Raw genomic sequence first — 141,348 nt, 5'->3', positions numbered from 1 at the left:
CTTTCCTGCCACTGACTTATTGGAGGTCATTGTCCCACCCTCAGGCTTGTAGAACTTTCTCAAGTGTCCACAGACTGTTGGCGTCAAGTTGAACATTTTGCGCAAGAGCACGCCACAGACCACGTGGGGTACTGCATTGCCTGTGTGCACGCCACAGGTAGTGGTCACGTGATTCCTCTACCGTGTAAGCGCATTTCTCCTGCAAAAGAACCGGGCCAGCGCTACTTTGTCACGTTGTAAATGTCCACCTGTTGACCATTCTTGGTGGAGTTCAATGTCAGTCACTTCACCGGGGCAACAGGATGCTAATGTCCCAAGTCCTGGACTACTGTGGGCAGGTACCCTCCCATTAATGTGCTAATGGCTCTCAAGAAATACAGTTTCTCCTGGGAAGAACTTCATTCTATTCAGTTGTGGAACTTTCTAGCAAGGAGTTTACTAATAACTAGCTACCTTGCATCGGAGACTTGTACGTTTCCATGAATCTGGAGTTTCAATCGACATCAACTTTTATTCTTTGCAGTGCTCAACAGTGATGTCACAGCCTTGGTGTGGAGGGCCCGTGTCAGTTGGTTCTTCGGCCTCACAGCGAAGCTGTGCCCGGTGTATGGGTTCAGAGCCCTCCACCTCTTCACCTGCCTCCTGGGCCTCATCATAGCCTTTTCCTCATCCCCTCCAGGCTCAGCAATGGGGCTGGGATGCCCGACTTCCAGGAACTAAAGGAGGCCACAGAACTGAGGTCCAGGCTGCAGACTGTGAGTGAGCCAGGGGCAGAGCTTTATAGGATGGGGGGGGCCTGCAGCTTGCCCAGCATAGCCCTGAGTTCAGGGCAGCACAGGAGCCTGTCTTTTGCCCCCACAGTTCTCAGAGGTCCTCTCTAGATGTTCCCACAATGTCACAGAAACCCAAGTGAGCCTGAGCTGCCTGGGCGGAGAGCTTCTTAAGAACCAGAATCTGATCCACGAGGACACCAGGAGGTCTGTGGAATTTCTTTCATCTGGGTGATGAGGGCTGGGGTGGGGGCCTGCAAGTGGTCCCATAGGCTCAAAATCTTTCTCAGAGTCAGCCTGATGGCTCTCTTCTGGGGCAAGGTGGGTGTGTGTGGGGGCGAGGGGGGATCCAGCGAAGAGCCAGGCCCTGCCTGAGACCAGCCTCGGGAGTGAGGCCTGACTGCCAGCTTGAATAGCCAGGAGGGGCCACAGCAGGTACAGCAGCTCTCAGCTTCCTCCCGGTGTGTCCATCCTCACATCAAACACCCGGGCTGCTGATGCCTGTGTCCATGGGAAGGCTCACTCTGTGAGGTTCCTTTCCTAAGTCATAGTCAGTAAATGACAGGTGGGCTTCAGATCAGATCCACCCACCTCCAAAGCGTGCAGCTGACAGGACTCTGGAGCAATGCTTTACATTTTATTTTACTTTGCCTGGGATGTAGCACGGTGGTAGAAGATTTGCCTGGCATGTGCTAGGCTCCAGTCCCACAAGATAGATAGATAGATAGATAGATAGATAGATAGATAGATAGATAGATGATAGATAGATAGATAGATAGATAAGTAGATGATAGATAGATGATAGATAGATACATAGACAGATGATAGACACATAGATAGATAGATGATAGATGATAGATACATAGATAGATAAATAGATGATAGATGGATAGATGATAGATAGATACATAGATAGTTTATGCAGGCTTGCTTAACAACTCTGGGGATGGGCCGGAAAGCCAGGTGGTGCACACCTTTAATCCCAGCACTCGGGACGCAGAGGCAGGTGGGTCTCTGTGAGCTGGAGGCCAGCCTGGTCTACAGGTGAGTTCCAGAACAGCCAGGACCACAGAGAGACCCTATTTCAAACATTTTATTTTATTTTATTATTTTGTGTGTATGGGTGTTGCTGCATACATTTACATCTGTGCGCCACATACGTGCAGCACCAGAAGAGGGCGTCAGATCGCCTGGGACTGGAGCTGTAGATGGTTGTGAACCCGAGGTTGGGTGCTGGGAATCAAACCCAGGTCCTGTAGGGGAGCAAGTGCTCTAAACACTCACCGGTCTTTCCAGATCCTGACTTACAGCTTTTAAAGGATCCTAGTATGGTTTTCACAGACCTAAAATCGCCCGCCCACACTGCTGAGTGCGGAGCTACAGCGGTCCTTGCTCCACTGTGACCACGGCAGACGCGGTCCCCACAGATCTAATGTCCCATGTCCTCAGTTCCAAATTCAAAGAGCTTTGAAAATGGCAGGGTCTTCTTAGCTGCCTCCTCACAGAGCCCAGTCTAACACGAATAAAGCGTGTATACTCTGTCTCACCTATGGTGAAGTTTTCATTTTAATTTTTTCTGAGACACGGTCTTGCTGTGTAACTGTGGCTGGCCTGGAACTCACGGTAGACACTTACAGAGATTCGCCTGCCTCTGCTTCGAGAGCATTTGAGATTAAAGGTGTGTGGCACCATGCCTGGCTCTCACGGTGGATATCACGGGTGCGTTGGATTAGGCGCCCGGCCCACTCAGCTAGTGTGCTCGCAAAACCTCTGAGTGTACCGTGGTGCCTTTCTGGAATCACAAGGCAATTCCGAGTTCACAAACATGAAACCAGGGCCCTAGACGCCTCCAGTCAGTGTCGGCCCCTCAGTGCCTGAGCCCTGGCAACAAGCTCACAAATACCTGTCACCAGAAACTTCTGGGGAGGAATCGGAGCCAAACAGGCCTGAGCGGGAGGAAGTACACCCCGGGTACGGAGAGAAGCAGCCGCCGTATCCAGTGAGAAAAGCAAGGGAAAGAAGTCATAAGGACTTCGAACCCCAGATTGACCGGGCCCCTTGGAAGGCTACCTCCCCTGCCTCCGGGGGAGCATGGGTTCATTATCGATTTAGGTGGGTGGGCGCCGGGGCGGAAGGAATGAGGGACAGAGTCACACACAGAGAGACGGGTCTAGAATAGAGAAGGAGGGCTCCATCCAAGTTATCTAAATACGCTTAAAGACGGCTGGGTTCCAGCCCTCCCAGATCACACCCCACCCTGCTCTGTGGCAGGAAGACAGCTCCCTCCTATCCTACCACTGAGGCTTCCCACTTCCTGCCCACAGTATCCAGAAGATTCGGTGTTGTTTGGACAAGATGCACTTCATCTACAAACAATTCAAGAAATCGAGGATGAAGCCAGGTGAGCTTTGGAGAAAGCCAACTTCTAGGAGGCTCCTCCCCTTCTCCCTCCCACCAGCCAGCTTGGCTGGAGGCTCTCTGAGTGTATCACAGTACCAGGAGCCAGCGTGCAGCAGGCCTCAGGCATGAGAGTCCCTGGTAGGGGAGTCCCTGCCTGCATGTTGCCTGGAGGCTACTGAGAGACATTGTACCCATGTCTACCTGTCGTGGACGCAGGATACAGTGAGCAGGGGGCTGGGCAATGTGGGAAGGGACCTGGGGAGGAGACCCTTACCTTGTCGTTCGTGTGTGTGTGTGTGTGTGTGTGTGTGTGTGTGTGTGTGTGTGTGGTGTATGCATGAGTATGTGTGTGTGTGTTTGTGTGCATGAGAGAGAGAGAGTGTGTGTGTGTATGTATGTGCATGAGAGAGAGAGAGTGTGTGTGTATGTGTGCACGAGTGTGTGTTTGTGTGCATGAGAGAGAGAGAGAGTGTGTGTGTGTGTGTGTGTATGTATGCACACGAACATGAGTATGTGTGTGTACTTGGGAGCTCATCTTCTGCACGCATGTCTCCTGTGTATGCATGTTTACCTGTTGTGGAGGCCAGAAATTCATGCTCGGCTTCTTCTCTTTGCATTTTTCACTTTATATTTTGAGGCAGGGGCTGGTGCTGAACCCATAGCTGCTCACCATCTTGGCTAATGTAGCTAACCAGCTTGCAGTCTGCCTAGCACTAGGGTTCCAGGTGGCCACCGTGCCTGCCAAGCATTCCCATGGGTGCTGAGGATCTTGTTTCCTCACTGACCCATCTCCCCAGCCCCTGCACCAGGCTCTGGACCACCTGAAGGCTGGAGGAAATTCCCCTTACAGTTCCTGGGCTGGGCGGCTTCTTACATTATCTTTCAATGCCCACAAAGACCTCACAGGTTTAGGGATGGGAACCTGTTGTGTGAGTTGGATGAGGGTGGAGCAGGCTTGAACCTGGGGAGAGGTGGAGACGGAGTTAGTTGGGGGGAGCCTGGGAATAAAAGCCTGGTTAGCTAGGGAGCTTACACGCCAGAGCTCAGACCCCACCCTACGCTCCAAACATTCCTATGTCTGCCTCATTGTCTAGTGCTCTTCTGGCCTGAGGATAATCTATAATTCATATAACGTACTGTTAGGAGAGACATAACATGTAGCCACATGTGTAATTTAAGTTCTCTCACAGCCAAATTGAAAAGAAAACACAGGTGAAATTCATTTAATATATTTTATCCAATTCAATATATCCTAATGTCATTTCGGCATATACTCAGTATTAAACAAGCCACTAAAGAGATACTCTATGCTCCTTTTCAAAATCCCATGCGTATTTTATACTCTATAGCTCTGTCTAGAAGACAAGTGTTCGGTAAATGTGGTAAGTCTTAACAAAATTGCAAAGCTGAACTTAGCAAGGAAAAGAAAACATTTCACCCCACTTCCGTTTAATTTTACCTTAATTGAGTACATTCAATTAACAATCCAGTCCTCCGGGCACCGTGGCCAGATGTCAGGTGCTCCTTAGCCGTCTGTGTCCAGTGGTCACCAATGAGGACTTGGGGATCTACAGAACATGGCTTCTCTTCTTTGGAGCCTTCTTCTTCCTTTGGAGTCTGGCTTCAGAGGGTACGGGGAAGGCAAGCCTTCCTGTCCCTGGGGGCAGTGGGACCTGGGGCTCAGCCAAGGTCTTGTACCCAGCTGGCCACTGCTGTGGTTTCAGGGTAGCCAGGAAGGCTGTCTACCTCCATGTCTGGAATTCCGCCACCAAAGCGCTGCCTTGACATTAGGCACGGACCTAAGAACTCCGTTTGTCTCTGAGTTACTTAGTGCTCATAAAACTATGCGCGACCCAGTGCGGTGGTGCACACCTTTGACACCTGCACTCAAAAGGCTGAGACAGGTAGTTTGAAAGCACCCTGGTGTTCATGGTGAGTTTGAGGCCAGCCAGGGCTGCGTAGAGAGACCCTGTCTCAGACACAAACAAAGAAACAAACAACAGTAACTCGCTATGCATCTCAATTTTCCTTATTTTATAGTTTGGGAAACTGAGGCACAGAAAAGGCTTATTAGGGCTCAATTATTCTAGGTTCGGCTTCTTTTAACCAGCCCATTTCACAGCCTCACGAGTTCCCATATTTACCGTTCTTTCGGAGTACTTTATTAAAAATAGGAACAACTTTCCGGCATGATGGAGTGTCGCAGGATGCCATTCTGGAAGGCCGCTTGTCACCCTTCAGGGTGCTCCTGTGACCCCACACAGGCATCCATGTGTGCACATGACAGACACAGAACTACCCTCCAAAGCCAAGTCACGTGAACACAGCTGCCTGCCAGGAGGAGGAAGGGATGTGTTCAAGTGTCTTGGCCTTCACAAGCACAGGTCCAGGAAGGGAACCCTGCTACTGGGGATGGGAAAGTGGAGGGGGCAAACCTGCATCTTGGGGTTACCACTGCTCTGGAGACCCATCCCCCTCAAAGCCCAGCAGGGGGCAGTCTTGGCCTCAATGCGCCAGCTTTCTGGTCTTTAGGTGGTAGCCTAGGTCCAGGCAAGGACACATCTACCCAAAGTTGTTCCTTCTGGAAAAAAAGTTGCTGGGCAGAGAGGGAGAGCTGGAAGGTGGATGGAGCCAACCAGCTGCCAGCTGGAGAGCGTAGAGGCTGCAGGGCCATGGAGGCATCCCGTGAGGACCATTTCACCCAGCATTTTCACCTGCGGCATAAACACACCTACACACATACACACATATACATACACATGCACATACACACACACATACACACGCAACACACATACACTCATACACACACATATACACATGCACACACACATACACACTCACATACACACACATACACACATACACACACACACTCACATACACACATACACACACACACACACACACATATACATGTCTCCTCAGCTCCTTTGCCCTAAGTCAGTCATCCATCCTGTCACTGTAATAATGTTGTCATAGTTACCTTATGTTACCCTTCCTCATCCCCTCCTGGCTCCCCTAGGCCCGAGATCCCATAAAATAGCCCCCACCCTAGGCTGTCTTCATCTTTTTTAATTTGCTTTGTTGACTATTTGAGTGGTGACATCATCCCCGTCTGTTTCCTTCAGGGCTCAGCTACAACGAGGAGCAGATCCACAAGCTGGATAAGTGAGTGGCCTGTTCCCGGGCAGGCAGGTGGGCAGGAGGGCAGAGGTCATGGGATAGAGTGAGACTCCATTCTAGGTGGTTCATGCTGCAGCCCTTTGACCCTCGGCCGTGGCAGGGCAAAGTGGGTAACCATCCAAGTCAGGTTGTATAGGATCAGGGGTCGGGCCCTGCACTGGGGCTTCACACAGTCAATCTTGATGTAACTCACTGACTTTCTTCCCACCACGAACACATTTGTTTTTGGAGGATTTTCTCTTGAATTATTCTCTCGGGCCGACTCCTTCCCACTCACTGCTTTTGAGCTTGGCCTGGGCCTGCCTGACTTCTCATCGACACCGCTTCCTGGACATCTCTGCTCTGGGGGCTGTTTGGGGATTTTCCTCCCCACCCTCCTCCCCAGACCTATACCACCTCTGACTCCTCGCGCACGCATGCGCACACACACACACACACACACGCACACACACACACACACGCACGCACGCACGCACGCACACTCACAAGCTTTCCGTAGCTGTATATCCTTCCTCCCGGGGATCAAGTTGAGAGTATGCATTCACGGACCACCATATCGGCCTCCCCTGCCTCCCTATTGGAACATGTGGCTTTACTGGCCTCTGAGCTTCACCATCTGAGTGTGTGGCCATGCTCTCTTCCTGAGAGGTGTCCCTGCTGCCATCACAGGGGCTGGCGTTTAGAGGTGGGAGGGCTGTGCCTGCGTGCAGAGATGGCTCCTGCTGCTCGTCTCTAGGTTACGGGGGTCTCTGTCCTTCCAGGGTGAATTTTAGCCACTTAGCCAAGAGGCTGCTGCAGGTGCTCCAGGAGGAGTGTGTGCAGAAGTATCAGGTATCGCTGGTCACACATGGCAAGCGGATAAGGTAAGCAGCCCGGGCCCTTCCTCTGAGCTCGTGGAGCCTGGACTGGCTCAGCCCTTCCAGACCCCTGAGGACCCCATCTCTGGGACCTGAGTAGGAAAGGAGTTCGTGAGGAGAGGGAAAGGAATGGACCAGGTGGTCTGCTGGGTGATTTCTTCAAATGTGCTTGTTAGGTTCCACAGTGTTTACACAGCAAATATCACCACCTTTCAGATGAGGGGGCCGGGGCTCCAAGAACTGGCCTCTTCCTAATGTCACACAGCTAATAAGTAGCAGGTCGGGAACTAGAACATGGGTCGAGGTGCCCCTGAAACCTGGGTTTCACTTGCTGTCCCTGTCTGGTGTGGTCCCCTGCTGCATTTCCCTGGGGCCCCTGAGAAGAAAGGACCAATCTCTGTGGCTGTGAGGCCTGTAGCCTTGGCTAGGGCTCTCACCCTCTCATTAGTGTGCAAAGCCTGGGGTGTGATGGGCCTGGCGGGAATTAGATGTTAGTTTAAGGCCGTTCCTGATGATCCTAGTGTGTATGCAGAACTGAGAACCAACTCTTGGTTTAATGGACCTGCGACTCTGTGCGATGGGAAATGTCCCCACGTGCCTGCCCTCTGATTAGAGATTAGAATTCCCGAGTCTCGCCCTTGCTTTGTTATGGAAATGGAAGCATGCACATTCCTCACATAAATGCTCTAGTGTGTGCTAGCCTGGGCTGTCATCTGTCTGTCATGCCTTACCTGGCTCTCTGCTTGCCATACCCACTTGAGGGAGCCACATGGGTGTTGTTACTGATCCCTGCCCTGGCTCTCTTGGGATTCTCTGAGTTCCCAGGAGTAAATGTGTCTATCACAGCGGGTAAGAGGTGAGCGACCCCCAGAAGGACAGAGACATAGCAGGGGAACTCAATGCTTAGGACCCCTGGTGAGCCGGCACCAGCTGGAGAGTTCCAGCAGCTGAGATCCCTGCTCCAATCTCCATTTCTCTTAAGGCAGGTGCAGAAGGCCCAGAACCACCTGCGGCTCATTGGCCGCTCTGTGGCTGCCTGTAACGCAGAAGCCCAGGAAGCCCAAGCCAGCCTGAGCAAGGTGTGGGTGCTTTGGGGGCTGCTGAGGGGAGGGGGCGTTTGGATCACTTCCGCCAGTGGACAGAGTAGCCTTGACCAACTCAGGGATTCCCACGAGGGCTGGAGGTCTCTGCCCTACAGGTATGGCCTAAGATAGGAACATTCCTAGTGATTTCAGATGGAAAACCATGGTAAACAAGGGCTCCGGCTGCTAGGACATCTCCCTTAGCTTCTGTACAGATCCCAAGGCTGCTCTGGGAGGTTGTGTGAGCTCTCCCTGGCCTTCTGAGTCACTTTTCTGCCAAGCAGCTATCCAGCTGGCCACTAGGAATACAGAGTGGGCCCTTCTAGGAGAGAGCTACACGTGGCTCCCGGCTTGTGATGTGGGCAACCTCGGAGACCGGCCAGGAATGGCCTCCATCCCAAATTGTGGCTCAGATTGTGTCATGAGAGGTTTAGGTTAGAGCCAGAGGGGAACTTGGCAGACTGAATCATTCAGTTCAGTACAAATGACGGGAAGTAGGACATTCCCGGGATGGGAGGGAACTACATGTTGAAAATACTGGATAGTTCCAGGAGCTCTGGGGAGACAGTGTGGGGCCAGACGTGTTATCCTCCCTCAGCACATCCCACACACGAGCTGACAGGCCCTTCCTGACCAATGCGTGGTTCCCTGCAGATCTTTGATCGGCTCCTTCTGGACAGAGCAGCAGGAACTCAGATCCCACCACACCCCGTGGTGGCTCCCCATCCCAGCCCTGACCCAAAGGACCTGGTCTTCCAGTGAGTGCTGGGGGGTTGGGGGAAGGAGGGTGCTGAGGTTAACACCACATTGCTTCATCTCAGGCCAAGAGGCTGCTCCATGGCCTCTGCAAATGGGCTCTGGGCCTCACCACCCCTCCTCTTCCTCCTCCTCTTCTCCCTCCTCCTCCTCTTCTCCCTCCTCCCTCCTCCTCCTCCTCTTCTCCCTCCTCCTCTTCTCCCTCCTCCCCCCTCCTCCTCCTCCTCTTCTCCCTCCTCCCTCCTCCTCCTCCTCCTTCTTTGGACAGCATGCAGGAGCTTTGTAACGATATGAAGCTCTTGGCCTTTGATCTCCAAGACAACAACCGCCTCATCGAACGGTGAGCATCTCCCATGTCTGGGGAAGGCTGTGTCCTCCCTGCTGCCGAGGCCTCGGGGGCAGGGTGGGGGCAGAGTCCCTGTGTGCCCCATGCAGGATCCAAGGCACTGGCTGATCCTCTGAACCACCACACTGGAGCGTAAGGCCTCATCCACAAGTGGGGCGTCATCTTGAGGAGGTATCGGCTTTGCTTATAGGCTTTGAAGCTAGCCTCAGTACATCAGAGAGGGGCTTGGGGGCAAGAGGTCAGGTTCTGCACTGAACATGGCCGCTATTCCCAAGGCTTCCTCCCATGCCTAAGGAGCCTCCCAGGTGTCCTCGGAGTGGATGCCGCTATATGTCTCGCCCTGAAACCACAACACAGACATTGTTGCCCAAAGCCTATCTCTCCTGCTCCATGGGCTCCATCCTCCCCACCTGCTCTCAGAGTGCCCAGGCTGCCTAGAGACACTGGCACATCTCTAGATAGCACCCCCTCCTGGATGGGTGGGGACCAGCAGCAGTGCTCAGGCGTAAGAGTCACAACAGGAAATGTGGGTTGGACATGCGCAGCAGCAGGATTGCCACGTGCTCGGATAAGTCGAGAGCGCGTTCACAGAGCAGAAGGCCTGCTCTGCGTCAGTCCCGCTTTTTAAAGCACGTTGTTGTTTGCGTGTTTCTTTATTTTGTATGAGTAGGCCCTGCTGGCCTCAAACTCACAGTGATCTGTCTGCCTGCCTCTGCCTCCCGAGTGCTGGGATTAAAGATATGCACTACTATGCCTAGTTTGTGGTGTGGGGCTTCTGGAACCTCAAAGCCCACCCCCTGTGACACACCTCCTCCAACAAGGCCACACCTCCTAATCTTCAAACAGTTCCAGTCACTGGGACCAAGCATTCAAACATATAAGCTTCTGGGGGCCTTTCTCCTTCTGCCCACCACACCATGCTACTGTGACACTAGGATTGGGGTCAGCAGGTAGGGAAACCAGGGGCAGAGACTGTGGCTTGTCCTTGGAGTTTTGGAGGATTCCTGGATGGGGGAGGCGGTTTTGTTCCAGTTGGAGGAGATTCCATCTCCCGATCCCACAGCTTCCGTCCTCTTTAGCAGGAAGTTCTAATCTTTAGTGCCCACATAAATCTTTCTTGAGTTGATTTATAGTCTATTTATAAATATCTCAGAACTGTGTTGGAGTGAATTTGCACTTCCTCATTCAGACCTGCAGCCAAGAGCCCAGTGAACCAATCTGAATCCCTTTCTGGCCTCCAAAAGCGTCTTTGCATGGGAACAGTGGTGCTTCCTAAAGTGCAGGGCCTGGGGATTGCCCCAGGACGCCTGAGTGAGGCCTGGGACATGGGACAGGTGCCTTTTAAGTTTTCCAGGCGATGGAACCATGCACAGATACAAACCAGCAGGTGGTGTCTGGGGACAAGGGTACTACAGGGGGACATCTGAGGACCTGAGGGCGGCTGAGAGTCCCTGAACATAGATGGCCCTGGGCCACCGTCTGCAGGCTTCTTTGACCCATGCCTCTCCTTACAGGTTACAGAGAGTTCCATCGGCACCAGACGTCTGAGCCCCATGGGGTGGCAGGAGGCGCTTGGAAGCCTTCAGAATCAGTCATACTCTACCCCTGTACCGTGACACCAAATCCAGGGCGAGATCTGGCCCCATCTCATCAGCCTACCTCCATCTTGGCCACTGGCCAGCAAGCTAGCATTACTTTGGCTGCCTGTCGTCTTGGGAAGCAGTTGCGATGGGGTTTCCTAGCCATCCCGGACAGTACCCACAGGAGAACAGGCAGCTGCTGCTGCCTTATCCAGACACCGGGCCTGGGGGTCTGACCTCAGGAGGGCCTGGGGAAGAGCCTGAGCCCTCCCACTACTCTGCCCTTCCATGGACCAGCAGACTCTCAGGGGGCTCCTCTGGGGTGCTGGAGCAGAGAACTAAATCGCCAAGGCTTCCCAGTGAACACTGCCTGCTTCTTTCTGAGTGTTCCCATCCCTGGCCACGGGCAACCCACAAACTGCCCCCTTGTGCTTTGTCTGGAAGAACCTGCGTTTGAGAAGGTGGGTGGTTGAGGCCAACAGCTGTCGCTTTGGGGACCTTCCTTTTGCTTCCCCTTCCTGGGGCTCCCCTTGGTGCTAAGAAACAGCTGGTCAGAATCAACAACAGATAGAGAACCCAGAGTCCTAAGGAGACAGCAGGCCTACACCTTCGGAAATGGAATAAATGGACCACCTTTTCTATTTCCCTGCAGCTACCATGGAAAGCTCCGAGGGCTGGGTCGGTACCTCCCAGGAGAGGAGTTGGGAAATGGAACAGAGAGCTCATTTCCTGGCCCCTGCCTTTCCTTCAGTGGGATCTGACTTTAGGGATGAACTCAGGAAAGATGGCCTCTCCCTTTCCTGCCCTGTCATTTAGGGGCCACACAAGGAGCCTGGACCTGGGGGGGGGGGTTTGGTTTTTCTTTCCTTTCTTTTTACTCTTGTCTAAGGTGCCTACCATCTAAGCACCTGCTATTTCCCCCAACTGTGTAGACACAATCTACAGTGTCTGCAGTGTTTGAGGACCGCCATAGGGCTTTCCTTTACTTAGCCTAGAAGCTAGAGGGGCAGCTGGGTGAAACACTCCAATTTGTGCAAACTGTTTACAGATTCAGTCTTTCTTGTCCAGCTTCCCTTCAGCCAGCAGGGGAAGGGGAGTGGGGTGGATAGGAAGTCCTACTGTGCAACTAGAAGCATGAAGGCAGCACAGTGATTGGCTCCAGATGACCCTGTCTTCACGAAAGCCTCCCCATCCATGGAAGGAGCTCTCCCTCATGACCCAGCAGGGCCAGAAGCTGGGGGAGGCCGAGTCCTAAATGCGATGTCTGTGGGATGAGCCACCCAGGGAGAGAAGCCAGAGCCTAGCTGCTTAGATCAGATCTGTTCCCCACGGATGCTCTCGTGATAGCCCCAGCACCAAGCCACTTCTTGCTTGCTCTCCAGGGGTGAATTAAGGCCAGGTTCTGCTCACCAGCGCCCCCAACAGGGAAGTCCCACAGTGGGTTTTCCCTGGCAGCTCAGAACCCATGTGTTTGGTTGGTGGAGTGCAGCAAAAAGCCAGGGGATCCCTCAGGGCCAGATGCAGATGTGTGGGAGGTACCAGCCCAGAGTCCGATCTGAGCATGCCCACAAGCTGAGGACCAACCTCAAAGGCTTCTTTTTACCATGGCGGCTACTGATGTGGTTTCTAAGTCCATTTCGGTAGTGTTAAGTGACCACAGCCCACGTCCAGAGGCACCTGTAAGAGCCTCAGGTTTGTGGTGACCCCAAACTTCCCCCTTCAGTTCATCGGGTAGGAGGGTAAGAGTGCCAGGCTCTTGCCAGGTGACAAGGACACTCTGGCACTAAGGACTAGGCTCTGAGGAAGTCAGGCATGTGACACAATCCCATTGTCCCTCAGTAGGTGTTGGGATTGGAATGCACAGCTCAGAGGTAGCAGGAGTCAGCCTCCTCACAAGGCAGCGTAGCTAGAGCAGGCTGGGAGCGTGTCACTTGGGAGCGGGTGACCCCACTGTGCAGCCCTCGTGAGCGGGTGAGAGAGGCTTGGAATGTGCCGGAGAGAAGCAGCACAGGCATGCATTTCTTCAAGCAGCACAGGCATGCATTTCTTCATTCCTAAGTAGGAGGCTGAAGTAGGAAGTTTGGAAAGGGAGGAGCCAACCCCAAAGGTCAGGACTGGGCCACAGGCTTTGTTTTAAGGAACCAGACAGGTTTTAAGTCAAGTCCAACTGGTATTAAAGATACCATTCTTAGTGCCAGCGTGGAGGGCAAAGAGCCATGGTAGAAGTAGACTAGAGACTTCCACAAAGTGCACAGTGTTCACTGTACCCCTCCCCAAGCCCCACCTCACTGGCTCTGAGGTCCCTGTGACAGGGATGCTGTGGCCATAGGTCTCAGGTTGAATGTGGGGCTCAGATGCTTGCAGACATCTGGAAAGAGGCCCTATGCCATTTAGATGCATCTGGGCATCCTCTGAGATTGAACTTGCTCACCTTATGATTCTCACAATCCCAGTTCCTCAGGCCAGAGTCCAGGCAGCCGGGGGTGGGAAGAGGGGAGGCTAGAGCTTCCTTCCTTGCCTTGGTGCCTTAGGGCTGTGTAGCAGGTCTTTACATGCCACAGCTTGCCCTTGGAGAAGAGACTGGTACCTGGGCCCCACCCAGCATCTGGATCCAAGGGTGGGGGTGGAAGGGTGTGGCCCAGGAATCTACATTGCTGGTAAGCTTCCTCCAGGAGGCCGGGTTTATGATGACTTGGGAATGGCCCCTGGACTGGACACCTCACCTTGCTCCTCCAGGACAGTTAGATCTAGGAGAGCCAGTCTAAGGCAGGATGGACCTCCTCAATGGCCTGGACACTCTTCTTCAGCATCTGACTAGTGTTTTCACGTGATGGCGCCTCTCTTCAGCATGAATGCCTTAATGGTTGCCGCCCTTGGCTGCTTGGAAAGCCCTTCTGGGCTGCTTCGACAATGTCCTTCCTGTTTTAAAGTTAAGCATTTTGATGTTTTGAGCTGGAGTCTGTACAGCCTGGATCAGACTGAAACCATGTCACCCGGCTGGGATGAGACACCATGAACAACAATTCTTAAAGGAAAGCATTTAATTGGGGGCTGGCTTGCAGTTTCAGAAGGTTAGTCCATTGTCATCATGGCGGGGTGGGGGGGGGTGGCAAGCACAGTTTTGGACTAGTAAGAGGTTTATATCCTGATTCACAGGTCGGGGGTGGGGGGTGGGGCCGTTGGTACGGGCTTTTGAAATCTCCAAGCCCACCCCCAGTGACACACTTCCTCTAACAAAGCCACGCCTCCTCTTACTAGGCCACGCCTCCTGACCCTTCACAGTGAACAGATGAGGGGGGGGCAGGGGGGGCTATTCTCACTCAAACCTCCGTGGTGAGCAACCACGGAGAGGTTAGTGGGAGAGGTTAGGGTGTGTGTTTGGGGGGGGGCAGAAGAGATGGGAGGGAGGGAGGGAGGAAAAGAGGGTGAAGGGAGAAGAGGAGGTGGACGAAGAGGAATGGGAGGGAAGGAGAAGGGGAAAACCCGGAGAGGAGCAGAAATGAGGACCACAGAGACAGAAGGAGGAGACAGTGGTGGGTCGAGGGGGCTAAGGTGGGGTAGGGACAGCCCATGAGGTCACCCAAGTCACTCTGTGCTTATTAATGTGCCCTGACTCCAGGCCGAGGCTCACTGCCATCATACCAGGCCCAGCGGCCGGCCTAACCCGGAATATAAGAGCTTGTGGCTTGCAGCCTCCGCTCTGGCCGAGGGATAAAGGCCGATGACAAATCTGGAATGTCTGAGTTTTTCCAGAGCAGGGGGAAAAAGCATGTGCGTGCACACGAGCCAGACTTATCACAAGCTCGGCAGTGTCGTGGGGTGGAAAAGTTGTGTGTTTGACATGCACATGGAGATGCCGTGACAGCGAGGCCCCGGCCTAATGACAACACTTTTTAGGGGCACACCCTTCTGTCCCTAAGTACTTGCAAGGGCAGAGAAAACTCCCTTTCCAGCACAAGCATTTGGTGACGTGTTTGGTGGAAGGACACAATCCACTGCAAACCCCTGCAAGCTCTGCTCACACACAAAATAAGCAAATCATTTTTTAAAGTCATGCCCGAGAACAGACCTAGTGTTTGTCCAGCCCCCAGCCGTGGCCAGTCGGAAGTGTCTGGACACAGCAAGTTCACTACAGTGCCCAGCACCTTGGGTGATGTACTCAAGCTGTTGGTCCCCTCCTGCCTCCCCCTCACCCCAAAGGTGTTAGGGTAACCCCATCCTCCTTAGTGCCCCAGTTCCCAACCTTCATCTTCACCTCTCCGGGCACAGGGACCATGGCTGAGAAAAACATGCCTTGGGCCCGACATTGGTTGTGAGCCTACAACTGTGCCCTTTCCACGGGACACCAGCACCTCCTACTTCCCTGCATTGAGAGGGGGGTCAGAAACACCAACAAGATCCAAGGGAGGAAGGCAAATCCCAAAGGTCACCTGCAGCTCCCACAAGGATGAGGTGTCAGTGAAAATACAGTTGGAGTGATGGTTGGATGACCTGGGATGACCCTGGGATGCAGGACCTGACCGAGGGAGTTGAGTGATGCCAAAAGGGAGAGGAAACTAGGTAAGGCTTCCGATTAGTCACACTCCACCTATAGTGAGATGAGAGTTTTATTCACTGCCCCTTCCCACACCAGTATCAAGTACAGAGGCCAATATGTGGATTTGAGTGGTCTGGAATCCAGACTAGGACCTCTGGCTGTACCAGTCACATGACCCTGCGCCTGAAAAACAGGAACACTGGCCATTTCACATTTTACAAGAGGCCTTCAGAGATCCATTATTCTCTAGCACCGCGAGGTGTCATCCACTCCCACTGACAGTGGAGTGGATGTGGAGGGTGTGTCCTAAGGGGTCAGGAAGAGGGAGGCTGTGGGCATTTCCTTCAAACGTTGTAGAGGGAGCACACGATTTTGCTCCTCAGTGCTTTGCACCCACTTTCTGTGGTCCATGAGTCATATTAATCAAAATCTCATAAAATATAGACTGATAGTCAGGCTGTGATGGCACATGCTTTTGACCCCAGCATTCAGGAAGTAGAAGCAGGTGGATCTCTGTGAGTTTGAGACCAGCCTGGTCTACAGAGTGAGTTCCAGGACAACCAAGGCTACACAAAGAAAAGCTGTCTTGAAAAACCTGACTATGTATATTCCAGTGTGTGGCTGGATATTTTCTGTCCCACCTGGTCCCCTGGACCGGTTTTTCTCCTGCCCATTGGTCTCTGCATATTAAATAATCACCCAGAGGCTTAATATTTATTATAATTGTTTGGCCAATAGCTCAGACTCATTACTGAATAGCTCTCGCAATTAAATTAACCCATTTCTATTATACTATATTATACCACAAGACTCTCTCTCTGTAAAGTAACTCTGTTTGGATTTCCTAGCTATATTCTCCCTGGCCATTGGTCAAAACAACTTTACTCATCAACCAATAAAACAACACATATTCGAGCATACAGAAGGACATCCCGTATCACCAATGGTCAGACATCATACTAGTAGGGCCTGGGAATGTTTGGACAAATTTGTATTCAGAGTTTGGGGTGAGTGTTCAGGGGCCATTGTGCCCGCTGCCCCCTTAGCCTGGAACACTGTTGTTCCTAGACACAGCTTTTCTCCATTTAGCTAGGCTTATGTGAATCAAGGGAAGGGCCTTTCTTTCCCTTTTTTTTTTTTTTTTTTTTTAAGATTTATTATTTATTATGTATACAATGTTCTGCCTGCATGTACACTTACACACCAGAAGAGGGCACCAGATCTCATCACAGATGGTTGTGAGCCACCATGTGGTTGCTGGGAATTGAACTCAGGCCCTCTGGAAGAACAGCTAGTGTTTGTTCTTAACCTCTGAGCCATCTCTCCAGTCCCAAGGGGAGGGCCTTTCTGTCTAACCTAGTGACTCTCAACCTGTGGGTCACAACCCCCAAAGACCATCAGAAAACACAGATGTTTGCAACTCATAACAATGGCAAAATTACAGTTTTGAAGTAACAACAAAATAATGTTTTGTTTGTCAATGTGTAGGCTTCACTGTCCTGGAACTTACTCATAGACCAGGCTGGCCTTGAATTCAGAATTCAGAGATCCACCTGCCCCTGCCTCCTGAGTGCTTGGATTAAAGGCGTCCATCACCACCACCAGATAACAATGAGAATCATTTTATGGTTTGGAAAACCTGACACTCGCGTTACACCTGTGTGGGTTTATTGTGCGTTTCTCCCACTAGGATGCAAGCTTGATGAATATGTGTGTCTCTCAGGGTCAGACTGTGAGTGCATGGACAGACAGGCACTACGCAGTGAAGCTTGGAGGAGCATGTGGTGGACGACAGTGGTTACTGCTGTGTGTCCCTGTGGATTGCAGTGGTTACCAGTGATGGCTGCCAGCTCTCCTAGTCTCAGTTCACGGTGAGCCTGCACTACTGGCTTCCTGTATAGGGTGGTCGGTGACTTGTGAATGGACGTGACCAAGACTTTTAAATGCCAGTGAAGACCATCAAGGCTCTCTTGATTTCCTCCTGGCACAGGGACTGGCCATATCAGATATGGCTTCTGGGTGACTCTTGTGCAAGTGTCCTGTCGTTCCGCATGGGGCGTGTCGTCTGAGTGGAAAAGACGTCTCTATTGCTTACATGCAGCGAAACATGAGGCTCATTTGTTAGTGCAACATAATTTAACTTGTCCTGACTGGCATAGTTAGTAATCCTTTGTTCAACTGCCAATATCCCCAAAGTTCCTTAAAACCTTCAGAGATTTGGAACAACTTCAAATGCCGTAAAGCCAGATAGAAGCAGCGTAACCCCTTCAGGACACCGGGCCATGCCTGGCTTTCCCTCTTCTTCCCGGCTAGGGGGTTAGGGGTGGGGAGATTGAGATTGGGAGACAGTCTTGGAATAATTCAATGTCTTGGGACCACGCACTGATGGTGCTCAAATTCGCCACAACCCTTCCCCTTGGTCAAAAATGAAAAGCTGCACGTTCTCTCTGTTGGAATGAGTCCCCGCTGGGAAAAGTGATCAGCTCTTCTCCAAGATGATCCGCCAAGGACAAAAACCCTCCCAGTAGATGTTTCCGCAGATGTGGTGAACCTTGCAGCATGGTGGCCAAGGACGGAATAAAAAATGCTGCTGCCCAGGCACCCAAGGCACAGGTGACTGGAACGGGGGGGGGGGGGTGCTTCCCTGAACTAGGGGGAGGGAGGGAGAGAGGGTTGTGGGTGGAGACACCCTTTCAGGTCAGGGTAGGAGGGGACTGGATTGGGAAAGGTTGGGGAGGTGAATCCCACACCTACTGAGGTTGGGGACTGGCTACCACCCTAACCTGACCTCAATGTGTTTTTTTTAAAGATTTATTTATTATGTACACAGTGTTCTGCAGGCCAGAGGAGGGCACCAGACCCCATTACAGATGGTTGTGAACCACCATGTGGTTGCTGGGAATTGAACTCAGGACCTCTGGAAGAGCAGTCAGTGCTCTAAACCTCTGAGCCATCTCTCCAGCCCCCAGGGAGATGAATCTTAAGATGAACTTGATAAAGGTTTGGGTGGGTCCCATGAAGTTATACCATCCCCACTTCCTCTGGCTCCGTACCATTTCCCCACGGCTGGAAGCAGCCAGCTGTAGTCCGCCAAATCAGAGCCCCGAGAAAACATAACCAGAGCGTCTTCTGGGGGAGCCCAATAGCTGGGCGAGTTTGCACACTGGTGGTACCACTTGGAAAATTGCACGCTTGACTGCCTGTCCCAGCTGAGAAGGCTGCACACCCTACCCCCAACCAGCCTCAGTCACTCACAGACAACACTGATGCCCGCCCACAGGAGCCTTCCCAGCCAGGGGATCAAGGTCAGCCCTAAATGGCACTTGGAGGATGTAGGTGTGGAGAGGACAGAGATGATGGTCGCTGGCAATTATTCATAAATAGTGTTCAAATCTGGGCTTCCAATGCTGCATTTGCTACCAGAGTCATGTTATTGCAAACCAAACCATCACCCCAGACTCAAGATGGGTCTCTGTCCTGGATCTCACCCGGAACATAGCACCCCTGAGAGAGACAAGTTTCAAACTTTGTGGAGATGGATGGATGACACAGGGTGGAAACAAGCAAATATCACATGCAGTGCAGGTTTCTACAAGAACCCTGCGAGGCGCTTGCAGGAACACTGGAGAGGAGGAAAGGCAGGTTGTACTTCCCTTTCACACACTCAGGGGAAGTGTCGAGGGGTAACCCTGCTGCACAACCCAAAGATCCCAAAGATCCTGAGGTACGGAACAGAGAAATCCACTTCCTAGAGCAGCAGTTCTGAGTAGACCATCGGAACCCACGCTACATGGGAACCTTCTAGAAAAACAAAAGTTTCATATCCTGGCCCAGACTTAACTGACACAGGAACCTGGGGTGCAGCCGGCAAACTGTGACTTGACAGGCTCTCTGGGGTTGGCTGTGGAGAGGGCAAGGGGCGGGGCGGGTAGTGGAGTGGGGAGCACTGTGTACCACTTATCCCCATCAAAGCTCACCCTACTTCAGTCATTTTTCCACTACCCGGGAACCAGTGATTGGAGTGAGGCCGGGAGACCAGGAACTTGCCCTCTGCTACCCATTAGGAACGGAGGGGACTCTGATTACGGCCACCCGGGGGAAGAGGGGGAGAGGCCTTGGAGCAAGGAAGGCTGGGAATTCCCTGGCCACTGGACTTTTAGGAATTGCCTGAAAATTACCTTCAAGGGGAAAAGCGAAAGTGAGGATTCCCCGTCCAGACACTAGGGGGAGACCCATCTCTGGCCTGGAAAGAACCCCTGAGGATTAAGGTGTAGACGGATTTATGGGCAATTCCAGGTCTGGTTTTAGAATCCCCACCTACTGCATACACACACCATTGCCCCCATACTCCAACCTGAGGATGCTCAGCTCTTGTTATCAAGTAGTTGTGTACAGAGAACCTGTGTATTTTCAGCCATGTATATGGGTCATTGCTATCCAGTATTATTTAATGAATAATACCAAGAAAAAAGTGTGTACGTGTTCAATACAGGTATGGTTCCTATCAGTGATTTGTTGAAACTCAAAATGCAGAATTTTTGGATATGGTGTCAGTGATTTGTTGAAACTCAAAATGCAGAATTTTTGGATATGGTGTATCGAATCTATTCCCAAAGTTGTTAGCTGTTAACTGCTAGATTAATTAAAACAAATCCGTGATTTAAGGGGGAAAGTGTGAGCCCTAAACCAGAACGAGCCGAACTGGAAAGAGCAAGGGCGCCTGCAGCTACAAACAACAGATTGTAGGGGCCCAGGGCCGTTGCTACCTTAGGACAGGGCACAGGTTCAAAACCCAAGAGGCCTACAGGCCGTCCTGTTCTCCCTCCCTTGTGATGGGGCTGTGGACAGACCTGCTAGTCATTTTCAGGATTCAATGCATAAAAGAATACGCCTGCTCGTTTGTTCAAGAATTAGGGCTCTCAAGATGGTGGCGGCAGAACCTTAAGCCAGACAGGAACCTATGACGCCCCCCTTGGTGCTGGTGGCAAGCGGACTTCTCTGCCCTGCTCCCTACCCCGAACCTTCCATACCAGGGATAAAGCAGGCGATTCCGCAGCGATTACACCCGCAGCTAAGGGGTGGTTTAATTCCCTTCCTGCCCATCCATGGGGCACAGAGAGTTCTCACGATCACCCATCACCAAGGATCATCCGTGATCACCAATCACCCTAACCCCAGTCTTGGGGGGGGGGTACGCAGCCTATGTCGCGGGGGTGCGAAGGGGGAGCCAATCTAGCCAGCCTCCCACGGCCAGCGGGGAGCATCCGCGGTGCGCCTTACGGACCCCAGGCTGGGCTGGGGGCGCGGGCCAGCTCCCCCCCACCACCGCCACCACGGGCCGCTCCAGGGTTCCAAAGCCCTCCCCTCCCACCTGCGCCCGGCCCTGCTCAGGTTTGGGAGTGGGCGACGCCCAGAGGGGACCAGGCAGGGTTAGAGGCGGGGACCCCGGAGCCTGGAGAAGCCCCTCTGATCGTCTCTGCCCAGGTCGCGGAGTCGCCCCTGAATCCACGCGGCTCGGGCCCGCAGTCGCGCGTGTCGCCCTTCCGGCCTCTCCGAGGGCTCCGCCCCGCCCCGCCCTCGGGCTGCGGGCCCTTTAAAGCCGCGCGCGGCCGGGGCCGCCCCTTCTGTCCGCCAAGCACCGGAGCCGCGGCTGCCAGCGGCCTGGAGCATGGCGTCCCCGGCCATCGGACAGCGTCCCTACCCGCTGCTCTTAGAGCCCGAGCCGCCGCGGTACCTGCAGAGCCTGGGCGGCACGGAGCCACCGCCGCCCGGCCGGCCCCGCCGCTGCATCCCCGCGGCCCCGGTCCCCGCGTCCGGGGCGTCAGAGCGACGCGGGGGCCGGAGGGCCGCCCGTGGGGACCCCGAGCCCACGCCCCGGGACTGCCGACCCGCTCGCCCTGTCCGGCCCGGTCTGCAGCAGAGACTGCGGCGGCGGCCTGGGTCGCACCGACCCCGCGACGTGCGGAGCATCTTCGAGCAGCCGCAGGATCCCCGCGTCCAAGCCGAGAGAGGCGAGGGGCACCGTTTCGAGGAACTGGCACTGCGGGGCGGCCCGGGCTGGTGTGACCTGTGCGGACGAGAGGTGCTGCGGCAGGCGCTGCGCTGCGCTAGTGAGTGAGGGCAGGGCAGGGCAGGGCAGGGGGTGGGCGGTGCGGGGTGCGCCTGGTGAAGAAGGGCTGTGAGCCTGGGAGAGGAGGCATTGCCTTTTGTGACAGACCCGAACTTTAAGAAGGTAACCTTTGGAGACAGCTGCTGTCCACTGCCTGGTGGCCTTTAGTGGCTGCCAGCTAAGCAGATGTGGTTATGCTGTAAGGTTATGCACCTTCAGATGCTCCCCCTACCCCCCCCCCCCCCCGTCTTCTCTCCATGCATGCATGCAGGCAAGCTTGTAGGTTGGGATTGATGGCTCGCTGCAAGGTCATTCAGTTGTGGTCCACACACCCTCGTCTTCCTTTAGTTGTAAATTTTTAGGATTGGGTAGTGATACTGATAGCGATGTGAGTATTTGACCCTTTCTTATTAGAGTTAATGGGGAAACGGCTTGTTGGTCTCCTCTGGCAAATGCTCAGGCTTTTCCTCCTAGGGGAGCTGTTGGCACGGGTTGCCTAGTTAGGCTTTGAATGGAAACAGGCTGTGAGGTTGGAAGATGCCAAGGTCACCTGCACCTGAGGCCGGTTCTGCTGTCCACACCTGCTGTCCACACCTGGCTCCTCAGCCCCTTATACTTTCCTCGGCTTCGGTGTTTGGCTGAGTCCCGCCTCTTCCTTCTCCTGGGCCCCTGAACTAATCTTCTAGCAGCAAGTTACTAAGCTCCCTGCTTGGACATTCCCAGTTGCCAGCCAGGCTTCTCTCAATCCTGACTGAAACACTGGGCACCAATGCAGAGAGTTTGTGAGCGAGTCTGCATTCTTTCTTTTAGGGCTTACCTTACCTCTCTCCAATGGTGAGACTGTGTGCGTTCCTTTAGCATGTGTCGCTGAGGATGGTCATAGCCATGTGTTTATTATGCAGCTACTTTAAACATGTCAAATGCACAGCATGGTGCCAGCTTCCAGCAGTCATCTGTGAAATGGAGTATGGTAGCTAACAGGTCTTTTGGTGAAGGTCCTTCTTCCCTAGCAGCCTGTGCCTCCCTCAGACTGCATTGCTGGACAGCAGCAGCTAGCCCTACCACAGCCGGTCCCCCAGCTGCTGCCTGGACTGAGAGCAAGGGGAAAGTGGGTGTTGTTTTTCCATATGAGACCTCCCGGATCTGCTGTCTGTTCAGGAGAGAGCTTAGCCCGTAGAGTCCTGTGCCTGTGCTGCGTGTGCAGCTGCTGCCGTCCCTTGTAGATGCTGCTTAACTGCTGAAGAATCTAGTGCATTGCCTTTGGACAAGCTGCCGGTGTTTTCTTCCATGCTCTGGCTGCCTTTGCCCGTCCCACTGACCCTGTACACAGGGAAGGAGACAGTGCCTTCACTGTAATGGGTTTACTTATGCTCAAATTCCAGAAGCTGCATTGTAACGGCGGGGGGGGGGGGGGATATGCTTGCTGTAATTCTTGCTTGCATTTAAACGTTGGGGAACATCCATTCTACACCAAGTTTGCGGTATTCTTCTGGTTAGCAGTGGTGATGTGCTGGCTGGTTTCCGTGTGGGGAAGCAAGCATCCCTCCACGACTAAACGAGCACCCTCTTTAACCACATTGGAATTGTTTCCCTTGCTCAGTCCCTAAATAGTTTCCAGCAGTTGGAAAATGGAGACCACGGACAAGGCCTCAGACCTGCGAATTATTGAGGTCCTTTCACTTTCTTGGGCTCCCATAATCCTGCGTGGCTGGTTTTATACCAGCCAGAGATGTCTGATCACTACAGAGGCAGCAGAACCGGAGTCAAGAAGCCATTGAAAAGATTCTCTGTTGTTTTTTAATATTTAACTATGAGTGTTTGGCTGACCGGGAGCAAGTTGAGAAATGTTTGGTGTGCGGGCAGACTCACAGGCATCTGGTGTCACGCTGAAGTCTAGGTCCCTGAGAGGGTTGGTTTGCTTGATTTTCACTTTGAAAAGCACAGGTCACAAAAGGAACTTCTAAAAGGTAATCCTGGAACCGGGGGAGCTGGCAAAGTAAGCAGGAGGGCCTGAAATTGATCCCCAGAACCACGGGAAGAAAATAAAGGCAGGCTTGGTGGCCTGCACGTGCTTGTAATCTCAACACTGGGCAGGGGGTGGAGACAGGCAGATTTCTGGGCCTTGCCGGCCAGCCAGTGTAACCTACAACACACACACACACACACACTCTTCAAACTGGAACCTTTGAATCCGAACTGCCACTTAATCTCTATGTGCCCCCACACCTCCAAGTTGCATTCATTTGTCTTTAAAAACTGGGGTAATGATCTTATCTACTGCATCGTGTTAATGTGAGGGTTCAATGTATTAATCATATACACATAGCTGATTATAAAAGTGGTTGGCAGGGTGCACAATGGACATCTAATTAGATATAAATGTTACTATTATCTCCTCCCATTTTAAGAGCTTTAATGGCTAGCTGGGGCTTACTACACCTCCTAAGCCTTTGAATACAGTTTTCAAGCTTTGCTTGGTTGTTGAGTTGAAAAGGGGGAAGTGGATAGTACATCTTGGAAGTCCGGGTATGAAATGTCCTTTAGAAATGACATCCCTGCCTAGCATCTCAGATGGAAGTCAGCTGTGATTAAACCACAGTCCCGTGGCTGAGACTCGTGTACCGGCCTGAAGAGTCTCTTTCCGAGTAGCACTTTCAACCAGCAGAGCGGCCATGCCTGGCTTCTGTAAGTGCTGGTTGCAAATGGATGCTTATCTACACTGTTAAGTCTCACCGGGCAGTGTGCCTGTGATTGACATCTTCCTGTTCAGGGGGCTGATGCTGGGTGGGAGCCCAGTTGGCAAATGGGCTTCCAATTAAGGGAAGTGTTAAGAGTATGGCCTTGCCTAGCTTAAGCCTAGTCCCATTTCAAGGTCTGTAGCAGCGCTGGTTAACACTGGATTTGCCAAGAGGAAAAGTTCAGAGCTAATGCTGACTCTCAGGGTTAAGTCTGAGGGCTGGAAGGACTGCATGGTTGATAAAGTACTTGTTGTGCAAGGACGTGAGTTGGGTCCCCCAGCACTCACATAAAAAGCCTGGCCCTACAGTGCTCACTTGGAAGCCATTATGGGGAGAGAGGACAGCTTGCTGGCCAGCCAGTCTAGCTGTATTGATAAACTCCAAGTTCAATGAGAGACCCTGTCTCAAAAAAAAAAAAAAAAAAAAAAAAAAAAAAAGCAGTCATGGAGAGACTCTATGTTGACCTCTGGCTTCCAACAAATGTGTAACCCAGGCACACCCAAAATCAAATTTGTCAGATGGAGAAGGAAATCCAACGGGTTTGGTGTGAATACACACAGAGGACAAGAGCAGAAGTTGAGAGGAGACTGAACCCCAATACTTTGTTTTTGGGTGGGGTGGTGGTTGTTAGGCACTTAGCACCAGCATTCCCAGAGAAGTCGGCAGCAAATAATCTGGGAATTTCTCCAGCTGCCTCCTGCCCTTTCGTGTGTAGAAAGCACATAAAGATGGCCCTCTGCCATTTGTCTCATTTGAGTGGGTGTGTGAACCATCCTGGGCCAGGGAATGGTCTGGCAGTTGGGGAAACCGAGTCTTAATTGTCAGCCAGGGAGGAGAGACTTCCGGTGGAAGCTGCTAACATGTGGGTGCCCCAGGTTGGCTCCTGGAAAGGTCCATGAGTGTAAAGTGATTGAAATGATGGGCTTGAGAAAAGGGTCTCCCGGGCTTAGTCCCCTAACCTCCCCTCCAGTGGTGGACTTTGATTACAATGTGAGAACCTCATGTTTGCTGCCAGCTTCCTAGGGAGGGGCTCTGTGACCTTATTCATGAGAGCTGTGGTACATCCAGGGTGCTTTATGTGATTTCTGTAGTTACTGTTGCAGTATTAATGGCTGGGTTTCACTATCCTCTATGACCTTGGAGCTACTGATTCTATTGGGAGCTCTTTGCAAGAAGACCCTGACTTTGGCCACTGCCCCCATCCCCATCCCGCTGTGACAGACAAAGGTCTCCATAGGAAGCATCTTGGCAAAGGACCCTTTGTTGTGCTGGTGGCCCCTGTGTTTACCCTGGGCACTTGGGGGCTGTTTGTGCTGGAACATGTAGCTGATGGTCTCCCTTGCTTGAACCCATATTTTGTTTGGGAAGCTGAGAAAATTAGGCACCAAAATTGATGTTTTGTTGTTAAGGGTAACAAGGAAATGCCCAGTTTTCTCTCCTGGCTCTAATTAAAGTCTTAGGAAAGGCCTTTTTTGGAGCATGTGCTAAAAGATAGGGAGAGGGCAATGGTTGTACTCTGTACCCTCCAGCCCTGCATCCCTAGTTTTCCTTTTCTACCCTTCCCATTTTCTCAAAAGATGACAGTAAAGGGATTAATGTGGGCCAGTCCCAGCCCCCATCCATCAGGGCGTGAAATTTTATGATTATGGAGTATGGGGGCTTGAATTCCAGGTATAGTCAAAAATGATTAATGCCACTTGTCCGCAGCCTAATTAGACTTGGTAATGAATGTGTGGTGTGTGTGTGTGTGTGTGTGTGTGTGTGTGTGTGTGTGTGTGTGTGTGTGGCGAAGCTGCGAGTTATTAGATGGCAGGGAATTGATGAGGTCTGGGGCTGGGATCTTTTCCCTTTCTCCAAGCTCACGCTTGACTCAGCTAGTGCCAAGCTTGGCAGGAAAGCCCTGAGTGACAAGGAAAACAGACTCAGCCAGCCCAAAGGACTGTGCCTGGCTGGCAGGGTGAGTCCCATCCCAGGGAGTCTGCCCTGGTAAAGCTTGGGCCAGGCCAGCCGAGGTCTGGGAACACACACAGGACAGCTCACCATGCCAGCTCTCGAGAGCCTCATTTTCATGCTTGCTGTCACACTCACCCCAAAATAACCTCACGAGGCTGGAATGTGGGGGTGTTTCTGCCAAGCATTCACCTGCCGGGGGCTTTCTTGGCCAACCTGCTTGCAAGGGCCTCTCAGGTAGAGCTCATTGTGACAGGCCCGCGAGGCTTTGAGGCCATCTTAGCCCTCAGCATGTTTGCCAACCTTGGACCCAGGGGCAAACACCCAGGGGTCTCTCTGACCCTCCATACTCACCCCTCAGTTTCCCATAGACAGCGGCTGCTTGCTTCTCTTGCCCTGCCTGGGGTATTATTAAGGCTGGTGATGGACCTATAAACATCTCAAGCCCTTCCTGTTCGCATTCCAGAGACAGCAGGGTGAGGGTTCTTTGGAGAGCGAGTAGTTGTGGGTGCACAAGGCATGTAAACACCCTGGTCCTGCTGCTCTTGTTCCTGACTTCAGTCAGGGCCAGGCACCTCTTGCCCGCTGCTGGCAGATCCTGGTCTGTACAAAGGGCTGACCACAGGCTACCTCTGCCCTCCCAGAGGTCTGGAGCCACCCACCCCTCCCGCAGGGTCTGTTCCAGCTACTGGGTCAGGAAGTGCGGGCGGCAGCTGACTCTGCAGAGGCTAGCCCTGGCTGAGGAGATGGTTTTGTATTTAGTCATATTCGGGTTTTTTCCAGGCATGCTGGCAAGCATCTCTCTCCATGTTCTCATTAGGAGCTCAGGGTTGAGAGGGGAGCACAGCCAGACTTGGGACTTTGGGGAGAGGAGGAGGCAAGACAATGATGTCGGGTCCAGCACAGGCTACTTTTCCTGGCGGCACTGGTTTAGTGTGTTAAAGTCTGTCCTGGGAATAATAGTCCTATGAACCTCACACCGAGGCCGAGGGTTTCTTATCTCAGACCTCTACCAGTGACAGGTGGGTCTTCTCTGAAGCACACACTATGCTGAGGAGACATGGGAGGGGTCTGGTAGACCTCAAGACCTCTTCCTGATGTGGTAATTGGTAGAGGTGGCCAGCATGCCTACGCTGGGCCTGTTCCAGCCTGTTTGTGGTTCCTGGAGTCGAGGAAGTTCATGAGATACATCCACTGGGAAACAAGTTGTATCTCCTTGCACTTCAGTGAGGGGAAGAAGAAAGTACATCAAGGTGCCCCTTGGGACCATGGCACGTACTCAGTGTGGAATGATGGGCTGTGGCTCAGGGGGTCTGGGTGACCACCGGAAGTTGAAGTGTCAAGTGTTTTCTTCAGGACGCTCCTACCTATATCCACTGCCTTGACTGCAGTTGAGAACATCAGGAAAAGTACAAGGTGGCATTGCACAGAGGACTTGTCAGAGGGCGCTGATCGACATTTAGACTGTTCCTTCCCATGTGTCATTGGTCAGGTGGATGGTGGCTAAGTCTGACACTCGCCTGAGATCATAAGAGGCTGGGTCATATTTACTCTCTGGTAGAAGACCTCTGTGCCACCATCTTCCTTCTGCTATCCCCAACTCCCTGCTTCCTGAACAGACACATTTGCAGGTCTTCAGTGTCTGTTGGCTGGAGAAAAAAATGAAAACTTGGGAGCTGGAGAGATAGCTAAGTATAATGAAGTACATGCTCGACAAGCATGATCAGAGCTGATCATTGAACCCACATAGAAAGCTGGGCACAGGGGCACACATTTGTGGGGTTTCCCCAAAGAATTAGTAGGTAGTTTATGTACCGAGTGCTCTGTCTTCATACACACCAGAAGGCGAAGGTGGCTGGCTTGTTAGGAATGATACCCAAGATTGTTCTTTGGCTTCTGTATGTTCCTGTGTACACAGAAACATGGACACACGTGCACATGTACACATATGAGCACACACATAATGAAACAGGCTCATAACAGGCAGGTCTAAAAGCTGAGCACTGTTTGTGGTTTTTTAAAAAGTTCTTCTGAAGGGGTTGGGGAGACTCCTTGCTGAACCTGTGCAAGGCCTTGAGTTACAGAACTTCACCCCCGAGGCAAGGGCACTACAGTGCACACCCAGAAACCAAGAGCCCTGCGAAAGGACAGCTTAGATCTGTTCAGACTGTCTGCCGTGTTGGCCCTGGGACGATGTCATGGCTGAGTTTACTGAGCTGTGGTGTATGTTGCTCTGCGAACCCATGAAAATGGAAATACTCACCTGTGGTAGAGACAGTGGCAGAGAAGTCCAGAAGGGAGCCGACTTGAGCTGCACCTGGCTGTGTCTGAAGTATTTTCATATTCAGCCTGGGTTGGGCCCTGTGTTCTGCTGTGAGGTAGGCAGGGCTGAGACTTAACAGCGGCTGTCGCAGATGAAGAGTGGCTTCTATAGGATGATCCAGAACCTAACTCCGCCTTCTGAACTAGCATCATTGGCCACATAGTTTATTAAGTTTTCTTAAGTCTCTCTGTCAGTGAATGTTAAAATATCCAAAACATTATTACTAATAATAGCTATGGGGGGGTTTAAGAAAAAAAGGGGAGGGTGAGCCACATGTAAGCTGCAGTTTCCATCAGTGCCCGGGTAGGTGAGAGTTGGCTTGCACAGCCTGTCTTCCCTTTTAGTTCCTAAGTTGGTCTTTGTCATGTGCAAATCATAAGATCTTTACATTTTAGAGTAGAAGAAATGAGTGTCCTTCCATTCCCAGAACATCTGTGGCCGTAGGCATGTGTGTGGAGTGGGTGTGGATACACATAGGTGTGTGTGTGTGGAGTGGGTATGGACACACATAGGTGTGTGTGTGAAGTGGGTATAGACACACATAGGTGTGTGTGTGTGAAGTGGGTATGGACACACAGGCATATGTGTAGAATGGGTATGGACACAGATAGGTGTGTGTGTGTGTGTGTGTGTGTGTGTGTGTGTGGAGTGGGTATGGACACGCATAGGTGTGTGTGGAGTGGGTATGGACACACAGGCATGTATGTGGAATGGGTATGGACACAGATAGGTGTGTGTGTGTGTGTGTGTGTGGAGTGGGTATGGACACGCATAGGTGTGTGTATAGGGTAGTTATGGACATACATACGTATGTGTATGGGGTGGGTGTGGACACACAGAATCCTAGGGGAGACAGCTGGGGCAGAGAAGGGTTGGATAAGGACTGGAGAGTAAACCAGGTCTGCTATGCAGACCTCTGGCTTGAACCCCAGGCAGCGGGTCTGCAGCCTGCCTCCCTCATTCATCTGGACTGTTTTCCATCCAAGCCCAGAAGAGGCTGGAGGTTTGGTGGCTTCTGTTGTAATAATTATGTCCTTTCTGCAGCAGTGGAAAGTATTAAAAAACTCAGAAAGCCTTTATGCCGCCTTGTTCAGCCACAGGTCCCTGCTGTAACTCGAGAGCGCAGAGTGCTCTCATGGAATGTCTGCTCTAGTGATGAGCGTTTTGAAAGCAAGCCCTTTTTATGTAAGTAGGTGTTTGACGGGAGGCCATCTCTTACCCCAAACCTGGAAGACGGGGAAGGCTGTTGCTTCAGGTTCTGCTTACCCTTGGCTGGACTGTCTTTTCAGCATGGAGAGAGACCCTCAGCCCAAGCTTGGACAGTAGGGGCAGAGGTCATCATGGACAACCCCCGCTACAGGTGATATACCTCCATGCTGTAGAATACCTGTCTTATTCCCAAAGGATCAGGGATGGAGATTCTAGAGCACACCACTTGTGTGGGCCCCAGATTTCTCCCGAAACACTGAAAACAGGAAAACAAAACCAACTCTGCCTAGGAAAGACAAGTGATGCCGGTCCATCCTAGAGCCAAGAGGGAGGTCGGCCCCTTTCATGAATATCAAAACGTTCCCAGCCTCTGGGTACCCTTCTTTCCTAGGGCAGTCTTGGGAATGCTGTCCTCACCTCTGCTGGCCCGAGCCAGTTCCTAGATGCTCCAGGCAGCAGCTCAGAGCACCAGAGGGCCTTGGCGCCACCACCTCTCGCTTGACGGTTCCAGGTGTCATCTCAGAACTTGGACTCACAGGCTTTTTCTGGTACAGAGGCTGCTTGACACGCTAGCAGGCCACTCAAACAGACTAGGACATGTGTGAGAAAAGTGGTCAACGTTCAGGCCTGAGGAAGGTGGCCCTTCAAGAGTCATATTAAAGTCAGTACACACCATCCAAATACTGGCTAAAAACTCTCCAGTCGTTCCCAAGATAGCTCTTAAAAAGTTTCCCAAGTGTCACCCAAGTCACCTCTCTTTTCTGCGGTATAGAATGATTGTCCCCACACGTGACGGCTATATTTAGCCCCTTCCACATATCTATGCACAGCAGCACTTGATGGTATCTCAGGACAGCAAAGGGGCAGCCCTTCCCTATGAGTGGAAACCCTGATAGGCCCTGGATTAAGGAGGCTCGACTGAAGGAGTACTTATCCCATGCTGTCCTTCCCTTTTAAGGATGGAGAAAGATGCATTGTCCTGAAAATATACAAAGATGGTTGAATTCTGTGCGTTCTTCTTCAAGTCAAACAAAAATGACCAAAGAACAGAATGAGGCAGGCTTCAGAAGAGAGAACACAGACTCCCAGATTATAATAGACAAAACACAAAGTGACAATAAGACCACGAGGAGACATAAAACAAGGGTTGTGTTTTGTTTGTTTGTTTGTTTGAGCCAACAAGCTCAAAACCTGTGAAACAAAAAATCTTGGAGTTAATAAAGATTGATTTCAGAATGTTCATCAACTATTCTACCACTGAGCCACACCCCTGTAAGATAGGACCTTGCTTAATTGCCTGGGCTGGCTTTGAACTCTGGTCCTCCTGCCCCAGCCTCCTGGGCAGCTGGGATTACAAGCACGTGGCATTGTGTTTCTATATTACATGAGGATTTGCAGCCACGTGCTGCCATTGCATCTATACTGAGTATGGAGGCTCCAGGACAGGAGGGTTGGACTTCCGTGAGGAAGTCAGCTGAGGGGCAGCTTCTTAAGGTGCATAGTGAATATCTTCTTCTTTGAGTAGGTCAAAGGGTATGGCCTTTGGCCTACAGCATCCTGTTCGACTTTGGGGGAGCTGAGAACACAAAGAGCCAGGACCTGATGGCTGTTTGGGACTCTGGGACTCCGTTGGGGACATCTGGAGTCCAGTGCCTGCCACCAGGCCTGGTACAGGGTGACCACAGTGATTCCACCCATCTTATGAAGTGTGTGCTTTCTGACTATAGGACAAGGCCTCTTTCCCTGGCTCCGGCTGGTGAAGCCTGAGGGTGGGTCTGGTGGCTTTCCCAGAAGGCTGCTGCCGCCCTGATCCCAGCTCTCTGGCTTGGCCTGGACAGCAAGCAGGGTTTTCAGACACTGTCCCACGAGGCTGGCTACTTTTGAGTCAGGGAGAGCCTGTGAACCCCATTTTTAGGCCAAGGAGACATTTCTGTCCTTAAATGGGAGACCATTATTTTCTCCTTTGCTTTCCCATCCCCTGTAGCTCACAGGATCACATCTTTCCGCCTGTCTCTCCTCTCCCCGGGTATCTGGTCTAAGATAAATGCTCTTGACCTCCTCACAGCCCCCTCCCAGCTCTGCTGAGCAATATGAATTCAGCAATATGAATTAGCTTTGGGTTGTCCCTCAGGAGCCCGATATTCAGCTGATGAGGCATTATTAACCCACCCACCCCAAAGCAATCCATTAACGAGCTCCCAGGCCGGGCACGTGGTATGGGGTAACGGATGACTTTGGTTGGAACTTTGAAGACATTGATTTTCTTTTTTCAGACTCGCAGGCGTGAGTGAGGAGGGAGGCTGGGGCAGGCTCTCCTGCAGCCTGTTTGGTGGGGGCACTTTTATCTTATCTAGCTAAAAGCCCAGGAATAGAAAGTTTTCCATTGGAGGAGGTGGCAGGGACAGGGTCTCGGCAGAGGAGGAGGAGACATCCATGAGGTCTCAGGTACCTATTCTGGTCACAGAAAGCCTAGAGCCCTCCGCAGAGCCAGCAACTCCCTCTCTTGGCACCATCCCTTGACGCCAGGCCTAGAGAAGAGCTATTGATCTGCAGACATCTTAGGATGAGGGAGGGCCCCGACGGGGAGGTGGTGGCCGCCTGCTTCAGCACAGTTGCTGTGTGTCTACAGCGGCTCTTCCAACGGCTCCCGAGGAGCCAGGAGTTGTCAGAAAAGCTCCAGACCCCACAGAGGCTCTGCTGCAAGGCGCTGGCTCATGGTAGGTCCCTGCCTCTTCATCTGGGGATGCTCCAGACCAGAGGGAAATGGGTATTGGGGTTCCCAGGTCTCTACCTAGTGGCTTTTCTCACGGAAAGGGATGTGGGATCCTCCAGTCAGCCAGGCCCTTACTACTGAACTTGGTGCCATTGCCTGGTCCCCCTGACTCTGCAGAGAATGAGCCTTGGGTGCTGTCACCTCGCCTGACTGAGTTGCAGGCGCACCGGATGGGCATAGTCATCTGGGGCCAGAGGCCCTGTTTGGGTTTTAACAGGACTGTGAATTAGGACTGGGTAGCCATTGGGACCTGGCTTCCTGATCCAGCAGAACCCCGTGCCTTCGAGGGCTGCTGTCTTCCACTCTGCCTGTCTTGTAACTTGTAGGGCACCAGACTTTGTGAAGCCAAGCGGAGACCTGGTAGGAACAGTGGGTCCTGGGCAGAGCTTCTCACCTGCACCATTAGTGAAAGTGAGAATGGAGAGCAGGGCTGGGAGCTGCCCAGTGGAAGCTTCTGGAAGAAGTGTACCCTCAGGCAGTGACTGGCCACCCATTTCCTTTCCTGATCACAAATTAGGGTGCGTATAGTCCTTAGCTGGGAAAGGACAGAGGGACAGGGGAGGATGGAAGAGGGACAGGAGGGACACTAACAGTGACCTGTTATCACTGCTTGTTTGCTCACCCTCTATGTCCTGGGGCCAACAAAGGCTCCATAAGTGGCAGCCCAGGGCCTAGGGACAGATCTGAGGCATTGCTTTCTAGCCAGGGCTGTTTCCACTGGGTGGCGTTTTTTCTCCAGCATCTTATACTGTCGTGGTATTGTCTGCAGAAGACCAGAAACATTTATATTCATTTTTACTGTCTTTCACACGCTCCAGACCCCTGTATGGAGATGGAATGCAGAAGAATTAGTCTTTTTGCAGTGCGGCAGAACAGAGGAGGAAGGGTCATTGCCTTGTAGCCAGGGCTGGAACCCTGTGCCACTGGCTTCTGCTCTTACAGTGATGTACAACTGTTTCCTTTCAGTGGGTTGCCTTTCCCAACACATCCAGAAATAAGGAGGGATTCCGGGTAGTCATAACATATCTTAGAGATGGAACTAAAACCAAGTGTCACATCTGAACCAAAGTTTTAGAATCAAAAAAAGAAATTTTTTTTAAAATGGTCTTCACCATGACAGATAATTTTTCTGGTTAAGGCTTTACCTTTTGAGAAATGGGAAATCTATTTATCCTTGTCAGCAGCCAAATACATACTCTGTACTAAGAAAAAAGATGACTACTGGGTTTCTTGATTTCAATGAGCTCTCTCTCTCTCTCTCAAACACACACACACACACACACACACACTTCCTCATTCCTTTGCTATTCAGTCCAGCGAATTATTGACTGAGTAAAAATCGTGCAGGCTTATCATGGCAGCATGAAGTTCAGAGCCAATGTGATGCCCACGGCACACCGGCTTCATTTTGTCCGGGTTCCCACTTGACTGTTGCGGGAGGGGAGAAGGAGGGGCCCTAAAGATGTAGGGGCTGTGTGTGGACTTCTGGGATACCTCTGCCTTCTTCACAGGGCTTGACAGGCAACTGGGCTGTGGCATTAGAGAAAACAGATGAGGATTCAGGTGGACTTGCCCTTCCTGCCTGTCAGGCCTTTCTGTCACAAGTGACTTTCCCGGGCTTCAGTTTTTCCAAGTGAGGCCTATCCTCTGGCACTCCAGTCACTACTGTTCTCAGACAGGCACTCTGGATAAGCCTCCAACATGGCTGTCCACTCTTCCTTTGCTTACGAGCCAGAGTGGATGTCTGTGTGGGAAGGCGCATAGCATTTGAAGGTTGCCAGGGCAGTAGAGGGACACAAAACAGGGCATCTTCTCTAGAAACATCCCTGTCTGTGGGTTAACCACACCAGAGGAGAAACGGGCAGAGCTGGGCAGGCCCGTGGCGCAGCTCCAGAAGCTGAGCAAGCTTGTCACCATGCAGCAAATTAGTCATTTGAAGCACTGCGGGTGGGTGGGACCACAGAGGAGCAGGCCTGGTGTCCCCAGAAGCCTCTGGCTACAGTGATGCAGCTGCAAGGACGCTTTTGTCCCCAGCAGAGGCTGGCCACAGGTGTCATTTATTTACTTTGCTTTCCACTGTAGAAGTCGCTGTGCCCTCTGGCAATCTGCACTTTGGGTGTAAGGGACGTAAAAGCAGCCCTGAAAAACCAGTTGGATGTAGTAGCTTGGTTGTCCCACAAAGCAGACCCTGTGGGCTCCTGGCCACGGGTGACCCTCTGGCTCTCGGGCTAGGCGGACATACAAATGCACATGTGTCTCCATGTTCTCCTACATGAACATTTGTACCTGCCTCCTTTGGTGTCCCGCGGGCCACGTGGAGCAGACAAGGTTCCTTTCGAATCAAGCCTACTTGGCTGAGGTCAGTGGGTCACTACCACAAAATGTACTCCAGGTGACCAGGAGGCTGGGCTACTGTTTGTTCCCCCTCAGAAATAGTGTCTGCTTTAGAAAAGAAAGAAAGAAAGAAAAAAGACAAAGTAGGACAAAATGACCTTTTCTCAACCCTCCTAATGCTGCGGCCCTTTAAGATAGCTCCCCGGGTGTGGGGTCCTCCAATCTAAAATTACTCTTGTTCCTCCTTCATAACTGTAGTAATTTTGCTACTGTTGTGCGTTGGAACGTAAATGCTGATGTTTTCTGATGGTCTTAGGCGACCCCTACGAAAGGATCATTCGACCCCCCCCCCAGGTTGGAAGCCAGGTTTGCCACCAGCAGGCTGAGAACCCTTCAAGTGGCACCACACTGGTTCCGGGGACCACACACTGGTCCCCTTTTTACCTGGTCCTTTAAATGTGTCTATCGTGGTTGAAAATATTTTCTTTTCAAAGTGCTGTGGTAACTGGATCTCTCCTTTTGTGTGACAGCCCAAGCAGGATGTGTCTGTATTGAATTCTTTGCTTTGTTCTCTCGAGCTCTCTCTCTGAGACCTTTTCAGACACTTCTTCCTGTTACACAGAATCTCTGGATGTCACTGGTTGCCCTCTGCAACAGGCTTGGTCTGCGGTAGGCTGCCGGTAAACACATGCGCACATTGCCGAGGGAAGGAGGCAGGTTCGAAATACAGGGGCAGAACAGGATGAAAGGTTTTCATATCTATCCCTCTCGAGTGTGCGTGTCCTGATGGGTGCACACTGAAGGTGTCTTGTTCAAAAAACAAGTGTATCAATGCACTTGTCTCTGCTTGACCACACTATAAACACAATGTGGGCCTTCAGGTGTGCTGTCCTGATGACCAGTCTCCACCTTCATGAGTGCATGATAAATGAGATCCATTTGTCTCGCTCACCAAGACACGCCCCTCCCGCCCCCCTTCGTGGACACGGTCTCTTCCCTCCCAGAGTCCATTGCTTCTTACTGTACAGCAGGGCCTACAACCTCCCTTACTTGTCTGCACTCCATTACCACATCTAATCCCCTCTGTCAGCTACGGTGTCCTTCATGAGGCCGTGATGCCGCAGGGTAGAGAGACCAGTGGATGGGACATGTCTCTTTAAGGCACACACTGCACCATTAGGAAACATCGCATGTGAGAAATATAAATACACTTACAGTCCACTAGGAGATTAAAGTTGAAAACAGTTTCGCGACAGTGACAGGACTGACTCCATTATGGATTGATTTACCTGTTCTACTTTAGTCTGTGAACTGAGCCCGGCACACTACCACTGAGCAGAAGCTGGGCCCAACTTTAGACAGCTCGTGAGCCTTATAGTTGAATCTGTGTAACTGTTATGAATGTTGGAAGTGTCCAAAAAATACAGACAAATATCAGGGGATGGGAGAGAGAGTTAGCATTCTCCTAACAGTTAGAGCTGTCTACAGTAGAAGCCCGAATCCCTGAAAACCATTCTCCTCTACTAAACTTGTTTATAATTGCACACACACACAAGACAGGAGGCATGCTTCGGGGTAGAACACTCTCAAATAGTAAAGGGGCATGGAACTGGAATGTGGACAAGGTGGCCCGTGGCCCCTCTGCTCCCAAGTCACTGACACGTGCTGGAGGTTGGATGCCCCTGTATCATCCCTCCTGCTTTCTGCACCCCTCTGTCTGAATTTGTGAGCTGAGTGGTCGCCCCTTTCTTAGCCCACCCCAACCACCCCCCATCTCCAGCCTGGCCTGATGTTGTTCCTGCCCTCTTCGTTGGTGGTGTCAGTCTGGGGACATGTAGTTGGGTTGGTGATAGCTGACGAATGTGCTGGCTGAGAGGCACACCCACCCACACCCATTCACCCATAAGCACTCACACCCACGGCATGGGGCACGACCATGCCTCTGCATGCCTGCCTGGGAAGCCAGCCTCTACCAGGTCAACAATGTGTATCCAATGTGTATCTGGGACAAAGGGACAGGAGACACATCCCACATGCCTGGGGATGTGGCAAGAGGCTCGCCATGGGTAGTTAGTACCTGAGATGTCAAATGTAGAGGACAATGTCCCAGGGAATATTGAGATCTGGCTTTTTGTTTGTTGTTTTGAGACAAGGCCTTACTGTAGCCAAGGCTGGCTGGATTACCATGTAGCCCAGGGCTGGCCTCCACTCTCTGCCTTCCTGCCAAGTGTGGGATTATAGGTTTGCACCACCACAGTTGCCCCAGATAGCTGTTTTAATATCTGCTGAGCAACAACCCAGGAGATCATTCACCTTTTTTTTTTTTTTTCATGCAAAAAGGTTCCTTAAGAAAGACTCTACATGTCAGCCTCACCCAGCCCCACCCTAGCAAAACGGGGTCACGGGCAGATAGTGGCCACCATAGGTCTTGGAGTTGTCTTCGGATCACTTGTTTGTGCCTCAATTCTCACAGGCTCCCCAAATGCACCCCACTTCCCCAGCTCATTCTCTCCTGGAGCTTGACCTACAAGGCCTGCATCCACAAAGTCCACCATCCCTTCCGTTTTACATAGCCACTGAGCAGCCGAGTCAGTCTGGGGCATGGTCAGGGGCAGTGTCTCTCAGATACAGAGCTGCTCTTCTGCCGGCTGCTTTTCTATGTGTTTGGGGTATATAGTGGCCTTGTTGGGGGTGGTCTGCCTTCTGTACACAAGAGGCTAGGGCCTCAGGCTCCCTCCCTGGAAAGGCTGAGAGGCAGGTGCCCCAAACTGGCTGTCTGACCCCTCCTCCTGTTGCTGATCTCATTTGGATTTTAACCAGGAGTATGAGAGATGTATAGGCTGTGTTGGTTTTTGGCTGTGGCCTGCAGATCCCCAGCCTGGTCATGGCAACACATCTTCCTCCCTACTCGTCTGGAAGAAGAGTTCTTCCATCCATCTGCCTTGCTCCTTTGGACCAGCCACAGGCAGAAGTGGCAGTTAGCCTTCTGTAAATAAGTGGGAGCCTTGTCGAATGGTTCTGGCCTCCTCAATTCAGCAGAAGAGGACCTACAAATCAAGAAAATCTTGGCTAGAGCTGGGCATGGTAACACATGCCTTCAATGTCAGCCCAGAGGAGGCTGCACCAGGGGGATTATGAGTTCAAGCCCAGCATATACTACATACTGGGATATACAAAAGCTCTTGGCTAGTGTTAATTGCATACAGCATCAACCAAAATCTGGGTATACAGCTGTTGCTGCTGCTTTTTGAGCTCCTACTAAATATCAGGCACCATCGGATGCTTTATCTAAACTTCTAATTTTTCAGAAAAATTTCCAACAAGAAAGCGATTACTTCAATTTTTCAGACAAGGAAATCGAGACTAAACGACTTCTCAACGTAACTAAGAGGAACTGTTCTGACATCTCATATCCAGGCAGGCTCCAAGTTCAAATTCTCACCCAAGATGACTCTAGTTATATCCACCTCCTAGCGTTCCAAGGGCCTCTGGCTGATCCACAGCTGAGGAGTGGCTGTACTGGTGCCATTCTGCCAGGCAGCTGGGGCTGGGAGCCCCCGTCCATCCTGATGCCACCAGGAGCAGGGTGCAGAGGGCTACTTCCTGCTGGAGCAGAAGAAAAAGCACTTCTGACCTCCAATCCTTTAGCCCAGCCCCACCCCACCCTCACCCCCACCCTGCCAATTCAAAATGAATCCTACCCTTGGCCTCCAGGAGGAGGGGAATCAGGACGAAGTGGGAATGCTGCTCTGAGGGGCAGGTTATGATGGATCTCCACACCCTAGCTGCTGCCTGCAAGCATTGAGGCTGCTGGTTAGCAACCTTGCCTCTTCGATACATTGTTGCTTTACTCTCCAGCCCCAGCTGCCGACTGCGGGCATTAAGGCTGCTGGTTAGCAACCTTGCCTCTTCCATACATTGTTGCTTTACTCTCCAGCCCCAGCTGCCGCCTGCGGGCATTAAGGCTGCTGGTTAGTAACCTTGCCTCTTCGATACATTGTTGCTTTACTCTCCAGCCCCAGCTGCCGCCTGCGGGCATTAAGGCTGTTGGTTAGTAACCTTGCCTCTTCGATACATAGTTGCTTTACCCGTAAAGTAGAGGTTGAGCAAAGGAGCTGAAAATGACTCCAGCCCCAAAACCTGCGTGTAGATGCTTGTAGCAGCTTTACTTTGTTTAGAATTATGCAGACTTGGACGCCACCAAGATGTTCTCCAGAAGGTGAAAAATGAGCATGGTACAGCCAGACCATAGGGCACTAATTGAGCGATGGATGTGTCACACCATGAAAACAGAACATGCATCTCACTTGGTGAAAAAAGTCAATCTTGATAGGGTTATATGTTATATGATACCAGATTTTGTGATATTCTGGCAATGGCATGACTGTTTAAAAAAAAAATATGGCTAGCCAGAGCACAGATTCTTTAGGACTTAAGACAGGGAAAGTACTTTGCCATAACCATGAATACATGGTCCAGATCCACGGAATTAAGAGCACTGAGTGAATCTATGTAACTGTGGTGAGAAGTGTGGATGTAGGTTCATCGGTTGTAACAAATGTGCCTGTGGTAAGGGTGCTCATAATGGGGAGGCAATTCCTATGCAGAGGAGGCTCATAAAGAAACTGTGCAGGCACAGGATGCACTATGTAAGATTGCATAGAAGTACTGTGTAGCAGTATATAATGGTACCAACCATGATCACATTGTAGACCTGATTTTTCCTTTCACAGCATCCTAGTCAGGTTTGCTCTGACTGGGGGGGTGGGGGCGTCTCTGCAAACACCACAGCCAGCATGAATCAAGAAGGAAATGCAGTGTTGGTTGAAACTTCTAGAGTTTGACCCCAGGCTCTCTCTCTCTCTATATATATATACATATATATATATATAGATATAGATATAGATATAGATATAGATAGGTAGATATAGATAGATATATTGTTGGCATAGTTAAGTATAGCACAATTTGAAAAAAGTTTCCCGGTGTAACACAGTACCCTGTGCACTAGGAGACATAATTACACCAAAACTCTTCTCAAAGTACATGTCACTTCTTCCCTGTTCTAGAAACAGGCTACCTGTGTTATCCTGATGGCCTAGGGGGAGGATCCAGTGTGTTTATAGGTAGCACAGAGGTCATTTGAGTTCTTAGCCGCTTTCAGTCCTGGTTGTGGGAGCTTGGGGACAGATAATGCAAAGGCCACCTGGACTATTAGGTATCTCCAGTCCTGGTTATGCGAGCTTGGTATGGCCTGGCCCTGCAGATAGCACAAATCACCAGGCTACTAGCCATCTCCATTCCCTGTTAATACACCTTTTCCCTTGAAAAGACAAACCTATGTGTTTAACTTCCTGGTTTTCCTGGTGCTTTCTGTGGCACAAGGACCTTGATGCTCCCAGCAACTATTGCTATGATAAAACACCATGACCACCAAAAAAAAAAAAAAAAAAAAAAAGGCAGAGGCAGGCAGATCTCTGAGTTCAAGGGCAGCCTGGTTTACAGAGCGAGTTCCAGGACAGGCTCCAAAGCAATACAGAGAAACTTGTCTCAAAACAAACAAACAAAAAACCACCATAACCAAAAGCAAAGCAGGGGATAAAAGGGTTTATTGGCACACTTCTATATCACTGTAGGGAGTCAGGGTAGGAACTCAAACAGGGCAGAAACCTGGAGGCACTAGCTGATACAGAGGCCATGGAGGGGTGCTGCTTACTGGCTTGCTCACCATGACTTGCTCAGCCTGTTTTCTTATAGAACCCAGGGCCACCTGTCCAGGGCATCATCCACAATGGGCTGGGCCCTCCCTGTCAGTCAATAAATACAAAAATGCCCTACAGGCTTGCCTATAGTCCAGTCTAGAGGCATTCTCTCAGCTGAGGCTCCCTCCTTTCTGATGACCTAGCTTGTATCAAGTTGACATAAAACTAGCCAGCACACATAGTTTATTCCCCATTAGTAAAAATTATATATCCATTGCAAAAACAAAAACAAAACAAAAAAAAAAAACAAAAAACCAAAAAAAAACCCCACAAACAACTGAAGACACTGTATAGAGAAGACAAACAAACACCTGGAATCCCATCCCTTAGGCCTTCCTTGCAGACACATCTCTGCGTATATAGAAGTATGCATGTAATTTATAAAATTAGGGTCATGAAACATAACCTATTCCTCTTTTGCTGAACATTGTTGAGCTGCAACACGAATGATAGCCACGTTGTAATCCACGTAGAAATAGGTCACGACTGTGGTGAGTCAGCTGCAGATGGATGTTTCTGGCCTTTTGTGGCGATAAAGAGTCATGTGACGAACATCTCTGCTCTGTGTAGGTAGTAGATCCACCCTTAGGAGGAATCCTTGCAGGGAGCTGGTATCTCACATACCAATAGAATGCTTCCTCGAATTCTACACCTGTTTTGTGACATACATTTCCTGGGGAGGTGCCGCATAGTCTACTCACTCCAGAGAGGGAACCCATGACAGGCCGAAGTGACGATGGCACTGGAACCCAGCCTGGTGACCACTGAGTTTGTATTGGGGTCACCTTAACAGGAGCAGGGATGACTCGAAAGTAGCTGCTACACTGAAAAACCCTACCCAATACAGGTGACAACTTACGAAAGCTGTGCTCAGCTTGAGGCAGCTGGACAGGCTGGGGATTCTCCTGCCTGCCACAGAGGGTGATCAGTCTCCTGCACTTATAACCCTGGGGATGGAGTCCTTCTAAATCTCACAAGTTTCAGCTTTCCCAGACATGCGTCCCCGAGTTTCATGGGCACTCAACCCTCCCTACTTGGGGGGGGGGGGACTCTTTGAGCTTGGAGGAAACTGCCACAGGACAGCACTTTCTTTTCTAAAACGAGAGCAGAATTTTAAAAACATTTAGATGTTGGGGGGGTGAGAGATTAAAAAAGGAGGTCCCAGGGCAGCAGAGGTCACTCTTCAGGAAAGTTACCTCACCTGGCTTCAGGGATACCCGTTGTCTCCCCTCTGAGTCTCCCCTCCTCCCCAGCTGAGACCTGGGCATCTTGCCTACACTGGGGGTGGGGGAAACAGCAGGGGCTCTGAGGAGGCGTCAGGACCTGTTGCTTCAGGCCTCAGTAGAGGTCTGGAGGTTGGTAACTGATGGGATGTGTACAGACAGGCTTTGGGATGCTAGACGCCGCCGTGGCCGCTGGCCAGACTGGACTCGAGTTTTAGCCTGCTAAAAACAGCTAGTGTTTCTCGAACATCAGTGTGTTTCTGTGTACTGTGTACTGGCACAAGCAGTCTCACTGAATTCAGCCACACCATGGGGTAGGGACTACCACCACCTCCACTGAACAGATTAGGAGGCTGGGGCATGCAGGAGTCAGCATGCTAAGCCTAGGCTCTTCTCAGAGCAACACTTTGGGCTCCACTGCAGCTAAAAGCTAGGCAATTTCCTTCCTCTGCCGGTACAACCAACTCTTTTGAAGTGTTCTGGTGAATGGGCTTTACCAGTGCCAGGTAGGAGATTTGGAAGTGCAGTCCTGGGGACTTACAGGGGAGAGCGCTGTAGCCACAGAGAAAACATTCTTGTCTGTTACAGGGCTGAAGGGACAGGGGTGGGACAGAGAAGAAGATGGAGCCTGCAGGTGAGGTCAGGGGCTGGCCACAGCAATGGAAGGGACCTGGGCCAGCCTGGGCTAGGTGGGTTGCAGAGTGTTTTGGGGTCTGTCTCCCTGGCCTGAGAGCTGTCATAGCTGGTTCAGCCCAGAGGCTCCAACACAAGGAAACCGCGCAAGACTGGAAAAGGGTTGTCTGAAAGGCCCAGATAGCCACCCCGACTTGTTTTAAGAACTAGGTCAACCCTCACTCCCTTGAGATCTTCTGTGAACTGCAGTTGCCAGTGCCCATTATCTCTTTAGATATCCAAGTAGAGCCTGATCCAGTATCGAGTGGGAAATAAGAATCTGGGAAAAGATAGGCTGATGGAGGTTTATTAGGGGAGAAATCACCGGAAACAGATGACCATAGCAGATTCCAGTTCCAAGGATGCCTCCAGATGCTCTCTGCCTCCGACCAGGAAGTAAGAGAGCAAGCTGGGGTCCAGGACCCCAGACCTAGTCCCCCAGGTCATGCCAGCACCTGTCTCCCCCCTCCCCTGCCCCAATGGGCGTGGTCAGCACAACAGGTGCGGGAGGGGTGGATATCTCACTACAGTACAGTATTTGAAAACTAAATGTTCCTTGAATGTCTGTCCAGAAAGTAGCTGGCAGAATGTTGGTAAGGCTGGATTGCCCACCCATAGTTTGGTAGGGTGAAAAGGAAGTCCACAGCAAAAGAGGAAAGAGGATCGGGGGAGGGACTGTGAGCCCGGGGCTTCCAGGTTCGGGACCAGTTCCAGACATTAGAACTCCATCTAACCCTCCGGGTGGCTCCGTGAACGCCTGCTGGGATTGATGGACAGGCTGGGATTGATGGACAGGCACCATCACCCAGCTAGCAGAGGAGAGACTAGTGGCCAGGCCATCCATAGAGTCTCTTCTGTCCCCACAGTACAAGCCAGGTAGCGCTTGTCCTGAGAAAGCAGAGAGGGAGGTAGGGGGCAGTGTGGTTCACCTTGCAGAAGGCTGAGGATGCCTGAATGTTAGCAGTGGCTCAGCGCTGACTTGCACGGGGCCAGTGGGGAGGGGGGTCCTGTGACCTTGGGGGCCTGCCTGTCCCTCCCTCATGCCATGTCTCTGTCTGGGCAGGAGGATCTGAGGGCTAAAGAGGGAATGCTGTGTTGCCTTGGTATCTTGTATACAGCTCCTTTGTGAAAGGAATTCTTCTCGATGCAACACATCTAACTCAGAAAAATGACCCACTGGGGTTTCATCATTACACAGAAGAATGTGTGTAAGCCTTGCGTGTGTGAACGCTTTGCTTATTTGTATTTGAGGACTGGGGTGGGGCACAAACTACCTTTGGCAGCCATGGGGATTAAGAGGACATTTGGCAGCTCCTGCATTTTGGGAAAATTGTCTCCCAGCATGCAGTTCCCACTTCTGGTTTCCCCTCCTCTAGGCTCAGTTAGTAGATGGAATGCTATTGCTACACACAGGTTGTCATGGCATCTGAGCCTGACTATTGTTTGAGATGGTAACCTGTGGGTCAAAGCTAAGAGCAGGGCCACTGCATTCGGGGTAAGTAGGTAGCTCCAGCCACAGTGCAGCCCTCCACAGCCCCTGGACTCCCAGTACACTGCTGATTTCTGGAGCTGGTATCCATGGAAACCTCCATCTGTTTGGACTTAAGTGTCTGTTTTCCAGTGTGGCTTGGGGTCTGTATCAGGGTTGATCTGTACTTTCTGCCAAAAGGCCTAACTCCCAGGACCTCCGGATGGGGCCCTCTGTGGAAACAGGGCCATTGTAGATATAATTAGTCAAGATGAGGTCCTCCTGGAGTAGGGTGGGTACTGAGGGCCAGCAGCAAGTAGGCCCCTGATTCAGTCTGACCAGGATTCTTTTAAGGAAGACAAACTCAAGGAGCAGGTTCTGAGAAGATGCACTTTGAAGGGGCACAGATAGAAGCCACCAAATGTACAACTGTCCCTAGAACCCCAGAAGCTTAGAAAGGGCTAAAAAAATTGCTGGTCAGACTTCAGAGGGGACAAGCCCCTGCGAACTATTGAGGACGCCATCACCTCCTGTTGTAGGCGGTGAGGTAAGAGAAAACCTTGTGTCCAGGCTCTTCCTTCTACTGCCTGGGTTCTGAGAACAGCACTCAGGTCGTCAAGCAAATGCTTTCTGCCCACTGAGCCATTTCACTAGCCACGGGGACTACCATTTTATAGATGGCGATACCAATGTCAAGAAATTCCAGAAATGGGGCTGGAGAGGTGGCTCAGCAGTTAAGAGCATTGTCTGCTCTTCCAGAGGACCCAGGTTCAATTCCTAGCATCCACAGGATAGCTCAGAATTAACTGTAACTCCAGTTCCAGGGGCTCTTATGCCTTCATACCGATGTACATAAAATAAAGTTAAATTAATTATTTTTTAAAAGTTAGAAAAACAAAAGAGAAGACAGGCCAGAAATACCAACACATCTGTGTTTATTGCGGCTCTGTTCACAGTAGCCCGGTAACGGGATGCACCAGATGCTCATCAACATCTGCACACAAGGGGGTTTATTCAGCTTTAAGGAAGAACAGAATGATGCCATAAGTAAATGAACGGAAGCTGGGCAATGGCGACAGGCCTTTAATCCCAGCACTTGGGAGGCAGAGGCAGGCGGATCTCAGTCCTGAATTCGAGGCCAGCTAGGTCTACAGTGCGAGTTCCAGGACTGCCAGGGCTACACAGACAAACCCTGTCTGGAAAAACCTCAAAAGCCCACCCCCAGTGACACACCTCCTCCAACAAGGCCACACCTCCTAATCCTGCCAAATAGTCCACCAACTGGGGGCTGAGCAAGCAAATGTGTGAGTCAGTGGAGGCCATTCCCATTCATACTGGCAGGTAGCAAGCTAGAAGGCAGCGCTCCTCCACGCCTTCTGCTTCCAGCTTCCTGCTCTGATTTAAGCTGCAAACTTTTGATGTTGGTGTTTAATCGCATTAGTGAAAATGAAACGAGGATGACTCGGGCCTAAAGAGGGGGCTGCTGGGGCTTTACCTCATGGCCCGAAGAATATGAACACGACCTCTGCCACCCCAGGAAGGCGGATGGAAAGTTAGACCACAGAGGGAGGAGGATGGAGAGTTCTGGAATCTCTGTGTCTGTCGGGGTCTCTGATGGAGCATTGGTGCCTGGGGGCTCATTTGGGAAGACTCAAGGAGGCAGCTGTGATTCCCATTCAGGAACTCCACAGCCGAGTGGGAAGAAACCAGTTGCCTCAGGACCCCGAGACAGGGTAAACTGCTTGGCACCTTAGAGAAAAAAGAGACCAAATGTGACAAGTTTTGAAGCTTGTTAGCGGGAAGGGCTTCTCAAGGTGCCTGAGCCACTGTCAACCAAGAGTGGTCTTCTGACTTCCAAATTAACCATGCGAGCCCAGGCATTGAGGTCCCTGTCAGCTGCTCTGGCTCACCTCAGACAGAGTCAGGGAAGCCAGTCCATGGGAGCCTGCGCTCTGACTGAGCTGTGGTACCTCCGGGACAAGGGGCCACAGCTGACCCAGCAGCCACCTGGCATTCATTCCTTCCGTTTCTACCCTTCCTCCCCCAGCCCCTCCCCGCTGTCCTTTCCCCCTCCTATCTCCTGGCTGAGTCTTTTTGCCTCCTGGCCCCTTTGACTTCCCTTGTGCCAAGGAGGCTCCAGACGAAGGCCCTGAGAAACAGCAGCCTGTGCTCGCTCACTCTGAGCACATTCTATGCTCAGGCACCTCTCCCTCGGTGTCTGGGAGTTGCCTGGCTTTAAGGAAGTCCATAGGTCGAAGTGTAAAGCCTCCCCTTCCACGGCAGAGGACCGCCTCTGGAGTGTGCTTTTCTCCCAGTGCGGGATATCGTCAGCAGACTATTCTAATGGGCTTAAGAGAGAGAACCACCCAAGCATTGCTGGTCTGGACAGGGCTAGAGAGAGATGCTTGTGATGATTCTGCCTTTGGAAGGCTTTTAATTCTTCCCGACATAACCTTCTTACGCCTGTGTAAACATCTTGACATCGCAGGCTGGGTGATAAACCTATGTTTTGTATACCGACCCTCCCCAGGATACGTGGCCTCTGGTTAGCCATATGAATCGGTAGAATAACTGCGGGAATCATTGAAGCCTCCGGGTCACACCAGGTAGTGCGGTTTGCACTGGGGTGAAGGGCTTGCTGCCACTCTCTGCTGTGGCACAGAGCTCAGGCATCACCCTGCTTCTCTGTTACACTAGTCTTCCCATCAGAGCTGAGTACAGCCTCTGATTCCCCTGGGAGGAGTGTGACTCCCATCTACTGATGTCCACCTGACCCCTGGTCCCTTTGGTTCTCTCCTCTAGACTGTAAATTCACCTGCCACCCCGAGTGCCGCAGCCTGATCCGGCTGGACTGCAGACAGAAAGAGGGCCCTGCCCTGGATAGACGCTCTCCAGAAAGCACCCTTACCCCGACCTTCAACCAGGTAAGCAGGGGAGCCCGCAGGCGAGGCTGGAGAGCAGCCCCTGTGGGGGGGGGGGCATCATTCCATAGATACAGGCCGTTCTCTGTCTAGAAGGAATCTCAGACAACCCTTCCATGGTGGTCTGGGGAAAGAGATGGGGGGGGGGGAACTCTGCCATGTAGCTTTCTCCGTGCAGTTTGTTTGGCCCAGGGCTCTGATCCAGGTACAGGTGTAGGTGGAAGCCAGGTGAGTACTAGAGAAGTTTCTAGAAGGCCTGATGGGCCTGAAGCTCCACACTCCATCTTGCCTTTAGATCATAGATCCTTCCAGACTTCTCAGACCAGCCTTCAAAGGGGTTGGGCAAGTACTCTTTCTCGGCCAGAAGCAACGGGAGTGTGGCGTCCTCAGCAGCTCAGGATTCTGAGTTTTGCAAAGCAGACGGATAGCAGTGCATCTGAACCGTGATGGTTAGGGTTTGGGTGCAGACAGAGGACAGTGTGCATTGATTACTGTGCTAAACATTTATGGATTATATAACATGTACCAAGTGCTGCTAAGGGTGGGCGTGATAAATGTTGACATCAAAGGGTCCACAGAGAGCTTACATTCTGCTTGGGGGTTGTAATAGGACTGACTGGTATATGCTGGGACATGTCTGTAGTATCAGACTGGTGTTTTGTGCACATAGTGTAATTGTTTCTGCTAAGAGAAAATAAAATCAAGGAAGGCTTTCCCAAGGAGGTGACACCTGACATGGGCCTTTCCCTGCAGGCTGAGGAAGTAAAGTGTGTCCTAGGATATTACCCATTTATTACTTTAACAAGGGTGTAAGTGCCCAGTGTATCCCAGGCCCAGGAACATGGGGGACTTGGTGATACAGTTAAGAAAAATGGCTCTTTCCTGTCCTGTGCTTACAGCAAGGTAAGGAAGGGACAAACTCCCACCCTGAAGAGGGAAAAATACCCAGGCATAATGGAGGAGTCTAGCAGCCCCAAGTGCCCACAGCTTGCACGCATAATGCTCTGTGGGACTCCTTGCCCATTCCCAGTTCCCCTGCTGTCTCGATGTTTTCACCCATGGAAAAGCATTATTAGAACACAAGTGTGATACGTACTTTTGCAAGGACGATATCAAACTGATCCTAAATTGTGCACTGAAAACTTTGACACTCCTTCTTCAGTCTTTGGAATCATGGCTGCTCTAGAATAGCCCGCAACCAGGTCTCTGGGCACAGCCTGGCCCACACATGACTCGGGAAGCTCTGAGGAGCGATATTTCTGTCTTGTGTTTTTTCTGGTGCTGGCGGTGGAACCTGAACCCTGCTAGGCTGGTGCTTTGAGTGAGCTCTGCCCTAGGCATTCAGTTAATGAACATGCTCTTAAAAGATTGGGGGGGGGGATCAGAGAGCACACATTCCTGAAAGCATATTTAAACATCTTTCCAGTTTCTCTTTCTCTTTGGGGACTATCTGGTCTCTTTCTGCTCCCAACCCTACCCACAAACTCCATCCTGGAGCCCGGTTCCCCACAACTGGATCTGCTTCCTGGGGTCTCTCCATGCCGCCCTTAGAACAGCAGGCTGCAGAAGGAGCTGATTTGCCCCCTCCCCCAAGGCATCTGGCCATATCTAGAGTTGGTTTGGGTTGTCAGCTGGGTGGGTGCTCCTGGGAGCCAGCTGAGCACTCTGCGTATTGCTGTTTGACCCCCAGTTGGTCACAAATGTCAGCCACGCTGAGGTGGTGAAGCCTCTAGGCTGCGGGCCCACACCCAGGGATGCAGATAGAGCCTGGGAAGGGCACAGGTTTGTCACACACAGTCTCCTTAGAGCGATGGCCAGGAGGGATGCTTTCCAGCGGCACATCAGACAACAGAGCTCTGTCCTCCTTGCCTCCTCACAGGAAGAGGGGTCCGAGAGCCCTCTGGCTAACTGAATCAGAGCTGTCTATCACAGAAACAGGCCTGTAACATCACAGAGCTATAAGAAAGCCCCACACGGTGCTAGTGGCCCCGGGCAGCTTGTGTGGGTCCAGGTTGCTGGAGTGTTGTGGCCTGTGCCTCGGACAGGCTTAATCCTAGTAGCTTTCAGTAGAGTACCCCCCCCCAATGTGGGGAAAGCCAGGCTCTGATCCAGGTGCCCCCACCCCAACACACACCAAGCAGCCCGTTCATGCTGATTTCTGGGCTTGGATTCTGTTACATGTGAAGATGGCATGGCTTTCCTTCACCCGGCTGTTGTTAACCTGGCTGAACTAACCCCTTGCCGTCTTCCTGGGGATGTATTGCGGCAGAGGCTTAGGCCTGGGCTCCACTAGGTGTGAGGGCCCATGTCTATTGTGAGGTCTCATCCTGGTGACACTCCCCTTTTTGCTTCTAAGGGAAAGTAGATTTTTCAACAGCGGGACAGGAGCAGTCTCATATGAATGTGCATGTATCCTCTTTGTACGTACGTGTGTGTGTGTGTGTGTGTGTGTGTGTGTGTGTGTGTGTGTGTGTGTGTGTGTGTGGCACTGGGGATCGAACCTGGAGCCTTGTGCACTCACACGAGGCATTCACAATCCACCACTGAGCTGCAACTCCAGGCCCTTCATGCATTTTTCAAAAATAAGACGGAGCTCATCCTAAAGATAGGATTTGGCCTTTACCTCCCTGAAAACAGTAATGGCCAATTTCTGGCTGTCTCAGCAGAGGAAGGAAGAAAAGAAGGCAGATGTGGGAAAGAGCCTGGGCTGCAAACTGGGTCCCATCCCCGAGGAAGGCACTGATAGCTGGCTGCTTTTGCTAGCCAGAAGATCAGTGGTTTCACACCCTTCCTCAGCGATCCTGAAGCCTGATGATGCTTTTCCCTTGGGTGTACCCTTCGTGGGTTCAGACACGCCTCCTGCAGGCCTGCCCGGGTCCTGGCTCCAGCTTCGGCCTGTTTGCCAGAGAATGCCATGCCAGTTGTTAGTTGAGGGGTCAGGACAAATAGCTGGAACAACTGTGGTTGTTTCATTTGGGGGCATCCTGGGGCGTTTTATATATTTCCGGTGGCTTTAAGGGTGCTCTTATTATGTCACTCAGAGATGAAAGCCCTCAGTGGCTTCCCAGCGAAGGAGCCCATCGTCTCCGTTGCTTCTGTGAAAGCCCGGGCTCGAGAAGATGCTGCGTTTAGCTTACCCTCTGATTTTTATTCTACTGTGCTCTCCAGGACCAGACAGCTCTGGCCCTCTGGCTGTTGACACACTTTTCTTGAGCGTGGAACATGCAGATTCCATTCCCCAGGGCTGGTATTTTCCTCTACCCAGTAGACTTCGGAGTCTCCCCCCGCCACACCCACCCCGCCAAGGCCAACCCCTCCCGTGCCAGTTCCCAGCATTCTCTCGGCATGATCATGCTTGGGATCATCCTGGCCTTATTCCACACGACTTCTATTTCATTTCTCTTTACATACAAGCATGTTAAGCATTTATTCATATCGTTTGCGGGGAGAGGGGCATGTGTACATTGAAGGTATGTATGTGCACACATAGAGCCCAGAGATCAACTTTGGGTGTTGTTTTCGGCTGTCCCTTTGTGTTTTGAGACCATCTTTCCCTGGAACCTGAGGCTCGCGGATTACTCGAGGCTGGCAGTGAGATCCAGGGCTCCACATCTCAAGTGCCGTCGTCACGAGCCTGTGCACAGCACCCAGCTTTTTATGTGGTTTTTGGGATCAACCCTTTGGAGTGGGTGAAAGTTCACTCACTCATCTGACAATCAAATGTCAGATGCCCCAAGAGGGGGGACAGATCACTTCCTTCTGAGACCTGCTGTCCTAGAGGAACAGAAGCCACATTCAGGTCCCCTCATGTTCGTGTGGCAAGCGCCACTGTTGAGTGCATACCCACCCCAAGGGTTCATCTTATTGATCCTGAGGTCTCAGTCATCTTGCCTCTGAGTAGGTGACCCTGTCCCCATCACCCAACAGACAAAAGACTTTCATAGCTCCAGAGTGGATGGGCCTGGCCTTTCAACACAGCAGGTCTATTTCCTTCCTATCTGCATTCCCACCCCAAACCCTGACGGTCACCCCCCTCAGTTAAGCCCCATAGCAGCTTAGAACTGGATCGCCCGGCTCCTGGCCTTGAACTACCTCCCACAGCACGCTGACTCTGGTCCAGGCCTTCCCTTTCCAGGAAGTACCACTGTCTGTGTTGAACCCAGAACCACCACACGGGGGAGCCAGAGAGGTGAAGAAGAGAGTCTGAAGTATCTAAGGCTATTTTTTGCTTTATTTGGTTTTTTTTTTCCTTTTTTTTTTTTTTTTCAGAATGTGAAAATGTATTACTATGTTTTTCAAGTTGTTTTACGTTTTAGGCTTTTTATATAACCTATTTTAAGTACATTCTTTGCCCTCCTCCAAGCTTAACAAGGGCATGTACCGCTCGCTCCCTTACAAAGATTCCTAGTGGATTTGCTCATTTCAGCTGAGGGTTGCATATTCCTGGTGTGTGACATGGCGCTGGTGATGGGCCTAGGGCCTTCAGCATGCTAGACAAGGGTTCTGTCACTGAGCTACTTGCCCAGCCCTTGATTTGTTTGTTTGTGAGAAAAGGTCTCAATTTGGAGTCCCATTGACCTGGAATTCTTAACCCTCCTGCCTCAGCCTCCAGAGTCCTGGAATTAAGCTGCTTTACCCAGTTATACGACCCAATGTGTAGTTCCATTGGTGTGTACAGTTTTAGTATTATTACGTTCTTATAATTGACCCCCTTACCACTGGGAAGTAGTTGCCTTTATTCCATGACATTCCATGAACTGATATTAGCATAGTTGCTGATTTTTTTTTTCTTTGTGGTGCTGGGAATGCTGGGAATTGAACTTAGAGCCTCACACATAGTAAGCAAAGTACTTTACCGCTGAGCTAATATTCCCAGCCTTGTACTTTCTTTGAATTACTATAAGCTTACTATATCTTTTTCCTTTATTTTATTTTATTTTTTTTAGCTATTTACTTTTTGTGCATGTGTAGTTGCTCGCGTGTGTCTGTGAGGTTTGTTGTGCGTGTGGTACATGAGGTTGAGTGTCCGGGTCCACACTCATGTATGGAGGCCAGAGCAGGGTGTTAAGACAGCGCCTCTATCACGGTCTGCCTAGCCGGTGAGAGACCTTGTCTCCCTCTGAACCTGAAGTTAGCCAGGTACGCTGGGGTGGCTGGCCAAGCAGTTCTCGGGATCTGCCTGTCTCCACCCTTTAATGCCGGCTTCCAGGTACGCACAGCACGTGCCTGGCTTTTTACATTCGTTCTGGGCATTCAGACTCCCTTCGTGCTTGTATGGTGTGTGTGCCTCCATGCGCTCCTTCAGCTCTCCTGTCCGAAAAAGTCTTTACCTCACCTTTGTTTTTCTGCTCGTCCCGGAGTTGGAAATCGTGACTTTAGCGACCCCATGCTACCGTTTCCTCTTGTGGGGTTCCCTAGTGTAAATCTTCCGGTCCCGGTGTCCAGGGATCTGAATACGACACATTCCCCTTCCCATGCTTTATTGTGGCTTGGTAATTTGAGTATGATGTGCCCTCTGTTGCTGTATGTTTTTTGCTCGAGCTTCATTCACTCACTTAACTGTGTGGGCTCATGTCTTCATCAAAATTGGGGAAATTGTAGGCATTATTTCTTCAGGCTTTTATGCACTTGGCTTCTTTTCTCTGGAGGATTCCAGTTACATACATACAATTTGGCTTTTGGGATTTGACCAACAGCTTACTGCTTTGTTCTTTTTTAGTTTTTTGTCTTGTTTATTTGTGTGTGTGTGTTTGGTTGGTTGGTTTTTGTTTTGTTTTTGTTTTTGTTTTTTAATGTCTGTTTCCTTGGGGTGGTCGCCACTGCCATAATCCTCAAGTTCACTAATAATATCTAACTTCCATTAACTCCAGTCAGCATTTCTTCATCCAAATCATTGTAAATTTCATTGCTATAGAAGTAAGAATTGGTATTTTTAGATATATTTCATGTCTCTATATAACTTTGGTATTTTTTTCTAATTCTGGCATTTAAGTTATAGATTTGTTTCAATTGATTGCATTTTCTCCTCATTAAGGATAGTACTTCCCTGTTTATTTTTATTTCTAGTATTTTTGTTTTTTGAGACAGTTTCTCTATCCTGGAACTCACTCTGTAGACCAGGCTGGCCTTGAGTGCACAAAGATCTATCTGCCTTTACCTCCCAAGTGCTGGGATTAAAGGTGTGAGCCATCATGTCCAGCTGTGTGTACCACCATACCTAGTCATTTTTAATTGAATGCTTGACACTTTAAATTTTGCTTTGTTGGGTGCTGATGTTTTCATAGTCCCACCCTCGACCTTAGCTATATATAATATTTTCACATTCCCATAAATATTTTTGAACTTTGCCCTGATACTGTGGACACCTGAAAATAGTTGAACTCTTTTGACTCTGGCTTTAAAATCCAGTAGATGGTGGGGAAGGGGGAAATAACCTAGTAGGTCAAGTGCTTGTCGGACAAGCATGGGAATCTGAATTTAAATTCTCAGAGGCCACGAAAAGATGGACATGGTAGTGTAATTCTGGTGCTCCCTTGAAGAGGTGGAGAATCCACATTCAGCAGTGGACATCAGAAAGACCCTGTCTCAAAGACACTGGGAGGTGAGGATGAGCACACACATGTGTAACTGTGGCATGTGCATTCACACAGCATACATGTCATACACACATGAACACGCAGGGAGAAATGGGTGGGGAATCCTGGTCCTCCATCTGACACCCGATCCTTGATGCTGCTCTCCAGTGCACTCTGATGCTGGAGGAAGCGATTCATCATGGGGTGAGTTAGTGTCCATAGTCCTAAAGCCTTGCTAACGTGGCTTAATAAATTACTGACCTGGCAATCACTTGACACAGATGGGACCTTCTGCCATCCTTTGTCTGCATAAGCAACTCACCACTGATACTTTATGAAAGTTGGCAAAGGCAGAGAGTAGGGTCCAAGATAAAATCCAGCCTCTTCTGGCAGACTTGGAAAATGAGGAGGCTACACTAGAGTCTACTCGCTGTCTCAGCAATTGTCCCCTTGGTTTCCACGTACCTAATTTAGTATCAGTTAAGGCCCCAACTCTTTCCAGAAGGATCCAGATGAGTGCCAGCCTATCCATGTGTGCCAAAGGAAAGCCAATTCCCTCTACCCTACTCTGTCTGCATTTGGCATACCCTGTGCCGTGGGTTCTTTGTCCATTCCCTACGATTTCCAGAACCAAAAAGTGCTACTTAATGTGGTGATATATTATTTATGATTTATTGAAGCTAGCCTGAGGATTCAGAAAGCAAAGTCAGGCAGTGGTGATACACACCTTTAATCCCAGCAGCCAGAAGCTAGGAGGTGGTGGTACACAGCTTTATTCCTAGGAGTCAGGATTAAGAAACAGACAGATCTCTGAGTTCAAGGCCACCCAGATCTACACAAGATTGATCCAGTCCTAAAGAGAAACAGCTCAGACAAAGATGATCTCAGCACCTAGGATCACATGCCTTTAATCACAGCACTAGAAGGGTATAAAAAAACAGGAACAGGGCCTTCAGTAGTCACTATCAGGCATTCATTCTCCAGCCACATTTAAGACAGGAAGACACTAAAGTCTCAGGATTCTCCAGCCATGCTGAGGAGAGGTTACAGTCTGAGGTTTGGTGGAGCCAGGATCGCCTTTCAGTCTGAGGTAGAGTAAGAGCTAGCGATCTTTTCTGATCTTCAGCTTAAAGCTTGAACCCCAACATCTGTCTCTGGGTCTTTTATTTATCATGCAACAACTTAGCCTGTCAACAGTTCACCTGCACTGGAGAACCCAAGGCCAATCTGTCAGGCACAGGGTGAGCTCATTTCTGCTGTAGTAGAGCCAGATACCCCCAAAACGGGAAAGTGCCCAAGAGCCCACTTCTGAAGGAGCACATAACTCCAGTCAATTTCCCTGAAAGCTCAGGAGCCCTGCAGGCATTTATTTCTCTGTGCTCCTCACAGCCCCTGAACAATGGTCTTCTGAGGGGGCAGGCATTCCCGAAGCTCTGAGGCTCATGGCAGCAGAACCTTCCTTTCTATGGGTGGTACCATGAGACTTGTCATCTCACTGTAGGTCATCTCACCTCGCATGCTAGAATATTAGCTTTGGACCTGAGAGAGAAGGTCGCTGAATAGAAACACCTATAATCTCTAGTCTCCCAAAAGGCCAGGAGAAGGTATACACCCTAGACCTGACCCCAACCTTCCCATGAGTGTTTTAGGGTGTCTACTTCTTGATGTGGACAACAGAGTTAACGTAACTCCACTCGGTGTTTATAGGCATCCAGACCCTGTCAGAACTGTTAGCCTGGCAACCAAGCCAGAGAAGTGTGGTGTGAGCTAGTGTCTCGAGAAAGTGAGGCTAACCTAAATGGTATACAGATGCTTATCTTGTAAGACAGGAAGTCATCTGTGGAAAAAATGAGCTCTCTGCTTTACACAGCCATGTCACGCTCAGAAATGCCACCCCAGGGGTGGTAGGTAGAGGCCTTAAGGTTCAACCTAAATAAGCCATCTGGGAAAGGACCTTTGAGGAAGGTGTGGGAGGTGTGGTCATCACTGGGGGACAGGAAGCAGAGGACAGAGGGTGTGTGTGTGTGTGTGTGTGTGTGTGTGTGTGTGTGTGTGAGTGAGTGAGAGAGAGGGGGGAGGGAGGAGAAGGGAGAGAGAGATACACACACAGGTGTGTGTATGCATGTGATGGCCAGAGGACAACCTCAAGGAGCATCCCTCAAGAATGCTATCTTTTTTTTTTTTTCCTGTGTGTTGGGGGTGGTATATGTATGAGAGTAAGTAGGGAACACCCATGCATGTGTGTGCATGCATGTGGAAGCCTAGGGTAGGCATCCATCTCTCCCTGGGCCATTTGCTGCCTTAAATTTTGAGACGGGAACTCACTGATCCAGCTGTACCGACTGGTCACCAGGCCCCAGAGATCTTCTGCTCCTGCCTCCCCGGCTCAGGAATCACGGGTGCACGGCATCACACGTGGGTCCTTGTGCTTGTGTGTGTGACGAGCCCTTTCTTGACTGAGCTATCTCCCCAGCCCCAAGAAGAAGATGTTTTAAACGGGAGATAATGAAAGTGAGACCAAGAGGGGAAGCGATGGTTTGGGGGAATGCCAGCCAAGTTTTGCACAGCTGTAATGAGGGTACTTGGTTGTGACTACAAATAACTTGCTGGCCAGGCATGCAATGGAAGGGCCTAGAAGGACCCATTCTAGAGTTTTGACTGTTATGTCATCAGTGGAGGGAAGACAGCAATGGTAAAAGGGAGTTACTGGGTTTGAAGTCTGAGCCTCAGTTTATGCATCTTTAAGATGGTTTCCTGCAGGGCAGCAAGGATTAAGTGACAGCAGTAACTTTGACATGACATGCTACCACGAGAAGGACTCTTCTTTTATGTCCGTCCTTTATGTCCAAACTCGACCACCCAGCAATGTAGAAATAGCTATTGAATGAATGAATGAATGAATGGAAACACCCGGTGGTGACGTCTGCACGGAAGGTTTCCTGGTGGAGGACTTACTGTGGCTAGCGCTGGGTCTTAGGAGAGTGACTTTGACAATAAGGAGGTGGGGAGTGTGGGGAGGAAGGGACAGTAACAACCGCAGCTCCTAGAAGGCTCTGCGATGATTTGGGGCCGGAGAACTGAGCTGGTGGAGGGGCGAGCAAGAAATGATGAGCTCGGTTTCGGGCTTGGTAAGAGCGGGGCCCACAGTGGCGAGCTGGTTGGTTCTCTGTCAGCTTGACACAACTTGTCACCTGAGAAGAAGAAACCTCAACAACGTCTCCATCGGATTGGCCTGTAGGTTAAAAGTCTGTGCGTGGGTCATTTCCTTGATTAACGATTGCTATGGGATTGATTATTATTTGGGGGTGGTGCCGCCCCTGGGCAGGTGGAGAGCCAGTAAGTGGTGATCCTCCATGGCCTATGCTTCAGTTCCTGCCTCTGGGTTCTAGCCCACTTCCCTAGGAGACAGACTGTGAGCTGTGAGGCGAAGCAAACCCTGTGCTTATCATAAAAGGAGGAGGACAACTAAGATAAGGGGGCCGGGCTGCATATGCAGAAGGTCGCTGTCTGTCAAAGGGGATCGAATCCATCGGCATAGATGGGACACTAATGCCTTCCCCAGCACACACGGGGGGGGGGGGGAAGGGAAGATGGGATGACGGAAGAAAAACAGTATCAGGGAAGACAGGAGTCCAGGAAGATGGGAGATTTGACAGTAATCTTGGGGCTAGCCCACAAGGATACAGAGTGTAGCGTTGAAGGGCAGAATGAAACCCCACAGGGCTGATTCATCTCCACCATTAACTAGCATGTGTCACTAAAGGGCAAGCTATTAAACTGCCTGATTCTCCTCCTCTTTGTAAAACAGATAATGACAGAGTTTCCTCATGTGCTTGGCGGGGGGATTAAGTGAAAAGCTGCACACGGAGTTGGGTGCAGTATTAGCAAACGTCCATTTCAGACTGTGTATTTGGGGTGGGGTAGCACATTACCCTGGTTTCCAGCTCCTGTTGGTGGGTCTTAAATAGATCTTCATTCCTGAGCCCCCTCAACTGTGCAGAATCTGAGGTCCACAATTGTTCAAAATGCTTAATCAAGTAGAGTTGGGGGTAGGGCAAAAATTCCAGTTCCTGGAGCTGGAGAGATGGCTCAGAGCTTAAGAGTACTGGCTTCCCTTCCAGAAGACCTGGGTTGGATTCCCAGCACCCGAATGGCATCTGAGGCGGTCATCTGACCTCCGAGGGCACCAGGCACGCAGGTGGTACCCAGACGTATGCAGGCAAACACACCAATCCCTGCCTCATGGTATCCCGGCTTTTCTAGAACATGCAGAACCCATGTTGGATCTGGCAAGGGCTCTGGCCTCCAGTCAGGATTCTGTGTGAGAAAGGAGTAAAGCTTCAAAGCAAGTCTCCCACTATCTGATACTGAATTGGGGAAGTGGGCCATTCAGCATCCCGCCAAGGCTCTCACAACCCGCACAGCGCAGTTAAGGACCTGCACAGCACACTTTGGGTCCAGGCCCTGTTCCTGGCCCCATGGGCAAGACCAGGCAGTTCCCATGCTTTGTGGCTTAGCCCTTAGAAGTTTAAAACCTGCCACCCAAGCTCCTCTACGCCCCCTCCCTTCCCAGGGCCAATTGATGTCACTATTGTTAATTATTCAATGCCATGGTTCCAGCTAGATGCTCTTCCTCCCTTTGAGACTCTTTCCCTGAAGAGACTGCTCAGTTGCTCTAATGGGTGTGATCTTTGCAGATTTCTTTGCATTCCCCCCCTCCAGACCCTGTCTGTGGTCCCTGCTTTGCTGACCCTTACTCCTGGCTTCCTTCTGACTGCTGGCTTCCTTCCAAGCTTAAATCCACTAGTAGATGAGGGTAAATGTGGAAGATGATAGTTTAACTAGGAGTCAGGAGACTGTGAAAGCATTAACTGTGATGGAACAAGTTGCTTCCATCAGTTTATTTTTCTTTTTTTCACCTGCAAAGTAGGCACAATACCTGCTCTCAAGATCATAGGGTGCCCCACGTGAACTATGGGTGCCATAGATGCCCTGAAAAGCCCTGTTGAGCCTCAGCTTTCACAGTGTTTGGAATAGCATGGAGCAATACTCTGAGCACGCAGCGCCCCAGAGGAAGCGTTCTTCCTCATCTCTGGCAGCCCATGTACTGTGCAAGAAGGGTCGTGTGCCCCTTCCTGGGAGGCTGGAGCCTGGCGTTCGTTGGAAAGGTTTTCATTAGCGATGCTTGAGATCATGCATGCTGTACCACCATGGTGGCATTGCAGAGGGCTGTGGGTGACCCCAAGGACACAGTGTGGTCACGGGGGCCTGTGTTTCCTGAGTGTTGGACTGCTTCTTTGAACCTGGAGGTCAACTTTATTAAAAGCCATGAGGTTTTCTAGCTGGACAAAGCTCCAAATGGCCTGTGAGTTACAAAGAGGCTCCTCTGAGCATTTGTCTCCCCAACATCAGACATGGAAGTTGATAACAGCCTCCTTAATGTGAACGACTGTCTTGGGAAAACTTTCCTGACTCATGAAGATTGTTTTGGGTAGCGCCAAGCCCTACCTTCAGTCCCATCCCAGAGAGACCCCCCTAACTCCTAGCAAATTCTCCTTAGTTCCCCACCCTACCCTAACCCCCAGCCTGCTGCCTGCTTTACTTATCTTCCTCCTAGGAAGGGGGTGCTAGTCGTTTTGAAGGTTCTGGGTTGAGGGTACCAGCTCAGGGGTGCTGTTACCTCCTGGCTTCTCTTTGGGAGGATGGAACCGAACTAGGCTGCAGCTTTAAAGCCCCTGGACACTGGCAGATTCAGCAAAAGAGGGGAAAGAAGGCTCCTCACAAAGTAACCACCACTTAAAATGGAGTCTGCAGCTCCATGACTGAGGTGGGGGCATCCAACCCTTTGTCAACCTGAGCTCGCCAGGCACTGGGCTATTGCATACTGTAAGAACAGCCACAGAGACTTGGGTCCCAGCCTCCTCAGCCACTCTCCAGGCCACCTCTGGGGTCCACAGCTGTCCACATCTGAGGACTACACATTCATTTCCTGGGGCGCCAGCTTCGTCTGCATTTAAAGATGGCAGAATGCTCACCAAACAGGCTCGTCCTAGCTAATGGATGGTATGTCACAGTAACTCGGAGCAAAGACCCTGGGGGTCACAGATCAGATCTGTTTTTGACCCTGTCACACATGGCCTATTTGCATGACCCTAAGCTTTGGCTTCCTCACCCATGAAATGGAATTACTGGTTCCTGTTTAATGTTTAATGGCCGACTGCATGCCATCACCCAGCACGTGTAGTTGATGGTCAGACAATGGTAGCCCAAACTGCTGTCACACCAATGAGGTCTGGAAGTTGCAGAGGGGTTCATCCTCTGATGACTTGCAAGAATCCAGCCCCAAATAAGAATAGTGTTCCTTCTAGGCCGCCTAGTCATTAAGTATAGGGATGACTTGATGTCAGGAAGATGTGTGAATAACCTGGGCTGTCCGCAGGCTCTTTGAAGGCAAGGTTCTGTAGATGGAAGGGTGGGGTCTGCTCCACCCCGCATCGCTTGGGGCTTGCAAGTGCTCATTAGACCCGGCGGTGGCGGCGGCGGTTTCCTCTGGCCTTTTCAAGTTAAAACGTTGCTTCTTCTCCAGGCAGGCCAGACAATGATTTCTATCCCCAGTTACCTCTCCAACCACCGTCTGACCCAGCTCCTGGGAAGGGGAAGAAGGGTGGGGTGGAGTGATGGAGTGGATGGGAAAGTAGTCAGGTTATGGAAGGTGCGCCATTACTCCAAAGCCATCGCGATAGTAAGTGGGAAAGGGCCGCTCCTGGAAGGGAGGTGGAAAGGGCAGAGGGAATTGTTCCCCTCTGGCTCATCCTGGCTGGTCCCTATCCCTCCCGCACCCCCAGCATCCCCCACCAGGGGTCTTTGGCACTCAGCTGGGGGTGGGGTGGGGTGATTGACAACCAGCAGGCTTTTGGGGAACCTTGCCAGAGGAAGTGGCTTTAGCACTGCAGAGAGCAGTACAGGAAAGGCCCTGGGAGAGGGAGGTGTAGGGAGGCTTGTCAGCAAGGGGCGGGGAGCCAGCGGGCGGGAGCACAGCGCTCAGGAACCGCGATGCGGTAGTGGGAGAGAGGTGCACGGACCCGAGCCCCAGGCGGTGCCAGCTCCCGAGCCCCAGCGAAGGAAACGCAGGTTGCCCGGCCCGACCCTCCTGTTAACCATTGCCTATTAGCACCAGCACCAGAGCCCAGAACCCGAAGGGCCCCTCCCACAGCCCCAGCCCCGCAGACCCATGAGCTCTCAGACACGGGCGGGGCCCAATGACCGTGGACAGCAGCATGAGCAGTGGGTACTGCAGCCTGGACGAGGAACTGGAAGATTGCTTCTTCACGGCTAAGACTGCCTTTTTCAGGAATGTTCAGAGCAAACAGCCTTCAAAGGTAAACGTGATGATTACAAGCGCCTTCGAGGGAGGAAATAAGCTCCGTGGTCTAACTGGCATCCTGTCTCCCCCAGGCAGAGCCATGTGCGAGCAGAGTGTCTTGGGGGAGGGGGGCTGCACTATGCTGGTTAGTCCTCCTCAGTATCTCCTACCCTTAGGCCTTTCAGAATGGCTCGCTAGGATTTGGGGACCTCGCTGGTTCATGAATGGCTGCATGCTCACCCGTGTCTGAATGGGTAACCCAGCACCTTCTCCGTCTGGTTTCCCTCTTAACTTGAGTCTACAGCTTGTGGGTGAGAAAGGGATAGAACCCAGGCCCTCAGCAGATAACTACAAGTTGAGACTTCCGTGATGTGTGTGGCTAGCAACCATTTTAAAACCTAGCCTAGCAACTTTGCAGAAGTCCAGAATGCTTTTGGAAACAGACTAGGCTGCCGTCATCGTACCGTTTTAGCTCCCGAGTAGGGCTGGGTAATCTAAAGGAGCTGTGTGTTTAAGCATGCTGGCCTTTGCATACCCAGCAAGCCTGGTCCTCTGGCTATATTCTCCTGGGTGTCACAGAGCCACACGAGCTGCCACATGTGTTGGCAGAAGTGAGAAGTTCGCCGGGCTACTTAACCAGTGACGGTAGAAAGGCTATCTCCCAGGGCGGGTTTGTCGACAGGTGTATGGCAAGCTCATCATCATCCAGTGGTCCTTCACAAATTAGAGCTACCCCCAAATCTTCCCTAAACCCATCTTGGTGCCTCCTTTGTGACTAGTTCATCTTGCCCGCAGGTCATGCTTTGGCTGAATTCTGACTTTAGGCAAATGCACTTGATGAGCTGACACCCCAGAACCCAAAGACAGCTTGCGATTTTATGTCAAAGAAAGCAACTAAAACAGACCCATGGAGCCAAGTGTCTGATTTGGGGGTGGGGGACAGGGAGGCAGAAGTTCCTTCTGCGGCTAGGTAGGCCTCAGGCAGAAAAACATCATTGCAGAGGGGAAGTGTCCCACCCTCTCTTGGGGTTCTTGCTTCAGTGCCATCCCCTCCCCCAGTCTCACAATTGTGACTACAAGCAGAACTGTGAGATGTAGAAAATACTGACAGGGCCTGGGAACCACGAGAAGCTTCCTAGGTCATTCTGATAGGCAACTGATCTTTTATCCCTTAGCAAGTTTTGTTGCTGCCCGGGAAGAAAATGGTTCCTATTTTTAAAACCAAGTTGAGCTGCTGCCTGGCTTCTCACTCCCAGGCTGGTCCCAGAGGGTGAAAGTTTTGCATAACTGGGGTGAGGAAGGGGTATGGCAGGAGCGTCTTTTACTTGGCCATTGAAGAAGGCAGTTGTCTCTGGTATTCTTGGGGAGAAATGGAAATAGCCTTACAAGAAAAAGGGGCTGAGGAGAGGAATGGCCTTCTCTCTGCATTCTCCCATCTCTCTGTGGAGATGGCTTAGTCCAAGCTCAGACATCTCTCTCCGTTCCCACTCCCCCACCCACTTCCCAGCACTGCTCCAGAAGTGTCTGTCGGTCCTTTACTTTGTATCTTGGATCCATTACAAATTGGGTCCTTTTCGTGCTTCTTTAGCATTTGGCTAGTGTGTGTACTCCCATAAAGACAGGCACCCCCTCTAAGAAGCTGTTTCTGGAAAACACGATGCCAACAGGACAATAAGGGGTTAACTACTCCAGGGAAGGAAGGGGAGGTGTTCTGACCCAACTTAGCCTTGAACATTCAGGGCTGTGGTCAGGGTCTGAGAGATTTTCTCTGCAGTCTAGCCTTTGGCACCCAGATCATCCAGGGCTGGGGTGGAGTTGGGTGACCTGGCTCTAACATGAGCCCACTGGCTCTGCAGAGGAGTTTGGAACCAACCCACAGCGGAGGGTGCATCCTCCAAACGGTTATGGGTTTTTTTTCTCATTTGTGGGGTTTTATATCCTGTTCTATTTTTATTGTTAGTAAATTTCCTCGTTCTTGGAGTCACTCTGAAAAAAAAATTCAAGATGAACTGCCATTATCTTGACCTCATTGTGGCCGTTACGCAAATCTTTCTTTCCTCCTCAAAGAGAAATTGCATTTGAGCTCCTAAGAGATTTTTTTTTTCCTTGTCTGAAAGAGAAGGAGTGTGTGTTTCCTTGTCACTCAGAGACTTAGGTCCCCTGGGAAAGGCCAAGATTCTTCTATAAATAGACTTGTCAGAACAACCTGTGTCAGCTGCTCAGGGTGCCTGGTGGAACCCAACAGGAAGAAGTCCCTCTGGTCCTTGATGTCATCCCCTGGGAACTGTCCTGGGCTAATCTCAAAGCAGTGTCTCAGGCTTCTCTCCTGCCCCCTTTGCTAGGAGACATGAGGGAGCTTCCCCTCTTTACCCAGAGGAGGCCTGGAGATGGCAAGGAGGAACGGGGCCAGCCCTGGGCCCACCTGCTCTTTGCTCTGCAGAGATGATGGCGGCTTCCTGGGGCAATGTGTTATATTTGAACCAGGCTGGGGACCTTTTGAGTCACGCTAGGCAGTTTCAGAAAGCTGAATTGGAACTCTGGGTGCCTCCCCCTCGACTGTGCACCGTTTGTGTTTTCCGGGTCATGTGTGTCAAAATGGGGCCTCTGACGGTTTGAGGAAAAACAAGCCGGAGAGTTCAGGCAGTCTGCAATGCCCATATGGTCACCCCGGCTAAGATGGTGGGATGTCTGCATGCTCAACAGATCAAGGGCCTCAGGACCCCAGCAGGGTATCAAGGTGTGTGTTCTGAGGGGACACAGAGCCTCTTCTTGAACAGTGTCGGATGGAGAGAATGGGGTGAGAACAGAGAGGGTCTTCACCAGGGCCCTACATCTGTGGCTGGTGAGGTGGAGCTTGAACTAATGACCTCACCTCCTTGTCAAGTCCTCTTCCTGCTTGGTGGATGCCCAGGCCACAGGCTTTGTCTTCTCTGGAAGGACCTAGGCTGTATGAGGCATCCTAGGCCGTTGCTATCATCTCTAAGGCACCTAGCCAGGGGACCTTAACTCTGTGTCCAATGACAGGGGGCCACTGTAATTTATTGGTTGTTTAACACCACTTTTGGTGTTTATCCTAAGATGGAAAGACATTACTAGCTAAAAACCCTCTCCTGGTGTTTTCTCTGTGGATGTGGAGAGCAAGACTGACTCTATTCATGAATAGGATTACATTTGAGCACACTCTGCTCCCCAACACGGGGCTTTCTTTGGACTGCCCTGGAACTCTTGGCTTCTTTTTAGTAAGGAAAACACCAGAAGGAAACAGGCTACAGGGCACTATACAACTCCTGGCTCTATCCGGTCTTTCTTCCATTGCTCTTTGCTTACAGCAGGGCCTGTGGTGCCCTGGGAACAGCAGGCAGCCCTGAGACCAGTCAGGAAGCCTCAGGCACAGTTTCTGCCCCTGACCACCTTGGCATTCGAGAAAACACTAAAAACAAGCTAGTTCAGCTTGGAGCAATAAAGCAATAAAGACCAGATAGAACTCTCAGATGGACCAGTCAGCTGCTCCCATGTGCTTGCCCAGAGGCTCACAGTGCCCAGGACCAGCAATTCTTGGTCCTGCTGTTTAGACCCGTGGTCTCTGCCCCATTCTCTGGCCTGTGCTGGCTGTGCTTTTCCCTGAGAAGGTGCCAGTCCTGTGAGACCAGGAATTGTGCGCTTCGGGCCAAGGCAGCAGTGTGGACTCGTTTACAAAGGTACGCTACCTGTTAGCTGTCACCTTCAGTTGCTACATCTTTCATCTTGTGCACACGCAGGATGTAGTAGCGCTTGTGACAAACTACCCCTAGTTTTCAGTCCCTGAGTACAAATAGGTTTATTTCCTTTTCCAGAGAATTAAACTGGTAGGAGCCAGCGCACTGGGAATTCAGGATAACACACTGGGGACTTTTGTGAACCAGGGATGACAGGGTTTTATTTTTTAAGAAACAATTTCATACAGGAGTACTGCATTTATATAATTTTCATCCCTCCCTGTCCCCACTCCAACTCCTCCTGTGACCCACATTCCCTCTCAAATTCATGACACCATCTTTGTTGCCACACACATAGTACACATACATACTTACACACGTTTGTATAAACACAGCCTGCTGAGTTCATTTCGTGTTCATAAGTGTATTTGTTTAGGACTGACCACTTGGGATCGGATGGGGCACTTGTCTGTGGAGAAGACCGTCTTTCTCTCAGCAACCATTAGTTGCCTCCACTTTGGCATGTCAGGTGGTGTTATAATTGCACAGGGCTTGAGACTTCATGAATGTAACTTCCATGTCATATATATATATGACAACCTCACAGCAGAGGGCTTGGTCTTCTGTTCTCTCCATCTCTCCAGACATTCTTCTATGACACTCCCCACCCCTGGGCACAGACACCACATGCCTGCTCATGGGCTTCCTGTCTCTGCTCACAGACACCCCGTCCCTGTCACAGGCTCCGCCTTATTCCCATCACAGTGTGCTGTGCTTATTTCAAGACTATGGGGACCCTGTGACAGTCCTTTGAGATCTCTCCTAGCATCTGGGGTGACAGGATGGTGGACAGAACTGTCAGCAGAGTCCTGCTTCTAACTCCCGGTCACTGACTGAGGCAGCAGCCAAGTCACTTCAACCCTCAGCCACAGGTCCTACATCTGGTCCTCCCCGGCAGATACACCTGTGCTGTGATGTACACATCTGGTCCTCCCTGGCAGGCACACTTGTGCTGTACACATCTGGTCCTCCCCGGCAGATACACCTGTGATGTGATGTTCACATCTGGTCCTCCCCAGTAGGCACACCTGTGTTGTGATGTACACATCTGGTCCTCCCCGGCAGGCACACCTGTGATGTGATGTACACATCTGGTCCTCCTTTGCAGGCACACCTGTGATGTGATGTTCACATCTGGTCCTCCCCGGCAGGCACACCTGTGATGTACTATCCTCCCCAGCACCTGAAGCTGGCAGCGGTCCTTTTTCCAGGACCACCTGGCCCCAGCCATCCTGTCCACTCAGAACTCGTGTGTGCCAGCACTTCCTTCCTGTACCTCTCTTTCTCTGTAAGATTCGACTGTTTATGTTGGTTGAGCTGGATTTTACCAGTTTCGTCTGTGGAAGTGTAACATCTACCTTCCCGTACAGTTTAGGAAGAAAGATTCTGAGCCCTTGTTTCTTCCTGTCAGGTAAAGGGGAGGCATGACAGTCCCAGCCAGGGAAGCTACATTCTCCCCTCTCCTCTCAACTTGTCAGGTAACCTTTATCTGGGGTCATTTCCGCCTCTTCATGGCTCGGTAGGTATTCCCTTATGAGAGCCTAGGGACCTAGTCTGGCAGCCCGCAGCCCACATGCTGAAGAATCGGGCTTCCAGGTAGCGAGTCAGGGAGGTCTGCATGCTCACCAGCAGGCAGCAAAGTGCCATGTGTTCCAGCAGCTGTACAAGGCCCAAGCTGCCCCTCTCCTAGCAAGTGTGAGCATGCTGGGCTGGAACTGGCTTGCCACTGAAGTCCCATTGCCTCTGGCCTGTGCTGCTCTATGTCCTGTTCGGAGCCTGGTCATAGGCAAGAAGACGAATCTGGAGAGCTCAGGATATGGGGCTCAGCTCGCTTAAGAGCTAGATTGACCCCTAACGGGTTTGAAGTATAGAATGAAGAGAAGCTCACAACTTTATGCAAACAGTATGAACCCAGTTAACAGCCTCCAGACTGCCGTGCTCTTGGAGTCATTTTTACTTTCCATTATTTGTTTTGCAGTGCCGAGGAGCAAACCTAGGGCCTGTAAGTCCTAGGCAGGCCTTCTACCAAACTGACACTTGTGTTTCAATGATGAAACACGCATAAAATTTACCATTTCAACCATCACTAAATGCACGCATGGTTCTGGAGCATGGCGTAAGAGATAAACATTGCTATCATCACATTCCATTTCTAGAACTCTAGGGGGCTTAGCCTTGGGCCTTGCGCATGATAAGCGGGTGCCTTACTGCTGGGTGCCCCAATCTCCGGAACTTTTTCATTCCCCCAACTGAAACTCCTAACCTGTTTAATTACTCTAGGAACTGAGAAGGGGTGAACTCTACTGTCTCTTCTTGGGTCCAGCTCATCTCCCTAAGCATAGTGTTTTCAAGGTTTAGCCATGGCAGACCATCGCCAGGGTTTCCTTGCTTTTTAGGGCTGATATGTAGGCATGGCCCACATTTTACACATCCACTCTCCTATCAGAGGGCTCTTAGGTTGCTTCTTCCTGTGTTATTTGTACAACACTGCTTTCCTTTTCCAAACCCTACTCACCGTACTGCCCTCAGTCATTTCACCAACTTGCATTTTACCTTTGAGGTGGCTGGTCTTGGCTGTTAACCTGGCAGGCTTGGGAAGAGGGACCCTCAGCTGAGGAACTGCCTCCATCAGGTTGGCCTGTTGACAAAGCTGTGAGGCATTTAATTGCTAATTGATGCTGCCCCCGTGGACAGTGCCGTCTCTAGACCGGTGGGTCTGGGCTGTATAAAAAGGCCAACACTGGTCTAGAAGCAAGCCAGCTCCCTGCCTTGGCTCCCTCAATGATGCACTGTTACCTGTAAGTCAAAGTAATGCTTTCCTCCCCATGTTGGTTTGCTCAGTGTTTTATCACAGCAACGGAACACAAAGTAAGCCAGCTATTTAATGCTGGGCGCACTCCACACCCAACGGGAATAAAATGGAGTTTTGTTGTGATTTTTGTTTTCCCCTCAGTACTTAGTGATACTAGACATCTTTTCATGTGCTTAGTGAACCTTTATATTTTCTTGAAGAAATGCCTATTCAAGTCCTTTCCATTTTGACCAGATGGTTCACGTTTTTGTTGAGTTGCTGGAGTTCTGTATATACACCTTCTCTTGGTCATTTGCAGTGGATTCTGATTTTTTGCAGTGGGGTCTTGCCAACATGAATGAAGGGATTAGTGTGGGTGTGTGTACATGTGTGTGCAAGTACACATGCAAGTGTGGGCGTGTACGGAGGTCAGGATGATGGCAGGTGTCTTTCTTGGTTTCTGGCTGGCCAATGAGAACTCCAAGGATTGCCTGTCTCTGTAAGTGCTACAGTTGCGTATGTGATACTGAGCCTGGCCTTTACATGGGTGCTGGGGATCTGAACTTGGGTCCTCATGCTTGCCTAGCAGGCATTTTACTGATCAAATCATCCCCCGGGCCAGGCTGTTTTAACACAGGATATTAACATAGTTATTGGGCTGTTAAAACCATAAATTATAGCTTTCAACAGATTTTTGTGGAAGATAAGATCTGTGACAAAAGTACTTAGTTAGGACTTTTGAAAATCATAGTGTAGCCTGTTAGGGGTCCAGGTTAAACGAAAGAGCTGTCGTATTGGGTCAGCACCTACTGACCCAGCTTTCTTTTGTCTTGCCAGACAGTATTCAATACTCAACTGCTGCAGCTGGTTCTGTGGCCACAGACTAGCTGAAGTCTATCAGTTTTCACCATACTTACAAGTGAGGCACTTCGAGGCATGCCTTCTCAATCACTCTACACAACCAATTGTGTATACAAACTACGTGTCGTAAGCCTCCATGACATTGTCTTTCTGATATTTGCAGAATTGAAAGCAAAGGCCCAAAATCTGACAAAACAGGGCCAGAGTGATCTGATGGCAAAGCGCAGGCGCTCTGGGTATAGCAGCGTGCCCCGAGGGATCAATAATGCCATGGAGTCCCAGAGCAGTGCCTGGGAGCTAGGGCTCCGCAGGCTGCAGGCGAGAGAGAGAATGTGATGTGTTCTGGGACATGCTGGGGTCCTCTGGGGTCTTTAGCAAGATGAGATGATGCTGATTTTAGCTGCCTAAAAGCCAGTCACGGATGTCCAATTGTTCTAAGCCTGTTTGGGTCATAGTATGTGTATTTCTGCCTTCCTTCCTCAGGTGACCTGTTGGCTCCCAGGTATGGGGCCACACGGGTCTGTATCACCTTCCAAGGTACCTTTCACAGTCAGTTCCTGTTGGTGACTGCCATTTTCGTCTCTGGGGACTCCATTTCTTTCTCGTCTCTCACCCGCTCCCTTTATCCTGTGTGTCCACTACCTACTCTAGAGCCGCCTGGGCCTCACGTGTCTGCTTGGGCATGGCTTGTGGCAGAGACCCTTCCTTCTCTGCTGCAGGTGACCTAGTGGAGAAGAACACAGTCTAGGAATTTCTAGTCCTTTTATTCTGAGAACAATGGACAGGTAACAACCAGACAGGAATGAACCCCTTTACTGCCATGGGTAGGACAGGGGGACCATCCCAGAACATCGGCGTTTGGGAACTAGGAAGGGACCGCACAGTGCATCTCACTGGAGAATCCTCTTTGTATCTGGTTGAGGCTGTCACAAAGGGACCTGTATGTAGCCTTTACTGTGCTTGTACCCTGGGCCTGGCATTTTAAACCCAGCCTAGACAGATGGGTGTCTGCCCTTCCCCATCCCCAGGTTCCCATTTAGGGCAAACCCCAGGAGTTGGGCCTGTAGGGCTTCTGCATGGCCCTCTGTTCACAGTACACGCCCGCAGCGCGCTCTCTCTGGCTCAGGCGCCTGACAGCTGCTGCTCACAGACATGCTAAGAGAGGGGAAATGAAAACCTGTTTGAGCCTGGCAGATGCGAGGTCTGGCTGACACAAAGAGCCAGCACTGAGATGAGCGGAGCGCCAGTTCCTTAGGACCATGGTCCCTGGTGCAATTCGGACAGACGGACCCCGCTGGCCTCCAGGTCCGCAGTCCCACACCCAGTTCTCAAAGAGAGGAGGAAGTAGTGGCGAAAACCGGCCCTATCTCGTGTCCAACCTTAGCCCTGTGGCGGGCCTTAGACTGTTTGGTGTCACTTCATGATTTGGCAGATGAGGAAACCGAGACTCTCAGAGGGGAAGTGGCTTGTCACAGGTCACAGGTCATTTGATGCTATTGTATTCATTCTTATCTCCAAGCTACCAAGAAGTAGGGTGGCCCAAGTGTGAAGCCTGTGCGGACCACATGCTCTTGGCGGTGAAGTCTTAGGGTGCGGGGTGGAGTGAGGGGCCCTTGGGCAGTGGGCTCTATACTGGGGCTCTTCCTTCAGCTGCCTTACCCTCCTGACACCTACTCAGCAGGGATTTCTCTGATACCTCATTGGAGGTCAACTATAAATGTTAGCTGAGCCCAGCAGCAGGTACCAAAGCAGCCTAGGCATCCAACATCAAGTCTGTTCTACCCAGGGAATGCTGGGTAAATGATGTGAGCTAGTCTTTAAACTCTGCCTCCTATCAGGGAGGAAGGAGAGTAAGTGACTCCAAGGAAATGACCAAAACTTTATAGGCAAAGTTAAGGGAGAACAGAGTTGTAACAGCCCATAACTGGTGGTGTGAGGAAACACTCAGGAAACAGTAGACAGTGTTAAAGATGACAGCGGCAAATGGGCTTCTGGGGATACATGGGGGGGGGGTCTTGATCACCTTAATTGGGATGGGAAGACCCATCACTGGGTGGCTCCATTCCCTGATGAAAGGATTCTGGTCTCTCAGGGGAGGAACCTAGACCCAGGAGGCAGAAGCAGGTGGATTTCTGTGAGTCTGAGGTCAACCTGGCCCACACAGTGAGTTTTCCAGGCCAGCCAGGGCTACCCTGTCTCCATCATGATGATAATAATACTAGAGGCACACACCCTTAATCCCAGCACTCAGGAGGCAGAGGCAGGTGGATCAATGGGAGTTCGAGGCCAGCCTGGTCTGCAGAGCTATACAGAGAAACCCTGTCGCGAAATTTGTTTTAAAAAGACAATAATGACAGAGGAGCAAGCTGAGCACTGGTGAGAGATGTGCATCCATCCTGTCTGATGGATGCAGTACACTCACTGTCCCTCAAGCCCCTGCCTCCATGACTCCCGTTATGATTGACTGCGGCCCGGAATGGCAAGCCCGAACAATCCCGCCCTCCCTTACATTGCTTTTGTCAGGGCTGTTTCATTACAGCAGCAGGAAAAGAAACTGTAAAGCATACAGGAAGTATGACTCGGGAGAGAGAGCCTGGATAGAAGTACGTACAATTTCCCTCACTGGAGAGCTAAAATGTCACACATCTGATATATTCAGGGCCCAGCGGACAGGAGCCTACCATGGGCTGGAATTTCACTTGGCACCATATGGAGGCGGCGGAACCAAGGGAAGAGAGGCATGTGTATTCTAGGGAGGGAAATTGCACAAGCACCACTGTGGGGCAAACTACTACCCCTGGGAACATTGCATAAAGCAAGCTTCCCTGCTCATAAGTACATTGCATAAAGCAAGTTTTCTTGGGCCACAGCTACCCTCATTCTCTGGCTGCCTCTGTGTTACAAGGGTGGCTGTGGGTAGACACAACAGACTATGGCCTCTGAAGCCTAAGGTTTACTACCTGACCCTTCACAGAAAGTCTGCCGCTGCCTGTGTTTGCCTGTGTTGAGAAAGGGACGAATGAACTCTAAGGATGTACAACTGATCTAGAAGCAGTGGTCAAGGATGGTGAGGAATGAGACTTGTTTAGAGAGAAGAGCTTGGCTTTCCTGGAATGAAAAGGATAACACAGCCCCTGGTTGGGTTTGATGATTTCTAAAACATCTTTTCACTTGACTTCTATATCAATCCTGATAAAGGACTTTGATCCCCAACTTATAGAAGCCAAGATTTACAGGTTCTCTCTATATTGGAAATGGGGAGTCAAAAGCCAATCCATGCTGCCCACCCCCGGGGTATTTACCAAGCTACGATGTGCTGAGCAGGACCAAGGCTGTGGGATAGATACCGTGATGGACAAGACTTCAACTGTAGGTGGGTGCAGTGATGGGGAGTTTCTTCTTGGACTTCTGTGGAGGGGAGTGAACGCCTCCACTCTGAGAACAGTACACAGTGGTGCTGATGAAGGAGTGATGTCCCGCCCCACACACACCATCACTCAGGCACCAGTGGTTAGGGAAGCCATGCCAGGTAAAGTCACCTCAGGTGGGAAGACGGGAGTGAGATGATGAGAGTCATGGGCAAGGAGACCATGCTGACATTTTCAAAGAGGGGGAGTAAAAATTTTAGCAGACCTGAGGCTGGTTCAATCCTCTGCCCACTTATACGCCGAGAGCTTCAGTGGAGATTTCTTGGTCTGTCCAGGACCCATCTGGGGATTCGAAGTTATAGGCCTCACTCAGATCTGTCCTCTCTAGAGTGGAATAACAAACTGAGGGCTTCCTGTTTGTCACTGATTACAAAGCAGAACTGGCTAGTGTGGTGGTGCTGCCTTAAAGATAAGGCATGCGCCACCAGCACTTGGCAGGCAGAGGCAGACTGATCTCTGTGGGTTCGAGGCCAGCCTGCTCTACAAGAGCTAGATCCAGAAAGGCACCCAAACCACAGAGAAACCATTTCAAAACAAAAACAAAACAAGATAAATGACAGCCAAATTTGACTTAGGATAAATCTATTGTGCTGGGCTTGAAGATATTTTACTTTACATGGTTTTAAGATAGAGTCTTGATAGCTCACTGCATACACCAGGCTGGCCTGGAATTTGCAATGCTCCTCCGGCCTCTGCCTCCACTCCCATCCCATTAGGCTATTTTAAGAGACGTTAGAGAATCATCTGGGGAGGGGCACCTGTGCCTCCTCTTAGCACACAGCCTCTTCACTTGGTTGTTAACACCCCCACCCCGCCCGTAATTTCAGGAGTGGAGTGGTTTCAGCCTTTGGCATGGCTTAGGATGGCATGGCTTTTGCAGTGGTCTTGACAGGCTCAATAATTGGAAAAATTACTTGTTCACAATGGATACTGCCTTTTAGGTAAAGTGTGGGGGCAACATTTATCTTTTGGCCCCCAAATATTAGCTCTGTAGTGGGATGAGATTGTTGGGTCCTCTCATATTTTCTAGACTCTGAGACATGATGAAATCACCTGAGAAATTTCTAAAATCCTTATTCCTGGGCTGTATCCCAGAACAATGGAAGTAGCCCTCTCTGGAAAGAAAGTTGGGGAAACTATATTTCTAGAAAATCCCCAAGTGATTCCAGAGTGCTCAGAGGTTTAAGAACCCAGAGTCTGGAATCTATGGTGCTTCCCAGGCTGCTGGTGGATTTGGAGTTGTTGGACAGGGCTCACTGCTTGGCCTGCTTTAGGTGATTCACTCCACCTGGAGGTTAAGATCCTGCCTGGCAGGTTCAGTGTGGCAGCAGCCAGCCTGAACTGGGTGCTGACATTTGATGATGACATTCTATGGGAGCAAGGTTCACAGCATTGGCCACACAGAGGCTCACCTACATACCTGGAAGGCCAGATCTTCCAATGCTGAAGTCAAGGGATGCTGTGTTATGCCTGTCTGGAAGGTACCCATGGCACATACTTGCATCATTTCCCAGGCTTGTGGGGAGGGGATAGGTTGATGTAATGAATAAAAGTAGAACAGGAAGAAGAAATCTAAGGACAAGGCATCTGTGACTCACTGTGGTCCAAAGTAGGAAACCGGCCTTCGGCAGCCAGAACATAGCTGCTGCCTCAGCAAGGACAGGACTGGAGGTTGACTGAAAACTGGAGTTTTATACCACTTAACATTCTTTTGTAGATGAGTAAGTCTGTCTCTCTTAGAGATGGGCAGAGTAAAGTATAAAACAGCAGCTCTGTAGATGTGCGCCCAACTTATGGAGACTGGGCATGGAGAGTTCTAGAAGTGAAAACAAATGAGGGGCTCCAGTTTGGAAGTCCCCAGAATGAGTCAACAGAAAATGAAGACAGCCTGAGGCTCACATGGCTGATTTCTTCAAGGTCCAATTCAGAGACCTAAGAGGACATCCTGGCAGGCCCCCCACATCTTACCAGATGCCTCCCAATTCAGATGTGGAAGTCTCTCCTTGCCAGCTTCCCAGATGATGCAAGACCCACTGGGATTCTCTAGAGCTGGCCACACTGATCAGGACAGTTTAGATGCGTGTTCCATGGGTTGGGTCTTAGTTTGCCAGCTGTCAATCCCAACCCTGCAGTGTTTAAAGTTCAGTGACCACTACTGCCCCAGAGTGACCACATGGCCAAATGAGAACTCCAGGCTTGGATGGAATCCATTCTCATTTGTACTTGGCCACTCCCTAGCAGAGTGGGACACAGGCACATGGGGGCCAGAACAAGGTAGGTATATGTCAAACAAGGTGTCTAAAACAGCTAGCACACTGTTGCCATGAGGAGCAATGGGGTAGTTAGTGTACAGGGGGCAAGCTAGCAAAGAGCCTGTAATGAAAAGATGTTGCCTCCTCTCTGTGGAGTGCTGGGAAGGCAGAACCATCCAGACTCAGCAGTGCCCACCCCTCTTGGCAATTGTGGAGTCTGCAGTTTCCTGTGCTCTGTAGGGGTGGAGAGTGGGAGGATGCATTGGGATGCTGGCAGTGTGAAACCCCACAAATGGGTGTTGAAGGGGAAGGTCAGGGGTGAGTTCTCTTGGTGGCGGTGGCAGTGTGATGTGGGATCCGTTGTAAAATTCCCCAAACCAAACCCAAGAGCAGGTGTCAGAGGATGTCAAAGCCATCCCTCTCTGGGTCCCAGAGGTGACTAAACTGGTCCTAAGTCTGCTGGGTCTCTAAGATTAGGATAATTAGGGGAGAATTTTCACCAACCAGCTCCTATATCCAAGCCTCGGAGGGCAGCATGAAGATAAAACTGTGTAGACCTCAGCATCTAGCCTGCACCACACTGCAAGGGATAGGACTTCACTCTAACTCCATTCCTCCGTCTGCCTAGAGGCTGGGAAGGGGAAGTCAGAGTGAAGCATGCTGTGCAGGGAGAACATAGGACACACGTGGGATTTCTGGGTTGTTCTGCCCATGTGGATGAGGGTATTAGACAAGTTGATAAATACCTTAGTCTTGGTGTTCTCACTTGGAAACTGGGGTAATGAATCATCCTGCAGATTGGTTCTGAGACACAAGGAGGTGGCTGAGTACTTAGGTGCTCAGTAAATGCTGACTGTCCCTAGTAGAGGGACTAAAGGCCCCTCTCCCTACCAGTTTGTTCATTCGGCAAACTATCTTTACCTCTTATGAGCAAAGCTCATTGGCCCGACATGACCTCTGAACCGGAGGATATGTGCCCTTGCTTCCTGGTTCTGAGAGCTGTCAGCTTCTGCTGACATGTATTCACACTGCTGCAGCTTCACCGCTATTCCTTTGAGACACATAGGCCACGGGCTTTGCATCTTTCCATCTATGAGCACCTTTTCCTCAGCAAGCCCTGATCATATGACATTCTACCCGTCCACCAAGTTCATAGCCAGTGCTTGAGTGTGGGACACACTGACAGGTTTCCCAGCTGGGGAGGCGTCTGGGAGGTCTGCTCCCTGCCTTTCCTATCCCGAGAGCTGTACCCACTCCACTTCTGTTTCCTCCAGAATGTCTGTAAGGTAGTGGAGGAGACGCAGCACCCACCCACGCTACAGGAGATCAAGCAGAAGATTGACAGCTACAACAGCCTGGAGAAACACTGCCTGGGCATGAAGTTGGTAAGCAGGGCCTGCCACCCCTACCCAGCATCCTTTCTCTCTGCCTGGCTGCCTCTGCAGAAAGGTAGTAAGCAAGGCCCTCCCTATCCAGAATCCCCTCTCCCCACAGAAATAGATTAGGTTTTAGAATAGACTCCAGATACAATCTCTGTTCCATTTATGCTCTGGCCATTTTGGGTAAGTTTAACCTCTCCTTACATCAGTGTAAGATCTTTAGGGAATTAAGGGTGGTGATGCAGGCTTTAGAGCTTGGTCCCCAGGAAGCCCTTGGCTAGGGGAATTTTACAAGAGGAGAGGAGTATGTATTGGCAAGCACAGTGGCCTTGCACAGGGTCAGAGATTCTCTAAGGTGTGAGTCATGAAGAACCCTGCCCCCTGCTGGAGACCAGCAGCAACTGGCTCTTTGGGGTGTCCAAGTCACAGGTGCCACAGAAAATGCACATTTTAGCCAGTGGCTGGAGTTTGTTGCCCTTGATGCCCTTGCCTAGCTCGGTGATAGAGAGGTGACTGTATAGAAGGAGGACTCAACAAAGGCAGTTGGCAACTGTCTGGTAGAGGGTTTGGGCCAGCCAGCCTAAACTTCCTGTGAAGGAAGCCACAGTAACCCACCAACCCTCTCTGGTAAGTGGGCTCCAGACCCCCTGGCCCTGGAGGCGAGGGGAGCATCCTACCTCCAGCATCTGGAGCTGGCAGACTCAGGAAGAAGTCCACAGGCTGGGATGGCCCAGCGGCTCCCTTTGCTCACAGGCGATGTACTCCCCTCTTGCAGAGTGAAGATGGCACCTACACGGGTTTCATCAAAGTGCATCTGAAGCTGCGCCGGCCAGTGACGGTACCCGCTGGGATCCGGCCCCAGTCTATCTACGATGCCATTAAGGAAGTGAACCCTGCAGCCACCACAGACAAGCGGACGTCCTTCTACCTGCCACTTGATGCCATCAAGCAGCTGCACATCAGCAGCTCCACCACCGTCAGTGAGGTCATCCAGGGGCTGCTCAAGAAATTCATGGTTGTGGACAACCCGCACAAGTTTGCACTTTTTAAGCGGATGCACAAAGATGGACAAGGTATGAGGAGTGCATTCCCAGCCTTTCCCCCGTCTGCCAGTGCCCACACGCTGTCATTAAACCGACTGCGAGCCCTGGATAGGACTTGTGGACTTCCAGGCAGCAGAGGGAGAGCATGATCAGCTCATGTCTACCACTGTCTAACTCCATGCACAGGAAAGACATGATCTGGGTCCTGGGCTCCTAACCTTTATGAGGAGTCTGCCCGTTGATCTGCTTCCTTTGGAGACAGGGGCCTGTGAATGCCAGGCAAGAATGAAAGGCCCTGCCTCTGTGAGCAACCCGTCTTGTCAGGGTCATGGCCATTAACACCATGCCACAACCTGTGCATTTCCAAGCCCATCCCACCAAGCCTGTCCTTCCCTTTCGGGAGGAGCACCCAAGCCTCCCTTCTTTATTTGCAGTGCTGTTCCAGAAACTCTCCATTGCTGACTGCCCTCTCTACCTGCGCCTGCTTGCTGGGCCTGACACTGAGGCCCTCAGCTTTGTGCTGAAGGAGAATGAGACCGGAGAAGTAGAGGTATGTCTGAACTCCGCAAAGCCCAGCCATGGGTGGGAAATGATGAGCACCGCCTGCACTGCGTAGGTGAGGGTGTGTTTACCCCAGGGCTCTCAGGCGAGCAAGTTAAAAGCTGTGTATGGCAAGGCCTATGCAGAGGGTTTCACGTGCTGTTGGGGGAATGGGACTGCAGATGTGTACTGGAGTGGGGTTACACACTGACAGGCTGGTTTTGCCCCAGGATGGGCTAAGGCCCAGCAATTTCCAACTGGGTTTTCCTCGGCATAGGCACTTTTGAACCATTTTTTCTCCTAAAATGACTTCCTTTCTACTACAATGGGGGACTATCCAGTGTCAGTCCCCTGGTAAATATGCAGTAATCTTCCAAGCCCAGGACACTTAGGATGTTTAGAGGGGGGGGTTAGAGGAGGGGAGGGCTAAGTATTTATCACTATTCGGTGGCGGCTAGCAGGATTGTTTTTTGGGGGGTGGAGGGGGCAGTCACTGGAGATCTGGAGGATCTGAGCAGAACCGGGTCCTGCCCTCATTTCAACCAGGACAACTCAGCGTGGGGGTCTACAGCTGAGTCTGTTGGGAAAAGGGAGTCAGTGGACCTGAGGGCTGAGACAGTCAGCGTCCCACACGGCTGCTCCATGGTGTGGTTTCCTTACCTTCTCTCCATGGAGTGTGGGCATTAAAGCAGACATATCATAAACGACGCTCCCTTGTACTCAGAGCCTGGAGTCTCATCCCTTTCTCCCATGTGGAGGTCAGCCTGGCCGGCCAGAGCTGACTGGGAGGTGTCAGGGTATGTATACAGCCTACACTGGCTCACGAGGAGCCAATGTAGGGTGGAGTTTGGTGCCTGACGTCCACAGCCAGTGAGATGTCACCCTGCCTCTGGAGATCACAGCCAGCACCGAAACGAGGAAGCCCTGAGTTGACTCTTCTGTAAAAACGGGATGCGGTGCCAGTGTGGCTGATGTGACCGTCGTGTGTAGTACACATGTCATTCATGGTACCTGCATGTTCAAACTGTGTGGGACTGGCTCACTGATGCAGACTGGAGACAGTGGCAGGGCCCGAGTCATGCCAGCTCCTAACCATTTCCCGTTTTTCCCTTCTCCTCCTCACAGTGGGATGCCTTTTCCATTCCTGAACTCCAGAACTTCTTAACTATCCTGGAAAAAGAGGAGCAGGACAAAATCCACCAAGTGCAGAAGAAGTACGACACCTTCCGGCAGAAACTGCAGGCGGCGTTACGGGAGTCCCAAGGGAAGCCTGGGTAGCCAGCCTCCTTCCTGTCCTCAGTGCCCTCCCATTTATTTTATTATTTTGCAACAGACATTCTCAAACCGCCTCTGGGCCCACCTGTGCCTGCCCAGCAGTTAACAGATGTGGCACAGAGTCTCTTCCACAAAGTGTCTGTGCACAAAGAGTCCTGCCAACCCACTGCGCCATGACTCTGGAGAGATTCTGCCTGGACCAGAACTCATGCGGGACGAACAGGGTTGCCCCTGCTCAATCTGCTGGCCTTTCACAAACCAAATAGTTGCCTCTGGTCACCAAACTGCACCAGCCGGCAAAAAGGGAAGAAAGGTTTTAGAGCCCTGTCTCCTTTCTCTGGATTAATTCGTCATTCTTCTTTATCACCTACAGTATCTATCTTTATTTAGGGGTCAATGTGGCCTATTCCTTCAGCTGAGTCCTTGAAACCTCATCAAAGGACTGTCCTCCTTGCCCCCAGGTGCCTCCTCTTCGCTAAGACTAGACACTCAGGGTTAGCCTGAGATTTCCAGAGGCTCCAGCCCAACCTGGCCCTCTGTCACCCCATGGGCTGTGCACATGCAAACGTTTGCAAAGGCATTTACTTACATCTGTGTGGTATTTCAGCTTGGCTTTGTCTGATGATCTGATGATATGTTAAAATTTGAATTTAACATCGTTATCCTCATGGGTTTCTACCAAAGGGAAACCAGCCACTTAACAACTTTAGTTTCCTGCTGAGTCGCCAGAAAGTACTGCAGAGAAGCTACTCCAAGCTGTCGACAACTTGCCTGCAACTAGGAAGCAGAGGGTCCCGGCCCACTCAGTCCACCTCGGCATCCATCCTCTTGCTGTTGCCTGCCTGAGTGGTAGCCTTGATCCTTAGCAAGCCTGTGGGCCTGCCCTGCCCAGTGACTTCAGTGCCTTTTTGTTTTCAGAGAAAAGAACAGTGTTTCCCTCGGAAAGCTCTCCTGCTGGCTTGCTCCTGGCAAGAAGACAATGGTGGTGTAGAGAGGACAGGGGATCCCTCAGAGCACAGACAGATCACACACATACCTCTTTGCCAGCAAGCTTCCTGGTCAGGCTCTGACTTTGAAGATGCGATATTATTAAACCACAATGACAACATCAGGCTATGGCTACAGCTCTGACTAGTTCAAGCGGAACACAAATTAGCCAGGACTGCAAAGACACACAACAGAGCAGGATTAAAAGTTGTCCCTTTTAAAGAAGGCTGGCGTTCCCATCTAGCCTCAGAACAGACCACTTTCTTGCTGCCCTTGCCTCTCCACACCCCTCGAGTCGTTTTAAGCCCAAGCTGCTTCATGTCGCCTCAAAAGTTCCCGCCCCAGCTCAGGCTAGTCCACAACCCAGAGGGATTCTCGGTCCTTGCCACTCAGTCTTCAGAGCTGCCAAAGCAACACGAGCTAGCGACTCTGAGGCCGTGCATGCCATCAGCCCTGGCTGCCTGCCTCCTCGTGCTCAGCCTCATCGCTTCCCTCCCTCCTGTGGATTACAGGGACAGACAGAGGTCAGTCCCTTCATCCTGCATGTGTGTAGCATTAGGAGAAGGCATGGCTCCTGCTGCAAACACTGTGAATGTGTGAATGCTGCTGAGAAGCTCCCTCCATGGATGGCTATTTTATTTTTGAGACAAAAAGTCGTGTGTGTGTGTGTGTATATATATATATATTTATATACACACACACACAAATACATATGTGGTATATTCACATAGAGGCATATAGCTATATATAAAGAGAAGGTGTTTATGATAAAATTTAAAGTTTAAGCACAGTAGACTCGGGACCTCTACTGAGGTTGAGCCTCTGGGAAGGGTCAAGTTCCTTCAGTCCCAGAGCTGGGTGTAACTGCTGGTAGTGCCTTCTATGGTTCTATTGTTCTGTGGGTGTTTTAAGAATATTTTCTTTCTAAGTGTCTTTCTTATATATGTTTTTTAATGAGTAATAAAAGCTTACTGTAAAAACAATGCGCTGAAAACATCCTCACTGAACTTCACATCTTACGGGAACTGGGCTGGCGTGAAGTACTGAGCAGCAGTAGCTGCATTTCTTGGCAGAGCCCAGTTTTCTGTGGTAAGCTGGGAATAAAGACAACTATCCAGATTCTTTTGAAAAGATTGTCCAAACCTGGAGTACTGCCTCTTCTCCGTCTCCCTAGTACTGGGGAGGGGAGGGGACCCATAGCAACACACATACTGAGTTAGAAACGAGCAGGGGCTTTCTGGCTACAAAGGTAAGCAACAGCTCAGCTCTGTTCTGAACTCACTTAAAACTAAGATGTTAACGTGTCACTGATTTCAGCCACGAGAGGCCTGAACTGGTCCCAAGCAGCCCTCATTTTGGCATCTCTGAATTCACAGAAGAAGTCGCATATGTTAACTAGAAAGGACCACTGCCTTCCAGTGTTGCTCGTGCATCACGGAACGCGTGGAGGCTGCAGGGGCTCTCCACCACTCTCTACCAACACTTTTAACCCCGCCAGTCAATCACAGGACTCATGAGAGGGCTAGTGAATAAAGGTGCTTGCCACCAAGCCTGTTTGCCTGAGTTTGATCTCTGGAACCCACATGGTAAAAGGAGAAAACAGACTCTTAAATTTGCTTCTGACCTTCACTTGTGTGTGTGCTGTGGCAAATGTGCACCCACTCTCTGTGTAGCCCCTGGCTGTCCTGAAACTCAGAATCACCTGCTTCTGTCTCCTGTGTGCTGGGATTAAAGGCATCTGCCACCACACCTGCTTACAATGAAACATTTTAAAGAATCAGCTGCACTCTTACACCAGGGTCCATGCCAGATGGGTCTGCCTCGTCCCCTACCCCAGGTATCCCTGCCACACACACTCCAACCTGCAGGCTTTGGCCAGGACAGACATGAGGCCCACCCACTTACACTACTTCCTACCACCCGACTCTATCCTCTTGCACAAAAACTAACTCCATCCAAATGGATCAAAAACCCCTAAATGTGAGACCAGACACACTAAAACTGCTAGAGAAATCTAGAGAAATACAGGCAGTTTCCAAACACTATAAAACTGCTAGAGAAATCTAGAGAAATACAGGCAGTTTCCAAACAGTATAAAACTGCTAGAGAAATCTAGAGAAATACAGGCAGTTTCCGAAAAATATAGGTGTAGGGAAAGGACTCCATGAATAAGGATTCCATTTGCCCAGAAATTAAAGCCAACAATTCAGGAAACCAAGGGAAGAGAGGAAGCCCACAGGATGGGAAGAATTTTGCTAGATATACATCTGACAGAGCACTAAAGTCCAGAATATAAAATAATTCAAAAAGTCAGAAATGCAAACAACCCATTCAGAAAATGCTGGAAAGGGTGTGAGGAAAAGGAGCCCTCATTCACTTCTGATGGGTTGCAAACTGGCACAGCACTCTGGAAATTCACTTCTGATGGGATTGCAAACTGGTACAGCACTCTGGAAATCCATGTAGAGAATCTTCCAAACTCCGAAGGCAAATCTACCATACTGTCCAGCTGTGCTACCACTTCCTAGCAAGAGAGCTGACTTCCTGCCACACACATGCTCCATCACGTTCACTGGTGCTCCATTCACAACAGCCAGGAAACGGAAACAACCTAAATGCCTTTCAAGTGAAGATGGATAAGGAAAACCAAGCACATACACTCTAATACGCTACGGAATACAGTTGTAACCGGAATTCACTGGAAAGAAAAGTGAAACCATGATGAAATCTCCAGGTAAAGGATGAACTAGGAAAGACCACATTAAGTAGTAACCCATACCCAGAAAGAAAAACATCCCATGTTCTCTCACCCGTGATTCACCTAGCGTCAAATCTTCACAAGTAAAAATATAACCTGGAGTAACTGCAGAAACCAAAAAACCATGAAAGTGAAAGTAGACAGGTTGGGGGGGGGGGGCTATTCAAGTTTCCAAGGGAGGGAAGCAAGCAATAGTGATACCTACAAACCACAACGACCAGCATAGCAAAATGTCCCTAAGGGTACAAGGATGGCACTCTTCTCTTAGTGGTAGCCAGCTGTTTGACTTAAGGCCACTCAAGAAGGAAATCATGTCTGGCGCTGAAAACCGGCCAACATGAATGGTGGGTCTGTCTCATGGGGCCCCACTGCTAGACTAAGAACTGTATTAACTAAGAAATGTTGAAAGTGAGAAATAGTCTCCTCCAGGGATGAGCTCTGTAACTGGTATCCAATGCCTAGTTGGTGGTCAACCCTGAAATCATACATTCAAGGAACACTAAACAAGTAGAGCAGGTTGAATTTATATATTATGTTATTTATAATGTGCGCAAGTGCGTGTGCACACGCGCGCGCACACACACACACACACACACACACAGAGAAAGGTCATGAATTTAAGAGGGAGGAAGGGGAGACATAAGGAGTTATGGGAAGAAAAAGATAGGACATTAAGTGCACCCCCCCAAAAAAAAAAAAAAAAAAAAATTAGGAAAATTCAGCCAATCACTATGTAAGTTTGTAGCATGTATCCACCTACCAGAATGAGCAGTTCCTGGTTCTCATTGGATTCATTCACTGTAGCATGCATGGCATTAGTAAGTTCAGAGCTCACAGTCTGACCTTGGTACGGATTATTCGGCTTAGGGCATAGAGAGACAGACTCCATTCCACCCCTTTCCACGTCTCCATCCCATTCACAGGGGAGACAGGAAGATGAGTCAGTGCAAACGCATCACTATTCCTGGAAAACACACCCCGACACGGGCCTGGACAGCACACGGTCATAGCAGGGTGCAGGCTGAACCACACTGAAGGAAATCCTTACAGGCTTTGTGCCTCTAGCAGGGAAGTCAGTTTCTACAACACTACCTTCCAAGAGCACGCACAACAGACGAGCCTGTGAGGACACAGTACAGTGCTGCATGTCAGCTGCAGGCACGCAAGGGACATCTGTTAGCTCTGCACACGCCACTCCTGACCGCCTGTATAAAGGCTTTGTTGTAATAGGGTCCTGCTAGAGTCGGCTGCTAGAAGCACTTCCAGGTTCCGTATGTGTATACTGTTAGAGACAGGGTTAGTGAGATTAAGAAGTAGACTGCCCGGGGAGAAGGCCTGTTCTTGGTTTCACAGCAAGAGGTGGGAGTTGTCACACACATTTTTACACCCCCCCCCCTTCCTTTCCAGGTCTAAAACGGCTGATTTGGTGGACAGCAGAGGAGCACCCTCTTTCCTCTGTTTTTAAAAGAATGAGAAAAACCAAAAACCAACTCTTTCTTAATGGTAAAATCCAAGAACTCTTAAGGAGTTTATAATTGCACAGCTCGTATTCCTATTTACACAGAGAGCCCTGGGTACAGCAAGACCTGCACAAACCAAGGTGGAACCATGTCCGCTGTGTAAACATAGCTCCTCTTCCTGAGACCTCTGAAGGACTGGAGAGCCCTTCCAACAACCCAAGTTTCCAACAAGCAGCTGGGGCTAAAGAAGAAACTCGTTGTCCAAGCTGTCACTCTAACAAAGCTATCACTTAGCCATTAGTGGCAGCAAGCTGTACCCAGCTGGGGAAGGGCGTGGTCACATAGGAACCCATGTTCTGTTCTTACTGTTCTCATGTCTGCTGGCCTAGCTGCTGCTGCTCTGCTTGGAGTTACTTCCTTCTGTTGCCGTGACTGAGGACACAGAATAGCCAGGCTATGAGACACGGAGGGGCTGGCAGGCCTAGGAGGTTAATTGGGTCACAGGGGCACTAAGCAGGGAGCTGGCTCTGTCTATCTGGTAGAGGGGCTTTAGAAGCAGGAAGGCTCAGCCTGCTGTGCTTTGGATGGGCTGCCCTGCTCTTACATGGGGCAGGAACTAAATCACAGAAACCACGTGGACATTCTTCTCACTAAGCAAAGGACACGGGCATTCAGATTTAGATTAGAATAGAAGCTTTCAGTAAAGAATTACATTTTTATTTGTAAAAGTTGAAAATATTCGTATCAATTACCAGCTCAGAACCTGGGTTCCCATGGGATCCACTGCATAAAATGAGTCTGTCACTTCTTGCCAGGTTTGGGGGCCTTTTCTAGGCCTTGGATGTATTTTCCAGGGAGCCGATACTCTTCTACAATCCAAAAAGAAAGTCTTCAGCCACCCCTGGTCTCAAGTCTCTATCGCCCCTCCCTGCATTCCATGTCCCTTGGGCCCTGCCCCTTCCTGTCCACCAAACTTCCAGGGTGGTCATCCCTGCTGCTAAGGATCTGTTTCAAAAATTTCCAACACATGCCCACCTTGTGCATCCTGTTCAAGCTAGCGGAGTCTGGTGACATCCAGGATGGACCATTTACCATACACAGTAGCTGAACGGTGTATTCTGGTCATTTACACCCTGCTAGCTACAATATAGATCAGTGCTTCTCAAACTTCCTAAAGCTGTGACCCTTTAATATAATTCCTCAGCTGGGTGGTGGAGATGCACACCTTTAATCCTGACACATGGGAGGCAGAGGCAGGCAGATCTGAGTTTGAGGTCAGCCTGGTCTACAGAGCAAGTTCCAGGACAGAGAAACCCTGTCTTGAAAAAACAAAATAAAAACAAGAGAATACAGTTCCTCATGGTGTGGTGACCCCAACCATAAAATTATTTTCATTGCTACTTCACAGCTGTAACATTGCTAGCTATAAAATGTAATATAAATCTGTTTTCCAATAGTCATAGGCAACCCCTGTGAAAGGGCTGTTCCTCCCCACGTGGTCGCAACCCACAATGAGAGCCGCTGATCCAGATGTACTGAGAGATGTGTGTCTGTTCAGATGTGTGTTCATCTCTTTTGACTCTTCTTGGTCCCATTCCACCACATGTGGCTCTACACATAAAGGAGCTCAGTTTTGAAAGTTAATTGCTGTGGATTGTCATAGGCCACAGGTTAACTCTACTTATGGAGCATGTGCTATGTGCCAGTCTCTTGAGTGTAAGACGGGCGTGGGAAAGGCAAGATCTATTTCAAGTTCTATTTTGCAGAGGGTTCAGCAGACATTAGAGAAAAAAAATTAGCCAACTTCCAGATACTAACCAGAAACATCAACACAGCTGAGAAGCACTAATGCCAGCAATTTTTAACCACATCCAAAGGGAAATGGGCATTACCCCTGAGCTGTGCCAGTGACTGTAAGGACAGACAGACCAGGGAGACAGGAAGTCACACAAGACAAGGGACAGCCAGGTACAAGCAAGTAGATGCCAAGTGTCCGGTGTATGTGGGAACAGAAGAACTGTCTGGGATAGGATTAGGATGTTAGGAAGCTAGGGGAAGAAGCTGGAGGACAAACAGGGAAGGCTGGGAGGGACTTATTCCTGAAGGCATGGATAAGACAAAGTCCTTCGGGGGAATGATGGGATTGTTTAGTTTAGAAAGGTGAGCCAGGAAGACTGTGAAGGAGGGCTTAAATGAGGAGCAAAGTAAAGGCTAGAGACCCAGAGAGAAAACAACTCTGGCTCCAAAGAATAAAAAGTACTCAGAGTCAGGTGAACTCCAGGCAAGGTACTGAGCGAGTCTGTCTCTCTGGACCTCAGTTCCCCCCTCTGCAGAACAGGCTACAGTCCTGCAGCAATTATAACCAATTATAACCAAGGAGATGCCTTCCACAGCCCAGCTGGATGCCAGACACAGCTGGGGCACTCACATCATGATTTCTAGAAAGGGAAATCAGGAGGAAAGCTAAGAAGACATATGATGACCCTGGAAAGGGCCAAAGGTCAGGGTTAAACATGGCTTCATCTGCTCACTGCTCTAAACTAGAGTGTGCGTACACGCGGATACAGACTGCTGCTCCTTGATGGGGTCATGTCCCCTTATACACCACACCCATGGTGAGTTGGAAGTATGGTAACCGAGGGGCTGGAGAGATGGCTTGGCAGTTAGAGCATTTGCTGCTCTTCCAGAGGATCCAGTTTTCAATTCCCAGAATCCACCCGGCAGCTCACAACCACAACTCCAGTTTCAGAGGCTCTGATGCCCTCTTCTGAGGGCACCAGGCACACACACAGTGCGCAGACATACATGCAGGCAAAACACTCATATACATATAATCCTTTTAATTATTAAAGAGAAAATATGGTAAGTTGAAAAGGCGCATCATCCACTGTAGTTAAGTGGCTCAGCACAGTATGTCAGTCTGGTTATGCCCCACCTAGGTCACATGACTGGCAGGGGGAAGGGCTCTTGCTACTGCCTAGCATCTCAACAGTCTAGCCAATGGTAGTTCTGAAGAGTTCATACTTCACAATCTGAAGCAGTTTCTCTGGAATGTACCACTTTTGCATCACTGTACAGGTATAGGTATGACTAACCAGACTTGAGCGAGTCTGCGGCAAGACCTTTGCCAAGCAGCCCAAAGTGTCTTCTCAGAAGGGTTACTCACCAAGCAATAGCTGGCCAAGGTGGTGGATCTGGTTTCCCTGGATCTGCACCTGTAGACTGTCTTTGGCCCCAGGGGCAGGGGAGACGATGGTGCTGGCCTGACACCGCAGCTGGAGAATGGCAGCCACTGCGCATGGGTCGAGACCATAGGTCTCCAAGTTCCGGACCACAGTCACCTGGGGGACGGTAATGATGGAGGGCGTTCATTCACCCATGCTCTGTCCTCGGAAGGGCCTTTCGTCAGCCACCTCACCCACATTCCCTGATAGTTCTCCATCGCTGTAACCCGATGTCTTTCTGTCCATCTCACCATTATGTTCATAGATACCCTATCTTTCCTGTAACATTTCAGGGTTTTTAACCATGGAGAATTTAAAACATAAATAAAAGTACAATATTATGGTGCCAAGCATGCTGATACACACCTTTAATCCCAACACTCAGGAGGTAGAGGCAGACGAATCTCTTTGAGTTAGAGTTGAGGCTAGCCTGATCTACATATAGCAAACTCTTAGTCAACCAGGCTACATAATGAGACCCAGTTTCAAAACAAAGTCCAGGAGTGTAATGGACTCCTACATACCCACCACCAATTTCAATAGTTGTCAACTTACAGGTCATGTGGGTTTATGGCTCCTAGATTACTTTACAGCAAATCCTTATACTTCAGATCATTCCATACATAAATATTAAAGTATGTATCTCCAAAGATTAAGGACTCTGTTTTCTTTAAGACAGGGTCTCAACTATGTCTCTCTGGTTGGCTTCACACTACGTACACCAAGCTTGCCTCTAACTTACAGAGACCTACATGCCTGTTTACTGAATGCTGGGATTAGAGGCGGGGACCACCAGGCCCTGCAAGGTAAGGACTGTTTTGAACCCAACAGCAGAAGAGATGGCTCAGTGGGTAAAGGTGCTTGCTGCACAAGCCTGCCAGCTGGGGTTCAGTGCCTGGGCCCCACAAAAGGCAGATGGAGAGAGCCAACATCACAAAGTTGACCTCTGACCTCCATACCTGTGCTGCAGCATGCATGGCCCCCTCCTCAACCCCAACAATGATGATGATGACAATAATAAAACACTTTGTGCCTGACAACAGTTCTTTAAGATCACATAGCTAGTCACAAGCATGGCAGCTTTCCATCATTAGCCACAAATGAGAAGAGGTGTGACCCCGGACACAAAGGAAAGCACTAATGCTGTGCTTTGTGTTTCAAATCACAATCGGGGCTGGAGAGATGGCTCAGTGGTTAACTGAGAAACTTAACTTCCAGAGAAACTTAAGTTAATTAACTTAAGCTCAAAACCCTCTAACTCCAATTCCCTCAGGAATCTAACGCTCTCTTCTGGCCTCTCTGGGAACTGCATACATGTGGTATCCAGACATACATGAAGATGAAAAACCTAACCACACAAAATAGAAATAAATAAAATCCCTTTTAAAGTGATAAAAAAAAATCACAATCCAGGGATGGAGAGATGGCTCAGTGGTTAAGAACATGTTCTTCCAGAGGACTTGGGTTCAGCTCCCAGTACCCACAAGGCAGCTCCCAGCTGTCTGTAATTCCACTCTTAGGTAATCTGACGCCCTCTTCTGGCCGTCACAGGCACCACACATGGCACACAGCCATGCATGAGGCAGAACACGGGCAACACACAAAGTTAAAAATAAACTTGAAAAATTACAATCCTCCTCCTACTGCTCTTCAACAGCTTCTCATGTCCACAATGAGAGATGACAAAGGACCACTGCCACATGGCCTGGAGGGGCAGCTCTCCACGATGACTTTACAGAAAGCTTTATGCTTGCAAGGACTGCAGAGACAGTCTCACACTCAGTGAGGCTTTAGAGGTCACATTAGAAAGTCAGTTTTCTCCCTGAGACCCTGGCTCTATCTCCCCAAAAGTGGTCACAAAAATCTTGGCCTGCAGATCCTCCAGGAAATAACTCATCATTTCAGGCTACACCGATTTCACCTTTGGATGGTCTATTATTAATAAAAGATTCATGCTTAATATACGCAAAAGTGTTGGGTATACTGTTTGGCATGTAATTGCTCTCATTTAGGCAACTGCGTCCTGCTAAGTACTTAACCTACACACAGCCAGCATTTGGTCACTGAGGTTCAGGGCAGGAATTACCTCCACTTAACACAGAAGGAAACTGAAAAGGTCACACTGGCACCCCAAAGCCTGGGCCCAGGACCTCACACCCTGCACAGCTGTTTTGAGACCAAGCCTGTGTGTGTCCGCAGGGTTTCTACGTCTTTCTCCTCTACACATGCAGGACAGGAACACTCCTTTCGCAGAGAACAGCTTTCTACAAATTTGAAGGCAGTTATAATTTGTTCCCTACAAGTCTGTGTTGCCAAGCTACTTCAGCAAATTTTTACAAGTTAATTTCATTGAGCAAGGCCCAAGAGGGAGACTGTGTAAGAGACAAAGGCCTATAAAGTAGTACCACGGAAAAAACTCAAACTAAAATATTCTTCACTTTCGAAACAAGTTCTAGCAAGTTTCTTGTACAAAATCCCAGAGGGCAGGCAGGAGGAAGTGCTTAAAGATAGCCCTCAGCCAGGGCCAGTGCAGGCACACAGCACGGGCTGTCAAATCCAAAACGGCTCCCATCCTAACAGGAAACTACAACTTAGCAGGGAAACTAAGTGACCATCCCCAAACACTGGATCTTTTTTGGGTGGTAGAAGGGATGGAACCCACAGGTGAACAGAATGCTCTGCCCAGAGTCACAGCCAATGGCCCAGCGTTTTTAAATTACCTTTTTATTATAAGCCTTCTGGGCAAGGGTGATGTCAATTAGACAGAGTTTCCCTCTCTTCAGAATGGGTTCCTGTCCAGGAAATGTCACTTGGTAGGCAGGCTGCATACTCTGCAAACACCTAAAACGAGAGCCCCAGTTATAAACAGATCTCTCTGCATCCTGCTACCATGAGCATGAGTGAGAGCTTCTGAGGCACACTTATTTCTAATCTGGCTGCAGCTTAAGAGGCATTGAGATCACCTGGGGAACTGAACCACACACAGACCGATGAACTCAGTGTCTCCAAGATCCCAAAGTATAGCCAAGGTTGAAACCCACTGATTCAGAGAAGGGTACAACGGTGACTTGAGTGCCTGGAAATTCTCCACCTGCTTGACTTCCTGGGAATCTGCTGCCTACTTTGTGGAGGTTACTAACCGCCTCAAAATATACCTTCCCAGCTTCCTGCCTCCAAGTGCTGTGTCACACTGCTCACACGTTCCAGCAACGCACGTTTTACGTGGCCTTCGTGTATGAAGTGACTGCATGTATGTTTGTGTGTGCTCGTGTGGATGAGTGCAGGCACCTGCATGGCATGGAAACATGTGTGGAGAATTAAGAACACTCTCAGGAGGCAGTCTTAAACTTCCGACCTCTTTAGAACAAGGTCCCTTTGCTCTCCACAGCTGCACACATGAGGTTATCTGACCCATGAGCTCCCGGGCATGATTGTGCCTGCCTCCATCTCAGAGGATGATCGCAGAGGTGTGCCTGGTATCACCTGGCTTCTGAGGACTGGGATTCGGGCACTCAGGCTTGTAAGGTAAAGGCACCAGTGCAGGAAAGTTGGAAGGGATTGCCAGTCCCTCTTACCTGGTCAGGAGACATTCCCACGGAAGCTTCGTGACCACGTGCTGTTCATTTTTCTCTAAGATACAGCCACATAAGATAGGATCCAACGTCACCAGACTGAAGGGAAAAAAGGTACATTAAGGCAACATGAGACTCAACCATTCCAAAATGACAGCATCCATGGCCTGTGTACTCTATGCCATCAGGATTACTCAGCTGTGGGACCAGAGGCCATTGGACAGTAAAGCCCATGGATGGGAAGGCAAAGAGGAGAAGCAAATGATGGAAGAAACATGGGAAGGAGCAACCAGAATTCTTGGCTCAGTTCTGTTATGTGACCGTATCTTTCGAGGCTTATTTTCAGTCGGCAGGCTAGCAAGAAGGACGGACGTAAATGCAAAATGCTACGGTCATTATAATGTGTACTTGGACTAAGCTGTTACATAAGGCCCCAGAGACCCACATAGTTAAAGTGGTACCTCAGGGCTGGAGGTGTGGTGGTGAGTGCACACCCAGCTTTCTAGAAGCCATGGGTTCTGCTCCCTACACCACAAAACAGATAGTAACTTAAAGTAAATAAACAAAACCTCTTTTAAAAGTGGGCACAGTGTTTGTGTGTGGGTTGCTCTTTGATCATGAGGGTGTCTAGGGAAGAAAAACATTAGTGCAATTCCTATCTGTTAGCATGCCACCTGTGTGCACTTATAAGAAAAATCATACCAAAAAGCCACAATGACTGGTTAAATATTTTTTTCAAGGTTGCATTTTTCCTGACAACAGCCATATGGACTTGAACATCAGTGTTGGGACATGTGTGAGACGTGTGTACCCAGCTTACAGTCCATGCGGACAGCATGCAATTGACCTGAGGTTTGTAAACACTGGGCCTGCCTATTTCTAAGCTGCTCCGATCATCTATTCTCCATTCCAGAGTTCTTCCTGACCTCCGCTTTTGAAGTTATTAATTTATCTTGTGTCTCGGTGCGTGTCTAGTATACACATGGAACAGTTTGCAGGAGTTGGTTCTCTCCACCGTGTGGATCCTGAGGGTCAGACTTGGCAGCCAGCGCCTCCCTTTACTCACTGAACTATCCCGCCAGCCTGATTCCTGCATCCTTTCATGTCTGTCTGGCTAGAAATGAAGACCTGACAAGACGGACTCCATTGTTGCTGCCCACATACTTTCTGTTGTCTGCATCCACCAGGTTGTTCTTCTTGGCATAGTCAATGATGATCCTGCGGACCTCACTGCCCTCAAGTGTGCTCCCCTTCCTAGGAGAAGAGAGAAGTAACCAGAGGTCAGGTCCAGCTGTGCCTGGGGTCCAACTGCGAACATTCACACTTCCTGCTAGGCAGGGCTCTTTCCTTGGCTCCCGCCTTTCTCTCGGGGCTACATGATGTGAAGCTGCAGATGGAGAGGCCTACTCTCTCATTTATCTAGCCCAAAGGCCACCCCAGGGAGGGGAGGTGTGACATTGCATTTAGAGGAATGAAGATGGGCAGAGCAGGTTTGCCAGTCACAGGAAAACACTACTCGGGAGGACAGGAAAGTGCAGGCGGACACCTTGTAGGCAGGAAAGGGCTGCTCTCCAACACTCACTTGTGGCCAGACTCCTGGAAGAGTTGGGTCATGCTGGCTGGGACACAGTAGAGGGATTTTATATCTGGAGGGTGATAGGGCTGTTCCCTGCTACCCTCCTGGACAGTCTGGGAAGTCAGGGAAGGCTCGGGGATGACAAAAGATGTGATCCTAAAATCCAGCAGAAGAGAAAATGCACATGTTATGTCAGTGCCTTGGTGGCCCCCAATCTGTGGCCCAGGTCCCCAAACCAACTGAGCTGCAGTGACAGGTCCCGCGCTTACCTCGGATGCCTCCAGTCCACAGCCACAATGCTCTCCACGCCTTTGCTCAGCTCCTTGACCTGGACAATCTGTTCCTGCTGCATATGCTGTAGGAACTTCGAGAGCTGGGGAGAGAAGGCAGTACGGGGACTTCCTGACCCCACACACGGAATGCCAGGCCTGGTGGGAACTGGGGACTGGAGCACTATGACTCAGTTTTTGCTGCCATTAGACTAAGAACCAAAAGACCACCCATATTTCTGCAAGTTGGGGAGCAAGAAGCCACTAGAGGGCTAGAGAAATGGCTCAGTGGTCAGGCGTGCACTCTAGGAGCTGGAGAGACGGATCAGTGCCTGAGAGCGCACACTGCTCCTGTGGAGAACACACGCTTGACTCCCAGCACTCGTGTTCAACGGCTCACAACTGCACGTGACCCTAGCTCCACCGGCATCTGGCCTCTTCTGGCGCGCGTGCACACACGCGCACACACACACACACACACACAAAATTAAAAAATAAATTTTCAAAAAGAAGTTGCTAGACTAATTGGTAAAGTCTGTTAACTCTAATCAAAAACAAAGGGGCCAAGGGGGAGGAGTGGGTGCCTTGACCCAAGGAGAGATTCATTACTTCTCATTACAGCCAGAATCAAAAGGCTTGTTAGTTCTAGCTTGATCCCTGTGTACAGACAGGGCTTCCCACATCCATCTTATCTCCCATGTATCCTTACATGACTGTGTATAGACATGCAAAAGAAGGTACAGGCCCTTACCTTCTTATAGCTTGACTTTTTTATGTCCAGCTGCTGTCCTTCCGGGCTAGGACAGATAAAAAGGCAAGTTAAACCAAAGTGAGTTTTGGTGCCTGCCTGACATGACTGACTTTTTCCTCCGCTGTCTTTCCTATCCCACAAAGAGTGGCCACCATTCTGGAGTTCTCTGCCCAGCTGCGGTATCACAGACAGACATGGAATATAACCTACTCTGAGTCAGGACTATCCAATAGCGCTTTTGTGGCATTGGGATGTCTGTCTGTGGTGTCTAATATAACGACCACTGATCATCCATGTGGCTGGGGACTGAATTTTAGACTTTAACTGTCCACACGTGACTACTGTAATCAGACACAGCTTTACTAGAGTTCTCTCAAACCAGGGAGTCTCCTATGGCCTCTGATGTTCTACTTCAAAGCGAACCTTACCAACAGCTAGCTAACACTGACTAACCCAGGACTACTCCAGGGTTCAGCAAACTGTACTGTGGGGGCCAACTCACACAGCCACACCCATCACCACCTGCTGTCTTTGTCATACTAGTTGACAATGGCACAGGACCTGAAGCAGAAGCCACATGGCCTGGAAAAACTAAATTATTTACTATCTGGCTCTTTGAAGTCTACTGATGCCTGCCCTAAAGCAGTTTTAGGGTGGCTAGGGACAGAGGTTCCTAATGAAAATTGTGACTCCTCCCTCTCCTCAGGGACTTAGTATCTTCTCTCAAAACCTGGTATTCAATAGCAGTGTGACTATCAGGGGGACTGTCCTAGAACCCACTCCAATCCCATGCCTTCCCAAGAAAAAGCTCCAGAACACATTTGCAATTCAGTAGGGGCAAAACAAGTTACCAAGGACCCCAATGCCACAGTTGTGCTGGATGCCTTAAGGCCATGTGTAGACAGGAAGAGATTGGATTAACCACCACTTTTAAAACACAGCAAGTGTCAGGAACAACACACCGCCCGATATGAGGCAGAGCAGGCTGTGTGTGTGTGTGTGTGTGTGTGTGTGTGTGTGTGTGTATGCACACAGGAGTTAAGTCCTGTTCTCTCGCTCTTATTCTCCAGGGGCTGATTTCCCTATTCTCCTCCAGGCACTTTTCCTAAGAGGAAGGGTGGAACGGGACGGGAAACTTCTTGACAAAGGCCGTCCAGGATCTCTAGCAGTCTATGCCATGGTACCTGACTCACGAGAGATGACCCAGAAACACCTTGGCAGAAATAGGAGTCAGGGAATCTTGGGACTTTTAACCTTAGTATATCCTTTCCCTGGGTAAAACTGAAGGTTTTAAAGGCTAGAACCTGGTTTGCAGGCCAGATCAACTTTCTGCGTGCCACTCAAGCAGCCCCCACCCACAGCGGTGCCCTCCTTACCAGCAGGAGAACATGTGACTGCCAAGGAGCGTGCTTGTGAGCAAAGGGAGGTCAGCTCTTTTGACTCGACTCTTCAAGGCATGCAGGAAGCACCAGTGTAGCAGCTCGTCCATTTGCTCTGCAAGGGAAAGGAAGCCACGCCCTCCCTGAGGCGCCCATCGAACGCGCCATTCCTCCCTCATCGCCATTTCTCCCTCGTCGCCGCGACTCGAACGGAGCCGTCCCAGGCACCAACGCTCCCAGGCTACTTTTAGAAACTGTGTACATGTGCCAGCTCCCAGGCCGCAGACATTTTAAAACTACATATGTGCGTGCGTGTGTGTCCGCACGCGTGTGCTCACATACTACAGCATGTGTGGAAGGCTGAGGACGGGTTTCAGGAGTCAGTTCTTTCACCAAGGGTTGTTCCAGGGTTGAACTCAGGTGGTCAGGTTTGCACTCAGGTGGTCAGGTTTGCACAGCAAGTGCTTCCACCTGTTACCTGCTGCGCCATCTCGCTGGCCCCGTGCCTGGTGCTCGCTCTCACTGCCCCGCCCATCCCGCTCACGCTCTCACGCCCCCCCCACCCCGCGCACGCTCTCACTGCCCCCGTTCCCCCCCACCCCGCACACGCTCTCACTGCCCCCCTGCCCCCCCCCCCCGTGCACGCTCTCACGCCCCCCCACCCCGTGCCTGGTGCATGCTTTCACTGCCCCCCTGCCCCCCCCCGCCCGGTGCACGCTCTCACTGCCCGCCCCCCCCGTACCTGGTGCACACTCTAGCCGGCTTCCGATTGCCTATTTTACCATCTCACTAGCCCCTTCCAGACCCTTGAGCACTGACCCTGTAAGGGTTAGCTCCACAGGAAGGACCAAATCCACGGTGCCACCAAGCCAAGAACTTTCAGAGAAGTCAGAACCAGAAGCCCTAGGGGCTCACACCTGGAAACTGTGTGACAGGCAGGCAGGCACGCAGGGGCATGGTTTATGTAAGAAGAGGTACAGAAGTATTGCATGACCCCAAATGTGGGTTGTGTTCCGCTCCCTGCACACCAGTGCATTCTAATCTGAAGGACAGGTGTGGGCTTCCCACTCCCAAAGCCACACCTTGAAGAGGCTTGCCATCCCAGGAGTCCTGGCTCTGGGCCCCCGAGCTGGTGTCTTCAGAGGCTTCTGCACAATGGACCTTTCTATCCTCCTCCTCTCCCTCCAGGGTCAGGCAGCTCAGGTTTCCTTGCAGACCAAGGTCCACCTTCTCTTCATTGCTATCTGTGGAATTCACCGCCAATGGGGCAATGGCAGGTGGAGAGGACTTGTCTCCAGATTTCCTGGAAAAATCTAATGTCAGAAACACCAAGGAGTAGCCACAATACTCACCCACCCTGGTCAGGGCAGTTAATGTCAGGTGTTTCAGGACAGTAGAGCCAGCAGGCAGGCATACCCAGGACATCCAAGTGATGTATACTCATCTCAACTCTATTCAATTACTGTCATCTGTAAAATGGGGACTGATGCTCCTTTCGTCCCTATCTTAAGGAAATGATGGCTTATATTATTTATCAGTAGAGAGCCTGAGACAGAGACTAAAGGAAAAGCATAAAAGATAAAATACAAAGAATGAATATGCACCAATAGGCCATAAACTGGCTACAGAACCGGACTTGGTGGCATATGCCTACAATTCTAGCCCTTAGGAAGCTCAGACCAGGGGATTTCAAGTTCTAGGTCAGCCTCAACTACATAATGGGCCTCCCATCTCAACCTTTCCCTACCCCTAGCTCATCCCCCCCCCCAAGAAAACCTAGTCCCGCTGCTTTCGAGAAAAACACTGTTTACTGTTGGGGGGGGGGAGGGGAAGTGACATTAACCAAAGAGCAGGTACGTGGATGTGAAGTGGGTTGTCGCAGCCAGAGTGTGTGTCAGACGTGACATTGCAATGACATAAAGTCAGTAATCGCCCTGCTGTCTGACAACTGATGTGGAGTCAGGAGCACCTGTCTCAGGACCAAATGGTGTCTAAAATGGACAAAGTCAGACTAACTAGTACTATATGTACAATACCACAGTCAAGGGCAGGGCAAACAATTCCTAAGTCTAGAGCAATTGTCTGGGACAATTCCAGGCCTAGAAAATAACCAAAGCTGTCTGTAATTTTTCCGCACAGTTGGCAAGAGGATGGACGTCTGGGGTCCAAAAGTTGCACGAGGATGTGCCAAGACCAATACTTGCAGCACCTCTGAATCTGACTCATGCTCTCTCCATCCACCCTACCCCCCTCACCCCCGTTCCCTACAAAACAGAAGAAACCATGTACCTACCACAAGTGGTCCTGATAAGTGTGGAGCACAGAGAAGCCCTTCCCCTTCAGGCCTGCCGCCAGCATCTGAGCTGTGGACATGGCAGCCACTCCGACTGCTACAGGAGCTCTAGGAAGGAAGCCAGAGATGAGGTCAGGCAGTCTCCTCGCTGAACTGCTCACACAAGGACTCTTGGTCCCTCATGGAAAGCAGGAATAGGAGCTGGGGAAACGCTTCAACAGTAAAGTGCTTGCCTAGCACGCACGAGGCCCTGAAATTAAAAAGCAGAAACATGACGATGGGCAACAGCTGTGAACATTCTAAAAGCCACCTGACTGACTGTGGGTTTGAGATGGGCAAACTGTCAACTGTGCTTCCATAGGTATTATTATTAGTAATATACTATCTATATTATTAAAATATAGATGACGATGCAGTTGATGAGACTGTGAAGGTGATGAATGGCAAAGGACACCACATACAGAAGAGGCTAGAAGATGGGACAGCTAAGTGCAATGTGGTACCCTAGACTGGATCCTTGAATGAAAGAAAAAACAAAAAAACAAAAGTCCTGCAGAGATTCAAATAAAGCTTGAGTGTGTTCACAGCGTTGTCCCAGGATTGGACAACACTCCGTAGCTGTGAGAATGTTACAGGAGATGTAGCCACTGAGAATGCTGGAAATCATGGCGTGCATCAGGACTCTACACTACCTCTGACATTGATTTTTAAAAATTGAGCACGGCAAACATCTTATGTCCAGATTCACAGGCTCCCCACAGGCTCAGGAACGTACAAAGGGCCCACTGTCTGCTTCTTCCCATCCATGAGTTTTGGAAGCTGTCATTTTCCTCCACCTCCCTTGTACCTCTGTTCCTCTGCACCACCCCCACCCCACCCCACCCCATCCCACCCCACCCCCACAAAAGGCACAGCCAATAGAATACCTGTTCCCCACCAAGGCAATGGCACAGAGGTCGCCTTGCTGTACCTGAGGCAGACCAGTAGGGGGCACCACCACCCCTGGCAGCATCAAATCTGTAGCAAATGAAAGCATAACAGCTTACTTAATGGTCCCACTTTATTATCATGCTTTATTTTATCGTATACCCATCCATTTGACAAAGGACTCAAACAAAAGCATTGGGTGCTATACACTGATTTAAAGAACAGCATGTGTCAATTCACAAATTGCTTTCATTTTACTTATCATATGTCCAGTCCAGGAAACTCATGGATCAGCCAAGTGGAAGAAATCTCACACACACACACACACACACACACACACACACACACACACACACACACGGGGTGGATACAGTTTAACATTTCAAGCCATAGCTGCAACATAGAAAAGTTCTCTTACCTGCTCCCCTGACCAGTTTTTCTAGTACCAGAGGCCATGTTGTGAAGGTTGGCAGAAGATCAGGAAATGACCACAGTGTGTACACTGTACCAAACAAAAGAGACCCAGGAAACACTTAAATATGCCCGCTGCAGATCCAGAAAAGCCTGACACCACACTCACTTTAATCAGGAGTCAGAAAGAAACAAAAACACCCCAGCTCCAGGTTACAGAGGTTAACGAGGGTTACCAGGGAGACCGCCCTCAGGGTGAAAGCTGAGACCTACCAACACCTGGAAACTGGTAACTACGGAGACTTGGAGGCACCTGCTGCAGCTTTGGGGTTGCCAGAAGAAAATGGGCCACAGTGTGCTAAAATTCCGGGCAGAAACCAAAGAGGCTTCCACACTTGACTTCAGAAGCAGTCGAGACCCCACAAGTGAGCCCGTCTCTAAGAAATTTCGAAACTTTCTCATATTTGTATTTTGAGTTCCTATTTTCATAATGACTAGCATTAAACCTCCTGGAGGAAAAAAGTCTGTCTTCAGGTACAGCAGCAAACTGGAGAACGAGATAGGAGGAGAGGCCTAAGGAGACTGCACTGCTCTGCTGCAGCCAGACAACCCTAGACAACCCTGGAGGAAAACCCCCAAGTGACAAAATGTCGGCTGCTACGGGAAAGAGAAAATCTGAGACAGAGACAGAGAGGGAGAGAGACAGAGACTCTGAGACTACCAATCAGAGCCTAGGAAAACCCACTGTGAAGGCGTCCACGTGAGGTGCGTAACTATCACAGCTGGAGTAACTTTCTTAATCCAGCTTATTCATTCGCCAGCCTAGATTTTTCTGTGGTACAAAGGCCCTTTACGGGCAATTTACAGGATATTCTCTTGCCATGCTCTGAAATTCCATCCCTTGCAATAACTCAGCTCTCGCCTAATATCCCATGCTCCTTCCTCAGAGAACTCTGCAACGGTCCTTCTAAGGTTTTGTTTGCTTTTTTTTTATTCCTTTCATGGAAATTCCTGGTCTTGAAAGGCTCCTTTCTAGGAACACTCGGTCTGAAAAGATCTTTAGAACTAGCACCGGGAAATTCCGTGATCATTTTATCGGAAAAAGGTGGGCTGATGGTGGAAAACCAAAACAAGTACCAAAAAGCCAAATCAACAGAGTAGCAAGCGCTACTCTAGGACTGTAGTCTGGGCATTTCTACCTTGTTGCCATACCTGTCGGATACAAGTTTCTCTCCAGTTCAAACAGGATGGGGTTACCGCCCCTCGTGTACACCGTCAATGCCTCCCCTTTGTGAGCATACAGCTTCACCACGTTCAGCTCTTCCTTCCCAGGTATCAACTCGGAGACCTGATCTGTTCCAAGGGTGGGGAAAGCAGCTGTCACATCGGCCCGAAGTTTTCTCCTGCAGAAAGCACACCGGCACCGTGAATACTATCTTCCCGATGGGCATGGGTGAATTCTGACATTCAGAACGACTATAAAAAGCATCTGTGCTGAAGACTGCCTGGTTTAAGGTGCCCTGTCCTCAGCCTTCCAAAATCCCTGTTCTTTTTTTTTTACTCGTTATTCTCGTCTATTTTCACAACTTTGTAGACGTACCATTCCACACTGATGCTCACTGAATAAAGTTAGTCACACGTAGGAAACCCAGCCGTTCCGACCTCACACACCTTCCCTACTCCTTTCTCAGACTAGCTGACAAATGTGTCGACTTAGGATTAAAAGGCCACCGTGGCACCAAGAAAGCTGGTTCCCAAAATTCCTGTGCAGGAATCTGGTCCGCGACACTGACTGGAAAGATGGCATCTCTCCCCATCCCAGTTTAACGCTTTGCCACCTCACTCCGGCGCTGTCCGGCCGGGCAGGAGTCCCCAGTAAGCCTGCCACCCCCTTCCCGCGATGCTTTTGGCTGCCGGGCCTCCATCTGGGTCTCCCCGTGCGCTCTGAACCCCGTGGAGGGCAGGGCGCCCGCATCCCCTCATTTTGCGTCTTCCACAACACCTAGCCCGAGCCCACCACACACCGACCAAACTTTAGCTCCTGTGCTAAGGACCATGCGGGCGATAACGAGGCAGCCCCACACCTCGTGCTTAGGAGGTTTCCGACGTCCCTGCTTGGCTCCCTGGGGTGTCCTCTCGGCGTGCACCCCTAGAAGTGCAGGGGCCTCCCCGGTGCGAAGCAAAAGCATTTCCCGCCTCACCTGTCCGACCCCTTGATGGCCGTGTTGGACTTGACCCGAAAGGCCTTAGCGAACATGTCTGCTAGGGTGGCTCAGGAAAGACAAGAAGAACACAGACTCCAGGAGCGGTCAGCAGAACGAGGGTGTGGCAGCTCCCCGGCCCTCAACCCTGCAGGCCGCCATGCTGAGGGCCCGGCGCCAAAAGGCAGCCGGGTAGGAACCTGCGCGCACAGCTTTGCGGCCCTAGCTGCTTCCTCCCCTGCTTCCGGAACTGACGCACGCCGGGAGGGGCGGGGCGGACTCCGGGACTTCCGCTCCCGGTCTTGCAGGTCGGTCGCAGGGCTGACTGCGTTCTGGTTCTATCCTTCTGCCCCGTCCGCTGAGAGGAAACTGCCAGCTTGCAATCTATTCCACATGCTTAAAGTCCTCAGAGTTAATTGAATTCATGTTCTACTAAACTTGCACGTCTTATGGAATGCTTTTTTTAATGCTTCAAAGGCTTTTATTTATTCCTGTCTTTACATCCAGCTAGGATTTCCTCCTTCTTGATGTTTAATTGCCATGTCGTGATAATAGCAGCGGCAAGGATTCGGGCTTGCCCAAGGCTATTCATCATACAGTCTCATAACAAAAGATGGGCTTCCCTGAGAGAAACTGTACTCAGAGGGCAAAGATTTAACACCTGGGGGTGCTTAATGTTAGCAAAATCTCCTTGCATCCCTAGTTCCATACCCTAACCTAATCCAGCCCAGCGCCTGGGCTGCCTTTCCCTACGTAATCAACCATATTGGTTACCTGGCTTTTCCATTCACTCTCTTTAGGGCCTCCTGACTGCTGCACCTGGTTCCCCTCTCCCTCCTCTCCAATCCCCTCCTCTCCTCACATGGCCCAGCAAAGTCTACTCATGACCACTCTGGGCTCTCCCAGATGCCCCTGCCTCTGACCATGCTCCCCCACACATCTACAACAAACTTTCTCCTCCACCATACCTAGGAGCAGCTATGTCCTCTCCTTTTTATTTCTTTTTTCATTCACTTAACTTCTATTAAACTAAGTTTGGCATATCAGATCTTCCGAGCAGAGCACTCTTTCAGTGACCGTCATCATCCTCGTCCTCACCACCATCCCAGTTGGTGATGATGGTGATGGTGATTGTGCAAGGACGAATTTCACACTGATGGTCCAAAGAAGTGCCTGGTGATCCCTGTCATCTTCTGGGGTCGTTGCTAGCCCCAAGTTCCACACCTCCCATCCTCCAGGCACCCCACCCCAAACCAGAGACAGAGGAGGGCATTCTCCACAGATTCCTGGTCGCTGAACTGCTATGTCTTCACACTTAAGATATAACACTAAATGTTTGTGAGCCTGTGAACTGGAGAAAGTTTTGGGGGGAACATTAGAAATTTCAAACTGGGAAAACTATTGCACAATTGATCCTAAGACATCAATTATCACCCTAGAAATGAATGGTGAATAAGTAGGATCCAGGATACAGGGAATTAGGCACCACCACATCCAGCCTCCCTCTTAAAAGAGCACAGAAGCATTTGTGCTGGTTAATTCTTTTGTCTACTCAACAAAATAGAGTCATCTGGGGAGTAGGAGTCTCAGCCGAGGAATGCCTCCACCGCATTGGCATTTTCTTGATTTTTGATTGGCGTGGAAAGGCCCCGGCCCTTGTGGGTGGTGCGCCCCCCCCCCCCCGGGCAGGTGATCCTACCTTGTAGTAGAGTAAACTGAACACACCAGTATACCGCTGTTCCCTCTGTGGTCTCTGCTTCAGTTTCTGACCTAACTTCCCTTAGAGTTGGACTGTGAACTGGAACATGAGAGTCCAATAAACCCTCTCCTGGGAAAAGTTGCTTTTGGTCAGGGTTTTATCGCAGCAACAGAAAGTAACCAAATTCATCCTACGTGGGTACCATCCCACATTCTCTGCCTGCATCAGGACCTGCCTTCTGATTATGATGACTCTAATGTTGGACAGCTGGCTGAAGACTAGCCAGCAGCCTAGATCCCTTAGCAGCCCCAGTGTGCCCCAACGGGTTTCCAGATTATCGTGTGCTCTTGGGTCAAAGTTGCAGAGTTGCAGCAAGGTGAAGGGGAACTTATCCAAAGGAAAGCTGCCTCCACGTGTATTTTACTGAGATTAAGTTCAGAGCCCCTCTCATGCTAGGCCAGTACTTTACCATTGAGCTTCCTTATCTGTTTACTTATTGTATGTATGTATTTTTAGACAAGTTCTCACTGAGCTATCCAGATTGACCTTGAACTCATTCTCTGGCCCTGGCATGCCTTGAATTGTGATCCTCCTGCCTCAGCCTCCCAAGTAGCTAGGATTACAGTGCCACAGCTATAAAGAGTGAAATTTGCAGGGACGGGGTAATTTTCACAAATTCTACTTGCTAGGAACGTACCTGTAACATAGATTCCTTACATACAAGAATAAGGGATATTTTGAGGCAAACACAGACTCGAAGAGAGATTCCCTTTTCTTTAGCCTCCCTATCTTTGCCATTCCCAATGAACCCCAAGGAGGAGAGAGCAATTGACTTCATTAAATGTAACTTAACAGCTTAGGCTTTGTGCTCATTAACGTGAGGTCAGGTTTGCCGTGAGCGTTCAGAAACCGAGGGTTGATCCCTGAACCCCAAGAAAGGTGGAAGGAGACAACCCACATTAAAAAGTTGTCCTTGGAACTCCACACCTGCCCCATGGCACCCATGTATTACACATGTATCAAACATACCCACACGATAACAAACATAAAAGGGAGGATTGAACGCACGTCTTTCTGCTTTCGGGGAGCATACCCTCCCATGAGTGGCGTGCATGTCCCTTTTGTGTTCCCAAATTGTTTAGTCCTTCACTAGCCTTCCTGTTGCTCTGTTTCCCCTGGAAACAGAGATCACTGTGATTTACATTTCATGTGGGATCTATGGTTTGAGAATTTTTGGTAGATCCTGGTGTTTTGTTTTTTTTTGGGGGGGGTGGAAAGATGTTTTCATGGCTTCAGAAAGAGTATTCCCGAGGCTGGAGGCATAGCCCACTGATACAACACTTAATCTAGTTTGGGGTCCTGACAGCCAGCCCCTAACCTGATGGCACTGTGTTTTTTGCCTGCCCAGAAATGAACTGCTCTATCCCAGTCACTAGAGTGCTCAGACCTGAGTAATAATTTACCCAGGTCCCCTATGGTGACTATAAAAGGTGATATGGATCTAGGCATTCTTTAAGGGCCTTTAACCTTTTAATCTGGAATGTCGGGAGATCCCAGTAGCCTGCAGGCAAGATAGGACTAGGATAACAGGTGTTGACAGCTGTCTTTGCTTCTTTGAATTGCTTTGGGGAAGGGGTGAAATAGTCTTTTTATTACTGTATAGCGGGAAAGAAAGAAACAGTAGCTAGCGGGTAAAAAAAAAAAAAAAAAAAAAAAAAAAAAAGGCTGTGGGTTCCATGGATAGAATACACGTCCACCTTAAAACCTAATCTTAAACCCCACATCCTCATGCCATGTTATATCAGCTCTGAGGCTGCTGCCTTCTGCTAGCAGCAAGAATAAATTCATTTAATCTAAATTTGAATTGAGCCTAAGTCTCAGGTTTCTGCCAGGGGATTTGAACACCACAACATGAGAGCCTGTGCATTCAATTGAAAACAAAACAAACAAACAAACAAACAAAAAAACCCAAAAAGAATCATCATCATGTTCTCACTGAATCAGGCCACAGACTGTTTTGCTTTGCTTTTCTATACAGCTCTTTCTCTCTCACCTTCTGTGGTGGGTAGTTTTAACTGTCAAGTCTACATAACTTAGATGCACTAGGCAGAGTCTCAATGTGGGACTGTCTACGTTGTTGGCCTGTGGTCATGTCTGTGGGGGGAGTCGTCTTAATTTAGTTAACTGTGTGGTATGAACAAGCTGCCCTAGGCAGGAAGTTCTGTAACTATATGAAATGGGGATGTCAAGGTAGACAAAAGCTAGGAGCATGAGCGCGCCATTTCTGTCTGATCCTCGCTGTGGATGTGACACACACCCATGCCATTGTGGCTTCCCTGCTATGATGGAATGTCACCTGGAACTGTGAGCTAAAATAAACTCTTCCTTCCCTAAGTTGCTAAGAGTATTTTGTCACACTGACAAACGTGAAATTAAAACACCTTCCCAGCTGTGCTATGGCCGTTTACTGTCCCCAGCCCCCTTCATTAAGTCCAGGAGAGTTATGAACTTGCCCAGACTCACACAGTTACCTTGTATTATGTAGTTTGTGGATAGTGCTTTCTAAGCTCTAGGGTAGATGGTGGTGGTTGCCATAAAAAACGATCCACGGGGCAGAGGTGTGTTTAATTATCCCATAATTTTTCATAAAAAAACAACCCTAGATAAATAAAATTTCTCAATGTAAAAACTACATGCTAGAGGCTGAAGACATGACTCAGCAGTTAAGAGCACTGGCTGCTCTTCCAGAGGTCCTGAGTTCAATTCCCAGCAACCACATGGTGGCTCACAGCCATCTACGATGAGATCTGGTGCCCTCTTCTGGCATACAGGTGTACATGCAGGCAGAACACTGTATATATAATAAACAAATCTTATAAAAAGAAACCTACATGCCACAAAACTAAATATGTTCTTACCATATGACCTAGTATTCACATTGGTTATTTACCCATTCGAGTTTAAACTTGCATCCCTACAAGAATCTGTTCACCACTGTTTATAGAAACTTTATGAGGAATTAACAAAACCTGAATTTGACTCTCAGAGATGGGTATCCTTTCGTGCATCAATCATCACCACCATCAACATCATTCCAATTGCTTGACTAATTGACATAATTATGCAGAGGAGAATTCCCAAAATGACTACAGTTCCCTTAGGTAGGTGAAGGAATGTTTTGGTGATATCTTATTTACTCTAACAAGTAAAGCTTGCCTGAGGATCAGAGGATGGAGCTAGCCACTAGCTAACCATAGAGGTCTGGAGGTTTGTACAGACAGACAGGAAGTGAGATGGCTGCCTGGAGAGAGGAATATAAGGTGGGAGGAAACAGGAGTTCAGTCTCTTTTCAGTCTGAGCTAGTGGCTGGCTTCTCTGACCTTTCGGGTTTCACCCCCTAATACCTGACTCTGGGCTTTTATTATTAAGACCAATTAGAATTTGTGCTACAGAATGTGTCAGTCAGCCTTACACTGCTGGGATGATATACTTGAGAGAAAGCAACTTACAGGAGGAAAAAGACATGTTTGGCTTGCAGTTTTAGAGGTTTCAGTCTATGGACGCTTGCTTTGAGGCCTGTGACAGAGCAGGGTTTAATTGTGGAAACCCAAGAAGCAAAGAGAAGAGCCGCTTTTATGAGAAAGTCATGACCTTAGGTTCTAATTAAAAGGTGAATCTATACATAGATAGTCATGAAATCAGATCCCTCAGAACCAAACCATTTCCTAAGATACTAACTTCTGAACACGGGTGCTTTGTAGACCAAGCCTTCCACACACAAACTTTGGGGATGACATCTCAGGTCCAAACCATAACGATGGACATCCGCTAATGGACTATTAACCATCACTATAAGGAAAGAACTATCCACTCATAGAAACACATGAAGGATCCTAAGTTGGTATTATGAAGTAAGTGAAGGCGAGCTGGAGGGATGTCTCAGCAGTTAAAAATGCTTGCTATTGTTCCAAGGGACCAGGTTTGGTTCCCAGCCCCCACAGGTTGGCTCGTAACCATACCATAATTCCTGTTCCAGAGGATCTAATGCCCCTTTCTGACCTCCAGAGGCACTGCTCACATGTGGTGCAAATACATACATGCAAACAGAACAACCATATACATAAAATTAGAAGAGATAGAAGCCGATCTGAATAGGCCTATACCTATAAAATGTAAGTAACAAGTGACATTTTGAAAGGGTATAGCTGTGGGAACAGTAAAAAGAGTAGATGCCAGAGTTGGTAAGAAGGCAGATATCTGAGGACAGGGAAGTATTCTGTGTTATGCTGTACAGTTGGTACACAAACACTGTAATATGCAAAGAAATTAACCAGTTCTTACCTCAGATCCTATGCAAATAAAACAGACATTAGGGCTAACTAGAACATGCAAACCATAAAACTACTTTTTATTTTTATGGTTTAAGTGTTTTGCCTATGTGTATGTATGTGCACCACGTGCATGCCTGGTGCCTGCAGAGGGCAGAAGAGGATACCACGTTTCCTGGACTGGAGTTACCAATGGACGTAAGCTACCATGTGGATGTTGGGAATTGAATTTGGGCCCTTTGCAGGAGCAGTCAGTGCTCTTAATGGATGAATCATCTCTCTAGACCCTCATAAAACTTCTTCAGAAAATGATGAATCAGTCAGACATGACGGTGCATGCATTTGGGAGACAAAGGCAAGTGGATTCCTGCAGCTTTAAGGCCCTGATCTACATACAAATTCCACCAAGACTACACAGTAGGACAAGAGGTGTGTGTGTGTGTGTGTGTGTGTGTGTGTGTGTGTGTGTAGGACATCTTTGTGATTCTGTTTAGTCAAATCTTTGTATATAGGTCCAAATAACATAATTAAAAAAAAATACTGATCATTTGGGTTTCAGAAAAATTAACACATTTTCCTCTTCATAAGACAGGATTAAGATCTTGATAATTGCTAAGACAGTAAACTTTAATTGTTTCCAGACAAACAAATAAATAAATGATTATTTAAAATCATGTATGCACTAGTCACTTTAATCCAGATAGTTTTATACGGTAAAACAACCAGTAGTACACAAGACATTTGTACCATTTTATAGTGTCAATTAAAAAGAGAAAGAATGTTTAGGATTAAAGACATGTTAAAATAGTGGAAAGATAAATCACAGATTGGGGAAAAAAATTGTATCTATCATATATAAAGTACTTGGTATTAAGCCAGGCAGTGGTGACCAACACCTTTAAAAAGGTAGAGGCAGGCGGATCTCTGAGTTCAAGGCCATCCTGATCTACAGAGCTAGTTCCAGGACAGACAAAGATACGCAAAGAAACCCCTGTCTCTTGAAAAACCAAAATAAATACATACATATACATATACATACATAAATAAACCCATAACATTAAAAAAATTAAAAAAAACAATAAAAGCTGAACAAAAGACCTGATTAGCCCCCTGCATTGCTCACTTTGCTGCTGCATGGTAAAACACCATGACCAAAGCCATTTGTGGAAGGGTTTGTCTAGGCTTATGTTCCCATGAGGACATGAGTCCATCATGGCAGAAAATCACGGCAGCAAGGGTCAGGCATGGGAGCTGAGAGGTCACATGTTCAAACACAGGCAACAAGCAACAAGGAAGAGGAACTGGGTTGAGAATAGAAACACTCAAATCCCGCCCCTACGGATGTACTTCTGCCAGCAAGGCTCCACGCCCCACGGCTTTCATAACCTCCCACAACAGTGCCACTAACTGGGGCCAAATGTTCAAGTATGATTACCACACCCTGGCTTTATGTCACCAAGAATATTTGAATGCTTGGGACAGAACTGAAGATGGAGGAAAGTTAGTTTAGATTGATCGAGTTCTTCATTACCTAGTGCTAGAGGGCCTGAACATTTACCTTCTGAAGAGGCAAATTTGATGCCAATACTCTGGTGCAATTATCATTGCACCAGTGTCTAAGAGACCTTCAATAACAACGCCATTTATCAATAGCAACATCATTTATTTGTATTCTTAATTTTGGCCTGTGTCCATTTATATAAGTTTGTCAAAATATTTGCTTTATGCTTTCTCCTGAATTTTTTTCCTCTCTCCTACAGCGTTTCTATCATCCAGAACAGTATGGTTTCTTATAATAGGCATTAGGTTCTTTAATTGCTCTAGGAATGAGTTTCCTCCATGGTTACAGGAAATGACTGAACCAGATTCGACATGGGGACCTGCAAGAGGCCCCTCAAGGTGTTTCCCATGGCAAAGGGTTACCTTGACTGTCCTTTGTTGACCCACATTCATTAGTACAATGCCTGCCTTTGCCACACCTTCTGTATAATCCAGAAGGGAGGGGTGATGGGAGATGTCATTCTGTAAATATGTTTTTCTTATTGGTTAATGAATAAAGCACTGTTGGCCAATAGGAAAGCAAGATAGGCGGGACTAGGAGACAAGGAGGAAAGAGGAAGGAGTAAGGAGAGTCAAGATGGAGAGTCTGGGGAGACCAGATGCCGGCCCACTCCCCGGTAAGGTGAAACCACGTGGAAATATTAGATTAATAGAAATGGGTTAAAAATTAAGACAGAGCTAGCCGATAAGAAACTAGTACCTGGCCAACAGCTTTATATCAAATACAGAGTCTTGGTGTGTTAACTGGGGCTGGCGCAGCGGCGGGACAAGACCAGCGGCGGGCGGAAAAACCTTACTCCTTACAGAGGGGTGTTCTTTTGAATAATGTTTAGAAAAAACATTGTTTCTAGGAATGCTATTTACAATCCCTTTTGAGGTGACCTTGTTTGCCACAATTGAAACACTTGACATCTCATTTTTTTTCTTCAAACATCTGGAAATCAAGCAACTTCCAGACAACATGAGAAACAGCTGGCTGCCTGTACAATCACCCAAAGTTCCTCTGCAACTTTGAGGCACTCATCTTCGGGACATAGGCCTAGTATATCTGGCAGACTTTTCTGTGAAGCCGGATATTCAAAGGGGTGTCCAAACCTTGCCTTGGTAAAGTTCAGCAATCCTTTATTTTGTGTTCTGCTTATCCAATTTGGACAGCATACTGTGTCAGCACTGGAGGCAAGAGCCCTTGTTTGTACTTCCAACGTCTCAGGTAATATTATTTCCTTCTCAGGTCTCTGATGGAGCTGAAGACTTTATAGTTATACTTTTCCTTGTTACCGGATTCAGAAAAGAATTTCACACACAAAAAAGTAAAGTATATAGGGTTGAGAGACATAAAAAGATAGTTTTGATATGCAAGTTAGAATGGAAAGTAAATTAGGTACAACCTTTTGGACTCATCAATATAGAATAGATATGGAGTATTTTCTCTGAATTTTTCAATTACTAAGGAACTAGATGCTGTTGGTGTATTTATTGTCTGTATATATCATACATAGTTATTGTATTTAGCTTTTCTTATATTAATTACATTTTCTTATTTTAGACAAAAAAAGGGGGGGGAATGTGGTGATATTTTATTTGTACTCTAACAAATAAAGCTTGCCTGAAGATCAGAGGGCGGTGTTAACCACTAGTTAACCATAGAGGTCTGGAGGTCTGTAGAGAAAGACGGGAAGTGATATGGCTGGTCAGAGAGAGGGATAAAAGTCAGGAAGAGATAGGAGCTTGTCTCTTTTTGCCTGGGAAGTTGGTGAGGTAAGGTATGGCTGTGGCTTTCTCCTTTGTCTCTCTGATATTTCTGCTTTTACCCCTATATCTAACTCTGGGATTTTATTATTAAGACCAATTAGAATTGGTGCAACAGGATTGCCCACACAGGACCCCTAAGTATCATGAGGGCATTGCCCTCAGCAGCCTCAGAAGCACCAAGTAAAGAAAGACTTACTTTGAAGACATTGGTACAGATGGCTTTGTGTAATATAAAACCAAATTAGACACACAGAAGAACAGCCAAGTTTTTGAATTATATCATTAAAATATCACCAATTTGTGCTGAAAAGTACAAAGACAGTAGAAAATTGGAAAACAAAATTTTAGATCCCCAAACCTCTACAAAAGGAAACATTAGAAAAGTCACCTGCTAGTAAAAGCTACCTTTCATTTGAAAAGGAAGTGTGATTATGAGGACAGAAGCCACAAGAACCCAGAGAACTGAACCAAAAAGAATCATACACAGCCTTTGGCTATTATCAAGGAACTGGCCCTGCTGGGTTTCATACAAACTATTCTTAGTGACAACTGTGTGCATCCATCTCCTCCCACTTTGGGAGTATCTACAGGAGTTACCCTATGCTTGCTCTAATAATATATGTTGGACTTTCAAGCCAAGAACTCTACTCAAGGGATGGCACGATGGCTCAGTGGCTGAAAGAAGTTGCCATGCAAGCCCTACAACCTGAGCTCAAACCACAGAACCTATAGTGGAAAGAAAGAACTGACTTCTGAAAGTTGTCCCCTGATCTCCACACTGATACCTGAATATGCTCACATGGTAGGTAATTCTTGTTTTAGCTTTTCGGAGACAGGCAACAGAGATTTTGATCCAAACTGTTTATTTATTTAAAAAAATTATTTTATTTTTTATGTATAAAGTTATCATTAACTCCATACATGTATCTAATCTATCTTTAGGGAAACATTTTAGATTTATCTTATGTGCATGAGTGTATTGTTCACGTGTCTAACAGTGCAACACATGTGTGCCTGGTACTCTCGGATGTCCGAAGAGGGCATTGGACCCCCCTGGAACTGGAGTTTTGGATGGTTGTGAGCTGCCACGAGGGGGCTGGGAATCAAATCCGGGACTCTGCAAGAGCAGCCAGTGCTCTTAACCACTGAGCCATCTGTCCAGCCCCTCTCCAATGAATCTGATCCTATCCAACTAAAATTCCCCCTCCCACTTCTCAGTCCCTCAAAACTCCGTCCTTACCTTCAAATCCTTCTTTTACTTACTTTAACATTTATCAAGTACATATTTTTACATATGTAAGATATGTAAAATACAAGGAACGCTTTATCCTTGAGCAGAAGCCGCGTTCTCTTTGTATTGTTTCAATTTCTGTATGTGTGTTGCTAGAGTGTATTGAACTACAAACACATAAACCAGGCTTCTACACATCAACATGGAGAGGTCACAGGGAGTTCTTCAGTGAGGGTGTAGAGCTTGTTATAAAACAGGGTCGTTTGAAGAAATGCCGAAAGGTGCTTAGGTCACTAAGGTCAGGAACCCACGAAGTCCAGCACCCACAAGTTCTCTCTCCCTCGACCATATAAATAACGGGGTAAAGACAAAGGCAGCCTCTGTGTCCACTCCCCCACTGGCTTAGGAGTAGGAAGCAGAGCAAGACCGAGCAGGAACGCGTCTGCTTGGCTGGGAAGATGTGTCTTAAAGGCAGAAAGGGAGATGCAGTGACTCACAACGCGGTAATTAAACATGTGGAGGCAAGTTCCACTCAACTCTTTCCCGCAGGTGTTCAAGAGCAAGATCGGTTAGTGGAACTTTGTAATCCTGGAGTTGGGAGGAGCCTCTTGCTGCCATGGAACTCTGTCTTCAAACAAAAGATCCACAGAGCCCAAATAACCACCACCCCCCCAAAGCAAGGCCGCACTGGTTGTGGGTGAAGGGAAGGCAGAAACTTTAAAATGTCATCGTGGAAGACAACGTTCTTATTTTTATCACAGAGAGGCCAAAACAGTGGTCATAAGGAAGTTAAGTGTCCCAAACGGAAGGGGTCTTAGCTGTAAAGAGATTGTGGGTCTTCAGAGACGAGAACAGGGACAGTGACTTTTAGGGACGAAGAAAGGGGCCTTGGATAGAAAGATTTATGGAAATGCTCTTCGAAATCACCCCCAGCGTACACCAGGTGGCGTGCGCGCCCGACTTGTGGAAGGATCTGGTTTTTCTGATGGATCCAACAGACTCACTGGGTTGCGGCCTTACAAGATGTAATAGGTATCATCACGTTCAGTGCCACAACCGCCACCTCTTGCGCGGCTCAACCGCTTCACTTCCCACTCCACTCTAGCTGTCGAAGTGGCCTTACCACGCTGAACTTTCCAGAAAGGGCGAGGCGCGCTTTCTTACAACAAAGACGATCAGAGCTTCCCAAGGGGCCTGCTGAGCAGGAGGGCTAAGCCGCAGGTGCTTCCAGGCTTGGATTCCACTGCTCGATGAGTACGTCCCTGAGCCTGGGTTTCCGTTTATCCAGAGATGTGCAAGCATCGACGGCGACCAGCTCGCCCGCTTTGCTCCGCCCTCCCCCGCGGCGGTTGCGCAGGCGCAGGCTCAGTCGCGGCGCGGCGCGGCGCGGCGTGCGCGGTTGCTAGGCGACGCGACGGCTCCCGCGCGGTCTCCTTGCGGGCGGCGCGAGCCGAGAGCGGAGCCGCGGCTCGTAGCGAGGCCGGGAGGCGCGGTGCTGGTGGCGACCGCCCCGGCCAACCGCCGCCGCTGTGCCCGCGGGGCGAGCTCGCGATGGGAGGTGCAGCCCGCGGGCGCGGGAGGAAGGACGCGGCGCTGCCGGGGGCCGGGCTCCCGCCGCAGCAGCGGAGGTAACGGCGCCCGGCTGGGAGCCGGGCGAGTCCTTGCGGGTCCCGGGCTGTCTGTCCATCAGCGCGGTGAACGGGAAGGGCGGGGGCGGCGGGCGGCGCAGGCTCCCGGGAGCCGGGGCTGGGAGCACGCCGGGGGACCTGCGCGCACGACCGGACCGCCCTGTGAGCCGCGCCCTGTTGCTCCCAGCGAGAGACCAGCAGCGGGGCTCGGGGCGCTTGCTCCCCACAAGTCTAATGTCTTTGTGGGGGCCCCCTGTTTTCGCACCCAGCCCTGGGCGAGGACCCTTTCGGGCTATTCGCATCTGGTTGTTGCTCTGCAGATGCGGTGCTGGACCATGTGGGGGTTTTTTGTTTGTTTGTTTCCATCGTGCTGGGGCTGAGGCCAGTCCCGTCCAAAAAAATGTCTTCTGTTATTTTGAGACATTGTCTGAACGTGAACATGATCTTCTTAAGATGTTTCTTTTTTTTTTTTTTTGGAGTGTGTATTTTCAAGCCCCCCCTTTTATTCCCGTAATGCCTCAGTTAAACTCCAGAACTAATTTTATTAGACAGATCTTAAAAATGACTGAAACATTATTATTAAAAAAAAATTTTTTTTAAAGGCAATGAAAAATGTTACCTAGTCATGATTGTGTTCGTAGCACACATATCATTTGAGATGAGAGCGTGCAACGGTGATGTGTGCGATCGGGAAATCCATAGTCTCGGTAGCATATAAAATGTGTTGTTCAAGGCCATCTTGTGGATCCTGCCCACTGTTTGTGTGACTTCACAGTGGCGGATTCACAGTGTAAGGACAGACTGGATCTTTACTCCTGTAGCATTTTAAACGTCCCCCCGTCTTCCGGGAAATATGAAGTGCAGAACAGAAGATTCAGTACATTTTGTAACTTAAAGCATCCAGCTGCTGTTGGCTGTCTTTTTCACAAGTTAGGTTAGCTGTTAGTAGGTCTGTAGGTAAATAAGACCACCCTAAAGGTTTCTTGCTTTAGAGAGAGAGACCTTTTCTTCCTGTGAGCCAGTTTAGAGGGGAAGGCAGCACCAGGTTGAGCTGAGATTAGAATCCAAGTCGGGAGACAACAAACACCTCTGCTATGTTGATTCTCTTCTGATTTCTGGTTTCCTATTCAAATTGCCTTTCATTTTCAAGTAGTATGTTGACCTATGGCTGGCTCCTCATTCTTTTTACAACATTGAGAAAGTAAGATTTGTTGTAACTTTTTTTTTTTTTTAACTTATTGTTTTGTTAGAGACAGGGCCGCTTTATTTTGTAGCTGTGGTTACCCTGGAACTCACGATGTAGATCAGGCTGGCCTTGAACTCACAGAAATCCACCTGCCCCTGTCACCTGAGTGCTGGGGTCAAAGGCATGCACCACGGTCACACCCAGCCTCCTGTAACTGCTTTAAAATTCGAGTCTAGAAACAGTTTCATTTCTTTGAAAAGAAGAAAGGAAGCAAGAGAGGTGGGCAGGCGGATCTCTGTGAGTTCGAGGCCAGCCTGGTCTACAGAGCGAGTTCCAGGCCAGCCAGGGCTTTGTAATTAACTTTTAAAAAATCGTAATAGAGGGGCTGGAGAGATGGCTAAGGCAGTAAAGGTCAGGCTCCCAGCCAAAACTATGAAAATGGAAAAGAAAGGTTGGGATCCTTCTGTTCCACTGCCCAATGCTCGCTCGTTTGTGTGCAGTGTCAGAAGGGGTAAGGGACCGTTAAGGCCTGGGGTGTTTTGAAACTGCAAGCTCACTTTGCCTAGTTACTGACCGGTTTTATCTGTAACCCAACTAGGTTGGGGGATGGTGTCTATGATACCTTCATGATGATAGATGAGACCAAGTGCCAACCCTGTTCAAACACACTCTGCAATCCTTCTGAGGCACCTCTCGCCCGAAGACTAAATGTAAGTAATGAAGGAATGCTCTCAAGATTGTCTGGAGGAAGAGGAAGGGCTGCGGAATGTCCGGGTGCAGTTACACATTGCCGGCAGCACCGACTTCCTTTTCTCGTGGTGGTTTCTTTCTTTTGTTTTGAGGTTGGATTTTGTGGGGGGAGGGGTGTTTCTTTAAGTTTTTAAAATTTTGTTGTGTGTGTGTGTGTGTTTTTTGTTTTGTTTTGTTTTGTTTTGGACACGGAGTCTCAGTATTCAGTCTCAGTATTCAGTCCTGCCTGGCTTGACACTGATAGGTAGACCAGGCAGGATTCAAACAGTGATGCACCTGCCCCTGTCTCCAGAGTGCTGGTATAAGATGGGTATGCCACTGCGCCTGCCCGGTTCCCTTTTGATGTCTTCTGACTTGAGACACAGTCTTGTGGTTGGAGTTCAGCTTTTTGGAACAGTTTTGAAATCCACCCCTCCCTTACACGTTTTACTGGGGTAAATGTGTGTGTGTGTGTGTGTGTGTGTGTATGGGGGGATCCTCTTGTTTAGCTGATGATTCTTTTTATAGCAGACGGGATATGTATGTAGAGTATTAGAAATGCTTCTTTTAACAGACAAACCACGGAAAATATGTCAGAATTAATAATCACCTCAGGTTTCCTTTTGGGTCCTGGCCAAACAGTATATGAAAGACAGCTGGGTTTTTGTTTGTTTTTTACTCATAGATTAAGCTGAAATAATACAGGTTGGGTTTGTTTGTTTTGGTTTTTCAAAACAGGGTTTCTCTGTTTCGCTTTGGAGCCTGTCCTGGAACTCTCTCTGTAGACCAGGCTGGCCTAGAACTCACAGAGTTCCGCCTGCCTCTGCCTCCCAAGTGCTGGGATCAAAGGCGTGCACCACCACCACCACCCTGCTACAGTTTGGGTTTGATGCATTCAGATCTTTTTAGCAAGTCAGACCCTTAGCTTTGGACACTGTTTGGTTTAAGGTAATAATGAGAAGATTTCACAGTCCATCCACATAAGAGTAGTAGAGTCTGGACAAGTTCCAAGGCAAGGAGTCTGTCTGACTTGAAACTGTGCTGCAATGTGTCATCTACTGAACCCTCTGAGGACCTCAGGTGACCCGTTTGCACTTACTGCTCGGCAGTTGTTCCTTTCTTATTTTACTTTGTAACTTGACTTTTAAAATACTGCTTTTATATATTTGTGCATGTTTTGTGGTGTGGTCCGTGTGCCCTCACATGCAGGCAAACGCTAGAGTACCCGTGTGCCCTCACATGCATCAGACTTGGCAGCGAGTGCCCTTGCCTGCTAAGCCATCTTGTTAGCAGCAGGACGAGAGTGACACGGTCCTGGCTCGAGCATCCGAACCCTCAAAGCCCATGCCCAGTAACACATCTTATACAACATGGCCACACCTCCTAATAGTGCCACTCCCTATGGGCCTGTGGGGACCATTTTCATTCAAACCGCAATAGCTCTAGATTGAGAAAAAAAAAATAATGGAAGGAATGTTTTATTATAGCACAGAAGGCTTCGTATATAATTGACTCTTCCCAGGGTTTGAGATTTATAAGAAAGCGAAGCATGGCAAGGAAAGATCCACTTCCTGCGTGGAAAAATCCTTGATTGGAATTCCCCATTTTCCGGAGATAGGAACTTTGATGATCTTTAGTAGACTACATCTGAGCTATATACTGTCCTAGAAACCACACTTCATGAAAGGCACACCTTGTGTCCCAAAGAGTGTGAACTTGGAGAGTGTGAACTAGAGAGTGTGGACTGGGAGAGTGTGAACTGGAGAGTGTGAATTGGGAGAGAGTGGACTGGGAGAGTGCGAACTGGGAGAGAGTGGACTGGGAGAGTGTGGACTGGAGAGTATGAATTGGGAGAGTGCGAACTGGAGAGTGGACTGGGAGAGTGTGAACTGGAGAGTGTGGACTAGAGAGAGTGGACTGGGAAAGTGTGAACTGGAGAGTGGACTGGGAGAGTGTGAACTGGAGAGTGTGGACTGGGAGAGTGTGGACTGGGAGAGTGTGGACTGGAGAGTGTGAACTGGAGAGTGTGAACTGGGAGAGAGTGGACTGGGAGAGTGTGAACTGGAGAGTGTGGACTGGGAGAGTGTGAACTGGGAGAGTGTGAACTGGGAGAGTGTGGACTGGGAGAGTGTGGACTGGGAGAGTGTGAACTGGAGAGTGTGGACTAGAGAGAGTGGACTGGGAAAGTGTGAACTGGAGAGTGGACTGGGAGAGTGTGAACTGGAGAGTGTGGACTGGGAGAGTGTGGACTGGGAGAGTGTGAACTGGAGAGTGTGGACTGGGAGAGTGTGAACTGGAGAGTGTGAACTGGAGAGTGGACTGGGAGAGTGTGAACTGGAGAGTGTGAACAAGGTGATGAGAGAGCCTGGTAGGCTCAGGTGAGGTGGGAGAGGGATGAGGATGGTGCCTGCAGAAGTATCAGAGGGCCAAGGACAGGACAGCCCTGTGTACATTTCCAGGGACTTTCACAGGAAACGTGGCCATGGCTGGGAAATTCTTGATGGTTAAATAGCACTTAATTTGCAGAGAGCAAGTGAGGACAGAAAAACCGGAGTCGCGAGATCCCAGTGGCATTCTCAGTTTTGTTAAACAGAAATCTGTGGAAGTCAGACCTCTATTAAAAACCTGTTCTTGGGAGTGTATGTGCCTGAGGCCCCTCTCTTTGTCACACACAGTGTGACCTTGAGAGTCTTCCACTAGGCAGAGGGATCCCCAGGGACAGATCCAGGACCGCATGCTGATGATGACTCCTGGAGAGCCGTTCCTTTGCGTCAAGGCAGTGGTTTTGTGTTAAAGTTGGACTAACCCTGGAAAGATGAACACAACACATTGGATAGCAAGCCGAAGGCAGGGTTTGCGGGAGGGAGAAAGAGGGTTAGGTGTGCTTCCATGCTAAACCTTACTGCTGGGTCCTTCTTTGCCAGATGTTCAGTAGAGAGAGCCTGTAATGTGCAGGGAAGCCACCACAGGTAGAAGAGAAAATCAACACGGGGAAAGGGAGAGAGGCCACATACTGAGACATTTTACATGGTGGTAGCCAGTGTTTTGAGTGTTTTATAGTTTGTGAGAGAGAGTCTTTCGTGTTTTGATTATGGTTTGATTCTCACAACATCTACAAATAGGAATTATCCACATTTTATAAACCAAGAAACTGAAGTTGTGACAAGTTCAAGTAATAGTGCCAGGCCCTAGAGCCAGGTACTACAGCCAGGGCCTCAGCACAGACCTTCTGACTTTGTATGCATCTACAGTGTACTCCAAAGACGTTAGCAGTAAACATTCAGCACAGACCTTCTGACTTTGTATGCATCTACAGTGTACTCCAAAGACGTTAGCAGTAAACATTCAGCACAGACCTTCTGACTTTGTATGCATCTACAGTGTACTCCAAAGACGTTAGCAGTAAACATTCAGCACAGACCTTCTGACTTTGTATGCATCTACAGTGTACTCCAAAGACGTTAGCAGTAAACATTCAGGTGTGTTGAAATTAGCTAGTACACGACTTAAGGAAAATTGATCAAGTTGCATGCAGATAATAATTTTTAGTATTATTCTTTGCCTCGCTCAGCCTTATAGATAGAGTAAACTTGATAGAGTGCTTGCTGTTTAGTGTGGGTACCGAGTAGTGAGCAGTGGACGTTCTGGTGAGTGTGGGGTGGATGGAAGGGAGTGGAGAGGGAACGAACTGGTTTTTCGTTTTCAAAAGTATGCTGACTGCGTGGATAAAGGTTCTTATCGCCAGGCCGGAGTTCAGGCCCTGGGAGTTGTATGGTAGGAGAGAACTGGCTTCTGGAAAGTTGTTCTCTGACTGCCACATGGATGTTGCCCCCCCCCCCGTGAGAAATAAGTATAATAAGAAGTGTGAGACTAACTAGTGTAGTTCTGTAGCGAGAAGACTGAAGTTGGTTCTTGACAGTCTTCTATAGGATACATGAGTGAGTGAGGAGAGTAAAGGAGGCTCAGTTCAAAGGCCTAAGAGAAGGAAGGTAGCATGTTGAAGTCACCCTGTCTTGAGCAGAGCTGGTCACATGTGGGATCTGGGGATTGGGTGTATTCAGGGAATCCAGGGATTGATGGAATGCACCTCCAGAGACTGGTCACTTCTTATTTCCTATATGGGGCTTTGCTTTCTTTTTTTCCTCTGTCTATATAGGCATGAGTGTGATATATGTATATGGAGTGTGTGTGTGCAAATAAATGCATGAGCCTGTATGTACACACTTTCAGAGACCAGAGGAGAATGTCACTTATATTGCTCTAACATTCCCCACCATATTCCTTTGACACAGGGTCTCTCACTGAATCTGGAACTAGCCTGGGTGTCCCTCTCTGCCCCCCACAGCATTGGGGTTACAGGCCCACGGGCAACTTTTTGCATAGGTATCCAAACTCAGCTTCTCATTCTTGCATAGCAATTGCTCCTACTACTGAGCCACCTCTCTAGTCCCCTCCTTGGGTCTTCAGACTTTACATTAAAAGTGGCTGACCTGTTTTGATGTTGTTTAGTTAGCCTTTCTGTTTAGTTGCCTTTCTGCTGTTTCTAGTGCAGTTAACAGCGCACGTTTCTCTTCTGTAGAGTACCACTGAGCCACTGAGCAGAGATCGCACCCAGCACTTCGTCAATGGAAACGAGATGAAGGTAGAGCAGCTGTTTCAAGAATTTGGCAACAGGAGATCCAATACTCTTCAGTCGGACGGCATCAGCAACTCTGAGAAGTGCTCTCCTCTGGTTTCTCAGGGGAAGAGTTCGGAAAGCCTGAACGCGGTGAAATGCGGCAGTTTGTGCAAACCATCGAAAGTGCTGCCGCTGACTCCCGAGCAAGCCCTGAAGCAGCACAGACACCACCTCACTGCCTATGAGAAGCTGGAGATCATCAGTTACCCGGAAATCTACTTTGTGGGTCCAAATGCCAAAAAGCGACAAGGAATTATCGGTGGTCCCAATAATGGGGGATATGATGATGCAGATGGAGCTTATATTCATGTGCCTCGAGACCATCTAGCTTACCGCTACGAGGTGCTGAAGATTATCGGCAAGGGGAGTTTTGGACAGGTAGCCCGTGTCTACGATCACAAACTTCGACAGTACGTGGCCCTAAAAATGGTACGCAATGAGAAACGCTTCCATCGCCAGGCAGCCGAGGAGATCCGGATTTTGGAGCATCTTAAAAAGCAAGATAAGACTGGCAGCATGAATGTTATCCACATGCTAGAAAGTTTCACCTTCCGGAACCACGTGTGCATGGCCTTTGAATTGCTAAGCATAGACCTGTATGAGCTCATTAAAAAAAACAAGTTTCAGGGTTTCAGCATCCAGTTGGTTCGCAAGTTTGCCCAGTCCATCCTGCAGTCCTTGGATGCTCTTCACAAAAATAAGATCATTCACTGTGACCTGAAGCCAGAAAACATTCTCCTGAAACACCACGGGCGCAGTGCAACCAAGGTCATTGACTTTGGGTCCAGCTGTTTCGAGTATCAGAAGCTTTACACCTATATCCAGTCTCGTTTCTACAGGGCTCCAGAAATCATCCTGGGGTGCCGCTACAGCACTCCGATCGACATATGGAGTTTCGGTTGCATCCTTGCAGAACTTTTGACAGGACAGCCTCTGTTTCCTGGAGAGGACGAAGGAGACCAGTTGGCCTGCATGATGGAGTTGCTAGGGATGCCACCACCAAAACTTCTGGAGCAATCCAAACGTGCCAAGTACTTTATTAACTCCAAGGGCTTGCCTCGATACTGCACCGTAACTACTCAGGCAGATGGGAGGGTTGTACTCCTGGGGGGTCGCTCTCGCAGGGGTAAGAAGCGGGGCCCCCCAGCCAGCAAAGACTGGGCAACAGCACTAAAGGGGTGTGAAGACTACTTGTTCATAGAGTTTCTGAAAAGATGTCTTCATTGGGACCCCTCTGCCCGCCTCACCCCGGCTCAAGCATTAAGGCATCCTTGGATTAGCAAGTCTGCACCCAGACCTCTCACCATGGACAAGGTGTCTGGGAAACGGGTAGGTAACCCTACCACTGCTTTCCAGGGACTGAGTTCCAAGCTGCCTCCAGTCGTTGGGATCGCCAGTAAGCTTAAAGCTAACCTAATGTCTGAAACCAGTGGTAGTATACCTCTGTGCAGTGTATTGCCAAAGCTGATTAGCTAATGGACCGCTTGGAGATGCAAACGTATGTATTTTTAGTTACCTTGCAAACGCGCAAATGGAAAAAAATGAAGCCCATTCATTGATGGATATGTTTTTTGTTAGACTAAACTTTTTTTTTTAACAAGGCAGAACATTTTTATATGACTATAAAAGAACTCTTCAAGGGCTAATTGTCTAACCAGCTTGTATTGGCCATCTGGAGTATACATTAAATGACTTTTTATAGGTCAGTGCATCTTCGTTGTTCTTGTCAGAGGTATCCCAACCCATGTATTACTCTCCTGTTTTAAATCTCTTTTATCTTTAAGATAGAAGACATTCTAAGAATAGATGCTATTTCTCACCTCTCATCTCCCTCAGCAACTATTTTGGAAGGTAGTTTGGGGTTGTGTTAGGCGTGCATGTAGAGTGAAGCTAGAATTCTTACCCCAACAAGCTATTCTGTGGGCTCATTCTAGGTGGAAAGATTAACTGGTGAATACCGGTGGCTGTCAGTCACCGGGCAGTTGTCACTGCATAGTGCTTTAGGGTTTGTCTTCATTATTTTGCCTCTGGTTCGTACCCTGGGTACTCAGAAGTTATACTTCACCAATAACCCTGTAGTACTGCTGTGCTTTGGTAGTTTCCCCGAAAGGCCAGTGTGTTAGAGGCTTGCTGGCCAGCACTGTGGGGGACCTTTAAGAGGTGGGCCTCAGTGGTAGGTGTTGGGTCATTGTGAGCGTGCTGTTAAAGAGGACTGTGGGGCCCTGGCCTCTTCCTCTTCCTCCTTTACCTCCTGGCCATCAGGTGAATATCTTTGCTCTGCTGTACACTCCATGGTGATTTGATGTCCCAGGCTTAGGACGACAGGGCAGGTCAGTCGATAGACTGAGGCCTCCGAAGCGAGTGCACAGTATTGCCTGCCCCTATGTTAAGTTCGTCATCTGCGGCGTCTGTTGCAGTAGTAAAAAGCCAGCTCATGCATCCTTCCTCTGCCGTCTCAAAAGAAGCTACGTTTATGGCACAAATGACCCAGAGGCAAAGGTAAGAGTCTGCACGAAAACTACAGTCCCCTCTTTGGTCGCCAGTGGCCGGAGTGCTCGCTGCCTTGTCCTGGACTGTGGATTTGATGAAGGTGGCCGCTGTCAGGTAAGCTCGCAGCAAAGTCAGTGCCTTGTGCACCTTAGCCTTCCCTTTGAACTTCACCCCTCCCTGGATGCTTAGTGGACTCTGGTTATAAGAAGGAAACGACTTGAAGGTCCAGAAATACGATCATCTGTTTCCCTGCTTGTGTTCTTTCAGCCGTCTTCCTTGTTCTCTGAGGTCTAAAGTCAAGTGGCGAAAGCCGGTAGTGCCTGTGACTGCTGGCCATAGGTCTCACTGGGCCAGTGCACAGGGGACAGGAGCTGAGGAACGCGCTGCTGCTGTTTTTTGTATTAGTTTTGCCGTCCCGTCTGTTTCCTTGGCCCTTGGGAACAGATGTATCTGACCGTCAAGTGCAACCCTATGCCTCAGAGCAGTGTTTCTCAACCTGTGGGTTCCGACCCCTTTGTGGGGTACAGAATGACTCTTTCACGGGGGTCACCTAAGACCTTCGGAAAACACAGATATTCACATCATGATTCATAACAGTAGCAAACTTAGAGTTATAAACTGGCAAGGAAAATAATATTATGGTTGGGGGTCACCACAGCGTGAGGAACTGCATTAAATAAAGGCTTGGGAAGCCTGAGAACCTCTGCCCCAGAGGCACGGTATTGCCTTCTGCTGTGTCCTGGAGTGACCCCAGTTCAATTTTCCCATCACCAAGGCTGGAGGCAGGTGTAAAGGAAGGAACTGTTGATACTTTGGGCACTGGGTGGTTCATGCTCTGTCTGCTTTACTCCTGGCCTACGGAAGGCAACCCACAGCTCCCCGTGACTCCGGCTGGCTCCTCTGACTTGCTAGAGAAAGTCAGTCTCCTGCGTTATCTCCACTGAGCACACGTTGAGGTCGTTTTGCCTGTTATCAGTGTGGAAGACCTGCTCTCCCCAAGCAGGCAGTTGAAAGAGTGACTACCCTAAGGGACACTTGGGGTTTTGATGTTTGTTTGCGTGAGCAGTCTTCGGCAGCCAGCACAGACAGGCTCTGACATTTAGAAAGGAAGCTACAGCAGCGGCTGTCCTGTGCCCTTCCTGTGTGATGAGTGGACTGGGAGCGAAGGTTACAGAGGGTTCATGCATTATGCAGAGGACAGAGAGCTCTAAAAAGGTGAATGGACCCACTTCTGCCAAAACTTGGCAACCAGCAGCATGAAACGCAGCAGAGTCATTGCGCTGGCCAGGCAGCCTCCTGCAGTGACTCAGATGTGGGGAAAGCAGGCTGTTTTTCAACACAGAGCTGGCTTTGATGACGAATCTGAGGACATTTGCAATTGCTCTGCCCCCGAGACCCCTGTCCAGCCACAGCAGTGAGGGACCAGGTCTTACATTGCCGGATTGTCCTCTGTCAATTTTCGTTGCGGCCGTTTAGTTGAACAGATCAAGTTGGTTGCCTTCCTGATTCCTAAACGGACAGAAATCAATTCAGTCTCCACATTGTTATCAGCATGGTAAAAGGATTCAGTCGGAACTTGTTTTGCTGTTTCTGAAATACTTTTTTTTTCTTTTTACATGGGAATTGGCTATCGCCTACTTGGTGGTCTGATTAGATTGCTCCTGCTCTCTCTTAGGTGCTGTTGGGATTTCTCTATGGCATGCATGCGAGTCTGACAAGAGAGTCTTGCACATGTACAGACCATACACATTCATCTTCCTCCATGAATGGGCTCACTTCTCAGTTCAACCACACACCCAGATGTCTTCTTTGGAAGATAGGGCAATCAGATAAGAGTTACGTGGGGACACTTTATTCTTGTAGGCACAATTAGCTAGGTAATAATAAAAAGGGAAATACAAATCTGGGCGGTGGTGGCACAAACCTTTAATCCCAGCACTCAGGAGACAGAGACAGGAAGATCTCTGTGAGTTCAAGGACACCCTGGTCTACAGAGTGAGTTCCAGGACAGCTAGGGTTACACAGAGAAACCCTGTCTGAGAAAAATCAAAGCCAAACCAAAACAAAAAACCAATAAAGCTTTATGTATTATACCTACCTCTGTGGGTATGTGTTCCTGAGTGCAGGTGCCTGTAGTGACCAGAAGTTTCAGATCCCCTGGAGCTGGAGTTAGAGGTATTTGTAAGGTACTTACTGGGCATGGGTGTTGGTAACAGAACTTTAGTGTCCTTAAATGCCTTTAATCCCAGCAGTCAGGAGGCAGAGGCAGGTGCATCTCTGAGTCTGAGCTTAGCCACTGTGTTATCGGCCCCTTAAGTCCTTGTTCTGCGTGTGTTATCTGTGCCATTAGCAGAAAGGTGACAACCGTTCTACAAGGCCCCCATGTGCCTTATTTCCTCTGGGAATTAGAGATAAGCACACACCCATTCATGTCTTCCCATCCTCAGCGTCCCCAGAGATGAGGAGTCTGTAAATGCTGTACCATCTTGTACACAGAGCAAGTGTAGCTGGACAAGGTAGAGAAAAACCTGGATCCTCTCCACGTACAGAGTGAGAAAGCCACAGGCTGCAAGTTAAGGAAGAGTTGTCCCTTAGCAGGGACCGGCTTCCTACGTTTCAAAAATACCTTTCCATATCCTCATTTTAACCCATCCCTCTTGAGACTCTTACACTTCCTGGAGCCCAGAAATTTTAAAGGGTTTTCTTTCCCGACCTGATTAGAGGCGACCCCTTTCTAGCGGTCTGTTGAGTTGCATTTACTAATTTCAAAGTGAAAAATTTCAAGTCATAGTGAACTCGGTGGTCTCTGAGATCCGTACCCCTGAGACAGATAAATCAGACCAGAAGTAGTGTTTATAGCAGGGGTTCTCAACCTGTGGGTCGAGACCCCTCCAGGGGTCAGAAGACCCTTTCACAGGGGTCACCTATGACCATCTGCATGTCAGTTATTTACCACTGTGGTTCTAACCTTCCTAATGCTGCCACCCCTTAATACAGCTCCTCACATTGTGGTGACCCCACCAACCAAAAATAATTTTCATCGCCTCTTCATAATTGCAACTTTGCTATTGTTATGAATCATAAAACAAATACCTGATAGGCAGGATGCATGACATCTGACCCCCCCCAAAGGGGTTGTGACCCCCACCCCCCCAGTTTGAGAATCACTGGTCCAGATGGAGACAAGCCAGTATGTCTCTAGCAACTCACTGCTCAGCCCCGTCTGCCTGAGCAGAGAAGACTTAGAAACGTGTTCATTCCCTTTACCACCACGAAGATAGAACACAGAGAACGTTGGAGCCGTAAAGGAGGCCAAGTGGCGATCTGCGGCCGCTTGGCCTCTGAACTCAGCCTTTGCAGTGTCCAGTTGGGACCACTCTGTCATCATAGTATTCTTCCATTGTTCATCTGGCCCGCTGACTGCTTCCGGAAAATGCAGCTTGGAGGGATGACTCATCGTTGCCTCTATCCAGGTGTTTCTGTTTTCTTATTTGGGGTAGTGGCAGTGGTTGTTTTATTTAAAACCTGAGTTGCTTTGAGAATGTTCTAGTCCCTCACAGTTCTTTCAAAGTCAACACAGCGTGGACACTCAAGCTCTCCAGTGACCTGTGGGGCTGGGGAGGGGCGCGGAGAAGAGCCATGCTGTGTCAGGTGTAACCTCTGGCAAATGCCGTGATAAAGTGCTAGTCAAAGGAAAGCAGAGCATTAAAAAGGAGAAAAGAGGCCTTGAAGAGACTCAGCCCATGTGCCTGTCAGTGCTCAGAGCTGCCGTGGAAACACGGGTTCAGTGTTTGTGGGTAACCGGCCCTTGGGGACCCCGGACTTTCCCTTCCCCTGGAACCATCACACAAGCCAGGCATAGTTCACAGCTGAGGCCTGGCAAACAGCTTCAAGAAAGCAGTGTGTCTGGAACCCTGGCTCAATTTTTAAACCCTGAGCACCGAACACGGGGCAGGCACCGAACACGGGGCAGGAGAGGGGAACCTGCGTTTAGGGGGGCTGCAGGCAGCTGTGCTTCAGCCTGCTTCTGTGATCCGAGCCACACTATTGTCCCGGCAACAGAAGCTGATTCGGGGGATGAACAGAGAAACTGCTTTTTGCTGCCTTTGAATCTTCCCTCGGCTTTCTTCCTTGTCAGAGGCTGGCGGAGCTGGACGTGGGCCTGGGACTGAATGCCAGAGAAACCAAATGCTGCTAGGTCAGGCATATTTCAAAGGAATGTTCATCCTTCAATATGATGGTTAAATATAATGGCTTCTTTTTACATGTGTGTGTGTGTGTGTGTGTGTGTGTGTGTGTGTGTGTGTCCCCGCTCCGCTCCCCCCCATGTGGTACACAGTGTGCATGCCCCGTCGAGTCTCGCCGTCCACATCTTTGGACAGCCTGCCTCGCTCTGCTGTGCAGCTACCCAGGCTTGCTCACCCAGGAGCTTCCATATTTGCCTTCTGTCTCTCACTGTCAGCGTGCTGGGATTGCGGATACACTCACTTCTGCGTTCATCTTTGTATGTGGACTCCAGGGATCAAACGCAGACTGCCAGGCTGGCATAGCAAATACTTCTATCTGCTGAGCCATCACCCTGTCCCTCCCTCGGCTTCACATACCATCAAAAAACCCCACCAGACTAGAAAAGGCACGGTGATGAGGGGCCACAGGCTTTTTTTTTTTTAACTTGTGTTAGAAGGAAGGACTGTGTTAGCGGTAAAACCTGGTTTGTCACCAGTGAGACCAAGCTGATGCTGAGGACTGTCCATGGCCGTTCTGCAGCAGGAACCTAGATGCAACTTAGCCTTGGATTGCACAGGCCACCCGGCTCTGCTTGGCTGGTGAGCTGAGGAGGATCAGCTACAGCACACGCAGTCTGAACACTGGGGGATTCCCATCCATCCCTAGATCAGAACCCTGGCCCAAAGTAAAATCACATCTCTTCTCCTGAAGCAGGCCCGTTCAGGCTGCTGCGGATGGCATTGCCTTTCAGCCATGACTTGGGAAGCTGCTGGTGTGCTCAAGGGACGAAGGTTCCCTCTGTTCTGCCCTGTCAGAGGAGACCGGTGACCACGTGGGGCTGCTTCAGAAACCGCAGCCCCGAGATCTCTCCCTGTAGGTTTGAGCAGGTGCCGCTCATGAGCCTGATTCTCTCCATTTACGAGTCCATTTCTTCTCCTTGGAAGCCAAGGAAACCATCTGCCAGAGACACATAGGCAAAGTTACTGCAGAGGAGGAAGGGGGCCGCAGTGTTGTGTGGGGAGGGACACACTGATCACAGACTTCCCATCCTGCTAAGAGGCCAGGCCCAGGTGCTTCCCATCAGGCCTTCCTATGCTGGGGTAGCTGTTGCCAACTGCAGTGGCCCTGACACCATCCCTGTAATCCCTTCTGCGCCTGCCTAGCCTGGTCTGAGGCAGCTGTATTTCAATGGTGGCAAAGCCCTCTGTTCTTCATGCCTTTAACATTCTAGCCTAAGGAGGATGGGGTGGGGGAGGTGCAGCTTTAGGCAGTAAAGCCTGGCTAGGGCTAGAGAACATGGGGAAGAAATCCTCAGCCCAGTCAGGAGCTGCCAGAGTATTGGGGCCCTGGGAGGGTCCTCCTACCCCAACCTCTCTTCCTGTATTTCTCATGGACTCTCGTGGGGGTGCTAAGTCCCCCCTTCCCTTTCCTTCTACCTTCTTTATTTGTTCTCATGCCCGGTGTTCTAGGTATGCCAGATACAGTCCTGGGTCTGTTCAAACAGGATTATAACACAAACAGGTAAATAAATGAGCCACAATGGCATATATGGTGATAGGCGCAGACTAGGTTCACTCACCTCAGATAAAGGAGGGTGGGAATGGATGTTGTGGTAACTGTTCAGGACCCTTTATTTTGTAATTTGTTTCCCTTATTCCTACCCCTTTTGGATCCCCAAATCCTACCAGTCGCCTTCAGTCTACAATGCTTTATGCTTTGGAGAAAACGAGGGACACTTGGCCAGTGGGATGGCTCAGTCTGTAAAGGGACCTGCTGCCAAGCCCGGTGACCTGAATTACGGCACTGGAACCCACACAGAGGAAGGCGAGGATGGACACAGGGCCTCTCAGCTCACATGTGTACAGTAGGATGTGCGCCATGGCACAACAATTTAAAAACATGTAAGTAAAAAGAATGATTCTGGCTGGCTGTGGTAGTGCATGCCTGTAAGCCCAGAGGCAGGCTGATCTTTGTGAGTTCGAGGCCAGCCTGGTCTACTTGTCCACTTCCAAGAAAGCCAGAGTTACAAGGAGAGACTCTGCCTCAAAATCTACAACAACAAACACCCACAAAGAATAAAGATCAAACAAACAAGAGTGATACCTTTCCCAACTAAAAATGGCAGAGCGCCAGGCTCCCCGAGGCTTCTTGTGCTCCCCTAGGACTTTCGTACCCCACTCTCTTAGTAACCCTTCTTCCATGCTTAGCTGCCAAAACAGGTTTATTTTTACACACAGGGATAGGAAAGGGGCAAAGGCTGAGTTGAGGAAGTTGCATAGCACCAGGCAAGTTTAAAATAGAGAGACACAGCCCCACCCTGCTGGCTTGGTCTGAGGAGAAGCCATAGGCCATAGGACATAATGGCACTGTATGCCCTGACTGGATGCCAGTCACGGGGGATGAGGCTGGTTAAAGAACGCTCTGGGAAACTCCCAACTCAGATGCCTCTTCTAGCCTGAGCAGCCTAAGTGAGGGTGCCAGCCCTTTTTTTATGGGGTGGAGGGGACAAGGGGTATCCAGGGAGGGAACCGGCCAGTGGGAGTTTGCCCGGGGGCAAAGCTATCCCCAGGCTGGCAGTGAGGGAGGGCGCTAACATGGGCAAGGGCAATGTGGACCAAGTCTGGCAACTTTACAATTCCATGACCAAATCTTAATTTGGCCAAGGCGGTTGGTTGTTTCTGTAATATCAACAAACAAACAAACACACACACACACACACACACACACACACACACACACACATTCTTCCCTAGCTTTGCCCCGCTCCAGTACATTCCTGTTTCCCTCCCCTCACCCCACTCAGAACGTCAGCACCTATCTTTAGCAACACGGACACTCCCCACTCCCCTGGCCTCTCCTGGGACTCAGCTGGTGGACACTTTTTCTTTCTGGGCCTCAGTCTCCAATCTACCTCTTTAGGCAATCTAGGGCAGCGCACAGGGAGAGGCTCCTGGGAGGTGTTAACGCTGGAGCCAGTCTTGGTACTGACGTCTCAGAACTAGGTGAAATGATTTCAAAAGCCGAAGCCGGTGTGCAGACCTGAGTTCCCTGAGATGTTGGGGAAGGAGCCCTGGGAACAGGTGCCTAGTGCTGGGATCCTCCTGGCCAGAGCATCGAACCTCAGGAATGCCGGTGTGCCTTGAGGTGGGTTGGCTGGGTAGGGACTGGAGGTCTCGAAGGGACCAAGAAGTTGTCCTCTACAGGGTGACAGGTCTTGTGGAATGGGGGGCAGAGGGAGAAGGAGGTACTGTTGCAGTAGACTCAAGGAACCTGAGCTAGCACAGAGGCCATGCATGGAAAGGCAGGGCCCACTGTACAGTTCCTCACTAGAAGGTTGAGTTTTCAAGATAGATTGGGCCTTCCCACCACGTCCTCACCAGAAATCCAAACAAAACAAATGTAACAGTCAAACCCTGAAGTCTGCATATATAACTGGTTAGAAAAGTGTTTCTGGAGAGAAGAAGAGTTGTCCTAACGCTCCGTGGAGATTATTTCTAAGGCTAGGGACAAATGCCTGTTTTTGTTTCCTCAGGTTGGAGATTTAAGAGGTAAGTGGAGGTTTGGGATATAGACAGATGTATACAAGACCCTGGAGTGTAATCAATAAGCTTGGCTGAGGCAAGGGAAGACCATGGCCAGTATGAAGCAGGTTATCTGGAGAGCCCATGGGATGGAGCTGGAGTAGAGGGCAGGAAAGGTCCTGCAGATGCTGGCTCTAATCTCCTAAAGTGGAGCAGTTCTAAGACTTAGCAAAACGTGGGCTGGGTCTCAGGATGCTCTTAAGAGGCAGTCAAGGGGCCGGAGAGAGCACCCGTTACTCTTGCAGAGGATAGAATTCGTGTCCTAGAGTTCACACCCACATCTGCATTGGGTGGCTCACGGTGACTTATAACTCAGGGGTTCTGATTCCCTCTTATGGCCCCTGCTGGCACTGACACACAAATGTGCACGTGCGCATGTGCAAACACACACACACACATGCACACAAAAAATGTAGAAGTAAAGTAAACCTTTAAAAAAATAGGAATGCTGATGCATAGGAGAGCCAAGTCCATCCAAAGGGAGAGAGTGTGTGTTTGGTTGGAACCTCCAGCTTACTTCTGCATGACCCAGAAAGCCTCATCTTTGTCTGTCTGTCTGTCTGTGTGTGTGTGTGTGTGTGTGTGTGTCCAAACCCTACCCACTCAGAGAGCCTCTGAACCAAGGAAAGGCATCAAAAAGCCCGGTCCCACGTTCTTAGCAGCTACCGCATCTCCCTCTCTTGCTGCCGCCAGCTGCCCAAGTCCCCACCCAAAGCACTCAGCTTTCGACCATACTTGGGCACAAACCCAGCTTGTGGCAGACACATCATCACCCCTCACCTATGACCTATAAAAGTCTCCCTGATTTCATTTGTGTGCACAGCTTCTCCAGCCTCCATCTCTGGGACTGGAGAACTCACCTGGGAGTTGCTTTACTCAAAAAACAAAAAACCCATTGTTATACCTTTTTAACTCTGCTTTACCTGGCTTACTGAGTCATCAAAGAAAGCTATTATGGGAGTGGGGGAGAGATCCCATTAGTGTGTTGGAATCCTGAAGCGCCCTGGCTGTGGTTGAGGACGTAAGAGGTGGCTGCCCAGCTGCCAACGCCGTGGTCTCTGCTGGAGGAAGCAGTCCCTGCAGCTAGGAACTAGGAGAAAAAGAGGTCGACTCCACCCTTGAACAATTCATTTTATTCTCACTCCTCCCGCTGGCCAAATATAACTGCGACCCAGAGGTCAAGGAAGCGAGACAGGAGCAATCTCAACTGTGAGCAGTGGGGACGGGTCCCCATGGTCATGGCTGAAATGTAGCGGGATGGAAGAATGAAACCAGACTTGTAGAAGGGTGGTAGGAAGAGCCAGAGAGGCAAGCGGCACATGCAGCCCAGCCTCGGTGACCTTCAGGAGACAGTTGGGTCAGTACCAATAAATGCCTTTTTAAGGAAAGATGATGTATCTGAGTATTCTGTCTGCACGTATGTGTGTGCATACCTGGTTCCCATCGATGGTAGAACTGGGCACCGGATCACCTTGAATGGGATGGTTGTGACCTGAGTCCTGGGACCCCAACCCAGGTCCTGTGCCAGAGCAACGAGTATTCTTAACCGCTGAGCCATCTCCGCAGCCCCCAGTGAGCACCTTTCTAACGCATAAAGATGTTCGGTGCCGTGCTGTCCACTGAGAATGAAATGTAGAAATGAATGGAGCCTAGTTGGTGTTGAGACTGCAGGATAAAGCTGGACGTTGATGATGCATGCCTTTAGTCCCAGCACTCGGGAGGCAGAGGCGGGCGGATCTCTGTGAGTTCGAGGCCAGCCTGGTCTACAGGAGTGAGTTCCAGGACAGCCTCCAAAGCCACAGAGAGACCCTGTCTTAAAAAACCAGAGAGAGAGAGAGAGAGAGAGAGAGAGAGAGAGAGAGAGAGAGAGAGAGAGAGAGAGAGAGCAGGATAGCTCAGTGGGTAAAGGCACAAGCTACAAGCTGACGACCTGAGTTCTATCCCTGGGCTCCACAGTGTAAAACCAGAGCACCTCTGACCTGCACAAGTGTGCTAGGGCCCAGCACACTCTCTCTCCTCCCCCATCAAACAAACACACAAACAAACAAAGGAATACTTGTTGGCTCAGACTCGAGCCGGGGCAGGAGTGTTGAAGAAAGCCTTCTTGGAGGGAGTGAGTGGGTGTGAGGTGCCTTGGTGGGCTGGTGGGTGGGAGCGCCTCCCTTGAGCACAGTGGTACATCAGGTCAGCCGCAGACACCCATTTGACGGTAGCTATCTGAATCCACAGCTTCCTCTCCGTCTCATTTTACCCTTCTATCTCCCGGCCTGTTTTCCCTGATGCTTTGTCAGAAGAACAGGTTTCTCCCAGATTCCAAGATTATTGTCCTAGTAAATCAAGCAATCCACCCAACAATAAAAAGTCACTGGACCCGTAAGCCTATGGAGCTTGGGCTCTACAGGCACACTGAACACATTTTCTCCTCTCAGCGAGCCACATAGGCATAGCAGTCAAATAGTGTGTTGGATAAGATCTAATGGTAGCGAGCAAACTTTTAGAAGACCACAGGGAGGGTGACTAATGGCTTCAGGCAGGTGACCGCATCATAATCCCGTCAACGAGTAGGATGTGTCATCCAACGAAGGAAATTCCTGGCACACAATTTGAAATACATGCAGACAGCAAAAAGTGAAAAACGTGGGGGCTGGGGAGGGGATGGCTCAGGGGTGAAGAGGGTGTACTGTTGTTGAGTTAAATTCCTTAGGTTGGTCAGCCGCCCACAACCACCTGAAATTCCAGATCTGGTGGGTGCCTGTGGCCATCTGGGGGCACCAGCAGTCACGTGACCACAGCGACACAAAGATCCCACTCATTTGTGTAATTAAAGCAAATACAAAATCTTTAAAAAAAAAAAAAATAAAATGTGACAAACACAAGGTGGATGACCAGAGAGAGGGCGGGGCCTGAAGCTGGAGAGACGGTTAGTCTGTATCAAAGGATGTAACCCCAGTAAGGAGTTTGTCAGTCTGGCTGGCAGACAAGGAACCAGAGGAGGTTCTAATGTGGCGGGACAATGTGGATTAAGAACAGCCAGGAAGCCGGTTTATTAGCCGATTTTCAGGTGCTATAAGCAAATGGGAACTTTCTAAAGGAATGAGGGTTGTTTAGCTCACTCGTTGGGTGCTCTAAGTCAGAGTTCAGGCTGCCGCTGTATGTTTAGCCTCTATCGAGGACCCCTGTGTGTTCACTCTGGATGGCATCACGGCTGCACTTGTGAGATGGAGAGATACTGATAAGATAGCAGTTAGGGGCAGAGGCTAGGCTTGCCTTTCACAGCAACCTCTAGCGAACCAACTGGGATCTTGTGAAAACTACTCTATAACACCCTCTGAAGACACACCTTCAGTGACCCAATGCCCTTCTCAGAACCTCTTACGGTCACTACACTCCCAACACACGAGCTTCTAGAGGTCACACCTAAGCCATACGCAGATCATCTTCCGCCGGCTTTTGCCCCATCCTCATATGGGACAACAGGAGCAAAGGATGGGCCCTTACGTGCCAGCTGCTAATTCTAGAATAACCATCCCACTCCAGAGATTTTTAGTCTTTCTGGTGTTCTTTCCAAACTTTGTGGCTATTCCCCCCAGGCCCTTACAGCTGAAGAACACTAAAAATAGGGCAGCTCATTTCAATTTAATTAGCCGTTCCTCTGAGAACGCCAGATGGAATGAAGCAAAGACAGATGCACTAGGGGGCAACGGGAGTGGGAATCGGTTCTAAATGTGGTTCTGTTGGCCCAGACAGAGGCAAGCTGCAGCCTTCAGGTTTGTAGACCACAGTCTGGCTGTTGCTCCTAGGCCTAGGGCACAGGAAAGAACTGTTGTGTGTGAGGAGGTGAAGGGGATTGGGGTTGGGGGGGGGATGGCTTCAGGTCATGAGGAAGAAGGCCCGGGTGCCTGCTAGTGTGGCTCCTGTCAGACAGCTCATGGACAAGAGGGAGATTACAAGGCCCCCAGGAGCCCAGGGTCTTAACCAGCATCTTCTCATTGCAGGGAAAGACCAGCGGTGTGGAATCACTGCTCCCCCTGGTGGTGTACACAGGGATAAAATGGCCGGGCGCAGTTGAGTAGTTCATTCAACCGTTCTCTTTGTGGTACAGTTTCTCTCCCCAAATTCCAGACAAAGGAGCGCGAGCCTGACGTGTGAGTGAATCCAGGGTTGAATTCAAATCTTTCTAGCTTCCCCCTTTCCCCCACCCCCACCCCATACTCCCCGCTGGCTAGTTCCTATCGAGGGCATCTTTGCTTTTTTTTTTTTTTTGCAGGTCCACGTGTGCTAGCGGAAACCATCTGAGCTATGACTTGAGTGGCTCCAGCGAGAAGGCTGTGTGCGTCACTTTTCCTCTTGGCTCCACAGGGGAGAAGAAATAGCCTTTTGTAACATCTTCAGGCACCTTAGCTAGCACCCCCGGCCCCACCCCGCAACCTGAAAAATTGCTAGACTCTCTGCCCTTGCCCCAGGGAGGCTGGAAGGAAGACTCTGAACCTTAGACAGTGAACGCCCCTTCCTGTCCTCCTTCCGAACTGATCATGACGTTACTTGCCCGGCTGTCCAAGGCTGGCTGTCGGGAAAGGGCGAGGGACCCCGGTGATTGTGGCAAGTAAGCTACGAAAGCAGCCTGAGGGGTCTGACCACCCTGAACCGGCTAAGGTTAGACTTCTCACTGGTCACAGGGTGCTGTGGATGGGAACCCGTCCTGAAGCCCAAATTCCTGTTCTCCTTTAGAGAGCAAATCCCTGTTCTCTGAGCATGGTTCAGACCCATGGAGTTTGTTTTCTTTTCGAGCTTGCACCAGGAATGAACCCTCCCCCCTCCTCTCCCTCTACCCAGTCTTTTCCTCCCCTTCCTTTCCTTTCCTTCCCTCTCTTCCCTCCCTCACTTCCTTTCCTGCCCTCCCCCTTCAGTCAGCGTGTGTTTGGAAACGCTGCTGCACACTCTATTTAACAGAAGCGTGAAGCGTCGATTTGGGGCTGTTGAGATGGCCTGTAGGCAAAGGCACTTGCCGCCCCCGAGTCTGATTCCAGCAGCCACATTTTGAAAGAGGAAAACCGACCCCAGGAAGGCCAGAAAGGTGCTCTCTAACTCCATATTTGTGCCCATGTATGTGCGCACTCATACATAAAATGCACACAAGATAGATACAAACGTAATAAAAAAAAGTTAATTTTAAAATTGCCTCCAACTTTTTTTTTCTTGGCTGTGGTAAAATATATACATATAACACAAACACTATCATTTTACTATTTTACCGGTGTAGAGTTTTGTGCCACTAAGTCCGTTTGCAGAGTTGTGTGGCTACTAACATGCTTTGTCCCCACAACTTTCATTTATCTCCTTCAGAAACTATGCAGGACCTGTCGTCAGCCCGGGCTTATATGAGAAACTGGAGTCACGCTGTAATTTCTTTGCACACTCCAGGCTTCTCCAGGTACTAAGGACAGATGAAGCTGCAGCCACTTCACTTTCCTACAGTCCCTGGAGTCCTTAGGGTCCATAACACCCCTTCCCGAAGCAAAACCACAGTGAACCTGTATACTCCAGCTCCATGCTCGCTATTCGAGAAGGGCTTCCTTATGGAAGAGGGAATCTATCTGAAGGGGGAGAAAGCTGTTCGCAGGAAAAGGGACAATGGCTATTCTTGGTCATGAGGTGACAATGGTGTGTACACTTTGGGGACAGGGAGATTTGGGTTCAGATGCTGGTGGTAGCCCTGTAAATCACATGGCTTGTTGTGTTGTTTTGGTTAGGTCACAGGTGGGGACGCCTACAGCACAGAGTACCTTAGAGTATCGGAGGGAGCTCGGTAGCCCTTGCTCCCCTCCCTCCCCCGACTAGAGAACTTCAGAGAGAGCTCGGCTTCCTTTTGGCTCTTTTCTGGGGCATCGGTTCTTAAGAAAGAGGATGCTCCTCACTTTCTGAGCCCCGACCTCACTTTATGTTGGCCATTATGAGAAAGAATTGTTTTCTCTCTGCCGGATGGCGATGTGGTTTGGTCATTCGTGCTCTCTTAATTCCCCTGCCTCAGACGCAGCCACTGGCATGGCTACTCGTCTAACCCATCACATCTAATTCTCTCCAAATCCAAGAAAGGGACAGAGGCCATGATGCATATCATGGAAACCCAACATTTTTTTTTAAAATATGTTACATATATTTCTTTTGCTGAGGGAGGAGAAGAGCTGTAGTCAGCCTGTGGAGGTCAGGTGACAATGTATGGAAATCATTTCTCTCCTTCCACCCCGTGGATCTCAGGGATGGGACTTAGGTAGTCAGGCTTGGTGGCAAGTTCCTTTACCTTCTGGGCCAGCTCCCCGGTGCGCTGCTACCTAGGTTTTAAAGGCAGCCAGGACCTGTCAGTCATTTTCCCTCATCCCAGTTACTTGCCCCTTTATTCTCACCTCCAGATTTTCAGGTATGGTGTGCCCTGTGGGTGTGCAACTGTAACGTGCAAGGCCCTTGGGAGGACTAAAGGTCCACTGGAAGGGGACACCTTTGCATTTTAAATCGTTAGATCACCATGAGTGCTGTGGTATTCAAGGGGGCCTGGGGCCTGGGGCTTAGGATTATGGGCTTCTTATCCAATATGATGGTTAAAGACTTTTGAAGTGTTTTATAATGGTCTGGGCTAACCTCCCTGTTACCTTTTATCCCTCCAGAGATCTCTTCTACACAAGACAGACTCAGGTTCTAAAATTAGTGCTCCTGCTTTAGGAGCCAAGACATTAGATCCAGGTAGATATCAGACACCAGGGCGCTTGGCCCATGTGTCTTCTAAACCCTGGAATTATGTGATCAGATTCCCAATCAAATTGTGGTGATTGGAAGGGATTGGAAAGAGGAAAGCCGGGAGCTAATTAGGAGAGGCAGTAATTCACATGGAAGCTGGTGGGTGCCTGGAGCAGGGCAATAGCCTGTAATGGAAGAAATGTGAGGTAGGGCCAGCTGGGATTGGTAATTGGCTGACTATTAACAAAGAGTAGAATCTAGACTGCCCGGCTGCTTCACCGAAAAGCATCTGAGCATAACTGTGAACACAGGTCGGCTGCATGGTCGAGAGAATCATTTGAATTGTGTCTATAAGTTTGGGGGTGGTGGGTTAGCAGGAGTAGGAACTTGGGGATTGGTACAGTCGGTCGAGAAAGAGAGGAGGCAGCATGTGGAGAAAGAAGCTGAAGGAGACAGAGAAATGGGCAGAGGTAAAGAAGTAGAATACAGAGAGAGAGAGCGAGAGAGAGAGAGAGGGAGAGAGAGGGAGAGAGAGAGAGAGAGAGAGAGAGAGAGAGAGAGAGAGAGAGAGAGAGAGAGAGAGAGAGAGGGAGAGAGCACGCCAACAACCAAGGGAGGGGAGAGCTCTGAGAACGAAGGTTGATGTCAAGCATGAAACCAAGCAGATGCAACCCCCTCACAGTGAACTGAGCTGAGGACGTCGAAGGATGGACCCACTCAGGCCAAGGAGATGTATGGGAACAGAATGGATGGCTTGGAAAGTAAGCCCCTTTCATATGAAAGCTGGGGATGGGAGTCCAAAAGGAAGTTTTGTCTTCGGTTTTTAACATGAGTAGGCCATGGTAGCACATGCCTTCAGTCCCAGGACTGGGAGGTAGAGGCAGGCAGATCAGAGAGGTTCATGGGCCAACCTGGGCTACATGAGACCCTGTCTAACCCCTGCCCCTACCAGATTTCCCTTTTCTGTTTTACCTAGTATCTTTCCTTTCTTCACTGAGCCAGGTCTTGAGGATATGAAGTTTGGAGTTGCTATGGCCCCTTTGAAAGATGGGGCAGCGAGCTGAGTGGACACTGTGAATTTTAAGCCCTAGATTCCAGGAGGTTCTTGATGGCTTGGTTGAGCTGCTGATCACCTCCCTGCAATCTTTCTTTCACTTCATATTCAGGTGCCAAAGTTACTCAGGTTACCCCTCTTCCTTTCCCACGTTTAACTTGTGTATCTCTGGCAGTTCTGGAACTCCCTCCGTAGGCCAGACTGGCCTCAAACTCAGAGATCTGCCTGCCTCTGTCTCCCCGAGTGCTGGGAGTAAAAGCGTGTGTCACCATGGTTGGGCATCCAGGTTATTTTCAAAACAAGACCGGGGTACCCATAACCTTTTCAGGATGTTGATATACATCACCCCTTCAGGGCTGCACTGGGACAATTGTTTCTTCTCACATCTGTATCTAATCAGGTCACAATTCCTGCTGTCTATCTCAGCAGGGTTCCAGTGTTCTGCCCTCTTTCCTACCTGCTTTCGGATCCCTCCCTTTTCCCTTCTCTAGAGTACTACATCCACTTGATAATTAGACTTCTTGCTTCCACAATCCCGTCTCCCTGCCCTCCCCTCCCCATTCTCCAATGTGTTCCTGATACTCCTGGTATTTGGGCTTTTCCTGACTACTTTTTAGGACTCTTCCCTCCTCGGTTGCCACCTGTACAGGCCAGAAACTTCATTCACCTTTGGATACCTCTGTTTGTTCCTGCTGGGTTCTTACACAATAGCACCCTTGCAAATCTCTGTCTTTTCCATCAGTGCTTCTGGACTACAGCTTGCCACGCTCTGGAGGAGAATGTGTGTAAGTTCCAGGGGAGGGAATGCCGTCTGGAGACTTGTTTCATACTGTTGTCAGAATGGGCAAACTGCAAATACTAGGGGAATTTGCTTTGCAGCGGATCAGTAGGGGTGGCAGCCCTGGCGAAAAGCTAAGGACAGAGGTGATGGCCGTTTCTTGCTTGGGAGGCTTGGCTGGACCTCACCTAGGGAGACGGAAACTAGGCTTCCTCAACCTTTACTACCATGGAAAATGGCTAGTGTGTTTAAACAGTCCGGATCAGTCTTTTGTCTGCTTTTGAAATACTGGAGATGAAACTTAGAGCCCCAAACATGCTAGGCAGGCCCTGTGTCGCTGAGACGCATCCCCAGACCCCCTTTGACTTCTTAGTGTAAGAAAGGAACTAGCTAAGTTCCTCAGACTGACCTTGAAATCTCTCTTTAGCCCAGGCAGGCCTTGAACTTCCAGTTGTCCAGTATTAGCCTTCAGAGTAGCTGGGATTAAAGGGCTGCACAACCAGGGTGGGCTTTAAGATTCTTTGAAAGAATGATGGCCATAGAGTTGGAGGCTAGCCTGGGAACCTGGGTTACACAGCAAGATACACACACACACACATACACACACACACACAGATACATACACACAGAGACACACACAGATACATACACACAGACACACACACACATACACACACACAGAGACACACACACACAGTGGCTGGGCCAGAAATACTTCAGGTAACAATCACAATCAAGGATGTATTTTCATTTTTCATAGGTAACTGCTCCAAGCAGAAGGGAGGGAGTGAAGAACAAAATCTTTGTATAGACTCAGAGACACTAACAAGGCAATGAATGAATGAATGTGAATTAGGAATGGATAAGAAAGACACCATCTCTTTAAGAGTAGGCTATTGCAGAGTTGCCCAATGAATTAATGCCTCGAAAGTACTTAGGATCTTAACTGGTGTATGGTGAATGCAACGGGAGACTTCAATATCACAGTGACTCCTTTCCTGCACTGATCAAACTCTGACAATATGGGGGTTAATTCTTCATTCTAGCAAGCTCTTTTACTTTCAAAGTTTTAACCTGCCACCCACCATCCAGCCCCAGGCTTATGACTACCCTTTGAAGAAAACAAGATCCAACAATAACAATTACACAATAAACAAATGTGCAATTATCACATCCTGCCTGTTCTCTTTGTGCAACTGGAGAATGCTTCAAAGTCTCTGTGTGGTTGTGTCTTTACATGTGAGGATTGTTTTTTGTTTCTCAACTCAATCAGAAGCTCTTTCTGTTGTTTCTACTTTTCTTTGTTTAAATCCTAACCTGCTTATTTTATTCATTTCAAAAAGACCCTAAAATCACTTTCTTGTTCCATTTCTCCCCATCTTCCCAGGCTCCTCCTGGGTGGCTAGGCCCTAAGGACTGTGCCACTATGGCTGCCAAAATAGTCAAGATACCGGCTCCCTCGCAGCTGTCCAGCTGCTGTCTTCCCCAGAGCCCAGGACACACTCAACCTTTGACCTTAGCCTTTACACTTTGGCTAACCCATTGCCTTGGCAGAGTGGCAGCAGCTTTCTAACCTTAGCTGCTCTCAGCCCATTCCCAGTGAGAGGGAAACCATCTTTCCGAGGATGGCTCATTGCTAGCAATCACATTTTTTTTCCCTTCTTGATAGAAATAGCTGTGGTTTCCCCTTACAACCTTGTCGGTTCTCCCCTGGGGCTGGAAACTCCCTTCTTGGTCATACTGCTTCCTTCTGACCCAACATGCAACTTTGGGAAGTTAGCTTGAACTTCTGTACCTCCAGTCACAAAAAAAAAAAAAAAAAAAAAAAAAAACCCACGTGGGCAAGGAGCCAACCAGAGGATGTAAAGGTTTAGGGAAGGATTTCTTTCCGGAGGTGCTTAGAAGAAGGGATTTACAAACGCCCCTGGTAAGAATAGTCATTTAGGGAACTACCAACTCATCTAGACGGTTGCTTTTGAAGAAGTGAGTTTAATCATTTCCATTGCTAACCGCTGCCTTCAGCTTGGATTGACAAGGTGGCTATGCTCTGTCCCCTCCCTCTTCCTCCACGCTGTACACTTTTGAGAGGCCTCAGGTAAACAGGCAAAGGGGACCTGTGGAGCTTTCATCATTATGATAACTATGCTTCCAGTCTGAGGAAACAGGAAGTGAAACTGCCCACTGATAGATGTCTGATCCTATCTCCTCAATTGGAACGATGGGCAAAGAAGGCAGCCAAAGAAAATGTAGCCCAACCACAGGCTGTAGCAACTTCCAGTGTTGGGGCGTGGAGATATGGGTGTCACAGGACTATCTTTAAAGGCATAGTTTTCAGAACGAACCGATTGTGATCTTCCGGCGTAATCGTACCGCCTTCCTTCCTTCTTCATGTGATACCTTTGGACATTTCCCTGCTACATCCTGCCCTGCTTCCTAGAGAGCTCCGTGTGGTTCTCCAGGAAAAGCTCATGGCTAATTGTCATGATTGATTGGTTCCCGGGAACACACGTTACCTATGTAGGTCAGGATTGAACCACCCACCATTCTTGTATTCCCACAGCAGACATATTCCATAGGCCTGAGCCTTCCTTCCCTCTCCCTTCAGGATGCTACGCTTTCTTCTGGCCTGGCTGCCTGACACTCCATATGCTTGGATGATCACTCATATCCTTTATCTTTTTCAGAAGTAGATTGTAGATAAAGAGTAGTCAGAAAATAGAGTGTCTGCGCCAGTGTGATCACCCAACATCCACGGTTCATAGTCCCATTCTTACTTTTATTACAGCAGTATCCATAGTAGCCAAGATGTAGGAACAAGCAAGATGTACGTGATCCAATAAACAAAATTTAAAGATGGTGCTATATACATAGGCTATTGTCTTAGAATTTATATTTCTGTGATAAAAAAACACCTTGACCAACAAATGTTTGAATGTAGAGGAATAGCTTTAAAGGAGGAGGAGAAGATAAACCCAGAGAACCCTGTTTCCAAACTTTGACCCAGGACCACTCTAAGCCTATGAGTAGGAAGTGGAGAGTCCGTCAACAGTCACCTGTCCTCGCACCTGGAACAGGAGCCACGGTGTGGGGTGGAAGAGCCGGTGGCTGCCTGCTTCCCCGCTGCGGGGCGCTTGTCACTCAGCTCATGTCTTCCCAACTGACCTTACCTCTCTGTCCCTCGCAGTTCACTTTGCAACCGAGCCCTTTGTAGAGTGGGGATGTCCGCAAAGGACTTGTCTCCTGGTTTTCCATCTCCCGAAATTATTTTTGTACTTTTATTGGTTAAACATTTGTATACATTTTAAGTATGTGTGGCATATTAAAATAAAGCCTTTTAAAACAAAAAGAAAAAGAAAAAGAAAAACCAACAAAAACAAAGACCACCTTAACCGAAAGCAACTGCAGGGAAAATTTTGGCTTAGACTTCCAAATCACAGTCGGCCACTGCGGGAAGTCACTTAAGGAGGGAACCTGGAGGCAGCAGCTGAACCAGCAGCTCTTGAGGACCACTGATCACTGGCTTGTTCCCACGGCTTGTTCAGGCATCATCTGGGACCGAGGAGCCGGGAATGGTACCACCCTCGCTGGGCTAGGCCCTCCCACATCAATCATTAATCGAGAAAATGCTCCAC

The 141,348-nt window shown here is 49.6% G+C and overlaps 4 protein-coding genes across 7 annotated transcripts in view; 3 read left to right on the top strand and 1 right to left on the bottom strand.

Annotated features, from left to right (window-relative positions):
• The window catches only part of Ikbke (inhibitor of nuclear factor kappa B kinase subunit epsilon), a 22,217-nt gene extending 10,596 nt beyond the window's left edge, over positions 1–11,621 (top strand). For 2 of the 3 annotated variants that reach the window (XM_051203998.1, XM_051204000.1), the window contains 9 exons: positions 680–755; positions 862–977; positions 3,095–3,171; positions 6,302–6,341; positions 7,118–7,219; positions 8,196–8,292; positions 8,950–9,053; positions 9,320–9,391; positions 10,912–11,621. In XM_051203998.1, coding sequence (XP_051059955.1) covers positions 680–755; positions 862–977; positions 3,095–3,171; positions 6,302–6,341; positions 7,118–7,219; positions 8,196–8,292; positions 8,950–9,053; positions 9,320–9,391; positions 10,912–10,945 — 718 coding nt within the window. In that variant the 3' untranslated portion in view covers positions 10,946–11,621. Of the gene's footprint in view, positions 1–679; positions 756–861; positions 978–3,094; positions 3,172–6,301; positions 6,342–7,117; positions 7,220–8,195; positions 8,293–8,949; positions 9,054–9,319; positions 9,392–10,911 lie in introns of those variants that run through there. The other variant, XM_051203999.1, reaches the window with a different exon arrangement.
• A 9,547-nt stretch (positions 11,622–21,168) lies between these two features.
• On the top strand, positions 21,169–80,228 carry Rassf5 (Ras association domain family member 5). The gene is made up of 6 exons (XM_051203967.1): positions 21,169–21,624; positions 46,878–46,999; positions 75,296–75,406; positions 76,176–76,473; positions 76,878–76,993; positions 78,109–80,228. The coding sequence occupies exons 1-6, from the start codon at positions 21,183–21,185 to the stop codon at positions 78,259–78,261; spliced, it is 1,242 nt and encodes a 413-aa protein (XP_051059924.1). The 5' UTR covers positions 21,169–21,182; the 3' UTR covers positions 78,262–80,228.
• Positions 80,229–84,158: 3,930 nt separating this feature from the next.
• Eif2d (eukaryotic translation initiation factor 2D) lies at positions 84,159–100,255 on the bottom strand. 2 transcript variants are annotated; one of them, XM_051203962.1, is made up of 15 exons: positions 100,067–100,235; positions 99,078–99,268; positions 97,873–97,956; positions 97,454–97,544; positions 96,528–96,635; positions 95,317–95,537; positions 94,232–94,349; positions 92,856–92,901; positions 92,105–92,208; positions 91,842–91,991; positions 91,424–91,513; positions 90,263–90,358; positions 89,408–89,528; positions 86,630–86,804; positions 84,159–84,332 (listed from the first exon to the last, which is right to left on the bottom strand). In XM_051203962.1, exons 1-15 carry the CDS (start codon positions 100,120–100,122, stop codon positions 84,265–84,267), a joined length of 1,719 nt encoding a protein of 572 aa, XP_051059919.1. In that variant the 5' UTR covers positions 100,123–100,235; the 3' UTR covers positions 84,159–84,264. The 2 variants fall into 2 exon arrangements, with proteins under 2 accessions (XP_051059919.1, XP_051059921.1); XM_051203964.1 differs by lacking the exon at positions 91,842–91,991 and having other exon boundaries at positions 100,067–100,255.
• Positions 100,256–112,042: 11,787 nt separating this feature from the next.
• Dyrk3 (dual specificity tyrosine phosphorylation regulated kinase 3) lies at positions 112,043–120,563 on the top strand. The gene is made up of 3 exons (XM_051203961.1): positions 112,043–112,264; positions 114,049–114,160; positions 118,759–120,563. The coding sequence occupies exons 1-3, from the start codon at positions 112,188–112,190 to the stop codon at positions 120,331–120,333; spliced, it is 1,764 nt and encodes a 587-aa protein (XP_051059918.1). The 5' UTR covers positions 112,043–112,187; the 3' UTR covers positions 120,334–120,563.
• Positions 120,564–141,348: the final 20,785 nt, after the last annotated feature.

Source organism: Phodopus roborovskii, unplaced genomic scaffold, assembly GCF_943737965.1.
Source record: "Phodopus roborovskii unplaced genomic scaffold, PHOROB, whole genome shotgun sequence".
Classification (NCBI taxonomy): domain Eukaryota; kingdom Metazoa; phylum Chordata; class Mammalia; order Rodentia; family Cricetidae; genus Phodopus; species Phodopus roborovskii.
Note: the sequence above shows the minus strand (reverse complement) of the source record. Positions and strands in the feature narration are given on the sequence as shown.

What these genes read in the sequence shown, in the direction of transcription:
- Eif2d (XM_051203962.1), bottom strand. Translation starts at nt 100,122, where the DNA reads ATGTTCGCTAAGGCCTTTCGGGTCAAGTCCAACACGGCCATCAAGGGG. An exon ending in ACTTATCAGGACCACTTGTG is followed by an intron (nt 95,538 to 96,527) that starts GTAGGTACATGG and finishes AGATTTTTCCAG; the next exon opens with GAAATCTGGAGACAAGTCCT. An exon ending in GTGGACTGGAGGCATCCGAG is followed by an intron (nt 91,992 to 92,104) that starts GTAAGCGCGGGA and finishes GCTGGATTTTAG; the next exon opens with GATCACATCTTTTGTCATCC.
- Rassf5 (XM_051203967.1), top strand. Translation starts at nt 21,183, where the DNA reads ATGGCGTCCCCGGCCATCGGACAGCGTCCCTACCCGCTGCTCTTAGAG. An exon ending in GCAGGCGCTGCGCTGCGCTA is followed by an intron (nt 21,625 to 46,877) that starts GTGAGTGAGGGC and finishes TCTCTCCTCTAG; the next exon opens with ACTGTAAATTCACCTGCCAC. An exon ending in GATGCACAAAGATGGACAAG is followed by an intron (nt 76,474 to 76,877) that starts GTATGAGGAGTG and finishes CTTTATTTGCAG; the next exon opens with TGCTGTTCCAGAAACTCTCC.
- Dyrk3 (XM_051203961.1), top strand. Translation starts at nt 112,188, where the DNA reads ATGGGAGGTGCAGCCCGCGGGCGCGGGAGGAAGGACGCGGCGCTGCCG. An exon ending in CTCCCGCCGCAGCAGCGGAG is followed by an intron (nt 112,265 to 114,048) that starts GTAACGGCGCCC and finishes TAACCCAACTAG; the next exon opens with GTTGGGGGATGGTGTCTATG. An exon ending in CTCTCGCCCGAAGACTAAAT is followed by an intron (nt 114,161 to 118,758) that starts GTAAGTAATGAA and finishes TCTCTTCTGTAG; the next exon opens with AGTACCACTGAGCCACTGAG.